Raw genomic sequence first — 138,744 nt, 5'->3', positions numbered from 1 at the left:
CCCCAGCCAAGTGCTGCACCATGAGGCCACCATTGGCATAAAGCAGAACCCTGGCAGAGTGGAGATTTGGGGAAAGACTTGTGTTCTCACAAGGCAGTGCCTGTCCTGCTGGGTGCTGCTGTGGCCTGGGACATGGGACAGCCTGGAATCTGGAGGGCTGCTGGCTCCTGCTGCACAGGGAATCACCCCACGGTCTGGTACAGTTCACCCTGACTACCCTGAGCACAGAACCACCTGTGTGTTTCTAACAACTCCCTCTTGGAGCACCAAGCTCCATGTGGATCACCTGTACATCCGTGTATGTCCCTGCACATCCCTCCCCAGCCCTGGTGTTATTTGCTTTTTGTGCTTCCTAGATCCCTCAGTCACTGCCCCATAAGGCTCCTTCCTGTGTTTCCTCCATCCCGGGGTATTTGCCCTTTAGAAGAACATTTCTTTAGAGGCATTCCCAGCAGGGATGGGAGAGAAGCAGCACTTTGCACAAGCTGTGCTCAGAGCTGCAGCGACGTCCCGACAAAGCTCTCCCATTATTCCTGTGCCTGATGTCCATGGGGAGCTCAGCCTCTTTTCTTCCTTCTCTGCTGCAGGAATCAGCTCTGGCTGCTGCCAGGGTTATCTCCATCCTCCAGCTTGCAGCACGCTCTGCTGGTTCCCCGTCCCTCCGAGGGCTGGGGCTCGACCCCGGCCGGGCAGCACGGGCTCCTGCAGCAGAGCACCAGGGCTTTATTCTCCCATCGCCAATAATGAACTCGGAGATAAAATCAGGAGAAAAACTGAGGACTTGTGGAAGTTCCCTGCCTGCCGCCTGGGCACTCGTGCGTGCCCTCTGCCCCATCCCGATGCCAAGCCGGAGCCGGGGGCTGCAGGGAGGGCTGGAGCCAGATGCCTGTTTCTAATAAAGCTCGGCTCCCGCCGTGAGCCGCGCTCAGCCTCGCCCGCTCCAGATGATAACGGCGGGGAAGCCGCCGCCGGTCGGACCGCGCGGTACACGTGAAAAGCGGCTGAAGGTGAAAGGCTCTTGCATCTGTGCACTGCCCGTGATTTGTGGCGTGAGGATGCTCTGAGGAGCGTCGTGCCCCGGCCCTGTCCCCCGTGGGGGGCTCAGGGGGCTGCGGGGGTCCGAGGCGCGGGCGGAGGCCGGGGCGCTGCGTGGAGCGCAGCAGGAAGGAAGCGCTCGGCGAGGACACAGCCAGCACTGCGTGCACGTCCTTACATGTGTGCTATTTTCAGCTTGACGGGGAGCAGGCCAAGTTCTCCAACAGACTGAGTTGGGAGCTGAAATCCTCCTCTCCTCCTCCCCGCTGCCCAGCACCCACTGCCTGCAGGCACGGCGGGTCCGAGCGCGCCGCGGGCACCGCGCTCCGCTCCGCGCAGTCCGTGCTCCCATCCGGAGCGAGGGCACCCCGCTCCCTCTGCCAGTGGTGCCGCTGCCCCACATCGTAGCAAGGTCACAGGATCTGGCCCTGCTCAGGGACCAGCGGTGCAGTTTCTCCCTTCCCCACTTTGGGCTGGTCCAGACACCTCCACCAGCATCCTCCCAAACCCAACCCCATCATGAATCTTCAGCCTCACCTGCCTTTGGCTTCATCACACACCTGCTCCATCCTTGCTTTTTTCCTAAGCAGAAAATATCCCTCCTCCCATCCATCCTCCCCTTCCTAAATTCCCCCTTCCTCACCCCCATCACTGTGACCCCTCCAGAAATGCAGCCATGTCCTCGCCCTGTTTGAAATGCAGGAAAGAAACCCATGTGCAACTTACTGTCTCGGCACCCTGTAATCATTTTGTCAGCCAAAAAGCACTTTTGTCAAACCCCCACAGGCAAAATGGGAGGGGATGGATTGGGAAGAGGCACCTGACACCACTCCCTCCTTTTTTCCCTCCTTTACCCATCCGGGGTTTTGCTTTACGTGTGGGACAAGCATTGGGTTTTCCTCTCCTCTCCCTCTCCACGTGTTTCAACAACTGTGCAAAGAGAGCGAAAGGAATAAGGGAAATGTTGCAGGAGAGCAGCGAGGCTGGAGAAAATGTATTGCCAGAGGCTGGGTCTGCTCAACAAAGTGCAATTATGCAATGGGAGGAGAAAGCTGTTTGGGCCCGGAGAGGGGTTTCCAACCAGGACTAATGGAGCCCCAGGCCTGGTCACCTGGGATGGCCCCAAAATGTTCAGGTGCTGGTGGGGCATTAAATGGCTCCTTCTGTCCAGCACATGAGCTGCTCTGAGGGGTTTTACAGTGGGAGGTCAATGACATCGGTTTGCTCCATCCTCAAAACAACAAACTCAGTGGCAGTGGCTGCCTGGCCCAATCCTGGGAGCCCAAACCTTTCTCCAGGGCCAAGCCCCTAAAGGAGACAGGGTTGTCCTTGATGTCGTCTCTCCCACTGCAGCTTCAGGAGGGGCGTCCCTTTCTCAGCCCCTTCATCTTCTCTGGTGAGAGTCTGGGGTCACAGCAGCAGCTGACAACAGCCCTTTCCTCCAGGAAAAGGGTGGAGGCAGTTGGAGTCAGCGTTTCATACGGCCTTGAGGACAGATGGGCTTCCCAGGGCCAGGCAGGCAGTGTGGGGGGGACAGGCTCTACTCCAAGTATGGGGACCTCTGATTTGGGTTCTGCAGCCTGGGAATGTGGCTCTCCTTCTCTTCCCTGCTTTTCTTTTGGCTGGCACTTGCCCGAGCACAGGGGCGAGCTGCCTTTGCCAGCCTGTGTCACATGAGCACCACGGGGAGTTTGCACAGAGCTGATCCCCTCTCCCTAACCTTTCCACTAATGAGGAGGCAAATTCCTGGGATGGCTGAAGCGCTGGAAGGTCAGAGCCATCACAGCCTGGCAGCCCCATGGCTCTGCCCATCGACCCATCCTCCTTTCCCACATCCTTAGTGGTTTGGGGTGTAAAGAGGAGCTGGGAACGGGATGCTCCAAGGAAATCTCATGTCCAGGATGGCACCATTGACTGGAAAAACGACGCACCACAAAGCAAAGTCAGGCCCTGCCTAACGAACAGGCGGTCATTAACTCTGGCTGAAGTGTTTCCAGGTCTCCAACACAGAAAAAAAAAAAATCCCCAGAACCCACTTGCAAATGCTGCTCATCTAATTAGGGTACCAGGAAAGGCTCATCCATCCTTATGTGTCCAGCATGTCCTCAAACACGCACGTGAAATCCGGGCCATCAAACACTCGGAGCCGGCGTCGCAGCGAGACGCTCCCGTCCGGAGACATGTCTTTAAATCATCCCCGAGCTCTGGGAAAACTGCAGACAGCTCCAGAGCGGAAAATGAAAAGGCAAAACGTTGCTCCTGGAGCTCTTGCCCTGAATTATTTGCTCAGCCTTAATAATAAGTTACGCACAAGCCAGACTGAAGCTGCTCAGATGGTTTTATGGGGAGAACCAGCCCGGTGGATGCTGAGGAGCAGTGCCTGGGGCCTTGGTCCTCCAGCACCTTTGGGAATTGATGTGCTCTGGGAAGACAGGCTGGGAAAAGAGGGGGAAAATTCCTGCTTTAATGGGCTTTTGTGCAGTATGCAGGTGTGGGAACTGGGATTGAAGCTTTTCATTGATTGTCCTGGAGCTGGAGGGGACAGCGGTGGTGGAGATGATGTTGCTCTATCTCCGCTGGCCCTGTTGCTCCCATGGGTGAATAACTGGCAGGTACCAGCAGGGAAAACTCTGGGCTGTTTCCCTGCCTTATTCTAGGCTAGTTTGACTAAATTTGGCTCATTTAGGATGAATCACTCTAGCACTGCTGGTTGTGACCTGCTGGCCACTGTGCTTGCTGAGCTTCTACAATTTCTCTTTTATTGGTGAAAATGAGAAGTTGCTTTTTCTGCCCTTTTCTCTGGGATCACAGATTGCAAATAATGATTGCCTTAAACACAGGCTATTTCTCAGCTTGCTGGGGATGGGATTGCTGGGTGTTCAGTGCCGGTGGCACCAGGAGCCAGACCAGCTCTGTGTTAACATGGTCCAACAAGCATCTTAATTTTACTCTCTGTAATTTAACTCTCCTTTATTTAACTCTCCCCTTTCTCAACTTCATCTTTTCTAATGGAGCAGAGTGGATGAGGTCTTGCCACGAGCCATGTGTTGCATCCTGCACACCAGGCTCTGGGTTGGTTTCCATGTGTTTCTCATGGAAAGGTGATGTCTGGGCTGGATCCTGCTCTGTTGAGTTGCAATGGATCCCATTTCCTCTTGTGCCTGATTCCACAGGATCACATGGAGCACAAGGAGCTGTTCACACTGAGTGCCTGTACCTTAACATATCTCCCTGGATTTATTGGTTTCTGTTTGCTGCTTTTTCTCCCTTTTCCTTTCCATGGGATTATTTATAGCCAGGCCAACGCTGCTCCCACCCTCCTCTCCCTCCGACGTCCCCAGGTGTTGCCTTGAGGAGGCAGGTACCTTGTTCCCAGTGAAAGATGCTGTCAAGGCTTAGCCCAAGGGCACAGGTATAAAACTTCCTGCAGGAACAATTTGCTGCAGGAATTGTGCTGAACCAGCCAAACTGGGTGGTTTCAGGGGATCAACCGGGACTGCGCTGATATGATCTCACCCGCTCATGTCCAGCCTGATCCCATTGCTTGTGTAACTCAAACATGTTTTGTAAGGAAAATCAAACCTCATGATCCTTCCCCCTATGGACTAAGCCAGGACCTGACTTTGGTGTTTCTGGCAATAGCAAAATACGAATTTTTCCCCACAGCTTCTTCTCTTTGTGACTCCCATAAGAGCCCTGAGGATTCTGCGATGCCAAGTCTTGTCCCTGAGACAGCAGCAGATCTGGGCACATGGTTAAAGGTGCAGATGAGATACTTGGGGACATGGATTAGTGGTGGCCATGGCAGTGCTGGGTTAACTGGGTGATCTTAGAGACCTTTACAACCCGAATGATTCTGTGTGGTGCAGAAAGGCAGGGAGGTCTCCAGGAACCCAAAGAGTGGCTCCACATTCGCCTTGGGTCTGTCAGGACCCAGCAACCTTTGCCCCAAATGGAAAATGTTCTTTTGGGGTAAAAAAACCCCAACAAAACACATGAAAAAAAAAATCAGTAGCTGTGATGCCATCTGTGTCTGCAGTGTGGCACAGCAGGGACAAGCTGTGCCCAGACTAGTGAGCACCTATGCCAGGGAGCTGAAAGAGGTGGCACGAGCCTTCCTCCTCATTTTCTCCCCCTGGGAGAGGAATGTCCTGTTTCTCTTGGGAACAACATATCTCCTTGGCATCTCTCTCTTTAGAAGCTTTGATTTCTTTTCCAGCTCTCTAACCTCAACAGCATGTCTTGGATATTTTTTCTCCCTCTGGTCCCCCTCCTGTTGATCCCAGGGGAAGGCTGGTTGGAAACCTCTCCAGCAGCCCAGGCAAGAGGCAATGGAGGGCTGGGGGCAGCAAGTTGCCAGTTCATTTGTTTTCCTCGATGGGGTTTCAAAAAAAAAAGTGATGGGCTGATGAGTTTGGAGTCTCAGGGGGGCAATTTCCCTGGCAGCATCCAAGTTGTGTCACCTCTCTGCTTGGCTCTGTGACGACAGTGTTGATTTGAATTCTTCCAACTTAAGACTGATTTAAATGATGGTGAAGTTGGGGGGTGGCGTGTGGGAGTAGAGCACTGAGCGCTATTCTTTTTCGGTTGTCATATGCCTCCATAAAGACTTCTTCTGCCTTGGGGATTTGCATAGATCCGTGGTCCAGATTGCACTGCAAAACCCACTGGTGGTCCTCAAAGCTATGGCAATGCTTCTGTGCTGGCTCCTGAGGCAGATGAAGCTGGGAAGTTTAGGTGTGTTTGCAAGTCTTCTGCCATCACTGTTCCTTTTTGCGTTTGGGGGATGCAGATGGGGCTTGGAGGGCAGCTGGGAGACCCCACTCCCCTCCTGACCAACAGCTTTCCCCCTCCTCTGCAGCCCCATGCCCTGGGGAACGTCTGGCTGCATCTCTATTCTATTCTATTCTATTCTATTCTATTCTATTCTATTCTATTCTATTCTATTCTATTCTATTCTATTCTATTCTATTCTATTCTATTCTATTCTATTCTATTCTATTCTATTCTATTCTATTCCTCCTCAGCATGTTCTGCTTCACTGAGCTCTCCCAGCCTTGCACTCCAAACCACTCTAATTTGATGGCAAGATGGTGAGGTCAGGAAAAAAAACCCAACATTCTCAATGTTTTTGTGAAAAATAGGTGTTTGGGTAATGACCTCATGGGGAGGGAGGCTGCAGAGTGAGCCAGTCTCCTACCAGTGAAACCGCAGGAGGCGAACGAGTGGGATTGTGCAAATGTCCCAGCCACAGGGAAAGCTTAATTCGGTGCTTGTAATAGCTGAGGACACGCACATCTGTAGGGAAGCAGGCTCCCTTCCTCGCGCTGCTCCCAGAAGGGCTTGTTTGTTTAATTTTATCTCGCCGAGAAAATTATAAAAGGAAAAAAAAAAAAAACAAAACCCATACAACCACCACTCTGTGGTTTTACTCAGCTGCAGCACAAAACCACCCCAGCGGAGCCTGGAGAGCGCCGGGAGCGAAGCCCTCGCCTGAGCCCAGGTATTTCCGTGGGGAAGAGGGGCAGCGAGGGGCCGTGCGACGGCGGCAGCCCCCGCGCTCTGCCAGGACCCCGCTGCCTGCTGGCACAGGGCCAGGCAGGATGGAGCCGGCTGTAGGAATCGTCAGAGCTGGAGAAATCCGCACATCGCACTCGCTAATCTGCCCTCCCACCTCCACCCCGTGCCGATAGACCCCACTGCCCAGGGCAGCGGTACCCTGGCAGGAGGGAGATATTTGCCCTTTGAGAGGCTGGAGGAGGATGGGGGTCTCGGGGCCCCCAGCACAACAGCCTGGCTTGCCGAGGTGTTACCAATGCACCTTCTGGCCCAGCAGAGTGGGCAAGGTCGGATTTTGGGGCAGAAAGTTGAGATCTTTGTGGTGGTTGGCGCTCTGCAAGCTGCCATGTAAACCCCGCCACAGAGATGGCTGGTGCGGCTGGATAACGTGGGAGCGCCTGTGCTCTGGTTTCTGCTCATTTTCCTCGCTGTCATTAGTTTAAATTTCCGAGGGAGCCTGGGCTTGGCATCAGACGCTGACATCCTTTAATTTAACAAATGTAAAGACGGGACCGTTTCCAAGTGGAGTGATTAGAGACGTCCCGCTCCGTCCCGCAGCCGCGGTGTCGGGCGCTGGCCGGGCCGTCGCCCCGCGCTGTCACCGCCACCCCGCTCCCCCCGCCGGCGGGGCTGCGGCTGAGACCTCCCACACTCGTCACACGGGTGTGACATCCCGTCATCGCCATCCCTGCCCGCTGCTCAGCGCTGCCATCCCCATCGTCACCATCCCTGCCCGCTGCTCTGCGCCGCCGGGAGCTGCCGATGGGCCCGGCTGGCGAGGAGCAACAGGGGGGCTGGATGCAGGAGTGCAGCTCGCCGAGGGGAGGGACGGGGCCGTGCCCCCCGTGCCACCCCCACAGCACCCCCTGAGATCCTGTCACCCCTTCGCCCTGGCAAGGGCCTTCTCCGCCTCCAGGTTTGCGTAGGAGGGCGCGTGTCCCCCTAAGCTGCTTAATGAGGGTTAAGAAGCTAACGGGCTTATTTCCAGCAATGGTTTCCACAGCTCTGCAGGTGTCCCTGGAAGCAGAGTGGCCCTGCTCCCACCCAGGAGCGTCCTGCTGGTGCTCCCACCAGCCAGCCTGTGCTGCCATGAGCTTGTCAGTGCTCAGCCAGCTGCCTGAATCAAGTCAGTGGCTGTTTTCAGGGTGTTTTAAGGCCCTGTGACAAAGACCCAGGCTGTGGTTTGGGTAGGGAAGGGGAGTAGGGGGGGGTGGAATCCCTATGGATACATCCCCCACCGCCCTGGTCCCTCTCTCTCTGCCTCCAGAGCATCTCTGCAGCATCCCTGGGCGGTCGCCTGGAGACGGCCGCTGCGGGTTGCCACAGCGACGGAGCCTTCGCTCAGCATCCCTCCAACTCCGCAGCCTTGGCCGAAGTTGGGCGAGAGGAAAATATCCCAGGGAAGGGACTCTGTCCTCCCCTGGTGTAGCAGCGCAGGGCTGGGGAAACTGAGGCACAGCTGGTGGATTTGGAGGCAGCTGTGAGGCGATGGAGAAGGGTTTGGAAGTTGTCTATGAGGTGTAATGGAGTAAAGAGTGGTGGAGGGCAGGGGGTGCCTGCAGTCTCTGGGGTGGGGGTCAGCACTTTGGGGGGCAGGTGCTGATGCAGCACCTCCACACGAGTTCCCAGCAGCAGCCATAGATTGTCACCATGGCAATGCCAACTTGCTCAGGTCGTCATCTGCCGTGACATCCAGCACATGCTGGGGTGGGCTGAAGGGGTGTGCACACCATGGGGGTCTCAGCCACTCAGAACCCAGACAAAAACCTGGGGTCCCCAGCACAGGATGGGGAGACTGGCCATAAAACCATCAGGGTCCCTCAGGGATGGGGCTCCACAGGGTGACAGAGTGGCACAGACTGGTGCCTGGCCCTGGGGACTCTCTGCAGTGAGTGAGAGGAAGGTGAGACCCTTTGGGGTGACCGTGCAGTGGTGGCCCCCACCAGCCCCACCACGGAGGGCTCCCCCCCAAACCAAACCTATAATTGAAGGCGATGTCCATGGAGGGAGAGGAGAGGTTACATAACTTCAGCATTTGGAAAATTCTTTCTGCTCCCTTATCGGCTTTATAAATATCTTGACCTGGGGCCAGGCCAGCCAGGGGGGAAGGTGGTGACAAGGGCTGCTGCCAGTCCCCACACTCAGGCCTCTCCAGCCACCGTGCCTCAGTTTCCCCACCTCTATGGACAAAAGCATCCCTGCTTCTCCCGCTGCTGTGCTGAGGGGAGAGCTCCTTGATGCCTGTGGGAGCAGAGAGTCTTTTTCCCCTTCAACAGAAAATGAGGGGGATTTTTTCCTCTCCTGAAATAGGCTTGAGGGTGGTTTTGTGTTGCAGACCTCCTTAAGTGGCAAGACCAAAGAAGGTCCTGCCTGGTTACTTACTGCCTTGCCCTAATCTGGTAACGCATCCCCCAGGTTTGAATTTGTTGCATCCTTCTTGCTGGTCTTTGATGTCCTAAAAGTCCCTGGGTGGGGGTCATGCAGTGCCTTATCCACTGTGTTTTCCCAGCAGGATGCTGGGGGTGGGTGCCCGCCCTGTTCCCCCTGCTCCACACAGCCCTCCTGACCCCCTGCCACGGCACAGCCGAGCCAGGGGACAGTGGGATGCTGGTGCATGGCTGCTGACCACTGCAGGAGCTCCAGGCTTTGAGGGGGGGCTGGAGCAGGTCCCCTGCTCACGTGCACTCTCATTTTTGCCACTTGCAGAGCTCTGTGCCCGCGGGGATGTCGGAGGGCGGCCGGGGCCGTGTCGATAGGAGCGCGCGCGGCACACACGGCCAAGGGCAGCGTTGTGTAACTCTCCGAGAGGCTCTTCACCAGGGGCATGTCACCCTTCCCAATGCCACCAGACTTGTCATCCTCCCCAGTGCTACCAGGCTTGGCCTCTGCCCCAGCCACGGGGTCCTTTTGCTCTGTGCCCTCCCATTGCCATCAGGGCCACCCAGCCATGCCAGAATGCTGTGTGATGTCTGTTTTTACTGCTCAAGGGATGCTGGTGGGCAGGACCAGGACCCCAGGGGTTCCACAGGTTGTTGTGGGTGGCAGCAGCATGACACCACTGTTACCTCCCCAAATCTTCCTGTGACAGCATTTTGGGTTTTCCTGCTGGTGCCCTTCTCCTTGTCAGCCCATGTGTGCACACAGCAGTGCCCGGGCTCGCCAACGCCGGGCTTTGCACTCGCCTTGTTCATTGTAGGGTTGCACAAGGACACACGTGGGGGTTGTTATTTTAGGGCTGGCCAAAAAAAAATAGGGATCCCTTTATTGCTGTTGTGATCTGCTGTGTGTGCCTGAGCGAGCCACACACCAGTGACCTGCTCTGTGCAAAGGAGCAGAGGGGGAACACGGGCAGATGTGTGCCAAACCTTGATGGTTTAAATATGACCTTTTAAATGCCTTCAATGCCCAGATCTCTGCCATAGGCTCTGTGTCTGCTGGACCCCTTAACAACAGAACCTGAGGCTGGGGCCCAGAAATAATGAATCATTTTAGGGATGTCTGTCTGGTTCCTTCATGGCCACCTCAATTTGAACAGGGCTCTCCAAGCAAGGTGGGTGGCCTGGGAGGAACAATGGGAGCCCTGGGTGGTGGCAATGGGTGCCCTAGGATGTGGCAGTGGAGTGTCCCACAGCACGTCACCCCCAGGCTGTGGGCTGCCAACATCAGTGGATGCTGACGTCGGGCAGAGATTTGACTTCTTGCTGTCAGGGCCAGGCTGAGAGGGCACCCATGGCTGGTCCCCGTGGGCAGCGAATGAGGGAGGATTAATTGAGTCTCTGATCTCTGACGGCGAGAGGGGACGAGAGCAGTGACCCCCCCAGCGTTACGCAACGCCTGTGCTAAATCTTCATGCAGCAGATAAAGACGGTCCCCAAAATACCCTGCCCTGCCTTTGGTGCCCTTCAGCTGCTTGGGTTTGGGGTCACGCCTGAAGTTTGGGCCTGTCCACCATCTCCAGTGACAGCAAAGAAGCGTTGAAAAGGCAGAAACATAGGGACAGAAACCTGTTACCCCCTGGGAAGACAATTTCCTCCCAACAGGCTTTGCCTGAGGAATGAGAGCTTTAAAGGGAGCCCTTACAGGATTCCGAAGACACTGAAACTCATGAAGTGCTGTGGGCAGAGCCATGAGCTGGAGGGAAAGTAAGAGCTGCAAAAACAGTGCAAGGGCCTTTTTTTTCTTGAAGATGCTGGACAGCATCACGAGTGTGCTAGGGGAGCTGGACATCCCCAGCAGAAAAGGAGGGTGATTTTTCATCCTCTCCTGAGAAGATGGGGTTTGTGTCACCGCCATCATTAAACAGCAAGAACAAAGTGGTCTCGCCTTGGAATACCGACTGCCTGACACCATTGTCTGATCCACCAGCTTGAAATGTGTCTCATCCTTCTGGTTGGTCCTTCATTTCCCAAAAATCTCTGAAATCCCCTCCAAGCTGCTTCTCTTCCAACACCCCCGGGACCGCCAAGGCATCGTGGGCTCCCCACCACTGTCACACGGTGAACCCCCTCCCTTGGAAATGCCACTGAAGGTGCATATCCCCCTCGCTGGCGGTGGCTCCCCGGGGCCGCGGCCGAGGTGCCATCTCCTGTACATGTAGGGAAGAAGCGAGGCTGTAATCTGAGCTCGGGAGCAATTAGGCAGGACATCGGCAAAGTCCCCGCCGCCCGCCCGCTCCCTCGGCCGCCGGCACCGGGCTCAGCATCGGCGGCTCTCGCTGCGACCGCGGGGTAAGTAGAGCCAGGAGGGCGGCTCTCCCCGAGCCTGGCATGTCCTTCCTCTCCGTTTCCTTCCTCCTGGGGTTAACAGTCACGTTTAGGGCTCTGCTGACACCTTAGCCCAGGCAGTGCCAAAGAGCGCTGGAAACACAGCACTTCAGAAATTACAGCTTTACCCTGGCACTGCCATGGAGCCAGGAAAACTGCCTGGGATAGCGGGACACGGGCAGTGTTTCTCAGCGAGAGTTGAGCAGTTGTTAATGTTTTGATGGAGCAGGAACGATAGTGGGTTTAAGGTCCGAAAAAGCGTGGAGGGTGCTGATGAGCAGTTGATGGCTCAGCCTTGCTTACATCCCATCTCTCCTGGCTGGAAGGGATGTGTGTGTCCTGAGCTGGTTCTCGTGGTCATCCCGCTCCTTTCTGTGCAGATTCCATGCTGGAATGTCACTGCAGGGAGATGCCATCGCTCTCCCCACTCCCTGGCTCTGGCTGGCAGCTCCATGGCTCCCAACCTGCCTGTGTTTGTGCCTTCAGGATAAACATTTCCTGGGCGCGGGCTCTGCCCACACTCGCGATTTCCCTGGAGCAGGAGACACGGCTCCTGGAGTGGGGGGGTTGTGTCAGGTGAGAACAAGTGAAACCTGCCTTGGAAGTAATGGGATTTGGGAAAGAGGCCTCCACTGGAACCGGGCAAGCAGGATGCACAGGGTTAGTCTTGCTGAACAAGAATGAATGGATCCAGATCTGTCATCTCCTGCCTCTGACCCTGAGGTGTGAGAGGGCTCTTGAAATAATCCGTGCCTGTGATATCCCAGAGATGCTTCCAACCACTGGTGTTACCTTCAGGATAGGAAGCCCTCAGCACTGCAGCCCTCAGCTCGTTTCCATCTGGTTGATGACAAAATCCACTTGGAGACATTTGCCCTTCCTGCCTCGCTTTTCCCTTTCTTCCCACGGTGTTTTTTAGCAGCTGGATGCTCCCCCCTTGGTCAGGGCCAGGACTGGGGCAGGGGTGTTGCCTCTCCCCTGAGCCTCTTGGCATGTGCTGGATGGGAACCTGCCATTCCCAACGGATATCTGTGTCCCTGCAGAGGCCCTGGCTATGGCAGGCAGGAGCATGGCCGACCCATCCCAGCCCTGCTGTCATCTGCCTCAGCCCCATTCCTGGGAGGTTTGGGGCTGGAGCTGGAGCCCAGCATGGATTTGGGAGCATGCAGGAGGGATCAGGGCCATCTGATGGAGACACCACAAGGCCACTGACCCATCCAAGAACATCCTCTGGCCCACATGATCCAGGGATGGTTTTTTTGGGGAGGGAGGTGCCCACCTGGGCAGGACTTGCTTGGGCACTTGTACAATCCTCTGGAACCTTGGGCACGGCTGGGCTGGGTGGTGTTTCTGTTCGAAGCCCTGAACATCTCCCAGCCATGAGTCCCACCCAGGGGGGCTCCTCTTCACCCTCCAAAGACCCTGCTGACCCAGCCCCAGCCATCTCCATCACCAGAGTCCCAACCCCACCAGCTCCTGAGGCTCCTGGGACACTGTCACCATGGCAGGACACAGGGACAGGGGACAGGGCACTGCTCTTGCAGAACTCTAGTTTGCAGGGCCCTGGGGCTGCTGGGAGCAGATTTCTGACGTCCTGTGGGTCAGATCCTGCTGGGTGCAGGGTCTGGAGCATCAGCAGGCTGGGAAACCTCCCCTCCCCCTCTCTAAATCCCTTCCCAGGCGCAGGACAGTAGGTTACGGGACTCGACCAGAGGTTGGATTTAAGGAGATTACAATTTCTCCCCCAGGATAATCTAGAAATTCAATTAAAACTCTCTGTCTCCTGCCCGGGCTGCAGCAGGGCCCTGGGGCACCCTGTGCCCTGCAGCCATGGCTGGGGAGCGCTGGGGTCCCCCCGGGCACACACCAGGTAAGGGCTGACCCCTCCCCAGGATCTGGCTGAGCCCCCCCTGCCTGGGGAGCAGCTGGGGCTCTGCCCCTTCCCAGGCTGATTTCCTGGGATATTTACACCCACCCTCTGAGCCAGGGTGGCTGTGGGGGGGTGTGGGGATCTGCAGGGGGCTGTGGGGAGGGGGAAGGGGGTACCCCAGAGCTTTGGGTGGGTGTCATGTGGACAGGGCAGTCTGGCAGGGTTTTGGGGCATCCTTTGGCAGTCCCTGGTGCAGGGGGTCCCTGCCAAGGCCTGGGACACCCTTGCCCTCATCCTTTCCCCCAGCCATGTCCCCCTGTCTGGTTGTGTGGATGTGAGGGGATGGAAAAACAGCCTGAGTTTTCCAGGAGAACGAGATGGGATTTCAAGACCTGGGGAGGGGGCGGCAGGGCTGGCTGGGGCTTGGGGTGACTGTGGGTGCTGTGGTATTCCCAGATCCCTCTGGCCCTGTCCTGCAGCCGGGCAGGGGGACAGCAGCAGGAGCAGTGGGAGGCAGCAGGGGTGGCTGTAGAGCCCTGGTGCCCTGTCAGTGCAGGGTGTGGGTGCTGGAGCTGGGATGGGTGCTGAGCTGGGACAGACACAGCTGGACTGGGTGCTCAACCCCCACATCACACCACGGAGTTTGGGGCCAAATGAATGCTCAGTGCAGCTTCTGAAAGGCTCTTTCCCAGGATCTCTCTGATCCAGGGCACATCTAGCAGGAGTTTTAGGGTGCTTAAGCACAAGCCCATCACCCCACAGAGGCCACCTGGCCCCAGTGGTGACCAAGGCTGCATGTGGCCCTTTTTTCTGCTGCCGTACCCGTGGCATCCACACGTGGCTCAGGGGGACAGGGACGAGCCAGCATCTCTCCAGGCACCCTGGTCCTGCCACCAAGGGCCTTCCTTGTCTCACGTGCCTCAGTTTCCCTTCTGTATGCGCCACCAAGGCTTGCAGACAAGGATTTCTCAACTGCTTGTTGGAAATAGGGTTGGTGTTCTGGGGAGGGGTGTGTACCCATGGCTGTTTTCCTCTTGTGTCCTTGCCAAAGTGGAGTAGTTTTTTCTCATTAGGGATGCACTGTGGTGGGAACCTCTTTCCTGTCCTCCCTGGCAGTGGAGGGGAAAAAGGGAGCCATTAATTCTCATTTATTCTTTATATGTCCTGACCTGGCCTGCCTTGTGCTGACCCTTAATTTTTTGGCAGTGCTCAAAGACAGGGCATTGTAGGAGGGAGTTATTCAGGCGTTGCTGCTGCCCCGGCATGGCTGGTGGAGCCTCCAGCCCCTGAGCTGCCTCCCCTCAGTTTGTGGGTGCCCACTGAGGGGTGGCTTTGTCAGGACGGGGTGAGCAGGGGACATTTGGGCTCTCTTGGCCGCACACAGAGCTCCCTCCTCGCCGCTGACGTTGCTGTCCTGCTGCTGGGCCATGAAGGGCATCGCCGCGGGAGATAGCGGCGTTATCTCCCGGAGCAGGGCAGCGTTATCTCCGGCTCGGGGCAGGCAGCAGCGCCGAGTGTGACCCGCTCACTCCATCCCCTCCCTGCCGCTCACCTCTCCTGCCCCTCGAACGGGGGACCTGCAAACTCTCCATCCCCAAACTCAGCTCCTCCGAGCCCCACCTGAGCACGGCCCGGCTGTGTGCGCACTCCCATGGGAAAATCCAGGCTGGGAGGGTGCGAGAGGAAAGGTGTGATGATAAATCGCATTGACACATTCAGCCGGCTCTAACTAATGACTTCCCCGGCACCCAGCACATTTTCCCAGCGTGCTGGCTGTCCCGAATATTGTTGTAACATTTAACATCCCCTTTTAAGAAAAAACAAAAAGTGAAATAAATAAAATTAACCGCGCAGTTGGCAGATTGCTGGAGACCCTGGGATTCTCGGCGGGGATCCGCTCGGCGCTGGGAGCCGGGTTGCTGCGGTTTCGTGGCAGGAGTTGCTGCCTCTCTTGTCAGCTCATTAGCTGGGGCAGTCCTGCCTTCCGAGCCGCGGGGAGCCGGGGCCGCTCGTTCCCGAAACTCCGATTATGAGCCAGTTTTGTTTCCCACACGTTAACGCTGTTAGCTCTGCCCGGGACGCGTGGCACCGACCCCAGGGGATGGTCCCGCTCCTGCCCCGCACCCAGCGGGAGCTGGGCTGGGAACGGGATTAACGGGCAGGGATCGTCAGGGAAGTTCTTATTTTGTTCCTGTGCGGGAAGATTGTGGTAGGCAGGTTTGTGGGACTCCCGGGAAGCAGGCAGGAAGGGGGATGTAGCTCCAGGATCACCTGGGGCAGTTCTGGCTGTGGGGAGGTGCCAGGGCGGTGCTGGAGGATGCGCTCCGGAGCCAAGGAGATGCAGAGTGACCACGGGGATGTTGTCCCCGGCTGGTCCCCTGCCAGAGCCCGTCCAGCCACGGCTTTCCGTGTGTTTGCATGAGCCCTCTCCCAGCCTGAGCCTCCCGCAGCGGCAGCGTGGGGCTCCAGCCTTCAAATTTAAACCAAACCAGAAATTCAGCTTTCAGCGAAGTCGAGAAAGTGTATTTCCAAACAAAACTGTGCTAAATAAAGGACGAGCCGCAGGCGGCCGCCTGCTCCGGCACATCCACTCTGCTGCCTTTATTTAGCTGCTTTATTTGTCTCCCCAGGCTGCCGCTGCCGGCCTGGGACGGGATGGGGGGTCTGTCCTCCCAGGAGCTCCGGGAAGGGCTCGGTCCGGGAATGCGGGGTCCCAGATGGGAAAGCGGCTGTGTCACAAGAACGTCCCTGTACCCAAACCAGAGTCAGCTCCTGGGGTCTGTCCTGGCATCACCCCATGGCAGAGGGGTCCCTGAAACTCTGTGTGACATGGAAAGGGAAAAGAAGGAAAAAGGGAAAAGAAGGGGAAGGAAGGAAGGAAGTGGCGGAAGGAAGGAAGTGGCGGAAGGAAGGAAGGAAGTGGCGGAAGGAAGGAAGTGGCGGAAGGAAGGAAGGAAGTGGCAGAAGGAAGGAAGGAAGTGGTGGAAGGAAGGAAGGAGGGAAGGAAGTGGCGGAAGGAAGGAAGTGGCGGAAGGAAGGAAGGAAGGAAGGAAGGAAGGAAGGAAGGAAGGAAGGAAGGAAGGAAGTGGCGGAAGGAAGGAAGTGGCGGAAGGAAGTGGCGGAAGGAAGTGGCGGAAGGAAGGAAGTGGCGGAAGGAAGTGGCGGAAGGAAGTGGCGGAAGGAAGGAAGGAAGGAAGGAAGGAAGGAAGGAAGGAAGGAAGGAAGGAAGGAAGGAAGGAAGGAAGGAAGGAAGGAAGGAGGGAGGGAGGGAGGGAGGGATGGGGAAAGGGGTGCAGGCAGGGGGGAGCAGGGATGGGGATGAGGAGCCTGAGGGTCCCTGGAAACTCCGCTGCGGGTGAGGGCAGCTCTGCTGCCTCTGCAGTCACCCGGGCACAGCTCCCCTTCCAGCACAGTTAATCCAGACCCCAGCTAATCCTCTCACAGGTCACTGGGGGCTCATTGCATTTTGTTCACTTCTCAAATGCATGTAGAATTAATTAAAAAACCCCAACTCTAAATTTCTCTTGTGGCAATACCTTCAGTGTATTGCCCTGGGGCGAGCCAGAGGGGTGATAGAGGAGCAGCCTTTTCTGGCCCCAAATGCTCAGATCTCATTTAAAAAAAAAAGAGGAAAAACGTTAATGGATGCAGCCAGGATAGAGAGAAGGAAGACTCAGGGTGGGAGACCAGGCTGGTGCTGGGCAGCTGGCCTGACAGATCAACTCTTCAAGGCTGCTTTGGTCCTGTTTCAATTCCAGGGATTGTAAATATTTACTATTAATATTTACTGTTTGTGCCTATTTACTATTAATATTAACTGTTTGTGCCCATTTTACTCTCCCCTGTGGCTCCAAGGAGGAAGAGGCTCTCATTCAGTGTGTGAGCAATCCCTTGGTCTGCTGAGATGCCAACAAACCACTGTGGCTCTCCAAAAATCAACTTTGGGGATAAAAATGGTTGTGTTTGTATTGCAGCAGGACAAAATGTGTTGTTTGGTATGAGATGGTGGCACACATGGGTCTGTGTCCAGCAGCTGGGAGGTTTGGGCAGGCTTTAGTGCTCCTGCTTGTGGTGCAGTGCTTCTGGAGGGTTTCTTGATTCTCAGGCTGGGTTTGGGGAACATTTCAGTAAAAGGCAGTGCAGGGTATCATTGTGAGCCGGGCTGATGCAGCCCCAGGCAGGCTGTGCCTGGCAATGCTCCCTGGCTCTGGCTGGCCCTGGACTCTGTGTAATGGAAAGGGTGTGCTTGTCCCAGCGTGTCCCCGGGCTCTGGAGCTGATTGCAGGAATCGAGCACATCGATCGGGCCGGCGGATCCGGCACAGCCTGTCCAGCTCCAGGCACAGCTGAGCTCTCACAGGGGGCTCTGCACCCCCTCCCTCATCACCCTGGTGCCCTGTGCAGGTCTCACCACCAGCAAGGCGGTTCCATCCTCAGTGGCACTAAATAATAGGGTGACCTGTGCCAGGGGCTGGTGTGCGGGGAGTTCCTGTGGTGCCATCTCTTTAAGGTGCTTTGGATGAAAAAGCCACATGGCTTCTTCACAGTCCTGTCCACTCCCTGATGCAGTCCCATGAGGGGCTGGGGGGGTCCAGCAGCCTGGCAGAGTGGGTTCCCCCACCACGTGCTCACCTCCACCAGGGAGCCCATTGGGCTTGGGCCACCTCTCCCATGTCCATGTCACCTCTCTCCCAAGCAAAACTGAGTGTAGGTCCTTGACCCTGCAGCTGAGCCTTCCAGAAGGGACCAAAACAGCTCGCCATTCCCCAGCGGCAGCTGTTCCTTCATGAGACTTGGCCAGCTAAACCCATCTGTGACCGTGGATGGCTCCATGTCCCAATGGATATGTTGGGAAAGTTGCTCCTCAGGACATCTGCCCTGAGCAAGCACCTTCCCGGGGCCTTCTCCAACCAGATGCACGTTGGCTGTGTCCTCTCCCATCGCCGGGCAGGGGGGCAGAGGTTAAATCCACATCTCCCTGTGCTTTCCCTCGAGCCCAGAAGAGCTGGTGCTCTGAGGTCGGCGCTAGGCTGGGCACAGATCCATCTGGCACGGGTAATGTGAACTGATGGAGCTGCTTCCAGGAGTACCTTTATTGGTATCTGTGTCCCATGGAGAACAGCTCGGCCTCTCTGCTTTCCTCTCTGGTGGCAGAGCTCGTGGGAAAAGTGAAGTGGAGAAACTCTCCAGGTTTTTCATCTGCTGGAGTTGTGAGTGTCCCACAAATGCAGAAAGATTTGTTCACTCACTTTGTATCATGAAAGAAGAAACTCTAACATCCTCTCCTTTGCTCAGTGTGTTTTTTGAGAGCAGCCCAGCCAAGGAAAGGAGAATAAGAGCAGTGTAGAAGGTTGTCACTCAACATGCAGCCCATCAGAACCACTGGCCAAGCAGCCCCTCGGGTCCCTGTGCCATGAGTGGTAATGGCCCTGTCTTTGTTTTCTCATTGCAGAGCCTCTCACGGGATCCACGTGGTGACGTGGCAGCCAAGACGTGGAAGTTTGGGACTTCTCTTCCACCGCAGCAGAATTTGGGGGGTGGGCAGGGGTGGGTCAGGGGGACACTGGGAGTCGCAAGACCCTTCACCTTCACTGTGGGCTTGGCTCAGGGATGACAACGGGCAGAGTCAACCCTTACAGCATCGTGTCCTCCGAGGAAGACGGGCTGAGGTTGACCACCATGCCAGGTATCAACGGCTTTGGCAATGGGAAAATCCACACCAGGAGGAAATGCAGGAACAGGTTTGTAAAGAAGAACGGTCAGTGCAACGTGGAGTTCACCAACATGGATGACAAGCCACAGAGGTACATTGCAGACATGTTCACCACGTGCGTTGACATCCGCTGGAGGTATATGCTCTTGCTCTTTTCCCTGGCATTTCTGGTGTCCTGGTTATTGTTTGGGCTGATTTTCTGGCTAATTGCACTCATTCACGGAGACCTAGAAAACCCGGGTGGAGATGATACTTTCAAGCCTTGCGTTCTGCAGGTCAATGGCTTTGTGGCTGCTTTTCTGTTCTCCATCGAGACCCAAACGACGATTGGGTACGGCTTCCGCTGCGTGACCGAGGAGTGTCCGCTTGCCGTCTTCATGGTGGTGGTTCAGTCCATCGTGGGCTGCATAATCGACTCTTTCATGATTGGTGCAATAATGGCAAAAATGGCCAGGCCCAAAAAAAGGGCCCAGACATTACTTTTCAGCCATAACGCAGTAGTGGCGATGAGAGATGGAAAACTCTGCCTGATGTGGAGAGTTGGGAACCTACGGAAAAGCCACATAGTGGAAGCCCACGTACGAGCTCAGCTCATTAAGCCCAGGATCACAGAGGAAGGGGAGTACATCCCACTCGACCAAATAGACATTGACGTGGGGTTTGATAAAGGCTTGGACCGTATTTTCTTGGTGTCTCCCATCACCATTCTCCACGAGATCAACGAAGACAGCCCCTTGTTCGGGATCAGCCGCCAGGACTTGGAGACAGATGACTTTGAGATCGTCGTCATCCTGGAGGGCATGGTAGAGGCCACAGCCATGACGACGCAAGCTCGGAGCTCTTACCTGGCCAGTGAGATACTGTGGGGCCACCGCTTCGAGCCCGTCTTGTTCGAGGAGAAAAACCAGTACAAAGTAGACTATTCCCACTTCCACAAAACCTACGAGGTCCCGTCCACGCCCCGTTGCAGCGCCAAGGACTTGGTGGAGAACAAATTCCTGCTGCCCAGCACCAACTCCTTCTGCTATGAGAATGAGCTGGCCTTCATGAGCCGCGACGAGGAAGAGGAAGACGATGACAGTCGGGGTCTGGAGGACCTCAGCCCGGACAACAGGCACGAGTTCGACAGGCTTCAAGCCACAATAGCATTGGATCAGCGGTCGTACAGGAGGGAGTCAGAAATATGACTCTTGGTCCTTCCGTTGACTTTTCCAAGGGTATTTTTTTTCCTCCTCTAATCTCTTCCCCTACAACCCGCTCAAATTATGCAGAACAATGCAAGTGCCATAGGAATGCTTGAGAAATTAGTATCGTTCATAGTTTTCAGTTTCATCGCAATAACCACTGAGCGGTCTGCAGAGGGGACGGTGGCAGGCCACGGCGCGTCCCCCGCGCCCAGCGCCCGCGGCAGGGCCCACGGCTCTGGGGGATGGATGGATGGACGGATGGACGGATGGACAGAAGGAAGGATGAGGAGAGGAGGGTCCGTGGGGCATGGGCAGGTGCTCGCCCCGCACGGCCCTGTGGGGCTTTGCTCTCCCCACGGGGAAAACGCCAGCGTTTTCCTGGAGCCGAGCACTGCGAGATCCAAAAAGAGGAAATATCAGGAAACAAATCTTGCTCTCTCTCTTTCTCTCTTTCTTTTCTTTTCATTTCCTTTTATTTTTTAACTGAGCAGCAACAACAAAACAATTGCTCCTTCGGCAGGCGGTCTGGTTCAGTTGCACAAGAACAACACTTGAAATAACATGCAACATTAATGTACTTCTTTTTAATTTGGGAAAAAACGGGGGAGGGAGGTGAGAGGGTTTTTAATATTTTCACCGCACCGTTTGGGAGACTGTTTACCAAAATAATAATAATAATAATTATTATTATTATTATAATTATAACAATAATAATAACATTAAATCTGAAAGAAGTCATTCAGTATTTTTTAAAAATGAACAAGGGAACGAAGAAGCCAAGGGGGCCCTTTGAGGGGGTGACTTGTTGGGTAAATACAAGAGCTAAAAGTTAAGATTGCATTCAGTTTTGGGGTGTTTTTTTACCACTGGCATGGCTTCATATGCAGACGTAAGTGACTGTAGGTCTGTGGCAGTGAAAGAAAGTAGTGGAATTATTGACAAGGGAGGTAATAAGGATAAGCAGGGCTGTGAGAGAAAAAAAGCATTGTAAACACAGTAATTAGCCAATCTCTGGAAATGTTGGATTTTGGGGTGGAAATGGGATCTAGCACATCAACTGCTGAAGTGTTGGGTCTCCCCCAACATCTCTGATGAGGAATTCATAAGGTTCACCGTAACAGGGACATGACAGTGAAAAGCACAAAAATGAGAGTGGAGAGCTCTCAAAATTGGGAATTTCCCCACTTTTCTGACCAGTTTGGTATTTTTCTTCCTTGAAGAATATTTTCAAGCATGGAAATCAATGGGAAAGTCATCTTGTTGGGCTGCACTTCTAGTCCTGGAGCTGTGTCCGTGCCAGGCTGGGCTTTGTGAATTCCCAACCCACCAGAGAGTTCTGCTTCAGAGGCAGATGTTGTCCCCAAAACTACAGATGCCAGTTGAGAAAATCACCCCACCTTGCGCTTCAGCCCATCCCTGTGTCCCAGCCTCAAGGTGGATTGTGCCTTAGAGATGCGAACTCATCCCGTGTCCCAGCCCTTCTCCACAGCCCCCATCCTGCATCCCCCCCTCTCGCTCTGCAGCACCCACATCCCGTCATCCACCGCCTTTCAGGCTGGCCTTGGTGACAACCTGCTTTAGCTTTGGCTCTGGCACAAGGCAGAGCACCCCATGCATGGGAAGCCTCCGCTCCTGCCCTGCTCCCCACAGAGGGAAGGAGTCAGGCAGGTGCAGCTTTGTGGGTCCCTTCATCTGGCTGTGCTGCTCCTTGGTGCTCTGGGAGCCAAAATCTGGCTCCCTGCTCCCTGTGGCCATGGGAAAGGCTTTGTACCCATGGGCATCCCTCATCTGACCCTCGGGGAGAGGGCTCAACAGCGGGGTCCTCCACAGCATTTTGGCTGTGGTGGGCTCCCGGTGCTTTTCCCCCCCCAGCCCACACCAGGGAAGCTGTGTCTTGGGGTCAGGACTTGCTGTGGCGTGTCCAAACATGGGTGGCAGAAGCAGGATTTGTCCTGTGTCCCCATCCCCATCTTTTCCTTGCCAAGGGCTCTGGGGAACAGCTGCCCTGAGTGTCCCCCTGCCCTGTGCCACCGAGCACCGTGCTGGGGACGGGGACATCATCCCTGCAGAGCTTCCTCCCACCAGTGTCTGTCACCATCACCCCACGCTGCCCAGCCAGGGGCTGCTCTGTTTTTGGCTTCCCCTAAAAACCACTGGGAGAAAACCTTCTCCAGGGGCAGCACTGGGAGGCAGCTCTTTCAGCACTGAGTGCCCCAAATGTGTTGTCCCCAAAAGTGGGGACACGTAGGGATGTGCCATTGAGCTCCAGCCATGACATTTATGTTTCTAAGGCAGTGAAGGTGGATGCCATCCCATCTCCAATCCCTTGCTCCTGGGGGGATGCTTTTACCCCCTGCTTTTTGCACCACAGCATCTGGGGGGTGGGAAGAATGGAAGGGGGGGGCAGAGAGATTTTGTGTGAGCACTACCTATTTATTTTTTTAAAACAAATGCTTTTAAGTGGTTTTAGGTTCTTTTGAATAAATAATAATTATTAAAAAAAATAAAAGGTGCACATCTTGCTGCTGTAGAGTTCTCAGAGGGTTAACTTCTTTATAAATATATATATATATCACAGTAAATATTTGTATAAAAATGAAAGAGAAATAGAGATGTCTTTAAGTAAATTATTGCTTTTAAAGAAACTTCTATGATTGTACAGTGTTACCTGGGAGAATAGAATAATATATACAGATGTATTTTTAAACTGCTGTGTAGGAGGATGTGAACTGGGACAGGGAGCGCCTGTGGCTGGCACAGTGAGGGGATTTTGGACCTTCCCTGGCCCCTGTTCACACACCCCCTGCCCCAAGCCCTGCTAGTGAGGGTCTAGCTCTGGTGAGATGTCCTGTATCTACTGTATAGTCCTTGTCCTGACCATGGACCATGCCGGTACCGAGTGTATAAATATTATTTTTGCCTACCTGTGAGAGCTCAGAGCTACTGGTCTTTTTCCCTCCCACCAGGGAGCATCGGGAAGGCTGCCCAGCCATAGCTTAAATCCCATCAATTGTCAAAGAAAGGGGTAAAAAAGGAAAAAAAACCAAAAAAAGGTGGGAAAAAAGCCCAAGTTCAGCACTTGGGTTTCCTTAGGGGGCTGGGAAGGCACAGGGATGCTTTGGGGGTGTGGGTTTTGGTGGAGTGGAACCCCTGTGGGAAGGGGCTTGGAGAGGAGCAAGGTGAAATGTGCCCCCCACAAAAAACAGCCGCCGGCCATGTCCTCCAGGCAGCCAGCTCCATCCCCGGAGTTCGCTCCTGCGTTACACCTGATCCCTGGGGGATGGCAGGAGTCCGAGGAAGGAGGGAGCCGCTAATGCCCCGGCCAGCATCCCGCGGGGATTGCCCCGGGCCGGGGCTCGGGCAGCCTCCGGCAGCAGCAGCTCCCCAAGCCGGGGCTCTGGGCTGCGCCTGCTGCTGCTCCGCTTTGGCCTCACCCTGAACAACTCCCCAACGAGGGCAGCAAGCAGCAGCATCCCCACAGCCCAAATCCACCTCTGGGAAGAGCATCCTGTGCCCTGGGGGCTCCTCACTCGGCGGGGCGGGCCGGGGGCCATCGGGACGAGCCTTAGCTTCTCATCACCGGATTTAGTGCACTTTGTCTTTTAGGGCTGGGACAATCACTTAGCGCTCAACCTTTCGCGATTCGGTGCCTGCTTGACCTTCAAACCTTTTGTAGGAGATGATTTCAGAGCCACCTTTTCTATCTTTAATAAGGCAGAACAAATACGTTTATTTTTAAACCCTCCTGCTCTTCCCTTTCCTCTCGTGCTGACAACCAAAAGAGTCCCCTCTGTGTGTGTGTGTGTGTCCCCCTCTCATTTATTGCACACAGAAAGGAGCGTGTGGCAGCTGTGGCTGTGTCCAGCACTCCGGCCACATCCTGCTCTCCCACCCCCCAATTCAGGAATGCTGCCACGGGGGGGTTGGCACAGGGCAGGATCCAGATGCATCAGGAGCAGGGACAGGACGTGGGACAGCGCCCAACCCGATGCCACCCATCCCCTCGCCCACCAGCTGTGCACATCTGTCCTGCTGCCCACTCCCAGGGCACTTTGTCCCCTCCATCTCCCCCCCAAACACACCCCAGTGCTCCCCCAGGCTTGGCCCCACGTGGGTTTGGGGACAGAGACCCGGCACCAGTTCACAGGGCAGGTTGGCAACTGGGAGCACTGGTTTCCCAGGGATGAAATGCTGAGTCTGTTCGCTGGGGCAGTGGTGGTAGAGAAGCTGAGGGATGCAATGAAGTATCTGTACCTTTTCCACCTCCGGTGTTTCTCTGTCTCATTGCACATATATTTGAGATATATGTGACAATGTATATATATATTTGTAAAATGTATTTCAGATGACAAAACTGGCCAATTTTATGTTATTTTAAATATATTATATATATTATATATAAGAGTCTCCAAAAGATATAAATAGACTAGAGAAAATAATATAAATATGTAATAAATGTATTTTGATCTATTTAAAATATCTCGCGTCATGCTGTATATTTTAAAGTTCATAGTGAAGAGTCTGCCTGTAGCCAACTTCCAACGTGTTTCCAAGTCTGTCAGTTGTCACACACACAGGATATGTGGAGCAAACTTTGAGCAAGACTGGGGCCAGCACGACAAAGAGAGATTATTTTTAAGAGCCTTTTAGCAAATATCCATCCTGCTGCCTTTAGGCAGGAGCAGAAAACACACATCTGAATTTTTCTTGGGAGGATAATTTTCCTCCCTGCTGCAGGAATGCTCAGAATCAGGAGGGGGCTCTGCAGAGGCCCCCCAAACAGCCCCTCCCTGGGTACCACTCGCTCCAGTGGCTGCCCACAGGAACAGAGTGCAGCCATGCAGGGAGCCCGGAGATGGGAAAACGTGTCAGGCAGAACGAGCCCAGTCACCCAAAACCGACCCAACAAATCTTCCCAGAGCGACCTTGATCCCCTTGGGCCCTGGAGGATCTGTTTCCTACAGGCACTGCCTCCTGTGGGGACCTCAGGGGACATCACACCATGTCCAAGTGACAGTTTGAATGTCTTTAGTGGTCACGGCTGGAGGAAAGCGGAGACTGCCTGAGATGCTATTTACAGAGAGGTTAATGGCCTGCTGGACACAGAGCCCCTGCATTTGCCATCCTGGATTTTCCTCCTGGCTTTCACACCTGGCTGCCACAGGGAACGGGGCTCGTGTGCTGAGATAACCTGGGGAAATCATCCATCATCATTCCTCAGGCTGGGCAGGAGCTGAATCCAGTTCAGGTGAGCGCTGGCTGATCATTTCCACCCACCAGTGATGGTCTGTTGGGTCCCATCAGCTCCATCCCTTTTGCCATAAGGAAGTTTTTTACTCATTAAAAAAAAAAATCCCCACCAGCCACTCGCTCTAATCATCACAGAGAGGGCTGGGGCTAAGCAAGATTTAAGAGCAAAGCCCGTTTAATTTAGCAAAGGGGGAGACTGAGAGGTGACTTGATTACAGCATTTGTCACGGGGAGGATACACTGGTACAAAGAGGTAACTTAATCTAGCAGGGAGAGGCATAATAACCAACTCTTCCTGGAAGCTGGAGCCAGACAAATCTATCTTGGAAATAAGGAGCGATCTTTTAATAATGATTAGCTATTAGAACAAGCCACCAATCTCTGTCTCTTAATGCCTTTAAATCTGGACCAGATGCTTTTCTGGAAGTTTTTCTCTTACTGAGGAGAGGAGTGGGGGTTCTCAGTAATGGCCTGCTAGAGGCAGGGAGGAAAGGAGATGGGAAAAACTCTACTCCAAACCACGGGGTGGATCTCTGCAAGGAAAATGCCAGGGAGGAGGTGGGGGATGCTCTGGCAGAGCCCTGCCAGCATCTCTCCTGGGGACACGCACGGGCCCGTGCAGCAGCTTCCCACGGCTCCCTCCCGTGCCTCCTCTGCCAGGGTTTGCTCTGCCATGAGGCAGTGACTCCTCTCACAGCAGAGACTCCTCTCACAGCAGAGACTCCTCTCACAGCAGAGACTCCTCTCACAGCAGTGACTCCTCTCACAGCCGTTTGCACTACAAACCCCAGCGCTTCATTTGTGGAAGCATTTAATGATTCAGGAGCCGGCAGCTCCCTGGGGACGGTTCCCACTGCCTCCAGAATCCCTCCCTCAGTGGCTGCTGCTTGTACAGAAATCCCCAGGGAGCTGAGCTGATGCTGGCACCACGGGAAATGTGCTGCCAGGGTGTTTGGTCCTTGCTTTATTTCCAGTCCAACCATCCTCATCTTTGAGAGCTGAGCTGAGGGGCAGGAACAGCAGGGATGGGAAGGAGTGGGTGGCTCTGAGGGGAATGACCTTGCTTACACCTCACAGGCCTGGCTGGGAAGTTTTCAGCAGGGATGGGCACCATCCCTGCTGAAAATGAGACTGGGGTTGTTTCTTAGCTGGCAACCTCCACTTCTAACATTCAAGATGTCTTTAAGGGCTAAAACCCTCTCTGGACTCAGCATTGCACCAGCCCTCACTGACTGCCCTCCTGCCTCTCTCCCTTCAGATTCAGGGGATCAGAGCATCTCTCTGTGCCCTTGCAGAGGTTTTTGGCCTCCCAAAAAGCAGGGTGTCTTTTCATCAGCTTGGATGGATTTGGCTCAAACCCACTGAAATCTGGCTCAGCCAGTCTGTCATCAAGAGACAGAGAGTGGGTAGAGGGGCTGGGAACTCTGCATTCCCACCAGCACCTCACCTCAGAGGGATGAAGGCAAGGAACTTTGCCCTGGCCCCACTGGAGATGCTGCTTCTCCATCCATCCTGCATTCATCCTCTCCCCAGGCTCTCCAAGAGGCTCAGACCCTACAGACCCCTCAGATTTGGTCCCTTGCCCCAGGAGTTGCCCCAGGGCCATTGCAGGTGTCCAGGGAGGAGCTCGGGTACCTCATGGATACCCAGGGATGCTGGGTTGTCTCTGGGGGTAACCATAGTAACGGAGCAGCATCTCTGCTCTCCTACTGGCAATTTGCTTTTTCATCCTACATTAAGGTGGACCCTCTCCAACTCCTTTCTCCCCCTCCATAAAGGCAAAACCAAGAGCTCTGCCAGAGGGGCCAGCTCTTCCACTCCATCCCACACCAGGTTTCATCCCACTAAAAGCAGGATCCAGCCAGGGAACCAGCCTCCAGCATCCTGCAGGGAGTCCAGGAAGGCAGCAGCTGGAATTTCTCCTTAACACAGATTTATAATTGTGAGTGGGACAAAATTAGGGGTTTCCTTACACTTGTTGTTAACAGGTCACTGTCAAGGGTAAAAACCTCAAATACTTTAATTTTTTTTAATTGTAAAATGCCTCTACTAGCAATAACACTCTAGCTTATTAATATGGATTGGCTTTTTTCAGTGCAGAATGTAATTATCACCCGTTAAGTACTTTGTTCACCTTTCACATTTCTCCTCACTCGGGGAAGGCAAACACATGAGTCAGCGTCCCTTTTTCTGTCACTTTCAGGCAGTTTTTTTGTGACAAGCCATTGTGAATCAGCACAACACTACAAAGTTCAGGTCACAAACGCTCCTGAGGTGCTGCTCAGAGGGAAAAACAGTGATTTTTACGAGGGAGGTGAAGGACATCTCCTGTCTTGACCCTAGGCTTTGGGGGGAAACCCCAAATGAATAAATTTGGAATCAAACTGGGCTCGGTGGTGCTGATTTAAGGGGAGAAGTGAGAAGGGTTTCCCGTGGGATATCAGGATGGAGAGGATGTGCTCAAGCTGACGGATCAGCATCCCTTCCCCAGCCAGTCGACACTCCCTCTCCTCTTCCCCTGCAGCTGGCACATTTATTTTGGAAACACCTCATTAGGATGTAATTAAGCCTTCCCCTCTTTGCCTGACGACCCCCAGCATCCCTCCGGTCCCCCAGGCTGGGGCGTTCTCGCTGTCCCCTTCCCTGCTCACACTCCGGGGTGGCACCGGCGGGGGGATGGCCCCAAAATCCCATTCTCCGTGGGTCGGCATGCCCGCCTCGGGGGCTTGCTGTCCGTTTGGGTTCGTGGCTGACTCAGCCCCAGATGGTTCTGCAGCGCTTACATAACGCGTGTTGTGGCGGGGGCCGGGACGCGGAGCGCGGCGAGGAGGTGGGCGCGGGGGCGAGGGAGGGAACAGAGCTAAAGATAAGCCTGGCAGCTCTGACAGAGCTTTGCCAGGCCCCGCGGGAGCCGGCAGGGGAAAGGCTGCTGGGATCGGGCACCGAGCTCGCAGCCAGGTCCCGTCTCCATCCCTGCCGGCGCCTCCCCGGGAGCCGCCCGGCCCCGCATCCCGCCCTTGCCAGGGTCACCTCTCTCTGCCCCTCACAGACAGACCGAAAATCACCTCTCTTGTTTCACCTCAGGTTTTCCCCCTGGTATTTCGTGATCCGAGTGCAGTTTTGGTTGCAGGACTGAACCAAGCTGGGTAAAGACTTCCCCAGAGCCTTTGTCCCCATCCCTCCTTCCCTCCCTCTCCTCTCCTTCACCTGTGACTGCTGACCAGCACTGGAGCTCACAGTGGGAGCAGAAAACTGATGATATTTCTCTTGCAGGGATGTTTTGGGTGACCTTTGACCTCTGTAGAAGTCTTCCTCTTTTTCTCAGTTTACGATTTCAATGTACACACAAAGATGAACCTTGTTTTATGGGAGTTTTATTTTAATGCTCTGGAGATTTGCTAAATAAAAACCATTCTAATACACAGGATGTTCTGGATGTGATGGCTCTTCTCAGGTGGGGCAGCTGCAGGGCTTGGGGCAGGTAATTCATCACCTGAGACATTTCTGCTCATCCCTCAGCAAAGGGTTAACCACGAGCCCCCAGACATGGATTTTATTTGTCTGGAGTTGCCCTCAGAGGAGCCTTCCCCAACCTCAACAAATCTGAACACTGATTTCATTCCCAAATCCCTTTTTTCCCAAACCCATGGCTGCAGGGCAACCCCAGGGGCTGCTTGGGGCTCCTGGAGCAAGGCAGATCCCTTAGCCCTGGAGGGATTCCTGGGTGGCTGAGGGTTCCTGCTGCAGGAGGGATGGAGAGGGCCCCTGGCCATGTCCTGGTGGGCAGGATGTCACCTCTGAGCACTCCACACTGACACTGGTTGCAGGGGTGACAGCAGGAACAGGCTCTGTCAGGAGAAGGAGCACTGATGGTGGCAGGAAGTCCACAGCTCCTGATAATTAGGAGAAAGACTAAATAAATCCCTCTGCAAAAGACAATGTGCAGGGAGAAGCTCAGGCCTGGGCTCCTGCCAGCCCTGGATTTGCAGAGCTGCCCACGCAGGACAGGAGCAGAGGGGGGATTGTCCCCCTAAGGTCAGGGGGACAAGGGTGGCAGTTGGTGGCTCCAGCCCAGGTGGGGGGGTCTGGGTGCCCCCTCACATGCAGGTGTCTGAGGGCCCCTCCCAGGGCAGGTCTCCATCCCAGAGCCCCCAGCACAGGAGGAGTGGATTTAGGGGAGCAGGAATCTGGGGATTACGCCGCCGGGGTCTGACCAGCCAAAAATTGTTAAAAATCAGAATATCCGTAGCTCAAATCCAGCTTAAAAGTCAAACCAATCATCCAAACCATCTGCCTCACCACTGAAGATAATACTACTTTTATTGTTTCCATAAGCTGCTAAGCAGCTTTTCAGCAAGAAAAACCCTCTCTGCTGGGACATTTGTGGCCGTGGGACAGCATGGTGGCCTGCCTGGTGGCAGCCACGTCCTGCTAGGATGGGGAAGCAGGGGAGGACGTGAGGACCTGGGGTATGCAGGGCAGGGATGGTGCTGGGGGTTAAATTCTCTGCTGCCATCTCCCTGGAAATCCACCCATGGCACTGCCAGCTCTCCTCCAAGACATCCCAAAATTTTCTGGAGGCTCTGGCAGCTGAGGGTGGTGAGTGGCAGCCTGTAATGGGAGCTGCCCGTGCTGCTGCCCACCTGACCTTCTCCCAGGGGTATTATTAGCCCATCAGGAGCAGCCAGGCCCAGCCACCAGCTTTCCATCTGCAAGTCCTCCCTGGCTGTGGGCCAGAGAGGGGAGCTGGGCACGATCCTCCCTGTTTCCCTGGGGAGATTTTGGTTGGAAGGGACTTTAAAGATCATCTCATTCCAACCCCTTGCCATGGGCAGGGATACCTTCCAATAGACCAGTCCCATCCAGCCTGGCCTTGGACACTGCCTGGGCAGCCACAGCTTCTCTGGGCAACCTCTGCCAGGGCCTCATGGAATTTCTTCCCAATATCCCAACTAACCCTGCCCATTGTTGGTTTGAAGCCATTTGCCCTTGACCTCTCATTCCAGGCCCAAAGCCCCTCTCAGGCTCTCCTGTAGAACACCACACTGAAGGCTTCCAGCCACTCTCCAAAGTCTGCTAACCAATTCCTAGAAGATGTCCATGCCCAGCAGAGAGATCAGAGTGTCCTGCCCCTCCTAAGCCCTCCCTGTTTCATCCCTTGAAATGGCTGCTGTGCAGTTCACCCTCTCCCAAGACCTCACTCTAGCAGTGAGAGGAGCTGATGTCTCTTTTCCCACCTACAGCTTCCCTGGGTAACAAAAGCAGCACCTGTCCTGTCCTCATCTGACATCCTGACAGACAGACGCCCCCTCCACCCATGGATTTCCTATCAGGGCATGTACAAGTAGGAAAAGGCCAGGTTGGCTGGAGCTGGGAGCAGCCTGGCCCAGTGGAACATGGCAGGGGACTGGAACACTCACTGGTGTCTGTGAGTCTGCACTGAGGCAGGGAGAGCACAAGAGCTCACTAATGAAATCACCCTGGAGCTGCTGACATTGCACATTGGTGCTGCTGGCTGGCTGCTCCTCCTGCCTTCACCCAGGGTGAGTTTGCTTGGAGACTTCATTATCCCATGGGAAGACACCTGAAACAAAACTTTTTTCCTCGTGTGGAAATAAGGAAGGAAAAAGAGCTGAGAGATCAGCAACCAACAAGCCGAGAAGAACCTGTACTTCTATAGATCATCCAGCTTTTATTTTGTCTGATTTTAAGTGCCTGGCAGGGAGTTGGCCCTTCCTGTCCCCTGGGGGAGTCAGAGCATGTCCAGCTCACCAGAGCATCCTGGATTTGCTGCCTCTGCTGCAGAGCCACCACTGCCACCTGGAAAGGGACTTTGCAGTGGCACAGAGCATTTCCCTCCTGCTCAACAACAGGGCTCAGCTCAGGGCCCAGGACAGCCTCGGCTGCCCCACCTCTCTGGCAAGCTGGGCTCTGCTGTTGTGCCTCCTCAGGAGGACTCTCCTGGATGTTTGGCTGCTCTGCAGCACCCGGCCATGGCAGGGGATGTACCAGGCTCCAGGGATGGCTCCATCCTTCTCCACCTCCCAACCTCTGCCCCGGGCTCGCCTGGGGGACCTGACTTGCAGCTGCCAAAGCCACATCACTGATTTTTAATTAGGCAGAGGTGCAATTAGTGAAACACAGCAGAGTGAGAGGAGAAGCCCTGGCCTGTCAGTCTTGGCTGTGAGGTCTCTGACACTTTCCCTAATCAGCCCAGGACGACACGTTGCCTCGACTGTGACAGTCCAGAGGGTGGGGGATGCATCAGACCTTGCTAAATCCCAGCTGGATTTAGCTCCTGTTAAATGTCTGCAGAATATCACCCAGCAGAGCAGTCTGGAAGTTTTCCTCCTCAGGAAAATGGACAGGTGACACCCACAGCTTTACTGCTCTCCTGTGTGTGTGTCCTTTGTCCACACAGCAAGGTGAGGGTTGTGCTGAGAGTGCAGAAGAGGGGGGTGCTTTGTGCCTGCATCCCTTCCACCGTGTGTTTCCAGCCCTGTGGATGAACACAGGCTCTTTGATCTCAACAGCAGAGTTGTCCAGACACTCCCAGGGATCCAGGGAGACACAGCTGGGAGGCACCAACAGGGTCAGGGAAGCTGAGTTAGGCCCAATGCATCCTTTGCCAGATTTCCACATGCTCCCACATCATCCATCCTTATCCTGCTGCAGGAGGGATTTGCTGCTCTGAACTGCAACTCCTCGACTGCCAGTGCTGTGCTGGGGCTGCAGATCCCTCCAGGGCCATTTCCGAGATGCTGGCAAACCTCCCCTCGAGAGGAAAGGAGCTCAGCCAAGCCTGAAATGACCTGCTGGGGCAGGGCTCCTTCCACTCTGGCATCATGTGCTGGGCTTTATATAAAAGGGGATTCTTTGCAGGATGGCCTGAGACATGGAGAGGGGTGTTTGCAGTGTGTGGCTCCCAGACCACGGCTGGAGCAGCCCCGGGCTCATGGAGAGCCCCAGCCTCTGTCACAGAGCACTTGGCTCCCACTGAGGTCAGGAGGGGCTTGTGTGTTGAGTCACAGCACCCTGGGCTGTGGGATGTGGCTCAGGCCTCTGAACAGTGATCACATGTGTGATGCCACACATACCTGCACCCCAGCTGGGGCACAGCACCCTGGTCCCTCATCCCTGACCTGAGAAATCAATGTCCTGTTCCTGTGTTCCCACAGAGCCACCCTGTGAACAGACCCCATCCCTGTGCACCCCAGACCCCAGGGCAGCTCTGCTCCCCCTCCAGCACAGACCCTGTGAGCTCCCTGCAGTCACAGCAGCTCCCACACACTTCCCAGACTTTGATTAACTCTGGGCTCCTCTCTTTTCTCAGCCCCCTGGGAAATAAAACTCTCCAGTGCTGCAGATTGCTTTCAGGTGATGTTCAGCAGGGGTTGAACCCTCTGGCAGTGCCACACTCACCTCTGCTGAGGCTGGGGAGGGATTCAGGGTGGATTCTTGTTGGAAAGGTGCTCCTGGTGTGGCCAAGGCTGTTGGCAGATTTGACTAGCTTGCCAAATTAGTCAACTCAAAGTTTATCACAGCCACATCTGCCAGGCTGGCTGTTCTTCTGGGACAGCACCAGGAATGACCTGAGCTCTCTGGTGCTGCTCAAACACAACCCAGTGGGGAAACCATATGGAAAAAGAGGCAAGCTCAGAGGTGGAAACGTTGCAGTGGTTCCTGGGGAGCTGGGCTTCCACCATGGTCCTTTCTGTGTCTCCTTGGTATGCCCATGACTCAATTCTATCACAAACTGGTTTCCAGCTCCTAATCCCAGTACAAAGCATTCACTGTTTTGATTCCCCTCCCCAGACTGGACTGCAAAGCTCTAAGCCAGCTCAAGTGGGAGCATCCGTGGTTACCTCAGTGTGAGAGCATCCCCACTCCCACGGGGGTCTCCAGGGAAGGCCCATCCAAGATAAAGGATCTGGTGAGGAGGAGCAGCCACCCTGCCCGCCCAGCCCTGCTCCCTCATCCCTGCCTGCTCCCTGCTCCCGGTTCCCCATCCCTGCCTGCTCCCTGCTCCCGGTTCCCCATCCCTGCCTGCTCCCTGCTCCCTGTTCCCCATCCCTGCCTGCTCCCTGTCCCCTGTTCCCCATCCCTGCCTGCTCCCTGTCCCCTGTTCCCCATCCCTGCCTGCTCCCTGCTCCTCATCCCTCCCTGTTCCCCCATCTCTCCCTGCTCCCTGCTCCTCATCCCTCCCTGTTCCCCCATCCCTCCCTGCTCCCTGTTCCCTCATCCCTCCCTGTTCCCATCCCTGCCTGTTCCCTGTTCCCCATCCCTGCCTGCTCCCGCTCCCACCGCCATGTGCTCTCACGGTGGCAGGACCGGCGATGCCAGGCACTCCTCGGGCACTGTCACCTGATCTCCGCCGCCCCCGCTCCGAGCCCGGACAGAAATAAACCCGGGAGCGCTGCGGTGGAGCCGCCCTGGCACGGCCGGCCCGGGCTGAGCCCATTGTTCCCTGCTAATGCCGGTTCCAGGGACTGATCCCAGAGAATGCAGAAATTCCCCTCGCGCCTCTCCAGCCTCCTGCTGCACAGAAACCATGGCTCAGGAGCAGGTGGAGGAGAAAATGTCATGGTTTTTTTCCTATCATGTGAATTTTCTTATTGATAGAAGGCTCCTTGCTTGTGGGGCAAGGCTAAAGTTTCCACAGGGATTATTTTTTTTCCTTGAAAGTTTGAATTTAAGAAGAAGGGTAAAAAAAACCCCCTCACATTATATCCTGAAAATATAAAGCCTGAAGCTCCATCTCCTCCAGTCCTGGCAGGGCCCAGTGCTCCTGCTGGGCAGCAGCTTTTTGCTGTGTGAAATTGGCATCTCCTCGCAGCTTCCATGGTGCTTCCAAGCATGTGCAGAAATACCTGTGGAAGGGCGTGCTGGGGCCAGCCAAGCTCATTTCAGTCATGACCTGAGCAGGTGCTGGGTTGGAAAGGTCCAAAGCTGGGGCAGTGGCTTTGGCAGGACAGCACAGGAGCTGTGTGGTGACAGAGGGGACACCACAGTCAACGATTTGGGGTCTTCTTCAGCACTCAGCCAAGACACACCTGAGACAAACCAGGCCTACAGAAGGACTCAGCATTTCTGTGGTATGTCCTGGGCTCTCACTTCCATTTGTGTGGCTGGAAAGTTGCCTTCACATCTCTAATTTGTCTTGTGGTGCTGAAATATCAGAGACTCTGCCCAGAGGATCTTTACTTGCAGCCACTCCAGCCCTGGCTGAGCTCAGGATGTGCCCCAGCTCTGCATAAGCAGCCCCAGGAAGGTTTTGCCACAGGAGACCCCACCAACAGAACCAACAATTGGGCACCAGCTGCATCTCCTCATGCTCCAGGTGTCCAAGTGGCTTCCAGGACCCCTGCCCTGAGCAGGAGCCATCAAAGTCTCTGTCAGGCAGAGGAAGGACCAGGCTCCTTCCAAGGAGCCCAGCATGCTTTCAGCCTGGCAAGGCGATCAAAGGGGAGGAACAGACAGATCTGAGCAGAAAACTGAGAGAGAAGGCAGCAGCAATATGGTCCTGCAGAAAGCAGGAGCACAACCCTTTGGCTTCCATTCCCTGCTGCTTCCCCTTGCTTCCCAGAGTGCCTCCAGCTCCGAGTGCCTCAGCTTTGCACAGAGCTGATCTCCTGGAGTTCTCTGGACCTGCAGCCCCATCCCAGCAGCTTGAACTCTGGAGCATCCACCAGAGAGGCTCCTGCCCCTCTCAGCAACGTGCCAGGGAAATCACAAGACTCTGGGCTAACCAGCAGCTCTCCAGGGACAGACCCTGCCTGCCTGCATCACGCTGGATTTTGTCCCTGTCCCCAAAGCCTGTCTCCTCTCACCCCCTCTCCCCAGGCCATACCTGGTTCTTCTGAAGGCGTCATGACTTCACTGTCTATTTTTATCCAGCCCACTGCTAAGTAAAAGCAGAGTTGACACTGGCTTTTGGGAAAAAAAGGAAAAAAAAAGAAAAAAAAAAGAAAACAAGGCATTTTTCTTATTGTGTGGGAAAAGATCCATGAGCTGGGTTTTCTTTTTCTTCCCCCTTAACTTGGAGATCTCCCAAAGCAAACAAGTGCTGTTAACTGGAAAATAGGATGATTCACCAGTCCCCTGGGCAGATGGTACCCGGGCCCTCTATTCTCCAACTCCTGGCAAGGGAAAATGCCCCTGTAAAACTTAAAATAAACAGATGATCCTGTATCCACCAGGGGAACTGCCCTGCCAAGCCGACGCATCTCCAGCGAGCTCCTGCGTGTGCCCAGAGCACTCGGGTCATCCCCTGTGGGTGTCCTGCCCCAGGGGGCACTTTGGGGCATGCAGGATCAGATCAGGGCCACTGGAGGTTCCCAGAAGCTGCAGCCTGCCCGTGGGTGCTGGAGGCTGGGTTGGAGCCCCAGATGAAGGGATGGAGCAGGAGCAGAGCTGCTGCTCTGTGACAAGGTGTCTGTCCCTCCGTGGAGCATCTGTCACACGTCGCCCTTGCTCTGGGGTGCTGAGGAGATGCTGACACAGGGAAAAGCTGGCCAGGAGATCCCTGTGGGTGAACAAACTGTGGGGCCAGAGCAATGAAGCAACATTATCTTCCCTGCAGCCTCTGACATGTGTCAGGGGAAGGATCGTTCTCCTCACGACGTGACTCAGATCCCATATGGACAGTGCAGGAATCTGCTGTCCTTCCCAGAGACAGGGAAGGCCTCTTTTTAAATACCCCCAGATCCTCCCTTCTGCAGGCAGTGGAACCTCTCATCCTTATTGCATTCCCCTTCCAGATTCCCAAATCCTGGCCACACCAGCAACAGGGCTGACCCTTCAAGGAGGCCTCATTTCAGGGATACAGCAAAGTGAGGGCTCTTGAGGTATTCTGGGGCACCATGACCCCTGAAGCACATCCCACATGGGAAGTGCCCATCACCAGTGTCCTTTCAAACAGGAGCTGTGGTGGTGGTGCTGGAAAATACTGGAGTGAAAAGAGGACCTTGAGAGAGCCTTGGGGTGACCCAGGAGTGAACTGTTCCCTGCTCCCTGTTGAGATGAGGGTTCCTGGACCTCAGGAGCAGGGCTGCGTTCAGGGTCTGCCTTTCCCTGCCTGGGACATTGTAACAGCAGAGGAGCCCCAAGCACAGGCTGAGAGGCCAAATTCCCAGCACTTTAAAATTCCCCCTTGGAAGCTTTTTGGCTGCTGGAGGCCTGGGTTATTTCTGGATGCACTCGGCAGGAGTGTTTTTCTCTTGCTTCGAAGCAGGGATGAACAAAGAGCTCAGCTCTCTGCCTGCAGAGACAGCCCACTGCCCTGGCAGCACCCACACCAGGGTGTGCCCTCTCCTCTCCCTGCTCTCCAGGCCAGGGATGAGCTCCCAGGAGTGGGGATCAACCCATGAACTGCTCCCTGGATGGGCCAGAGACATGGGACAGTCTCTTCCTTCCTCTCACCTTTAAATCAGCCCTTTTCAGCCCAAATGTGGGGGCCAGCAGCCCCCACTCCTCACAAGGGGTCTGTCCTGCTCCCTGGGCTTCCTCCTGCATCCCTGCTGGCAGGGAGACTTTTGGGCTGCACAAATGCTTCAGCTCCTAAGAGGGCTCTTGGGACAGAAAAACAAGGTTTCTTAAACAAGCCAGAGATGCTAAGCCTCAAAATAAGTGACAGCCAGTTGCGGTGTCTCTGCATTGCCCACACTGCCACAGCTGCTCTGGGCATTTTTATCAGCTTTGCCCTCCTCCTGCTGCTTTTGTGTTTTATTCCAAGGCACCCACTCAGCCCTCACGCCTTGGGGTGGGCAGCAGCCTCTGCCTGGAGCCCACTCCTCCACCTCTGCCTGAGTACGAGGCTGTGACAGCCCCCAGGTCACCTCTGGGTGTATCTGCAGAGGGATTAACAGGAGAAATCCCATGTTTTAAAATGCCAAATATAATGAAAAATTGTGCTGTTACAGATTTAGGAAGGAAATACAGCCAGCAGCCAGGAGTTCTGGTTTGGCAGCAATGTGGGCACTCTGAAGGCAGGAGGTGTTTGTGTTTGGAGGGTGAGGAATGGTTTTAGGGCTATGATTGCTCCTCTCAATTACCCCTTGCTCCCAGGGAGGGGGCTGGGAAAGGCTGGCTCTACAGAAGGCTCTGATTTTGCATAGAGAGCCAGGTTTGACCTGGAAGGGTTAAATTCACCCACTTCATGCAGCAGATTGGTCCCATTCCCCTCCCCATCACCCAGCCCTGTGGTGTCCAGCTGCAGAGCAGGAAGAAGGGGTTGTAGCCCCTGCTCTGACCACCCACCAGCTGCCCTGCCTGCTCCTCCAGCCAGCTGAACAAGCACCCAGCACTGGGGGATCGTGGGCTTAGTAGTCCTGAGGGGCAAGGGGGGGTGAGGGAGGTGGGAAAGGCACTGGGTGAGGAAGATGGGGATGAAAGATGAAGAGGTGACCTTAACCCTGGCACCTGGAGTGGGGCAGGTGGCTGGGATGAGGTGGGTGGTCTCTGCTCCTCATCAGAGAGGTCCCTTCTAAGCCTCCATGTGTGGGGAGCTGGCAGAAGTGCAAACATCCCAGAGCTGGGATTTGGGACTGCCAGAATTCACTTTGGCCACAGATTTTCCTGGCCTGGCTGCAGCTCAGAGAGAAGTGATCTGGCACCTGGGGTCCCCAGCTCACCTCACCTCACACACAGCCCCAGGGACTCCTCTCTTGGATCCAGTCCCCAGCTGAGCCACTGGGACACACCTGTAAAGACCTTTCCAGAAGGCTCAAGGCAGCTGGAGAGTCCTTTTGGTGCCATCCCAGTCAGGGCATGGTGGCAGCTCCTGGGGTCAGTGGTGTGATGTGTCTGCTGGGGTGGGCAGGATGTGCAGAGGGGCCAGCATGGCACAGGGCAGCCCCAGGCACCCTCTGCCACTGCCACCACCCCGTGGAGGTTTCTCCTTCAGCCTTTCCTCTCCCAGACCTTGCTCAGAGGGAAGGAGAATGGGGCAGTAGGAGGAACAGCCCATTTCAGACCCTAATCCCAGCACAGACACACCTGGAGGAGACCATTTCTGCCACAGGCTTCTCACACACAAGGACCCTTCTCCTGTAACAGCCCTGAAATCTGAGCTGGGAACCAGCACCAAGCCCCACGAGGAGCCAGCAGACACTGTCCTCGTGCCCCCACTCCCCCACAGCTCCTGCCCCTGCCCTCAGCTGCTGCTCTCCATGGAAATTTGCCCTTTTTCCCCCTGACAACAAGCCCTGCCCACGCTGGGTCTGAGTGTGCAGCGCTCCAGGCTCCAGCATCAATCCATCTGCCAGGCTTGGTGTCACAAGTGCATCATGGAAAATGCCATCGATCCTCCAAGGTGGGGACTTCATTTGAGGGCTCTAATGAGGCAGGGATTTAACCTTATTACACAAAGGTAAGTGGAGCTGCTGGGTGCCCTGGGCCAGAGGGCAGCTGGTGGTGTTGTTGCCCAGCTCCTCGTGTGGGAAGGTGTTTCCAAGGACATGTTGGTGCTAGGGAAGGGCTGGGCTGGTGTCCAGAACTGAGTCAACATCTCGTTGTGCTGGGGTGTCCAGGCTCCTGGTCCTGCCCAAAGTCACAGGGGAATTCAGAAACCAGATGAGCTCTGAGCTGCAGCTCTCAGCATTGCTGTCTCTAGTGCTTCCCTGCATCTCCTGGCTCCTTCCTTCCCATCTCCTGGCTCCTTCCTTCCCATCTCCTGGCTCCTTCCTCCCCTCCCATCTCTTGGAAGCCTCTTAGTGCCTCCAGTTAATGTACTGTTTCAAAACAGCTTGTTCTGGCTTCACAAAAGGGTAGAAAACTCAGGGGAGAGCACTCATTAGGAGACTTCCAGCCTGCCACCAATTCACTTTACATCTTTGATGAAGTCCTTTATTCCAATTTCCTCATTAATGCACCACATTAACATGATCACTCCTTAACTGGATGTATTTGCCCTCCCTTCCCTCAGGCCATGTAGCTTTGCTGCCTGGACATCTTTGGCTCTCCAGGGCCTTTGGGACACAACCAGGACAGAACTGGATGTCCCCAGGACTAAAGCACTGCTGTGGGATGGAGCAGAGAGCCCAAAGGCAGCCAGGAGGGTGACGGGGCAGCTGAGCACCGAGGTGCTCCTCACCAGTGAGCAGCCAGGCACGGGGAGGGCAAGAAGGGAAGGTAGAGCCCTCACTGACCCACGGGCTGGGGAATGTGTCCTCTGTGGCCTGGGGCAGCTCTCACTGCCACCAGCAGCTCAGTTTTACAAACATCAGGGTGATTACTTTAATTCTGACTCCTCTCCTGCACACAGCAATGATTTTTCCAGTATCAACCACAAGCTCACAGCATCAACCTCTGCTGTGCTGAGCCCAACAGAGCCCTGATCCCTCCTGGATTGCTGAGATACTACCACCATCCTCTGCTCCCTCCAGAAGTGTTTCCTCTCCTCAGCTGGAAGCAGGTGCAGGCTCCTGATAGCTCATCTTTGTGTCCACAAAGGAAATGGGGCGTGAGAACAGCCCTGCACAGGAGCAGGATGACAGCCCTGCTCCCACTGATCTCAGCTCGGGCTGCAGATGACTCTTCCCTGCTCTCTGCCAGGCCTGGCAAAGTGAGACACTGTGAATGGAAAACAAAGGCTTAAATGTCCCTAAGCCAGTGATCCCAGTGATGTCCCAGCACACCCTAACAAAGAGGATCTCCTCCTCCTCCTCCTCCTCACAGCTGGTGGTGGCAGGACACAAGCACATGGTGGAATGACTGTCTCTGTTTGCAGGACTGTTGTTTTCAGCACACAGAGAGGAGGGTATTAGATGGTGGAAGGTGTCCCTGCCCATGGCAGGGGGTTGGAATGAGATGAGCTTTAAGGTCCCTTCCCACCCAAACCACTCTGTGATTCTGTTCCTCTGGCCAGTCATGGCAGGCTGTGGTATCTCTGCAGAGCTGAATTGTCCTGAGTTGTTGGTGTAACCAGCCTCAGCATCAGGTGAATGTACTGCCCTGATGGTCTCAGGAGCAGCTGGCTGGAGGCAACATCCTGAGGTTCAGACACACTTCCCAGCTGTGTACCAGCATCTTCCTCATTGTCCCACTCCAGAAGATGCAGGCAGTGAATGTGGATCCCCACAGAGAAGCGTGGTCTGACCCACGCGTGAAGCAAAAACATCAAAGAACGAAAAGAAACAAGCCTAACAAAAAACCAGAAAAGCTTTTGGAAACTGGGAAAGAATCACAGAGTGATGAGAAGGAGAGGAAAAAGCTCTTTGCCTTCTAGTTCTTCAGGCAGGCCTCAAGCCTAGCAGACCCAGATCTCCTTTAAAGCCCAGGCAGCTTCATCCCTTCCCACACAGGAAAAGTGGCACAAGAAATCCCCCCAAGGGGAAGGTCAGGGAGGGATTTCCCCCTCCACTCCTCCCTCCCACCCATCACCAGCAGCTGAGGACGAGGAGCAGGGTCAGTGGGCTTCCCCTGAGAGCGGGGACACGCTGTGCTCTCACCTGGTTCCCCGCCAAGCCCACTTGTGTGTGTGTGCACACTCAGCAAGCAGTCAGAGCTCCAAGACACGTTCTCCCCAGCTGCCTCCCTGCCTCCCTCGCCGCCTCCTGCGGAGCCTCGTACGTCAGCGCCTGTGGGGGAGAGCCGGTGGGCTGGGGACCGAACTCTGCTCTGCGTGGGCAGCTCCCGCACGCTGCAGCAAGGGCCGAGTTTAACGAGGATCTTCAGCGGGATCCAGCAGCTGCAGGAACCCCAAGATCTGTGCCACGGTGACTGCGTGTGTTAATGCAGCAATCGGGCGTTAGGGATGCCAAAGGAAGGCTGGAGGGGGGTGTGGGGAGAGGCAGGGGGATGAGGAGGGGATAAATAAACTGCAGGACTGAGGACCCCGGTCCTTTCTCACCGTTTGATATACAAATCAAATTTGCCTTTCTAAGAGCAATGAAAAACCTCAACGTCTTGGCAAGGCTCGGAGAGACAAGGCTAAGGCAGATCCATGGAATAAGTGCCTCCTGCAGCCAGCCTGAAATTGTACCCTACAGTATCACACACTCCTGCCCACGCCCCAGCAGCCCCCACTTTAAACCCAGTCAGCACTGGGATTCCTCTGCAACCATGGGTTGGAAATAGGTTGCTGGGAGAGACAGATGCCAAGGGAGAAAGGTTAAACAGACATTGCACTCCAAGGGGGAAAAAGAAGGATCCAATTCAGCTTTGCAGTTTCTAAAACAGTCTCATGAGATCCTGAGTGAAGTGTGCGCAAGCAGTTTTGGCAAGGAGAAACAAAAGACCTGAGAGGAGCGAGAGGAAGGATGAATGAACAAAAGACAGGAAAGCTGCACATGTTTTCAGTCCCTGAAGTTCACTCATCTCTCTTTTCATGCCCAAGTCCTTTTCTTCTTGAGGCACCTTTGGGAAAGGTAAGAAACGGGGGGTGGAAGATTTGCTGCTGCTGGGTTTAGCACTGGATCCTATTAATTAAAAACAATGGGAGCAAGGAGAAATTCCCAAGGCGAGAAAAAAATCCATCATTAATTGACAGGTCCCTGGAGGGCTGAAGCGGAGATGTTGAGCTGAATTCAATTACAGACCTGGTCAGAATCAGGCAGGAAGATGTGGATTCTTTCACTGTGTCAATTAAAGAAGCGACTGGGAACGATAGACTTCTCTGACCCATGACTCAAAACAAGCTTCCATCCGGCACTGCCTGATGGCCCCGTGGCTCCCACTGGGAACAGATGGGCTCACGGGCAGTGCAGGGATGCCAGAAGGCCTCCTTGCAGGCTGGGCACTCGACAAAACCAAGCCTTGTGCCCGCTGCAGAAATTGCTGTTCTCTGCAGGAAGGTGGCATCGTTAACAGTAATTAATTTACAGCCACTGTGCTACCTGAGCAGAACCCAGCAAAGCATCACTGAGCCAGCAGCTCCCTCACCAGATCTGGGGTCTCTCTTCAGCATTTCCCTTAGGGAATGAGGAAATAACTGGCCATGTGAAGAGGGAAAGGGCAGAGAAGCTTTCAAAAGGTACCTGGGCACTAAAAGCTCTGCATCAAATCTGCATCACCCCTTTCCTGGCTGATGGAAGCAGCTCCCCTCAGACCACCTGGTGCTGCACAGCCTGAACCCTCCAGCTTTCAGTCCCTGGTACCACAACAAAAAAAAGCAGATGTCAGTAGAATATCTCATTCTTTTCCCTTCACTGTCCTCCACTTGGGTATCCCTAATTTTCAGTTTTCCCTCATTTTCCCTGCAGCAAGGCTCAGCTGGGCAGGGCTCTGAGAACATGGCCCAGATAAGAGATGGGGCAGATGGGGCATGGTCACATTCCCTGCAACCTGTTCTAATGGAAGGTGTTCCTGCTCATGGCAGGGTTGGAACCAGATGAGCTTTAAGGTCCTTTCCAACCCAAGCAGTTTTAGGATTCTATGCTTGATTCCTGCTGGGCTAGGGTGGGCAGGAATGTGTTCTTCCTTTGTAGGATCAGAAAACTTCAAAGGAACCTCCCTCTGCACCACTGGGAAAACCTGCACATCCTCCCAATTTCAGCTAACTGCTCTCTTCAAAGGAGTAACACTACTGTGTTCCTACTGACACCATTTTACACCTTAAAAAATCTCTCTTTCTCCAGATTCCCCTTCAAGGGTTGAAAACATCCTTTCTTCTGCTTGTTCCTGCTACTTTCCTTCTCCTTTGAGGATGTTTATTTTATTGAACAGTCTCTCCTTTGCAACACATGCAGCCTATTTCTTTCCATCCTGGATGCATCATGCCCGGCCTGATCACAGGATGCCATGGGTGGCTTCAAAGCCTTCTGGGCATCCTCACACAATCCCTCAAAAGAAAAAAAAAAAAAAAAAAAGGTGAGAAAAAGGATGCCAGAAAGGTCTGATTCCACTCTGGGAGCACAGCCCAGAATGCAGGGCTCCAAGGAATAAGCTGAATAAGGGCTGATCCTGAGCTCTCTGTGGACCAGCTGAAACCAGGAGTACCACAAAGTTATGAGGAACAAAGAGGTCCTATGCAAACATCTCTGTATATTTATAGCTCTTGAATGCTCCTTTCCTGTTGGTGCTTAAGTGGCATTGCCAGCACGTGGGGAAAGAGATCCTCAAGGGATGGGCAAATTGATGGAATTATTCCTGGTCAGATGCTAACTGGTGGAAGAGGCTGAGCAGGGGGGCTGAGCTGCTGGGAGAACTTCTCTGAGGCCTTGGGAGGGAGAAAGAAGCCAAGAACAAAGGATCTGTGCAGTGTCAGGCAGGGCCTGGAACGGGAGGAATTCCTCTTTCTCATGTTCTTGGCTTATTTACAAAGATTCCCGAAACTCCTGTAAGGAGGGAATGAGTAGGATGAGCAATGCTTCACTCCCAGCCACAGAGCACAGTCCCAGCAGCAAAGGGAGAGGTTTGTTACAGTCAACAAAACCCAGCAGTGGGTAGGGAAAGGAGCTTTCCTGCTGCAGCTCCTCAGCAGACCATCAGCTCAGGGGACCCTGAGGGTGTGGGGACCACAAATCAAGGTGTGTGAATTCCTCTGACCCCCAGCACAGGTGGTGTGGAAGGAATAGGCTGTGCCTGTAAGTCAGAGCTCTGGGAAAGAGCAGGGAGGGAAGTGCCCTGTCCTTCTGCCTGCGAGCCTTTGGGCTCATGCTTGAGTCACTTGTCCATCCAACAGAGCTTCTTCATGCTCCAAGACACTTCCAGCACCCTTCCCCTGCTTCCCCTGCCTTTCTCAGCTTCCTCGGAGTCCAGAGGGTATTGAGGAGGTGAAAGAGAAAGCAGCATCCACTCGGGATGGTGAGAAATGCCCTCCTGCCCCAGTCCTGAGGCTGATTCCTGAGGAGAAGCTCCACATGTGTTCAGGAAAGCTGTCAGCAGGAAAGAAAGGAGGGGAGAGAAGGAAAGGGCACGTGCTGTACCCGCCGTGCTGACTAAACCCTCAGGCTTTGTTTGCTTGGTCTCTCCAGCCCCATAAAAGTCAGATGAGCCTTTTAGGCAGGAGCCTGGGGAGGAACAGAGAGGCCTGGGATAAGTGCAGCAGTGTAAGCCATTCCCTCCTGTACCTCCCCATCTGGGGGGCCCAAGGGAGCCACTTCAGGTCCTTTGGTCTTACAGGAATTCCTTGGTCTGGAGCTCCTTCTTTTGCAAATTTCTCCTTTTAGGAGCAGTTCCATAAGGCCATAAAAAGTGCTGGACTTGGGAAGGGCACAGCCTGAAGCTGAGCAGGGACTGAAGACAGAGGGGTTCAGTGACTCCTTCATCTCAGCCTTCCCTTCCCTCAGAGACATAAGCCAGGACTAAAGGGTTCCCAAAGATGAGGAGAATTTTAGAGTAACAAGACAAAGAGCACAAACACTCCCAAACCCATTCCTCCAGCCTGGGAAGTACCACAGCAGCAGCTGGAGCAGCAATTATCCCTGTGAGGAGGAAGGGAAGGAGTGCTTAGCAGGGAGGTGTAAAGGGAAATCCTACTTTACAAGGGCCCAGTCAGTCCTGCTTGTACCAAGTGACAGACCTGACAGGAACTTGTGACAAAACACAAACAGTGTCTGGTGGGTACAAAACAGCAGCAGGGACTCATTGCTCTCTGCCCCAGCAGGTATTGGGAGCTGAGAGACAGTTCCCAGGTAACACGTGGGGCTTCTTATTTGAAAACTGCTCCTTTTATTATTATCTTTCCTCCCACTGCAAAAGGCAAAGAGAAAAGAGACAGGGAGAGGGAGAGTCGTTTGACAAGATGAAAACTTCTCTGAGGGGGGAAAATGAATAAGTGGGGAAAAAATGAATAAGGGGAGGAAGAATAAAAGCGCAGGTGAAGAAGGAAATACAAAGTCAAAAGGCTCAGGGCTGACTCAGTGTGGTGCAGGGTTTGTGAGGGAGACTCTGCCTTTTGGAAATCAGTAATCCAAAGGGCTCTGCATGTGTGCATAAAGTTATTGACTGACTGCATTACATCCACTTATCCCCCATTAAGCAGCAGGCTTCAGCTTGATCCCCAACAGCAAGGAATTAGAGTAACTCTACCCTGCGTTTTTAGAAGGGTTTCCATCTCCCAGGAATCCAAAGTGCTTCAGCAGCCCTCCAGGGAATGCAGGACTGACATCCAGATCCTTCTGGGGTGGAGACTGGCAGTGGGACAGGCTGCTGTGTGCAGCAGAGATGGGAGGGAACCCTGATGCTTCTGTACAAAGCTATAGGATCCCTATTATGCAAGCAGAGTAGGAAAGGGTTGGCTTCCAAGGACACAGAATATAATTAGCCTATCTCAGAACAAGTAGTGATTCCTCCCCTGCTAAGCTGCTCTCAGTTCAGCTTCAAACAAATCATCTCTGCTCCCTGGCTGTGTCTCCACACATGAGCACCAGACAGCTCTTCACGTCTGGAGGGGACGAGAGGCTGTAGGTCTCCAAACAGTTACTGAACATTTTCAAAGCTGACTTAGAAAGTTTTTGTTCTCTTTTTCTGCCCCCACTTCAGTTTTCCACCCCCTCAGCTGTACTGATGCAACTGCTTGTGGATCTATGGGGAAATGAGACCACAGAAATAATTTTTTTTAATTGTTTTTTTTTAAGACATATTCACTTGCATCACTTCAGCAGAGCAGCCCCAATCTCAGAGCAACACAAAGTTTGGTGAAGAGGTGGAAAGAAGCTCCTGGTGGGGGAGGAGGAAAGCAAAGGAGCCTCAGGTGCCTCCATCAGCTCCTGCAATCCTGAGGTGCTCTGCTCCGGAGCCACCGCAGCCACGCACAACCCTGGTGACCCTGCAGCTCTGCCAAGGCAGCTCCATGCAGATGTCCTTGCAGCTGGCACGGGGGGACACGGGGACACTCACAACTCCCTTGTTTCAAAGATGCTTCTTTGCTTTGTGCCTCTGGCTTCACTGCCATGCCCCAGCTGACTCCCTGCAAAGTGGCAAAGCCGCGTTGTCACGGATGTCACTGGAGCTGCTGCTTCTCGTGGAGCTAAAGAGGAACTGGGAAGCTCCAAAGGAGGAGGACCAGGGGAAACAGAGACAAGTGAAAGGTTTCCAGATCATCCCAGACTTCTAGGGCAGAAGTGGGGAAAGATCTTGCAGGAAGAGATGAAATCAGGGTGTTTAACCCCTGCCATGACAGCAGACATGGAGAGCCCAACACCTGTGAGGTTGGGAGCTGGGAGAGTTCACTTGTGCTACAACAGAGAGCAGTGGTCCTCAACTCCTCTGCCTCTGCACCACTTCCAAAAATCCTCCAGATGGGAGCTGGGGATGATTATGTTTGTTGCCTTTCAAACAGCAATGTCCCTGTGCAAAGTGGTCAAACAGGGAGCTGTCAAACTTCCCTTTACCCCCTCTGCACCCTCCAGACAGCGCATGAGAGGCACCTTGTTTATGGGCTTGACACTGGCTATGACTTAACCAGCTTTGACAGGGGTGATCCTATTTATAGGAGGAGCTCCTAATGCCTCTCATTCAATGTCATGTTTGGGAAAAAGTGAGAAATGAAACAGAAATGACCCCTGAGCTTCTACTTTCAGTAATGGAAATTTCAGCTGCTGACCTGGGCAGGTTGGGCAGCACTGAGCTAGTTTACTCAAGGTCACTGAGAAGTTCACATCACAGTCCAATTTCTCCTATTTGAATGTCCTTCCTGGCTTGGCTTGGCACTACTGATGCATTTTCAAGTCTGGATCCCTCTCATTTTGGAGTCTTTCAGAAATTCAACTGCAACCCAGCCCATTCCATAAGGATGGGAATGTGAGGAGCTGAAGGAGAGGTGTTACTTCCTAGAATGCCACTCAGGAGTTGCATAAATGCTTTGCTAACCACCCCTGAGCACAGGTCAAGCACAGGAACAGCCAACCAACCTCTTTTATTGCTCCTTACACACCAAAGTCTTCAGCAGAGGTCAGATCTCATCAGGGCCTACAGCTCCTTCCAAGGTTTAGGCTGGAGATCAGGAAAATCATTTTCCCCAGAGGGTGGTCAGGCACTGCCCAGGCTCCCCAGAGAATGGGCCCAGCCCCAAGGCTGCCAGAGCTCCAGGAGTGTTTGGACAATGCCCTCAGGGACAGGATGGGATTGTTGGAGTGTCTCTGCAGGGCCAGGAGCTGGACTGATGATCCTTGTGAGTCCCTTCCAACTCAGGATCTTCTATGATTCTACAAAAACTCTTTTTTTTTAACCCCTGTAAATTTTCCTAGCATCTCAAAGAATGGCTGGCCATGCATTTGGCCACCAGCCCTGGCATTTCTGAAGTCCTCTGGTCAGCCCCTCCTCAGAGGGGAGCATCCAGAGGTGCAGTGCTGTGTGATGAGCTGTGCCAGGAGACAGCACGTGTGCGGGGCATCCTGAGCTCCAGGCGGCTACGATGACTCAGAGCCAGTCGCCTTTTTCCCTGCAGTGCAATTGTACCAGGCCCTGACAGCATCAGCTGGCTTCTATCACTGCTCCACATCAGAGCTGTCAGTCCTGAAGACAATGGAAGGTGTGTGGAGGGGGAGGAATTGAGCATCTCTGCGCTCTGTTGGCTTCCCAGAGTGATGCCAAAGTGGCGAGCAAAGAGGTTTTGATGAGCAGCAGCAGCAGAGCTTCTGATTAGCAGCCTGCTGCTGCAAGAGGCTCAGCGAGGACGTCAGTGAGTGTGGCAGCACTGAAATAAAGAAGTGACACTTCTGGAGCTTCCTCCGCTGCTGTTTTGTGGGGAAGAGCTCGACTGGTGGTGATGAGAGCTCTGGAGGGCACGGAGCCACTGGATGGTTCATCCATGCTCACAGCTCTGTGGATGGAGGGCATCTGTCTTCAGATCTACTGGCTCCAGTGGGGACTGCAAAGGATTTGAGTCATTTCCTCAGTGCAACTCATCTTCCCCACGTGTAACTTCTCAAAGTCACCTGTTGCTGTGGCAGTGACGACGACAGAGAAGGAAGAGACTTGAAAAGCAAAGTCCGGGGGCATTCATTCAGTGAACAAACAAAAGCCTCAAGCAAACAAAAAGTCAGATCTGGCCAGCTGAGTCCTCTGCCAAGGAGAAGGGGGGTGTTTGTGGCTCCTTCAGGGTGTCTCCTGTGGCCCAGGTTTGCAGGGAAGATCACCCACGAGGATTCTCAAGCCGCCCTGGTCCCGTGCCTCTCTCTCCCTCGCGCTCGGGGGCCGCTTCCTGCGAACGCCCACGGAGCGATTCGCGCTCTCCCTGCACGTCCCCGATGAGATGAGATGGAAAAGCTGACAGCAGCAATGCCCAGGGTCTGTTTGCCTGTCAGCTCTGCCTTGTTTCATTCCTTCTCAGCAGACTTGCACCTGCCTGCTGTCCTCGTCTTGCACTTATGCACCAAAGTCCCTCAGCAGAGAAATCAGCTTTTTATTCTGCTTCTAAAGCACAGAACACAAGGACTTTGATGCCATCTAGATATTATGTTTATCCTAAAACCAGTGCTAAGGAAAGTGTTATATTGATTATTTTCCAGACTCAAAGGTTAGTTCAAAGCAGGGCAAGTGATTTGGGAAAGGTCTAGAGAAATCGGTGAACCCTGTCAGAACAGGGTCTGTTTCTCTCAAAACTCAATCCAAAATCTGAAGCAGAAGTCCACCCTTCCCTTCAGGATGGACTTAAGACTGATTCCTAAAGTGCTGAGGCATTATGTAAAATAAATTAGCTTGGTCTGTACAGGCCCAAGTACAATGAGTTTCTAAATTAAGCCCTTGTAAATGGAAATGGTAAGACAGGTGTGAGAGAAGATACCTACAGGCTGGAGAGCTTAATCAGAAATGAAAGTTGCTGAATGGACCAGCCAGTGATTTCAGCAAGTATTACGTGGTGTCACTGCAAAACAGCAACAAAATGGCCATTGTTTTATTGATCCCACACAACCTGCTCTGCCCATGGTACTGATGCACTCAGGCACTGTGTCACCGTGCTCCTGAGAGCTGCTGCAGTGACAGAAGTCACCACTTGTCCCTGGGCCTTGTACAGCCCCCAGCCTGTGAGTTTCCATCCAGCCTCCACAGGTGAAATGCCTCGTGATGACCAAGTGGCATTTCATCTCCACAGTATTCCTCTGGAAGTGACACATGGGGAAAAGAACACATTCAGCACCAGGACAAAAGCTACAAAATAAGCAGAAAGGGAGGAAGTTTAAAAATTAATCAGAGCTCAAAATGCTGTCAAATTTTTCCTCCCCTTGCCCTTTCTGGACACACAGCCATCACCAAAGATTAAAACTGATTGACTGACCAGGTCAGGGCAGAGCAGATGTGATAATAGGAAAAAAGTGAATGACTTCAAACTGCCAGAGGGCAGGGTTAGATGGGATATTGTGAAGAAATTGTTCCCTGTGAGGGTGGTGAGGCCTTGGCACAGTTTTGCCAGAGAAGCTGTGGCTGCCCCATCCCTGGAAGTGCCCAAGGCCAGTTTGGACAGGGCTTGGAGCCACCTGGTCTAGTGGGAGGTGTACCTGCCTGTGGAAAGGAGGCTGGAACAGGATGATCTTTAAGGTTCCTTCAACAAAAGCCATTTTTGGATTCAGAACATTGTGTTAGACTCTCCTGGAAAACAATTTACAGATCTCTTCCTCCACCCCCTTTCCTCTGTAGCTCATTCCTGTTCCCTTGCTATGAAAAGTTTGGTTGTCTTCTCCTTTTTCTGTCTGAGTCTTTCCATGGCAGTTAGCTGCCATGGTGATAGAAGTTAGAGAAATTAGTAAGAAGAAGAGTCATAATTAACAATTGACTGACAGTCCCATCTGACCTGAGACAGTAGCTGAAAGCTGCCTCCCACTTCAATCTGCTTGCCACGAAACAGCCAGGAACAGGCAGATCCACTAGCCAAGGTGGTCTGGCTGTTGGCTCCATTCCTGCAGTGGCTGCCCTCAGTGGGTTTGGTGCTCAGAGCCTCGGTGAGGATGTGTCACCATTGCCCTCTTCTGGATCCACAGCCAAGCCTGCTCCAAAGACGGGAGATGTCACCGTCCAGTGATGGCAACACATGCTGACTCCAAGGGAGCTGCTTCACAGGTGACCACTGGGACCTCGTGCAGCTCTTTTGCACTATTTCACCCCAAGAGCTTCAAGTTCTTTATGTTTCTCCTTCCAGAATGGTAGGAGAAGCCTCCCTCCTTCTCTACACTGCGGGGCAGGTTTACAGCAGATGGTGGCTTCAAAGGGAAGGAGATATTAGAAAACAAATTAACACTAAATACATGACTAATTCAGGATCTTTGTGAATGTGTACCACTGTGAAAGGTGGGTGGTTCAAAACCTCCCAGGAAGAGGGGGGATCTCAGGTTCAAAAGGAAGGAGATGTAGTTAAGCTGAGGAACTTCTTGCCACAGGATGCTGAAAAGGCTAAAAATATATATGAACTTAAGAACCTGAAAAAGTTTGTGGAAGAGAAATCCAGTGAGGGTTACTAATTACACAGAACTTCTAGCCATTTATATAAGTTATATTTCTACATTAAATACATATTTATGGTAGAAAAGGCTTCCTAGTCTATTTGAGGTACCTTCTTTTGGGATCATAGGACATGATCCTGAATCAGCCCTTTGCTGACCCAGTATAGCTCACTCCTGTTTGTATGAATATGGAAAAGCAGGGGTCAGGTCCTCAGCTGCTCCCTCAAGGTTTCATTCAGCTTGAGGCAGGTGAAGACTCAGTAATTGCTCAGTAACACACTTGGGGCCTGGCCCACCATGGAGCCCTTGAGATCTGGTGTTTTTGTAATGCACAAAATTATGCAGAAACCTCACTGTTTTGTACAGGGAGGAAAATTAGCTCAACTCAACAAGGCACATTACTGATGGACTGAGCGAGGCAATTTTTCACACTCAGCTGGAAAGAATTTCTGCACTTGTCTCTCTGCTGGAGATGGTGCAATATGGTAACACAGAGAACCAAACCTGACACTGGAAATTATGGGGCTGTTGTCAGCATCCAAGGACTGAAAATAGGCAGGGAATAGGAATCTGGTGAGGAGTTTCAACAGCTTGACCCTGCTCTGTAATGGACTTTAGAGTCAAGAGCAGGTTGATGACAGTTGTTAATCCCTTCTAGCACAACCCTCCCTCATAGCTCTGCCTGTGCTCCCTGCTGTTAAATAATGTATCTTCCAAATAGGGAAAAAAGAGGAGCGGGCATCTCCTGTTTCACCCAGCATGGGGAAAAGGAAAGATGGGGGAATGATGTGCCCCTGACAGCAGGGAGAGTGATGGATGAGGGAGACAGGAGAGGTGCCTGGCACATGGAAGGAGAAAGGTGGGTCCAGGGTGAAGGACAGAACACAGGGGACATCTACCCCTGAGACAAGGATTTAGGGGAGAAATTGGCACACACACCTCTTGAGTCAAGGGTGGATCAGTGAGGTAGAATGGGATGCAGGCTGGGATTATCCAGGAAAGTAAGAATGGAAAGCAAAGTGCTCCTAGTCCAATGCAGTCATTCCCAGCACAAGCTCTAAGTGTGAACAGTGTGACAGAAGGGACAAACCCACAGCTGAGGTGTCTCAACATTGTCTCCAGTGGGTTTCTGCCAGATGAAGATCCCAGCATTAACTGCAGAAGTCTGGAGAGGAACCTGTGAGACAGAGGTGTCCAAGGATGATAAGTGGGACACAGAAACAGCAGCACACAACATGCATTAAAGAAGCTCCTCAGGGCCTGGGTGACAGAGTGCCTGGAAAAGAGATCAGGGACTAAAAGTCAGGATTCCTGACCCATGATTAAACTTTGGCACATGTTAACTTACACTGGACAAGAGACACACTCTGCCCCAGTTCCCTGCTTTCCAGCAAGTGTGAGAGTCATTGTCTGCCCTAGAAAGAGAGCATTCTCCATTCATGTTTGGGAGGCTCCTGGAGAGCAGAAGCTGTGCAAGTGCAGAGCATTATCTCCTCAGCATCCTGCAAGAACATGCCAGCAACATTCAACCTCCCCTGAAATCCAGTGGCAGGTCACAGCGATTGGCGGGTCTCGCATGTGTGTGACTGTGAGTCACCCAGGATTACTGATCTTCATATTAATCTATTGTTGTAAATGACTTGGAGCTGCCTACAGACAATCCTTCAAAGTATGGAACAATGGAGAACCTGCACATCTGAATAAAGCCTCCTCTGCATGGCAACTTATTGCCATCGTAACCAGCATAAACAAGAGCAATTAAGACAATTTCAGAGCATCACCTCCTCCCTCTGGGGTCTTAATGAGAGCACGCTCAGAAGGGGGCTGGAGCAGAAGCAGCAAGGGCTGGGAGTTAACTTGTGCAGGAAAAGAAGGGTAAGGGAGAGTGCTGGATCCAGAGGATTGCTCCTCTCCACTCCATAGTGCAACACAAAGGGCAAGCAGGGGGAGAGATTCAGTCAGCTCTGGGGTAGATAGAAAAGGCTCTGAGAATCAGAGCTTTTCTGCTGTCTAACCCTCACGCCAGCTGTCTCTGCAGCTTTGCTGATTCTGCTGACATATCCAGCTGACCAGAAGTAGCCAGAAGGGGTGAGAAAGACACAGGCACCACACAGAAGGATAACAGGCTTCTGAGCCATAGTTCTTGGTAGACTCAGGATTGGACTGATGGCCTTTTAGGAGCAGGGTGTTCAGGAAGAAGTTCTTCAAAAGATGATGATTATCCATCCCAGAAAATAAATACAAGCCCCCACACAGTGCTGTTGGATTAGTGTATAGGTTGCACATGCTCCATAAATCTTTGCTATATGCTGCTGATCTACAAGCACTCAGACTGAGACACAAACTGAGAAGCTGTTTGTGGGTGGCTTTGCAGTGAGAAGAGGTGGAAAATTGGGAAGTTCTCCTTTGAGGAATGTGTCAGGAGATGAGAGGGACTGACCTGTACAAATACTCCAGGGAAGGAAGGGAGACAGCTCCTATCAGCTCGGTGATGGCACCCCTTTCTTTGGAAATCTGGCCCCTTGCAATGGAGAAGAAATGGATGGGGCTCTGGAGCAGAGCTTTTGTGAAGGTTTTCATAGGATTGAAGGAACTACATGATTTTCTACTGACTCTTTTCAAATTTGAGGCAGAAGTCAAAAACGTGGTTCCTGCACTGTCACAGTGTATAAATAGCCTGATGGAAGCATAACAGCAGCTCAGTTTGGTATGTATCATGCACTCAAACAATTTTATAAAAAATCCCACAGAATTCTATCCAGCTACTCCTGCAAGAAGCTCACCAGCTTCTGTTTAATGTGTGTGCAATGACAGCTACCCATACTTCAGGTGAATCAAAAACTCGCCCTAGAACCAAAATGGTTCTTTCCATTCTCTGCAGAGACAATTTTTTCCTTTTAACTTGAAATTTGCTATCATAGATTTGATTGTCTGTTTAAAAAGAAGAAAAGTGGCACATTAACTTGCAAAGAGAAGAAAGGAGCTAAATCTGAGACCTCTTATCTCAATCTTCCCAATGCCTAAGTGCTAGATAATTGGAATTGCTGTCTGAGCCATAAAATGTAGTTTCACTCAGATGTTCCTAACCCCAGATAGTCTTCTCCTTTCTGCTTCTCCTTCAGAAGCACCCTGGTTTTAAGATCTCAGGAGATATGTGCAATCTGACCTTCAGTGGAGAAGGATCCTACTTAAACTTCCTAGAAGCCAGCCAGCACTTGATAAGTGCTTTGCAAAATGAGCAATCCACTTTTTTGGAGTCAGGAGTTTTTTGGAAACACAGGGTCACTCAGTCAAACACATGGACCAGTATTTCCTTAGCTAAGAATTTTCACAACCCTCCCATCTTACCATCAGGTAGGTTTTTAGGAGGGAAATAGCTGGGAAGTAGTCACCTTTAGGAAATTTGGTCTATCTGCTGTGCTCATTGCCTTGTACTTATTCTGTGTGCATCACCTTGGATGAGTGTGCAGAGCTGGAGTCCACCTGAAAAACATAGATGAGTCTATAAAGAGAAATAACTATTAGTAGTTGCTGATATTCAAGACAGGACAGCTTTCCCCATGGATATCTTGTTTGGGTACTGCCTGGAGGGCAGCTAGTGAGGACTCAGCAATTCTGAACACCAGCTTACATATTTAGGAACCTCATGTCAAATGCATCCTAAAATACAGGGAGAAAAAAGGCCATTTGACAGAGAAAATGGGGAGAGGTAAACAGCTGGATCTGTTCTGTGTCACTGACTCACCAAGGGACATGAAGCAAATCACTTTATTTTTCCATGATTCAAATACCCCCTTGCCAAATGAGGCCAACAGCAAAGCAGGTCCAGCACTTCCCATAGTGCTCAGGTTTGTACCTGGTGGGGTATGTGTGTCAGCTGGGGAGCACCAGAGTTTTCAGTTCTCAAGGAAGGTCTGTAGAGAGACATCAGTGTTTGTTAATCCATGCTTTATAATGTTCTGACATCTGGAAGGGCAGAGCAGAATCGTTATTGTTCTGATGATGACCACTGTGTCCCTTTTTAAGAGGAAATTTAAAATAGGAAGCGGTTATAATTACCATTTTGGACACCATTTCAGAGGCATCATTCTCAACACAGTGCTGGGATTATAAAGTAATAGCTGAGGGAATGTCAATTTACAATTCCTTTTTTCAGTGCAGCAGAGTGTGAGCCAGTCCGATCCCTGCTATCTCCTTCCCCGACGTCCAGCCGTGCATTTCCCAGTACTGCTCGTTCGGCTTTCTGAGGTCCATTGTAACATTAACAAAGGCAGCCCAGTGATATTGTTACATCCAAATGATGGACAGAGACAGAGAAAAAACTCCCAGTACCTCTAGAAATGAAAACAATAATCTTGTACCATTTCAAATGGGAAGAGAATTTCCCAGATAAAGATTTACCTGTCTCCTGTTCTAAGGAAAAAGTGCTGTTGCCCGTTCCAAGCTCACTGGCTTTGCTCTCCACTCCACACAAGGAAGTGAGAACCTGCCTTTGGAAACTGCTAACCTTTTCCTGCATGGGAAACCAAGGGAAAGGCTTGCACTGGGATTCATAATAAGCCATCACTGACGTGACAGACCTTGTTGTTGACTTGGAGCCAAATCTTGAGGTCCTTGCCTGAAGGATCAGAAGGATTTGACCCCAGGACTGTTATTAGCCTTGACATCACCAGCTCCTGACATGGGATAGTTTTCCAGTGAACTTGCTTGAGAATGTTTAGAAATGTCAAGTGGCCGAGCCACGAGGACACAAGAACGAGAAGGTATCAAATTCGCCCAATTGAACGGGAGAATTTCAGTCCTCCCCCTGCTCTCGCTGGCGATGGCAGCGCTGCTGACAACGTATGTCAGGGTCACACTGCCTTATCAGGCCCCTCTCAGCCCAGCACCCTTCGTCAGCACAGTCCACGTGCGCCATCCCAGCCGAGCAAGAGCAACGGGATCCCGACGTAGGCTCAGAAACCCACGAGAGAACTTTTCCAGCACTAATTGTGTTGTGGTGGACAGAGCTGGTACCAAGCGGTTTACATAGAGGATGGACACTGTGTGAGCTGGGCAGGAGCATAAAAGTTCTGGTTGTGGTGTGGTAGCATTTTGCCAAAGGATTCCTGGTGTCACGTCACGCTGAGAGTGTTGAGGGTGGGGAAGGAGAGGGGCAGAGGAGACTGAAGATGCCACAGAGCTGTAGGCACTGATGAGCTTGTGAGGTGCAGTGACTCATACATTTACTTTTACTCCATATTGGCCAGAACTCCATGGTGAACTCCAGCAGAGGAAAGGCTGTGTGTTATCTAAAACCTCTATCCAAACCTTTCTCCATGCAGGGAATGGCTATGGCACTCACTTCAATACTTGCAGAGCAGCTCAGCTCACCACGGTTTAAACCAAACTTCTCAACAGCCCTTGCCATTCCTCACTGTCTTCCCTGTGTTCAGTGCTGCCAGCTTTCCTTGGACACATCCACAGCACAGTAAATCTTCCTCCTCTGCTCCTCGACTCAAGCCACCGTTCTGGTTGCTGAAATTAGTCAAGGTCTAACAGGATCTACTATTCCATTCACGCCTCCAGAAGATTTGTGCCATCCAGATGCCCTTACTGAGTAAAACTCCCATTGTTTCATACAGCTAAAATCAGTTCCACTAACAAAAATGATAAGGTGTCAGAATCCATATCAATCATATATCCCCCCATCTCTCTTGCCATCTCTCTGCAATTTCCGCAATCCTTGAGAGCACCACTTGTTAGTGCACTGCAGGAACTCATCCAAAATGCTTTAAGATCCCTAAATTAATCATGGAGGATTCACCTTCCCTTCCATCAGGGAAAACAAAAGCTTGAAATTCAAGGGGAGGGCTGGAATCTCCCCGGCTGATTGGCTGGAGGATGCCTTCTCGCCCACACGTCCCGCTCAGTAACATTTCCAAATATTTTTGAGCAAGCTGAAAACAATTGTGTTGGAGGGGCAGGGGGGCTGCTAATACCCTATCGGTTTCACATTCCTAGGAGAGTTCCCAGCCCACCAATTTGCCATCCTATATCAGGCAATGAGCCCTCAGCTGGAAACTCTACCCTGGCTCTACCTATTGTCCAATGTTTTCCTTCCTGCCAGATGATTGGAATTGCACCAGTTGTTAATTTTACACCTGCTGTTTGTGAATATCCCAGAGTGACCTTTCTGACAACAGCCACCCCGGGGGATTTCTTGGTGGAGAGATGCACACACATGCATGCAGGAGCAGATAGAAAGGGAACAGGAAGGGGCCTCCTGATGAATGACAGGGGATTAAAATAGCTCTTGCTGGGGCCATAGTGGGATATTGGACAGCAGGAATGATGAAGCGGATGTTTAAAACATAGTGAAGTGTCGATCTAAGCACAGAGGGCAAAATAGTGTTAGCAGATCCCTTCCTCTTTCCAGCTCTCTCCTTGTGCCCAGCTGGCTGAGCAATGCAACTCCCAGAGCCTCTTACAAAAGAATGGCACCCTGAGACACTGAAGCCAAGGTCTGGAGAGTCTGAAAACCCTTTTATTTGGGAATCTGAAAGGAGTATCTGCCCTGTGGCCCTATTCATCACTTCTTACCTTGGTGTAACTGACCCTAATGCCATCTCTGGAAGGTATCAATCACCCCAGAAGGGATATGTCAGTACAGCATGGACAGGAAAAGCCATTGGCTTCTCAGTCCTGAATTCTAGCTGGTCTGAGGAAGTCACAGGTGCTCAGATATCACTGTGACCAGTTTTAATACTCAGATTAGGTTTAACAGATCTAGCGCACTTTAGAGTAGATTAAGAGCACTCTGGTTATTAAAAATGATTTGTGGTGCCAGAGATGGATCAGAGGAGAAACTGTCCATGGGCTGTAGCCACATAACCTCGACATTTCCTACAGCAAGCTGGTACTTGGCTGTAGAAAGTGGAGTAGTACACAAATAGGAGCAGGAGATGGCAAATTTTCCTCTGAAAAAAGACTGAATATTGGATAAATAACACAGTGGTGGATGTCTGCTGAGTGGTAGCAGATGTTCAGGGACAGGCAAGCCTGACCCTTGTGGAGGAGAAATCACTGATGTGGATATCAACAGAATTCTGTGTGTACAGTGCTCAGTCAGTCCCAGGCATCCATCCCCCTGGTACAGCAGGGATCTGTGTGCCAAGCAATCCCTCTCCCAGAGATCTCAGCTCAGGATAAAACACCCTTTCCCTGGAGAATGGCTCTGGCTCAGGAACAATTCCGTTTGGAGATAAGGGGCAAATCTTGTGTCCATGCTCTAACCTTTCCAAGCACAACTCAAATGGAAAAAGCCTTCTCAGATCTGAACCCCAGGTCCAAATCAAGTTACCCCCAACTCCTGTAACTTCTCACTACAGGATGAGGGGACCCCATGCTGTTCTAGAGGCCCCCTTGCAAGTGAGGCTCTCCCCACAACTCAGCTAATGAGCATCCCACTGTATCTTGAGCAAAATGAGAGCTCCAAATGTTGACCAGTTCCCAGTTTTGAAGAACAACATTCTAACAATCTAAACTCCTGCTTTAACCCCAAAAGACATTCCTCATGTCTTCTCCTGATCAAATGAAGAAGACAGAACCATTTCTGCAGAGAACCTGTCTAAAATGCCAGGGGAATAATCCCAACACACCTCTAAAAGAAAGGATGTCCCTAATGCATCATTTTGCTGCGGTGTTCTTGTGAGTCCTTCTTCTGAGACTTTCAGGCCACCAAGCCACCACTTTCTAAATATTCTTGGTCAAAAATTCACTCAAATAAATGGACAGCTGCAGACAGTATGACATGCTTAGGGCAGCATTGGAAAGGGTCTGTGTGTCAGGTATCTCCAAACTCCTGGCAATCAGGGGAACAATACTCGTAATCTCCAAAAAAAGAACTCCTTAGCTGAGTGAAACCCATGGTGGAGGAACAAGGATGGCAGATGAGCTTCTCTCTGCAGCCTCATCAACATACTAATGGCCATCTGCATCTCTGGATTCAGCTCTGTCCTTGGCCAACTCAGTTTAGAAAAGGTTTTGTTTTTCTTGGGCTGGTTTTGTTTACAGCTGCTTGACCGAGGCAGAGAGGTCACCAGCAGCTGAGTGCAACCCAGGCTCTCCCAAGTGTATGTTCTCCAGTGAAACATCTGGTTACAAGGCAAGGTCAAACAGGCCTGAAATGGGAGAGGGCCACAGATTCTGCCCGCTGAGATGGGGCCAGCTGGGAAAAGAACAGGCTTTTCTGGGTATGTTGGAGGATTTGGCTGGGAAAAGAAAGGAGAAAAAGAAACATACTGCAGAAAAGCTGAGGATCAAGAGGCTGGTTCTTTCATCAGTTAAAAATCAAGACCACCCTAGTTGTCACATGAATTGCTGAGTCTTATTCAGCAGGAATTCTAGTTGCTCCCAAACAGAGAGAAGGTCTCTTCAAATCCTTCATTTATACCTAGTACCAGTGTATGTATATGAATGCCTCTATTCCCCATTGTCTTGGGATTACCTCAAATACACATCTCAGACCTTCTCACTCTGTTCTTTCTAATTTTCACCTCTCACAAGGCACTGGAGCCGGAAGGATGAAGACAGATCCAACTTGCAGCACACTGCAAACCTTGATTTCCTGAGTTTCTTGGGACAAGGACCACCCAGCTGCTCAATGTTTGTCCAGCACCTGCACCACTGGTGCCCAAGCCAGTGTCTGGATGCAATAATGACACAAATAACAACATTGTTCAGGACCGGTGTGATAGCTCCAGCAAACCAAAGAAACCATTCAGGAAGCCCAAAGAACAAATCCTTCCATGCAGCCCCAGGGAATGCTAGCAGCAAATATTTAGGGTTTCTTTGTTTTTAAAACAAGGCTTGTTCCTCTGAACAAGAATCAGAGAAAAAACCCCATGTGGATTGGATGAACCAAGCACACAGAACACCAAGAGAGGAAGCTCATCATGCACACACAGTGGGAGGTGTTTGGTGAACCAGGATTGATTCATGGACAACCAAAAAACAGTGGAAAACACTAAATTCACATTATGGTATTTATGCAGCATAAGCTGACCAGCCTTAATAACACTAATGCTTAGTGCATGATTTCAGAGAGAAACAAGTGAAGGATAATTGTCTGAACATGGGACCAAGCACTGTTTCTAAGCTGTGACCCTTCTTACGGACTTCCACTAAATATCCTGACCTGTTTGTGCTTGAGCATCCTTCTCTAAAAGGATAAGGACAACAGTGGTCACTCACCTACTTTGGTGGGTAATAAATGACTCAGATAGCTCTCACCGACCTCTTCAAGTCCTGCACACAATACCCGATGTGTCATGCAGCACCTCACAGCAGCCAGAAAGCTGTCACCTCTTAATGGGCCTGCCTCGCCAGTGTGATGGGCAGGGCAAAGCCCACACAAGGTCCTTTGGCACCTCTATCCAAGCTGGGAATGGTTTGCAGAAGGATCCACTGTCCCATGGAAGGAGTACAGAGTTGGGGAACAGCTTGAGCAGGGTGTGTGCTGCCATTCTATCGGGTCCTGCTGGAATCCGGACATTGCGGGCAGAGGCATCTTTTGAGGCTCAGCACATCAGCTGCTGCCTTCATGCACCAGAAATAAAGGACTCCAAATCCGAACCTGGAAGCCAACCAAAATACCAGAAGATCGTTGTGCTTCTCATGTGCATAATCTGATGCCTAATTTGCATGCAACGCTTGTGTATCTTAATCCCAGCTTTCCAGAGGATGCTGTCCCATCCCTGATCCCATCAACAGATGGACTCCATCTGCCCAAATGAAAGCTACAGTTTCACCCTGCTCAGATTTTCCCACCAAACTGCTGGATGCAGCTGTTACCCAGGCCCCAGCCTTATGCAGCCCTTGGTCTACATGCAAAGGTTTTCCTTCAGAAGATTGTTACCATTTCAGTCACCCTTCAGGCTGGCTGGACATGAGCGAGCCCTGTGCTCCAATTAACTCTATCAGCACTTCCCAGCACACAGCACTGGCTGGAATCTGCCTGGCTTGGAGCACAGATCCAGTGTAAAACTCCACACAGAGCAGCCAGTTACTCATAGCACTCTGCACAAGGCACATCTGGAGTGGGACTCAACTCACACATATCTGGGAGTGCAAAAGCAGCCACTGCTTGCTTGAACACAAACATCACCTTTAAAAACTTCCTTAAAATCCTTTTAAAAGCCAACCATGTGATTTTGGCAACTTCATGCATCCCCCATGCTGTAGATAATAGTGATAAGACATGTTTGCTCTGACCCCCTGGTATCAGCAGATATTGAAGGGATAAAATGGAACCTGGTCACAACTTTTTCCCAGAAAAGGGAAAATCTAAGACACAAGCGAGGCCCTGGCACAGGCTGCCCAGAGAAGCTGTGGCTGCTCCATCCCTGGAAGTGTTCAAGATGAGGTTAGACAGGGCTTGGAGAAACCTGGGATAGTGGAAGGTGTCCAAGGCAGGGATTGGAACAAGATGAGCTTTAAGGTACCTTCCAGTCCACACCATTCCATGATTCTATCATTCTGTATTTCATTCCCCAGACAATAACAAGCAATAACAAGAACACAAAGTCACATCCTTATTACTGTCTCCCAAAACTGAGGCAGAGGCATTAGGAAAAGTTCATTTGCAAACCCCCAGAATTAGATTTGCTAGGATTCATTGAAGAGGTAAAAGGGTAAAAATGCCAGCTGGGAGCACTAAGTATGCACATGTGGGAAGAAGCTGTACAAACTGGGCTTGAGAAGCCACATAGTTAAATGTTGATTCATCCTCATCCCTTTCCTTCTCTTCTGTCTTTTCTCTCATGATGGGAACAGTCTCTCTAGAAAAACCTCACTGGATCTTTCAGTCGTGATGAAAGAACCCTACTGTTGCCCACCCCAGACCCATGTCTGAGTGCTTTAAGAGCAAAGTTTTGCCATAAGGTAAAGGGTCAAATACTTCCTCTCTTCCTTTACTCATTCACCCCATGCTAGGTAAATTTGGGTCCTTCCCAATCTCTAATGGGCACAAGGGTTTCTTTGGCTATTGAGGTTGAATCAAAGTAGCAGTAAAGTTTTTTGAGGCCTCCCCTCTCTCTGCTGCCAGGAGGGAAGGAACCACACTGACTGAGAAACTGTCTGGGACTTGGGCACTTCCCTTCCTTTTTCTTTCAGAAATGTTTTGATTAAACTAGTAAAACCATTCATTCTCTCTATCACTGCTTAACTTTATTTTTGTTACTTCTAGACAGCTTGGAACACCCTTTCCTAGGTAACGTTCACTAAATCTGTCTCAGAAGCCTCTCTGCACCCAATGACAGAGACACTCCCTTGCAGTCAGATCTGGCATCGCCTGGGGAGCACCAAAGAACCCACCCACCTCCATTTCTCTGCCCCCTGGTTCTGAGAGGTGCTATCCTCCAGCTGGGAATGATCCCTGCCTCACTCCCCATGGCTCTCAGTCAGGAAGTGCCATCCTTGAGCCCCTGAGCTGGGGACAGGGAATGCTGTGGGGACAGCTCTGTGGCCTCCCCATAGCAGTGGTTTAAGGGTGCTGACTGAAAGCATCCGCTGTGGCCGGGCAGCCATCCAAGCACGTTGGATCCAAGCTCAGTTGTGCTTCCACAGGGATCACACTCCTGGATCGCCAACCCTTGATTGCAGTGGGCAAAATCCTAAAGCAGGGAAACTGCCCTTAAAGCTTGTTCCCTGTCTAGTTGTTCACAGCAGGGATAAGTAAGGCCTCATCTATAATCACCTAAAACCATCACATGATTCCTGCTCTGGCAGTACAACAGCTGAGCACGCTGCAGGATACACAGCAACACACATTGGTGATGCACCATTACACACTTCCCCAGTGCAAGCCCTGTTGAAATGCTGCCATCAAATTATTTCAACTGATCAAATCAGGAAAAAAATAGAATATTAAAGCCCCAGATAACAAATTAATAAGAATAAAAGCATGTAGGTGAGAATTAAGAAGGCATTAACATTCTGATGGCATCTGCTGCCTAAATTAAACTACAGGGAAAAAAAAAAAAAGAGTTCAGCTGACGCTCAGGATCAGGACAAATAGTTCTCAAATGGAAATTACAGTTTTGAAAATTATGTACCAAAAAAGGATCCAAATTAGGACATTTCTGATTTGTGAAGTTCTTTCTCCAGGTGGGGATCTCAGGCTTGACTGGAGGGCTGGCAACATGATTGGCAAGATGCTGGAACTGCTCAGTTCCTGCATCCCACACCAGGACCAAACTGGCCCAGAGCCCAGCTGGGACAGTGTCTTGTCACTTCTCTGATCCCTCTGGGGTTCTGTCCCTTTTTGGACTTGGATCATACAGATATGGTGTGTAAAGTGTGTTTCATTCATGCAGACACCATCTTGGAAACAGAGGAGGAATTAGGCCTGGATTTCCAAAGGAGTTCAGTGCTAAATTATGTGAATAACTGCATCAGTAATTTACATGAGCAGTTACTGTGACAACTAATAGTGAACAACTTAAGTAGCCAGTTGAGCATGTAATGACCTGCGTTATATGCACCATCATGTCTCTTTGGCACACCAAATTAGGTGTGCATACACATTTTGCATGCCCTGAAGGACTTCTACCTCAGCAACAGCCTTAATTTCACAGCACAAGCCTGATCTCAGCAGCCTAGCACAGCACAGCCAGTTTATGCAACACAAAGAGCTGGCACAAACTCCACAGCCCAGGTCAGAACGGATCCTCAGACAGCTAATTAATTTTTACTGCTCCTTTGTGAACTGTAAATTACCCTTCATTTCCTAGATTTCTGTCCCATTTTTTGCCTGCCTTTCTCTAGTGAAGCAGTAAAAAGGGAAAAGTGCCAGTAATGGGCTCTCGTTGTGATAAAAGCAGCCACGATTCACTCACGCCTTGAACAATGCTCTGCTTATGACCAGAATATAAAGGCAATTGGGTTTCAAGAAACTGTCCAGAGATAATGACTTTTCCTGTAGATGGGAGGATAGGATGAATATTTTATAAAAAGAAGGGCGGGAGAAGTGTCTGGTTTTACAGGACAAACACAACTGAGTTCCTCTCCTGCAGAGGGTTAAAAACAAGATAAATGATCTTCACTTAGAGACCAAGTTCATCAGTATTGCCTGCACAAAAGAGAAGGGAAACTGCTTACAAGGCTGAACTGCCAACAGCCTCCCCTTCTCATTCAGACAGGAAAGAAGAGCCTCTTCCCGAGAAAGAGTGACCTTCAGACCACACACACACCCCAGTGTCTTCCGAGAGGAGCCCCTGAGCAAACAGTGCTGGAGCAAAGACAGGCGGGGCTTTTTCAGTACTGCTGTGACCCTGTGCAAAGACTAAAGCTGCTGATTCTGCTGAATCCAGAAAACAACACCCTGCCAAGAAAAGATCTACCAGTGTACACACTCCTGCAAGCCGTGGTTCCAGTCTGTGTTCTCTGCTGATGTCACTGTTCACAGAATTGTGGAATGGGTTGGGATGGGAGGGACTTTCTGCTCACCTCGTTCCACCCCCTGCCATGGGCAGGGACACCTTCTGCTATCCCAGGTTGCTCCAAGCCCCATCCAACCTGGCCTTGAGCACTTCCAAGCATGGGGCAGCCACAGCTTCTCTGGGCTACAAAATTAATCTAAACCTTTGACCTGCAGCCACACACTGATCAGAAGCAGATGCAGCTGTAGGGAAGAGATCACAACACACCTGAGATGAACTTTGCTCAGGCACTGCTGAAATTCAGGACAGATTTAGCATTGTGAGACTCACTTCACCCTTGTGTCAGGACACCAGCATTTGCATTAAACCCGCAAATAACAAAAAGGTATTACAGGAATTTTCATGTGGTTTTATCTACCAAATGCCCCTCTAAAGGCCACAGCCACAAGAACATACAGAAGATCTCCAGGTCCCAGCTGTTGGGATGCTGCAGGAATGAGAACACGGCACTGCTGGGGTGCATTTATGGGGCCTTCAGCATGTGAGATACTTACATTGCAAAACACCACATTCCTCAGCTCTGACAGAGCCTCTTTTATCTCCGTGGCAGATTCCTGAGCTGCAGTTGCTGCCAGAGGAGGGTGCACAGTGAGTTACTGGCCAGGGACCCTGAGCTCCTCGTGCCTCAAGTCATTTACCCAGAGCACCACTGACGTTATCGTGTTCAGCCCATATTTACTACAGCTACAAACTGATTCAGAGAAACCTGGAGTACAGGATTAATCATTACTCTTGGGATGTTGAAAATGGATACCAGAACGGACTTCCAAATTAGGTATCTAAAAGTCCTGCATTTCCCAGGAGAGCCCCATTACATCTCCCTACTCCTTCTAATGGAATCTATAGTATGTGAGCACGGCTTTGCCTCCCACAAGCCTTCCCTGCATAATTATCCCCAGCTCAGATTGCTGCTTTCTGTAATGGCTGGAGAACCACTTTCTTCAGGCTACTGAGATGTATAGAGGAAATGTTTATTGCAAAATGCAAGTCAACCACAGCCAGTGGGTCTGGGCCATGGTGGAGGGATACAGAAATGGCTTCTTCTTCTTTTTTTGGCCTCAGAAATAGAACTCACTAAAAATAGCAGTTCCACAGGAACAAGACTGCCTGAAAATAGCTGTTTCTCAGGAGCAGGGCTGGCTGCTTCTGAAAGAAGTAGCTATTAATGTATAATTGTCCCTGAGGCTGGTTTCTGAGAAAATGCTGTACATACAGAGGGCTGTAAAGAGATATGTTCACAGCAGGGAACACAGGCACCCCTCTTTTGTCAGAGGTCCAGTGAACTCCAGTAGCTCATATCAGTGTATTTGATTCACTAGTCATAGGCACAGTTAGGTCCATCACAGCACTGGGAAGTATTTCCATCTGTTCTGGTTAAGGCAGCACTCTAGGATGCTCTTACTAGCTAGACCAGTAAATAAGAAAACCTCCATCAGCTTTAACCAAATGTGCACTGCTTCCTCTCCCAGGACTGAGCAAGCCTTACAAGCTAGAGCCAGCTCTGAAATCCCAGCACTTTCTTGCCACAGAAGATCCAAGAACTTTGTTGAATTGCAGGTTGTGCAATCTACTTCCAATTTCCTGCTCTACTCAGCACTTAAGAGTTTTCTTGCACAGATGCTACAAGGCAATAAATCTTCTGAAGAATGGCTCTACATTTCTCCCACTATGGTGTTGCCTTTTAATGAGCAAAGACAAATTGCTTGTGAGATTGGCTGATTGGTTGGTTATTCCCTAAAATGTCTCACTCATCCCTCTCATAACACCATGGGTTCAACAGCTCATTTCTTCTGTCTTCGTTTTCCTTCCCAGCGCAGCCAGACAATATCTATATCGAGGCCATTCTCCTCCTGTTCTTCTCCCCTTAAGGAAAAATCCATCTGGCCAAAAGCAGCAGAGATTATGAAAGGTCCAGAAAAGGCAAATTTTGGAAAGCAGCAGCTTTAAGGAAACTGCAGTGGGGATGAAATACAGAGGGCCTGGCTGCTGCCATCACTTCAGTCCCTCAACACCAGTGCCAGAAGCCACAGTAACCTCTGCTGGGAGCACCCCTGGATCCCAAAGGCTGTGGGACTGGACTGGGTCATCACAGGGTGGAAATCTTAGATTGCTCCTTCCAGACTCTGCTTTAAGTGCTGCTTCAAGTCATATCTCCTCTGTTCACTGGTGATCTGACACTTCTGCATTCCAGTAACAGGAGAAGGCACTTTCCACAAGAAGCTGAAGTTCTACCCTCCGAGTGGCCCAAGGCTGGTCTTGTACCTTGAGAAATTATTCTTTCTTTTCCTAACAGAATTCCAGAGAAAAAAAAAAATAAAAAAAAAAGGCACCCTGCTTGTCCTTACCCAAGGCTGCAGTTTCCAGCATGGAAACCACTGGTGCCCTGGGAAGGTTTACATTGCATGTGCATTGATGACCAACATTCCCAGGCTTCATTTGATCCTTGTTTGCTTAGGAGAGGGAACCAGAGATGCTGCAGCCTGGATGACTTCACATGACTACAACTGGAAAACATCTAAAACACAAAATATACAGGGCCAGAAGTGTGGTGCCTGATGGGGCCCAGTAATACTGGAGCAGGTACACACACCCTGTCACACAGCCATGACATCCAGCCACACCATTCTGATCCTTCCCTTCCCTGTTGCCAAGTGGTTTGTTATATAACTGCACACATAAAGGGAAAGATCTGTAAAATATAGAGACATAAATATGCTTCTTGCCTTTTTATTTTGCTAAAGTTTTGAAAAATGTCTTGGGATCCTCAAAACCAATAGCCCATGAAAGACAGAGTGCTTGATTCCTGTTTGATAGCAGCAGGATGAGGACTTTTTTTTTGCAGCTCAGATCAGTTTGATTAAAGAAACGTTTTGTTGCAGCCGTCATACAGTGCTCATTAAAAAATACTCTCCATTTGTGTAGCATTTATCATCCAAGAATCTCATCATGTTTTACAAAATGTAATTAATTAAACTATACAACTCCCCCCGGAGAGGGATAAGGAAAATGGAGAGCTGCTTTAATCCATCACTGAACTGCAGCAGGTGCTGGGTTAGAGGAAAGCAGCTTTTCAACAGCACACAGCAGCACTGGATCAAGAAGAGAACATCTCCAGGCAAAGTCATCCAGGGAATATATCATACACCTTGTGTTTGCCTGAACTGTGCACTTCCACGAAAGGTTAAATGCCAATTCTTGCAGAGAAGAGGGGGATTTTTCACCCCCACCCTGCTCCCCAGGTTTGTATCTGAGGCACCTGGCAGCACAATGCCTTCCACTGAATCCCAAGCAGTTCTAAAGCCCAGGGGCACCCACGACCCTGCCTGGAACCCAGGAGGCAGAAGATATAAAGCCACACAGCTACAAATTGCATCTCACAGTCCTGGAATGTTGTGCAAGCTGGTGCTTAAAGTGGAGGGAGGGTAAAGTCCCTTTAATCCCTCGCTTACTTCCCTCTCCCCTCCCCATCCGTAAATCCACACCTGTTAAAGGTCACCCTGAAATGAAATACATTTAAATGCTTCCTGCTGCTGCTTGGCTCCCCTGTCCTGGTCCCCTGTGATCCGTCCCAGTCCACACTGCGGAGCAGAGGGAAGGGGGGGTGCCCACGTGCCCTGCTTGAATGCCAGTGTCTCATGGCTGAAATCCCACCCGACTCTTAGCTGATCTTTAGAGAGGAATCTCCCTCTCACCCTGCCTTTAGGAGCATATAGGATAACATGGCCATGGGGCAAGCCTGATTAGACAGATCTGTTATGCCACATTCCTTACCTAGGAAAAAGGTAGAATTTGATCCGGTGCAGGCTGGGGAGGGAATGCAAAGGATTGCTTTTGTGAGAAAGTATGACAACAAAACCACAGGGATATGTGCCAGGAGAGAATGATGCAAACAAACACATGGGGGGGGTGGGGGGGGGGGGGGGGGAGATGGACAGCACCAACTCATTCACCAGTGATCAAAACTGCCATGAATCCAATGGCAACTGCAGGTATGGATTAGAGAAAGAGCCTTTGCCTAACCCTGGGATACAAACCCTTCCAGTTCTCAGTGGGAAGATGTGCTGGGTTGAGACTGGCTGTGGTCTGGGATCTGCAGGAAACAACATCAACAGGTGCCACAGGGCTTTGGAGGCAATAATGTCCCAAAGCCATCAGTGTCTTTGGTCTGAGTAAGGCTCAATGTGAGCAACTGAGCTTCTAAGAAACAAGGTAGGAGAGAGAGAACAGCCATTGGCTGCTTCAGCTGGGAAGGTCAGAGACAAATTCCACATTTATTTTCATCAGACATAAATGTAGGAAGAGAGAAGTACAAGGATTGTGCTGAAGGAACTGACAATGGATTCAAAGATGGTAACAAGGTGATTTATTTTAAACCTCTGTCACATCGTTTAATTAGTCTCCAAATCCTCCCTTGATAATATGAGGCCCATTTGTACTTCCCCCCTGCTGGCCCACTCACACTTAGCCAAACAGATACATGGATAAGATGGAATTCATCACACCAATCTTCTCCCACTAATGAAGGCAGATCACCCTGCCCTTCTGGACTGATATCACAGTGCCATTCCCAGTAGGTACATATCTTTCCTCTTTTTAGCATAAGAAACTGGGTTTTACCTGTCCCTGGTCCTATTTTCATGTTTGTCTCTGGGAAGCAGCCTCAGATACAGCTGTTGCTGCAGCAAATTTATCTCTGTGAAAATTCCTGCTTTGGTTTTGCAAGTGTTTTAATTAACGTACATTATTTTAGTACACTTTACTACTGATAGCATGTAATTATCTCCCCACAGGTATATATTTAGCTAACCACTAGGCTGATCAAAGACTTATGAAATAAGGTACTTTTGCAACTGACACCAGATACAAGCAAAGGCCAGCAAGATGGGACCAAAGGAGGAGGGAGGAATTCCCCCTCCCCACTCCTAAACTCAGGGCTCAAATTTCACCACTTAAAAAGATAACCATAACATTAATGTACACATTTTATCACCAGAGCAGGAAGATGCATCAACACTCAAGTGCTGTGAAGGAGAAAAGAACTATGTACATGCTAAACTATTAATCATTGGTAAGTGATCTCCTCTGCAAAGTGTTTTGAGGTTGATGAAGGAAAATGGCTCTATAATAACACAGAGCAAGCAATCTGCTTGCAATCACAGGTTCATTCTCTCAACTGCTTTTGCCATGTCAATCCCTAGGTATTATTATCTCTGCAAGGCAATTCACCATTTTCCCGAGGAGGTCTGGCCATGGAAGAGATTTCAAACTCCACACCCTTTTCTTATCCTATTCAATACTGGAGTCTGGTTTCCACTGCAAGCACAATTTTAGATGAATGATGCTGAAACCCCAGCAGCTGCTCTGCTCTCACCGCACCAGACTGTTCATGCAATTAAAAAATAACTGACTGGATGAAGCAACCTGGGGCCATAACTTTTCTCCAAATTACTGGCTGATAGAACGTGCTTCTCTCTGTTGAGCTTCTGCAAGAGCTGGTAGCCTGTGATTTCTCTTTCTCCTTGATGGCTGCAGCTCCTTAACCTGTGCTGGTGGGAATTCATCAGATTGAAATGAGTGCTTTGGAGCCAAGAGGCATCCTGTGCCAAGCCACATGTTTCAGAACCATATCTGGTCCACAAACCACTGAAGGTTTGATCCTTTATTAAAAGCACTGGGTGCTTTGTCATCAGTTTCAGTGGGCACGGGATCATTTAGGTAAATCTTTGTTTCCTGACCTTCTTGAAGGCCACTCTGTGCTGCCTCACACACCTGCAGACACTGTGCCTGTATATTCCTGCAGGACCACTGACCACCCAGGTGAGACCCTGAGTCTTCAAAGGGTGGCACACAGAACAGTAAATGTGACCCCAACCTCCAAGGGAGGCTGTTTTGCTTTTTACTTCTCCTTTTCAGACACTCAGATGAAGTGTGACAACTTTTTGGGCCACATCTGAATCTTTGGACTAAAAGCTGCAATATTATGTGTTACCCTTGTTAGTGCAGAAAGGAAATCTCTTTTGTATCCATTGACGTCTTTTGCAAAATGCTCTGTGTTTTTTGAATTTATTTCTATTTTTATTTCTACTTCTATTATTTCTATGCCATTATGTACAAACTTCACAGCATTTTTTAGAGAGGTCTTCACTAAGATGAAAACCTCAGGGCAACACTCCATTAGGCTTTTATTTTTAGAGGTTGGGCTAAACCTTCTTGAAATTGGTACGTTTAACTGCATTCCTTTATTTAAGGTAGCTGAAGGAGACATTAAGTCTATTGCCACCCACAATACAAGATTGCTCAAGAACCTGAAGGCTCTGGGAGGACAGTTTGGAGTAGGATATTAAAAGGAAAGAAGGTTACGTCTGGATGCTACGCTTCAGGTGGAGGAAGAGACAGAGAGACAGAGTATGGAAACAAGCAGAGAACGGAAACTTCAAAGAGCCTGAACAATCACTGATATAAGGCCTGGACTGAATACAAGGATTTGGGGTCACATTGCTGCCTGGAGCAGGTGTGGAGCTCTAAGCAAGGCAACTGGTTCTCAGTGCGTGAATTCTTCTGTGGTCAGGAAAAAAACACTGTGAGAATTCTTGTAAGCAAACAGAAACACATCAGAAACATCTTTCTTTGTCACAGATCCTCCCATCTGGATCCACCAACGAGACCCTGAGTTTTGGCCAGCAGCACAGGTCAAAAGCAGGAAATGTGCAGCAAAACCTCCTGCACATCTGTACCATTCCACTCTTCCTGCTGGATCAGGTTAAGGTGGCATAAAGAGAACAGCCCTGTTCCTCTCACCCTGCCAGCATGGGCAGCTCAGGCCAAGGCTTGAATCACTGCTGCCTCTAATTGAATTGGAGATGGATCCTCATTAAGGACGTCCATTCTTACCCTAACAATCCAAATTTCCCCAGATCTTGCTATAAGCAGTTTGAGCAGCTTTATGTGCTCTTCTACTCTGCAGGGAACTCCTTAAAACGAGGCCCCCGCCACTGGCTTTCTTCCTGTAGGTGAATTAATCTGCCTTGCATGAGTAATCCTATTTAAAACAATAGGTTGCCTTGCAAGAATGAGGGAAGCAAGTTTGGAGCATGATTTTCTGCAAGTACTGTAAAAAGGGCACATAGTAGTTCATCAGGGGACACTTCAGCCATAAAACGACAGTTACCGGTAAAGTTCAATAATAAAATAAAGGATAATTTAATAAGAGGATTTTAAACTCATTTAGCAGGGTCTAAATTTGGAACCCTTTCTTCAGGTGATCAGACACACTATACATTCCTAATCTTACTTTCTGTTAATAAGGAAAAAAATATTAAAAATTAAGCAGCAAACAATGTATTCCTTCTGCCTTTTTTAAAAAATGATGTGATGTTATGTTATATTATGCTATGCTATAGAAGTACTCAATGTAAATAAATTAATTTTGGTAAAATAGAAGGTGAAGCTAGACACAGATACTAGCACTAGCCTTTGATGTGTGACACAGTTCCATATATCTTCAGACAGCACAAGTTCCTCACCTCATTTAATACCAGGTAACACAACCCTGCAGACTCCAAGAATCCTGCAGTGGCAGGAGGGAGGAGTATGGAATAAGACTCTGTGAGCTGAGAAGTAAAAGCTGCAGAGATTAGTGTTTATGTGGGAGCTCTGTGGGCTCCTTTCAGCATCCTTAATTTAGTTTTCATCTCTGATCCGCTCTACCAGTCCTCTGTGGGATGGAGATTTCATATCCCGGAATCCCGGGGTGCTGTTTGACCTGTCAGGGGCAGCGGGGGAACGGCTGCTCCCTGTTTACCGCTGCAGCACTTTGCTTTTCAGCTCCAGCACAAGAAACAACAACAAACCCTGACACTGCCATGAACCTGCACGAGAGGATTTCAAGCCTCTAGAGGTCACTACACGGGGACCATCAGCCGCAGCCGCTGCCTGCGAGTGACACCTGCTGGAGTCACACCTGGTGCCACCACCCAGGGCTGCAGGTGTGCCCAGGGTGGGCCCGAACCCCCCAGAAAGGCTCTGGGGAAAAACAAAATAAATCTGGGTGGCTCTTTCCCTGAGCTGGTGCAGTCTCACCTTAAGTTCTGCATGAGTTTTAGGCACCACAAAACAAAATATAAAGCAATTAAAAGGAGGGCTACGGCCGTGGGGAAAGGTCTAGGGGAGAAGCAAAGCAAGGAGTGGTTGAGGTGACTTGGGTTGTTCAGCTGGAGGAGACTGAGGGGAGATTGATCAGGGCTGCAGCTCCTCCCGAGGGGCAGCACAGGGCCAGCTCCAATCTCTGCTCTCTGGGAGCAGGGACAGGATTCAAGGGAATGGCTGGAATGTCAGGGCGAGTATCAGTAAAAGGTTCTTCTCCCCGAGGGGAGTGGGGCACTGACCAGGATCCTCAAGAAATGGTCACAGCCACTGTCAGGGCTGCACAGGCTGTTTCATGCAGGGCCAGCAGTTTGACTCCAATCCTTGTGGGTCCCTTCCAACTCAGGATATTCTGCAATTCCTGTTTCAGGAAAATAAAATTTATCTTTATTGGCACATTAACTGCTCCACCACTCTGGTTGTGTGGGTTTATTTATACTGTATACCCCAACCCAGCCTCTCCTTTTGCCTTTGACACCCTTCCAGAGGAGCTGGAGCAGAACACAGCACATTCCCACAGGGAAAACTCTTCAGTGGGCACCGAAAAAGAACTTCTTCCAGTACAATAAGTGACAATTTCAATGTATGTTGCAGTATATGCTATCTGTGAGCACATATTTACAATGTTAAAGCTGTAACTTAAGAACACACTGGAAAAGGTTCATTTGTGGGACATCGACAAGATTGCTGATGGAGACGTGTGAAGATGCTGATGACAACTTGTGAATTTTTCTATATTTCCTCACAATCTGAAGCACTGCAAGGAGGACACCTGACACCCCATAACGTGGGACGGTGCGAGGCGCTGCCCTGGGGGACTGAGGGACATGATCAGGAGTTGTTTACCATCTCCTGAGGAAGAGCACAGCTGATGAAGGGACCTGCTGGACTGGAAATGTAAGGAAAATCCCTCAGGTGCCCCAGCCCTCTGCCAGGCTGGCAGTGCCTGCGGCAGCTAGGGCAGAAGGTGCAGCCCCCACTGGGGAATTGGCTCCCAGAGAGGAGATCACAGAATCATGGAATGTTAAGGAATTGGAAGGACCCTAAAGATCATCCAGTTCCAAGCCCCTGCCATGGGCAGGGACTACCTTTCACTGGATCACATTGCTCCAATCCCCGTCCAACCTGGCCTTGGACACTTCAAGGGATGGGGCAGCCACAGCTTCTCTGGGCACCCGGTGCCAGGGCCTCACCACCCTCACAGGGAGGAAATTTTTCTGTATGTCTAATCAAAATTTCCCCCACTTCCAATTAGTACCCATTACTCCTTGTCCTGTCCCTAGGACAGGCTGGACGGGCTTAAGGCGGCACCGGGACTGCCACGGTCCCTCCTGAGGGGGCCGTGACACACCCAACATGGCGCCGTGACACACCCAACATGGCGGCGGCCCCGTCCCGCCCGCCGGCCGCGTTCCCGCCCTTCCCTCCTCCCATGAGCCCCCGCGCCCGTCCCTTCCGGGCACACCAAGATGGCGAAGCCGGGTGAGTGCGGGGGGATCAAGGTGACCGCGGTGTTTCCCTCCTTCCCTCCCTCAGCCCCGCGCTGACCAGGCTCTGTCCCTCTCCCTGCCGCAGTTCTCCTCAAGGACACGAAGCTGATGGACGTGAAGCTGGGCCAGCTGGGCAGCTGGCTGGCCATGAGGGACTTCACCCCCGGCGGCATCTTGGGGGCCATTCGGAGAGGTGAGGGGGCTGCGGGGGAGGGTGCGGGACCCTCATTCTTTCTCCTGACGGAACCAGGGGAAATAGCACACAAGAATCCTTGCCTGCCGGAGAGGATGTTGCCTGGGGTAGGGTGTCTGGCAGCGCAGGGGCTGCTCCATGGCCAGTTTTGCCTTCCCAGAGCAGTTTCTCCTGTAACATCTCGTTTTTCTATCTGTAAATTTATTTCTTGTGTGGGCTTTATGCACTGGATGTTTGTTCTCGGTGTTCCTTCTTGTATAAAGGGGAAATGGGGTGCCCTTAGTCCTGAACCCGTTGGCTGAAAATCTTGGGGTTTCACAGCATCACAAGTAAACAAAAAAGGATTGAAAGGCAGTTGATCCCTAGAGATGGTAAAAGAGGAGACAGAGCCATTATGGATCACTTGGGACCAATGTCATTTGCTTTAGATACAAATGTCATTTGGGTAGATTTAAACATAAAATGTCAAATGCAAGTGTCTGCCTTTGATAATTCATGTGTGCATGTGTATAATGTATGGAAGAGTTAGATAATTCCAAAGCAGCCTAATAACATTTAGGAAAAATAATGGGGAAATGGGTTTTTTTCCCTTTTTTTTTTTTTAAGGCTTAGGTCTAATAACTTGGGATCACCTTGCTCAACCAACACACAGGTTGCCTCCTCTCAGACTTGCTTCTGAGACCATCAAATGTTTAATTACAACCAATTTCTTGAAGTTTTGTGAATCTAGGCTACTGCTTTCTCTCCCAGGGTAACTAACAACTCATCTGGCTGCTCTGAAAGATTTTCCTCCTCCACAGGTCACGAGAGATACTACAACAAATACATCAACGTGAGGAAGGGGGGCCTCGGGGGTCTCTCCATGGTGCTGGCTGGGTATGTCATCCTCAGCTACATGTGGAGCTACAGCCACATCAGTAAGTAAAAACCATGGCTGAGTGTGTGCAGGACAGCTTGGAAGGTTGCCTGGGGATAAAAACAATTACCTGCTGCTGCTTTTAGAAATAGAATAAAAGATTATTGGCAAAAAAACTTCTTTTAGCCAAAGAAAACTTGAATGCTTACTGAGTATTTTCTTGGCAATGAAGAAAGTTTAGACCTCGGTGCCTGTCTGACCTGACAGCACCTGGAAAATAAATGCTCAGGGCTTTTCAGAATGCTTTCTTGCCTGTAATTTCAGGTGTGGTGGGGTTTTCTCTTGTGAGTTCAGCAGAATTAACTTGCTGTGCTTTGCTGCAGAGCACGACCGCAGGAGGAAATACCACTGAAACACCCTCAGAAGGTGAAGGTGCAGCTCCTGGCACAGCTACCCTGAGAGAAGACATCAGAACTATGGATATTAAACCTGTACTCTTGTGACCAATAATAAAGTGCATACACTTTACATTTCCTGAGCTGACACTCTCCTAATTGAATTATTAATTGTACTGTGCAAATAAATTTGTCTTCTGAGAGTTTCACTGCTCAGGGTAAGTTCAGAGGGAAAGCAGCTGCTCCTTTGGCTCTGTTATGAACTGGGGGAACTGTTGGCAACTGATTCCTGTTTGATAAAAATGATAGCATGGGATTGCTTCTTTCTGGCCACTGGGGACAGGCTGGACAAGGGGCTGAGAGGATGTGTTGTGATTTGAAAGAATATCTGAGCTTTGTGTGCCCTGAGGGTGTTTCTGGTTCTCAGTCAGGCTCTCACCAGGGGCTGGAAGTGTTCTGGGCAGTTTTCCATCATTGCAGAGCACCTGTCTGAGAGGAGACAGGGCTGCTGCTCTCCTCCTGTCACTGCCTCAGGTAACCCAAAATTTCCTTCAGAACTCCTTTCACTGCCAAAACTTGGAGGTCATTCTGAGTGAGAATAAGCTTCAGACTTTTAATCTATCAAAACAAAGAAAAGGAAACCTTTCCTCCTTGACTTAAATGCAGCTCAAAGGAGCATCTGTGGGTTTGGCCCCAGCTCTGAGCTTCCTCATGCCCCAAAAATCACACCAACACCTGGAGCTGGGCACTGCTGCCCACCTGAACTATCCTTGTCTGAACAGCAGGGAGGGTGAAAACCACTTCTTGAGGGATATGAACAATCTCCCAAGGGCTTCAGTGGTTACAGGAAGGTTTTCAGTGTTGGAAAACTGGTACTGAAGCCCAAAAGCTCCTGAACTTGATGGGGAAGGTGATCAAACACTGGAGTGTTTTAGCTCCCTTTCCACAGGCCCAGCTACAAACAGATCACAGCTCAGTCTGAGGGGGGCACAGAGTGTTATCAAAGTGTCTGATGGTCTGCGAGTTCAGACTTGAAACTTCCACAGTGAAATAAGTGCAGTCATTGACACCAACACAGGCTCTGGTCACTTCTCTTAATCCAGCCACAATTACCTTGTTCTTCAAGAAAAATAAATTCACAGCCAGCTTTTGCCATCAGTACATTTCAATAAAAACAAAGTATAAAGGCAGGCAGCAAATGAAGAGATGGGGTAGAATCAATAAGGCCCACATTGTGGATTTTTTTTTTCTTTTAATTCACATTTTGTCATTGGCCCTTCTGAAATAGTCATCTCGAAATAAATGGGGTTTGTGTTGAAAAAAAATACACTTTCAGAAGGAATCTACCAACACTTTAAAAGCAGTGTTCCATAAGAATATACAGCTCCACTTCCTGCTCTCTAGCATGGGAATACCTGCTCAGTGTGAGCTGGATGATGGGGGCTGAGACAAGGCTCTTCTATTCCTACTCCAAGCCGTGCTCTTGTCCCTCCTTTCTGCAAGTGGGAACTGAGCACAGATGCAGCTTTCCTATAATCATTGTTCCTTATTGTCTGGCTAACCAGAGAGATGCCAATTTATTCTCCCCCTGATCAGTTCTCTCCCAGAGAACTGATTTCTAACCTTCAGTACAGCAAGAAGCACAGAAACAAAGTGAGTGGACACAGGTTTTACTGCCTGATGTACGTGAGGGGTTTCGTCAGCCACCAGGACAAGCTCACCAGGCTGACCTGGAAACAGGACTTGGCTTTTGAAGAGCTACAGGACAGCAGAATCCCTGCTTCCTCACTGAGGAGAAGGCATTGCAAGTGTTAAGTTTTCCCAGTCAGTCTTCCTGCTTCCACAAGGAGGGCTGAAATGCTGCAGATTCTCCAAAGAGAAGCGGCAGAAGGAAAATACTTTAAAGAAACACTGGCCTAAGATGTGTTTATGTGGAGTGCTGCACCAGTAAGGGCTTGGTTTATCTACTGGCTTTTAGATCTACCTTTCATAAGGGCTCAATGAACACAAGCGGAGGCCAAAATTGATTTTAAAAAGGTTAAAACTTAAAAAAAGTTGGGAACAATTACAAAAATGTTGCTTAGCAGCAGCCAGCCTCTGACCAGTTCTTTCAGTAATGGCATTAAAAAAACAACCTGATTAATAGCTCCAGACATTGTGCTAGGCAGAAACCTTTCCTCAGTGGTAACAGCTCCCTTGCACCTTCCTGCTGCTCCTTCACTGTCCACTGAGAAAGGCCAGGTGTCCTTTGGTGCATCTGTTGGCATAATGACCTTTTTCACCACACTGAAAGAGAAAGAGACAGGAATTATTGCAGAGATACAGCTCTTTCCTCCTAGCTGCTTTATTAAGCCATCTAGCAACTGCTCCCATTTGGAAGCTTTTCCACACGTGGAAGATGCAGCATTTAGCAGGTGCAGTGAAACAGGGTGTCAGGAGGGACAGGATTTATGGGCTGCTACCACGCCTTGGAGCAAAAACTGCTTCTATGCTGGGAGTAACCTGATGCCATGTTACTCTAATGCATTTCCAAGGAGAGAACCCTCAGCACACAAGGAGGATTTCAATATTTGAGGCTTCTCAGACTACTCCACGTGATATGCACCATATCCATGGGGGCTCTTTTGATCTTCATGAATAAACAGAGAAAAGCACCTCTGAACTTGAGAAAGTCACAGATTCGTGACTTTGCATCTTGAAGCTACTCAAACACAGAGAAATGCCAGTATCTGGTGCAACAGCCTTCTCCAGATCTTTTTTACTTGCAGATTAAAGAGGCAGCTATTAAAGGTTTTCAGTGAAATGGATTCAGCTATCCCTGTCCAATCACAGTGACTTTCACCCAAACAAGAACCTAAGGCTCAGAGCTGACATGTAAAATGTTGTAAATGTCAGGGCTAAAAGGACAGGAAGATTCCTTGTCCTTTTCTAGTGATTGTGGCTTTTGCGGAAAAATAAGGAGATGGAAACTTGATTGTGTCCAGATTTTCCTGGTGCTCCTCAATGAGCAACCAGGGTGAACAACTCATTCCTTGGTTTGACACCACAGGGTGCATTTACAGCTCAGACACTGAGCAGCTTTGCAAACCTAATTTCTGTTAATTTCAATGACCTTCCAGGAGAAGAGAATCTACACCCACCAGTGTAAGCAAATCAGCTTATGAGACAAAAAAAATTACTATTAACTCTTATTTTGAAACGTGCAGCTTAACAGTCTCCTTTCAGTCTCTGGGGCAGGGTTTTCCTGTTTATTAGCAGACAGCAAAGTCCTACAGAACTTGTCATTGTCACAGCAAGGCAGCAACCTCAGAACTCAAGGCCAATTCCCACAGCTGTATCCAGGCACCACATAGTGTCTACTGAGCAAACCTCAGAATTTATGGACCTTTTTACACTGTGAAAAAGCCTTCTGCCTTCCCTCCTGAGCCCTCCCCTCTGCATTACCTTGTAGCAGGTGACCTGCTCCAATGGCCGGGGTCCTCTGTTCCCACTGTTGTTATTTTGAGATTGCATGACTCCAATGACTTGGGGTGTCCTCTGTTGGGTAGGAGAAGAGTTCTGACTCGTTAAGTGCATCAAGGATAAAGATCTTTGTGGTTTTTGTTTTGTTAAGAAGGGAAAAGAGCACCCCATATGTCAAATGATCAATTTTCCTCCAAATCTGTGTGTGGGTGCTCTGCCAGCTGGAGCACCAGAAAGAAGAAATCAAGCACTGAGCCTTACAAAGCCCAGTGATCCTGTTTTTCTCTGGAAAGCAGATTTGGAGAGTAGGTTTAGGCTGCTAAAATATCATTGCCATCACGGAGGGATGTCACCCTGATTACAAAACCTGGCAGACTGCTGCACAACCACATATGATGTGTTTCTGTGTAGCGTGGGAGTGTTCTGTGACATGATCTCCATGTGAAGTTGGAACAATTGTGGGGTTTCATCACTACAATGGCACTCAGGGTTGCTCACTGTTTAATTCTCCCTTCCAAACCCAAGAGCCTGGGTGCCCAATTTTGACCACTTGACAACCTGTTCTATTTTAAAGCACAGTGGGAGAGCTTTGAGGGCGGCTGTGTGGGGAGGCAGAGAATCTGGGTACCTTTTGCTGTGTTTGTGTTGGCTGAGGCAGTGGTGGTTGCTCTGTGGTTCCCATTGGCAGTTCAAACCGAGGGCTGGTTTAGATGGAAACAAGAAAATTGATTCTCAAATCATATGCCAACATTTTATCATCAGTTCAGTCAAGTAACTCCAAACAACAAAACATTCAGCCAGTTAAATCTGGCTCACAGGAAACAGGCCTCCCCCTCCCCACTTCTCTTTACATATGTGTTGCATATCCCTCTGCCTCCTGGAATATAAATCCATGTGATTCCACTGCACTGATGCCACCTAATCACCATGCCAGTCTTACTTGGAACTCCCTGGAGAGGCCCTGCCCCATTTCATAGACTGGTTTGGGTTGGAAGGGATTCAAAGCTCATACAGTTCCAACAGTTCCAACCCTCCTGCCACAGGCAGGACTACTTTGAACTATCCCAGGTTGCTCCAGCTCCATCTAACCTGACTTTGGACACTTTCAGGGATGGGGCAGCCACAGCTTCTCTGAGCAACCTGTGCCAGGGCCTCCCCACACTCACAGGGAAGAATTTTTTTCTAATTCCTAATCTAAACCTACTCACTTTCAGTTTGAAACCATTCCTCCTTGTCCTGTCACTACATGCTCTTGTAAATACTTTTTCAATCCTCAAATCAGTAAAAATTTGGCCCAACTAAACACTGGCAAATCCCCAAACCATTGGGAAGCACGGGAGCACCCTCATTTGACATGTACCAGACTACAAAGGAAACACAAGGCTGCAGGGCAGGCCTGGAGCATACTCACTGCATGAATTTACAGGCAGGGCCCTCTGGACAGAATCCTACCAGGTAATTCACACAAATGACTCTCCGAGTGTGCCGATGTCTGCACAGGGGACCTGCAACAACACAAAGCTCAGCAGCTCACATTCCATACATCCACATCCCAGCAGATCCCAGCACATCCACCAGCAGAGCATGCAAAGATGGAACAGCAACACTCCCCTTGATCTGCAGGCACAGGAACAGAAACTGTGGGAGGCACATACCGTGTTTGCAGAAGCCTCTGTCATACCAGGGACAGTCTTTGATCTTCGACTCCGGGTCAATGTGCAAGAATGGACATTCTTTGTTACTGCATTCCCCTGTACCAAAGGCAAACACACTTCTCAGTCAATTGTGCAGGTCTGAGATCAAAATGACTCTCAAAACATTACCTGGATCATGTAGCTCCCACAGAGCTGTTACCAACATTTTTAAGTTCAGGCACAACAGTCTCACTGCCTGCCTTAACCTCCATGAAGAGCTCTAAGGACTCACCCCTGGTGAGCCAAGTTCTACCAGACTGGATGATTTATGTTTTTAAAAACAATGGGGGAACTAAATTTGAAAGAGCAGTCACGGTAACAAAACCCAAACATTTAGTGCACCAGAAGTGTGGAGAAACTACAAATTGCACACTAACCTCAATCCAAGGAAACCTACAAGACTGTAGGTTTCTGGCACCAAGTTGCCTCATTATGTCCAGATCTCCAGAGCTGGAAAGCAAGTGCACAAAAGTTTTGCACACCCATGCCCCCTGCTGCTCATCAGCTCCCCAAAATCAGAGTCATGCAAAGACCAGCTGCTCAGCCTACTCATCTCATACCCCAAAAAAACAGAACTTAAGGCAAAAAAATCAGTAAAACCAGCAGTTTCCCTCCTCTTCCTGTATGGGACAAGCAGTCAAGTGAAGACATCTACAATACATCACAAATTTATGTGGAGAATAAGATGGAGCAGATCTGGAAAAATGTCAGTCTAAGATCAGACACAAGAAGAATGTAATGCCATGAGGAGGGATCTTCAGACTCCCACACCTGCAGGAGCTGCTTACCAAATTTGGAGTAGAAGTAACACTCAGGCATCTTGGTCATGTCATACTCGTGCAGGAACTCGCACTGGTCTCCCTTTTTGCACAGTCCTCGTAGCCAGTGTTTACAAACAACTGTCTTTTCCCCACTGATGTGTCTGAATGGGCACATGCCTCCTGTGGAAGGGTGGGAGAAGGGAAAAAAGAACAATTAAAGTGGGTCACACAGGGCAACAGCAACCTCTCTGCAAGAGGGGTTTCAGAAGACATCACCTATGATTTCAGGCTTAAGTAATAACAGCAAAACAGGGAGTTCCAAAACAGCCTTGTGATACCCTCTACTGAGTTTCACAACAAAGTCTCCAGCTCTTAATCCTGGCAACTACAAACCACAGCAACTAAAAGGCAGATGCACAGTAAAGTCAGCTTATGGTGAGTTCAAACCTTCCTTTAACAGTTGCTTTGCTTATTAACTTCCCAGCTCCCTCAAAAAATACCATTATTTCCCAATTGCTGCAGATACTTCAACATCCTTCAGTTTTCTCCTCTATCTAGGTTATCCCCTCAGCTTTACAAAACCAAAGCACTATAATCAGTGCTGGAAAATCTGTTTTCACCTTCCCATCCTATGAGAATAATTGCCTTTTCCAATATTCCACACAACTTGCCTTTTCCACATGCCGCCTTTAAAAAAAACTCACAGACAGCCGCGCCCGATTCTGTGGGGAGAACAAGGAAACATTATTTATTTTATCAAAGCTTCATGGCAACCTTTAAAATATTTCCTGCCCCAGAAAGAAAATCTGATCTCCAAGAGAAAAGCAACATTTTGGTTTGGGGAATTGACTTTCCTGCGAGAGTTCCTTGTGAAAGCCTGGTACTCAAAAATATCTGTTTTCTTCTTGAGGGACAGCAAGGGGAGTTTGCAGAGATTTGAAAGTGCTTATTTTGCTTTTCAGCTATTTAAGTTCTCAACTGGGTTTCCTCTACTGTTAAGTCAGTCATATCACAGAATATCCTAAGTTAGATGGGACCCCACAGGGATCATCACAGTCCAACTCCTGAACCCTGTATTTGTAGTCATGGCATTAAAAGTTTTATATTTCTTTACCAGAACTGCCTGAAACAACCATTAGCATGTTATTCCCTGCAGATTCTGACAAAGAGGAACATTCAAGGGAGTTAAACACAAGTTCAGTAGCCCTGCCAGAAAAAATCAGCAAACTGTGAGTCTCCTGAGTCCGTGTCAGACTGAAGGAAAGATTTAGAGAGTCAGCCATGGATATACCTACAGCTGATGACTCTTCCCATTGAAATACCTCATCTACCAAAAGGAAATGAAAAAGGAAATATAAAGTACTGTGCAGGAGAGTGATGTTTATTCACGGTAACATCTCAACTTTAATTTTCCAGCCTGGCTGGCAGTAACTACGAATTTCACTAAGTAAAAAAGAAAAACATCTGGTTATGACAGAAACCTCACGGGGAAAGCGGAAGTTGGGAGGATCTACGGGAAAGACCTGAGGAAGAGGCTCAGATCCCTGCAAACCTCCCAGGCACCCCAGCCCTGCCCAGCCCACCCTCCTCGGCCCCAGGGCCCCGGCCCGAGCCCCCCGCGGAGGAGAGAGCCCACACGCACTGTCCATGCCAGGGAAGGGGAGCGGCTGTGCCCCCAGCTGCTGCTCCACGGCCAGCTCCAGGTCGAACGTGATGTGATCCACGCTGGCGATGAGCTCTTGCATGGTGGCAGCTGGGGGCCGCCGGCAACGGGAAGGTAGGGGCGGAATGGTGGCGGTGTTGGAGGCCGCGGGCGGGCGGGCCCGGGCGGGCCCAGCCCGGCCCGCTCCGCTCCGCGCCGGCAGCTCCTGCAGTAAGGGGAGGCGGCGGCGGCAGCCCCGTGGCCGCCCCGCGCCGCCCGCCCGCGGAATGACGGGACCCACGGCGGGCACGGCCGCCCGGCGGGCAGCGCGCGCGCTCCGGCCAATCAGCGCTCGGGGCGCCCCAGCCCGGCGGGCAGCGCGCGCGCTCCGGCCAATCAGAGACTACCGGGGACACGCCCCTTCCGTGCGCGCAGGCGCCGTGGGTCAGGAGCGGGGTGAGGGGGGTCGGTGTGAGGGCAGGGCCGGGTCCGGGTTTTGATCCCGCTCCCGGTCCCGCTCCGCAACCGCTCCCGCTCTGCACCCGCTCGCTTCCGGGGACAACGGGCATATAATGGGCTCCCTGCGGCTCCTCGTCCCCCGCTGGTGCCGCTACGCTTCCCCCGCTGTGCTGCGGGCGCGGTGCGCAGCCCCCGGGGTTGGACCCGGGCAGGCGCCGCTCCTGTCCCGGCCCCCAGGCCAGGGCCCGCTGCCGGGCTGGAGAACTTGCAGCTCCTCCCAGGCTTCCTCCAAACTGCCCGGCAGCGACCCGAGAGAGATCAGTGCTGGCAGCTCCGCTGGAGCTGCCGAGGAGCAGAAGGATGACGATGATGATGATGAAGGTGTGGAGTTCGGGACGCTGTCTGATAAATTTTCCTCTAGGAAATACTACCACAAAACCACAGCACGCTTTCGGGATTTAAAGCTTCAAGAAGAAGGAGAAGAAGAACCAGAAAGGAGACCTCGACGTGGCCCTAAGAACACTCCATACTGGTACTTCCTACGGTGCAAGGCCCTCATCAAAGAGGACAAGGTTTGAGCCCAGCTCTTCTCTTGTTTTTAATAGCACTGATGAAAGATGCAGCTCTGACCAGCTCTCTATCACTTGGTATCTTTACAGAAAGAATTAAAATAAGAATTTCCGGTAGAATCATAATAAAACAGTTTGGGTTGGAAGAGACCTTAAAGATCATCCAGTTCCATCCCCTGCCATGGGCAGGGACACCTTCCACTATCCCAGGTTGCTCCAAGCCCTATCCAACTTGGCCTTGGACACTTCCAGGGATCCAGGGGCAGCCACAGCTTCTCTGGGCAATCTGTGCTAATGGCTTTCTTCCCTCACAGTAAAGGATTTCTTCCCAATGTCTAACCTAAATCTCTCCTCTGTCAGCATAAAACCATCCTTCCTGTCCTGTTACCACATACCCTGTCCAAAGACCCTCTCCAGCCTTATTGTGAGGACCCCCACATTTTGTAGGACTTGCACTACAATCTGCCCACAGCTGCATATGTTAATACCCCTTGTAGTTGATTCTCTTGCTGCCTCATGATGGATTTTTCTCATCCTTGTAGCTGGCAGAGGCTCTGGAGCTGTTTGAGGTGCAGATGCTGAAGGAGGAGCGTGTCCAGCCAGAAGAAGGCAATTACACTGTTCTCATTGGTGGCTGTGGCAGGGTTGGCTACGTGAAGAAGGCATTCAGGCTCTACAATGATGTAGGTTTAACTTCTCCTTCAAAGTATTTTCTAAGCTAGAAGCATTTCAAGCATTCAGTCACTTTGTCTGCAAAATGCCTCTGCATTAGTGTTGGCACTTTCTTAGCCTGAAACTCTTAAAAACGAGTTGAAAAATTCAAGCTGTCCTTTTGCAAAAAAGCCAGTTCAAATCCTTCTTCTCTTCCTTTAGATGAAAAAACGAGGGTTAATCCCCACAGAGGCCACTTACACAGCCCTGTTCAATGCCTGTGCCGAGTCCCCATGGAAGGACTCAGGGCTGCAGAGTGCCCTGAAACTGCGGCAGCAGCTGCAGAGCAAAAACCAGGAGCTGAACCTCATCACCTACCACGCCCTGCTGAAGGTCTGTGCCCTCTGCTCAGACCTCAGGATGTGCTTGGATGTACTCAAGGTAAATTGGTTGCTTTTTTCCTATTAAACCTATTCTGTGCTGTGGTTAAAGCTCCTGGGAGTTGACATGTTGCATTGTTTCATTTCCAGCAGAGATAATTATAGATCATGTGTTTCTGTTTAATTGATCCTTATTGTCATAGAGTGAAATTGTCTGTACCAAAGTCTAAGCTTAATTACCTAAAAGGAGGCGGCTTTGGCTTTAAAACTGGCTGGGTGTGTCTAAAACGTGTTACATCTATCCCCAGGAGATGAAGGGGTGGTATTTGACTTCATGACATAGAGTAAGCAGGAAGTTTAATGCTCTCTCTGCTCTTTTCAGGAAATTGTGCAGAAGGGCCATGTCCTCACAGCTGAGACTTTCAGCTTCCTTCTCATGAGCTGCATAAAAGACAGCGAAAACGGCTTCCGATTTGCCTTGCAGGTTTGTCCTCATGTTCTGAGAGGGGGGAAAGTGCTGCTGTGTTTAACTCATCACCTGAACACCTGGAAATAGCAGTGGGGTGGTGAAATGGGAGGAGTTCAGCTCCTCCTAACACTAGTTCTGAAAACCAGACTTTGCTCAGGACATCTCGTACACTGGTAAATAACCCTGGATCATCTCACAGGGCTCTCCAGCTCAAGGCCACTGTCCTTGTCATGCTGTAAATTCACTCCTTCTCACAGATCCCATTAACAGATGTACTTACAGGCTGCTGGAGATGCTCCTGTTATTTAATATCCATCTTCCCCTCTTCAGGTTTGGCAGCAAATGAGTAAGCTGGGAATAAAGGCTGACAGCCACACCTACAACCTGATGCTGCGCGCGGCCAGAGACTGTGGGATCGGCAATCCCGCAGTGGCCTCTAAGCTCCTGCTCAGCCCCCCTGAGAACTCACCTCAGCTAAAGCTGCCACCTGGCAGGCGGAAGGAAAAGGTGAAAAATCAGAGGAAGAAGGGATCAGAGAGTGCTGCTGTCCAGCTGGATGTGGAAGCTATGGAAAAGCAGTTATTTCAGGAGAGTTCGATGCAGCCTGAGGAACGGATCCAGCAACAAAATAAAGATGTGGCTTGGGCTGAAGCAAGACCAGCTGCTCCTGACAGCTCCAGTGTCACTCACAGCAGGGCTGGAGCCTTGATGAGGAGAGCCCAGAGTGAGATGGAACAGGAACAGCCACACCCAATCCAGAAGCTGCCTTTGTGCAACCTGCCCAACTTGTTGGATTCCAGGGTGGCTGACACAGCCGTGGTTTCCCTGGGGACAGTGGCCACACCATCCCACAGACTGGCTCTCATGGGGGATGTGGAGGGATTCTTGAACAAAATGAAAGAGGACAATGCAGAGCCCAACATTAAAACATTCACATTACTGGCTGAGCTAGTGGAACCCCAAAGCCCCTCAGAATCCTCTTTGCTGGCATTGCTGGATGCTCATAAAGTAAAAGTAGATGTGACCTTCTTTAACACTTTAATGAGGAAGAGAAGTAAACTGGGAGATCTGGAGGGAGCAAAGGTGAGAGAAAAACCTCAGAACCAACCTCATCACCACCTGATGTCTCAGGCCTCTCTTTTGCTGAGACCCATCTCTCTGTCCACAATAGAAACTGGGATCTCACACCATTTCCCACAAGGTGGTGCTTGGGTTAATTTCTAAGTATTTATGGATTCTGTTCTCACATGTCCAGCTCCCTGTCTGGAAAGCTACAGTAAGAATTTTTGGGAAGTGATGCCAACACTTGTATCTTGCAGAGCATGCTGCCAGCTCTGGTGAAGAGGGGACTGTCACCTAACCTGCAGACATTTTGTAACTTGGCAATTGCTTGCCACAACCAGCAGGATGGACTGCAGCTGCTCTCAGATTTGAAGGTAATCAAAGAAAAATCCTCTGCTGCTTGGGGTCTGAGCTGCGGGAAGAGGGAAAGTGAAGTGTTAATGCTTTGAAAAGACCTGCTGAGGTTTTTATGAGTGGTTTTGTTCTCTGCCCAAAAGAGCAGCTCCAGAGTAGCTGGAGCTCAGGTGGTCTGTCTTAGCTGGTGCTGGCACTGCACAAGCTGCTTCACGGGTCCTGTGATGAGAGCTGTGCTCCTTGTGTATAAAGTGCCTCTCTGCCTTTTCCTTCTGCAAGTCCTGCACTAGTCAGCAGATAAACTTGTTTAACCATAGCATTTGCTCTTTCCAGAGGTCTGGAATAACTCCCAACAAGTACATCTACAGCAGCCTCATTGGTGCTGCTGTGAGGCAGCTGGATTACAGTTACCTCACGGAGATCCTGCGGGACATGAGGAACCAGCAGGTGCCTCCCAATGAAGTGATCATCCGGCAGCTGGAGTTCGCAGCGCGGTACCCTCCCAAATTTGACAGGGTAAGGAGCCACGACTGGCAGGCCATGAAGGCTTCACAAAGGACACCAGCAAGGGAGGGGAATCATAAATATGATTGTTTAATGTCTGCCTGAGTGTCCTTTGGGTTTGTTTCTCTGGTCTGACGAATACTTGATTGCTGTTTCTTCAGTAGCATCTTACAGCTCCTGCAGGCTGAAGTGAGCTCTCATCTAACAGAAACTTGTTCTGGTGGCTTTCTCTTTGCAGTATAAGCACAAAAACCCGTACCTGGAGAAGATTGATGGTTTCCGTGGCTACTACTACCGGTGGTTAAAGGTTATGGCTGGAGAGGAGACCCCCCACCCCTGGGCCAAGTACAGGACAGCAAAGCCTGGAGGGCAGGACAGAGAGGCAGAGGCTGTGCAGGAAAAGGGAGCAGGATGCTGAAGTTTCAAGTTCTTCCAGCACAAGGAAGATGCATGACTTGTTTCTTTAAACTGGCTTGTAGTAAAGCTGCTTTGTGTATCTCCAACCCCAGTTCTTGCAATAGTTAAATAATAAAATATTTCCTTTTGTTTAAGGAGGAGCAAATACATTTTCAGTGAATTTCCTTCAACTGCTGAGGATTAGAGGGGCTGTAGTTTAGCAAACCCTGTGCAAAACAAGGATGAAGCAAAAAAATCAGATTTAGCAGGGGTTTAGCTCAATGCTGGTTTTGTCTGTCCTGTCATTTCACATGTGACCTCTAAGTCTCTAGACTGCTGGCATTCCTGAAGGGATCTGTGCATTAATTCCAGGTTACAGACCTCAGCAGAGAATTCCAGTGAAATGCAGCTTCCATCTGCACGTGGTCAGGGAAGAAATCAAGAATGTACATTTGGGAACTATTTCCTTTCTACACAGCCTTTTAAACTGACTTATTTGAGAAAAAACCCAGAGCAGCTCACAATGTGCAGAGCAACCTTCAAGCACCCAGAACACATCCAACAGGAGAAAAGGGGCACAGGAATGTTTCACCAGATGATCACAGCACTCTCAGGAAGGCAAGCTTTATTTTAAAATAAATGACTACACAAAACCCTACTCCAAAGCCCCCCATTTATGCATGATCCAGGTGATCAAGCTGATGCTTTAATTTAATACAGAAATAGCCCATCACAGAAAATGGCTGTAATTGCACTCATAGTCCATTGAGGAGGAGGAGGAGGATGTCCCTCAGAGTTCAAAAAACAAGTTTGGTGGCAAAAGGCTTCACCCAGAGCAGCCTCTGCATCCACAGTGAGTGCACTCAATGATTCTGCCCTGAAAAACAAACAGCAGGAGGGTGTTACAGCCAAGCCACGGCAGAGCAGCAGGCTCAAACCTCCAGGCAGGGAATGGCTCTGGGTGGGAAGGGTTTCCACAGTCTGGTGTTATTTCCCATACTTTTACCAACCCTAAATGAATGCCAAAGCTGACAGTAACTTCAGCACCAGCTGGACACCAATTCTACCAGCAAAGGCAGAGGAAATGACCAGGAAGAGCAGCACTACTCCCTCTGCTGTCCCCGAGCTGGAAGAAGTCAGAACAACTACTGCAGGGCAGGGGAACAAGCTGGAGACTCACCACTTCCAGCTTGCTTTTGGGGACCCTGCAGATGCAGTTGGTGCCAAAGTTGGTGTCCCGAGTCTGGATGCAGCGCAGGCAGCAGAGGTTCTCATAGCCCTGCTTCTTCCACTTGGCAATCAGGTTTTTGTCAGCATAGCCCTCCTTGATGCAGTACTCATAGAGCTCTGGGGGGAGCAGAGAGTCACAAGTTATCAGGAGATACCAGCTGTAGTAACCAGCAGGTAAAGCCAGGCAGCTGCCAAGCCTTCCCTCCATCCTCCTTCCCCAGAAACCTGATCCCAGCAGCTCCCAGTTCAGTTCACAGGTGAACACCTCCCTCACTCCAGTTTGCCCCTGCCCTCCTCACCTCTGCTGATTGCTTTCCTCTTGTAGAAGAGATCAAAGATGTAACGTGTTTTCTGGTGGTGGATCCTGAAGATGGGCCAGAGGGACTCCACTTTCCTCTTCCCTTCATGTGGCTCTGTCTCAGCTGGGAGGGAACACAAACACCAGGTGACCAAGTGCTTCCCTCACTCACTGTGCAGTGAACTGTGCCAAGAACATTCATAACTTTAATACATGGCAGGGATAAAACTGAAATTAATGGGAGAAGACTCAAATGACAGAGACCTGACCTTTAGGATATAAAACCAGTGGTAATGGGATGACATGACCCACACTGGGATCAGGGGTGACTTCACCCCCACAGGAACTACCACACACCCATGAGCTTCATCTCTCAACCAGCTATAACCAAACCCATGTGCTCCATAACCCTAAAACTAGGAACCAGCATGGCCCAGGATCATCCTACAGCACCACTGGAGGCACAGACACAAAAAAGGCCCGCCTGTACTCATGAAGCAGCTCTTGTGAGCTTGCTTTGGGGTCCCATCCCTGAGAATACCCACTCACCTTCTCTCATCTTCTGGTCCAGCTCGTCCAGCGTAGGCTCGATCAGCTCCCAGCCATCCGGGGGAGGCTTCCTGCTCCTCTTCACTTTGGGCATTGCCTCGGGAACGAGAGGGCCAAAGGGCAAGGGGAACTGCCAACACTCCCTCAGAATCACTGGGAAGAACGGAAGGAAAACAGCTGTCAGATATATTTCTCCTCAGGTTTCTCTGCCCCCTTCCCGTTTTTCAGTACAAGGATAAAAATGAGCTTTACGGAGCTTGTGAAAAGCTCTGTAACTGCCGCACGATAAGTCAGTTTTTCTCCTCAGCAAAGCGCAGCAGCCACTCCTTCTCCGAGCTGACAACTCCGGCCAGATCCCGGTGATGCAGAGGCCGCCGGCCCGGCCCCGACAGCCCCACAGCGGAACCCGGGGCTGGCGGGCTGAGGGGAGGCCGCAGGTCCTGGTTCCGATTCCTGTGCTGACCCCGCTCCCTGTCTCTGATCCCGGTTCCTGTCCCTGATCCCTATCCCTGTTCCTGTCCCTGTCTCTCTCCCGGTCTCACCGCCGCTCCCGTCGCGCCGCCGCCGCCGTCACCCGGGGTCCTCTCGCAGCCGCACCGCCCGTGGCCGCGCCCCCTGGGCTGCCCTGCGCGCTGCCTAAGCAAAGCGCTGCCCGCCGCCCGCGCCGCCGCCCCGAGAGAGGCGAGAGCCGCCGGGGGGGAACCGGCCCCGCTCCGCCGCCCGGGCGGGAGCACCGGCAGGGCGGCGCGGGCGGCGGAGCGGCGGCGCTGCGGGCAGCCCAGCGGCGGGGGCCTGCGCTGGGGGCGGTTCCGGTTCCGGTTCCGGGCGCCGCTCGGGCCGGGGGGGCCGCGCCGCCATCGCCGCGATGCCGAAAGGTGGTGGGGTCCGGGCCGGGCCGGGCGTGCTGTGCCCCCGAGGGGAGCGGTGGCGGGGGGGACACGGGGGACAGAGAGGAGGGGGCTGATGGGGTGTGTGCGCCGCCCCGGTCCCGGCGCGGGCAGGGCTCGTGTTCGCCCCCGGCCGTGGAGATGCCGCGGCGGCTCCGTTCTCCCGCTCTCCCGGCCTTGGGGGAGCCTGCGGGGGTCCCTTTCCCCCTCACCGGCGGCGGACGCGGTCCCTGCGCTGCCCCCGCGGCTGTCTTTGGCCTCTGGGGAGGGTCTCGGGTTCCCTTTCCCCATTCTCGGGGGCTCCGGGGGTGCCTCGCCCGCTCCCGGCCCCGAGAGGCGCCGCGTTCCCCCCGCCCTTCCCGGCGCCGGGCCCGTTCCCAGCCCCCCAAAGCGCCGCGGCGGCGGCAGCAGCAGCAGCCCCTGGGGGTGCCCGCGGCACCGGGCTGGGCTCCATGTGCTCCCGCTGGAACGGGAGCCGCGGCCGGTTCCCCCGGCACGGGGCGTGGGGCTCACGGTGCCCCGGGGAGGGGGAACAGCCCTGCCGAGGGTACCGGGGGCTGGCGGCCATCCCGGGAGGGGGGTTCGGGGGCTCCAAAGGCGGCTCTTTGATGTGGCCCGGGCACGCCGCGGTTTGGGTGTTGCGGAGCGGGCAGGGACTTGCTGCTGCTGTGATTCAGGAGCGGGGATGGGGCACGGCCGGGCTGGATCCACCCAGAACCTTCTCCTCATGCACCATCCGCGTAATTGGCGCTTGCGAACCCCGGTCACACACGAAAAAAGCCAGCCGGCATCATTCCTCTTCCCTGCAGTTTGCTCTGCTTTATTTCATCAGCAGTTCCCAGCCTTAAGCACCCAGCTGATTCCTCGCTTAGATTTTATTGAACCGTTTCGTTTTGGGTCCATTTGCACAGTGATGGGAGGTGGGGCTGCAGCTTTCACGTGGTTTTTGGGAAGGCAAAGAACTGTGGTGGGTTATAACCCCATTTTTCTTATTTAAATGCCTGCAACTCAGCATTTCCTGCTCTTCAGTTCATTGTACAGATTTCAGTGTTTGATTCAAACCTTTTGCTTTTTGGAAGAAGAGGGTCTTTTTCCCCCACGTCAGTGGGAGTTGTTGGATTGGTGGCAGAAGAGTGGATTTTGGCACTCACTGTTTAATATAAAAGGGAGGGGTATAAACAAGCTACTAATAAATTTTTACAGGATTTAAAATTAATTTCCTATTTTTTCCCCTAATACTTTGATTTTAAAAAGAAGAGATTCCATCAGTATCATTCCATTCTCTTCCATCTAAATTCCTTAATTAGGCTGTTTAAATCTGAAGACAAATGTGTTGGAATGTGGGCCTGCCTGGGCACCACTGGGCTTTGCTGCAGGTGATTCTACTTGAAAGGTGCTTCACAGAGGTGGAAAAGAAGCATTATCCCTGTTTACAGATGGGGAAACTGAGGCACAGAGCTGGTCAGTGGCAGGTGTTAGACCAGCTCCCCATGTGTGATGTGAGGTTTGATCTCCCTGTGGGAGCAGATCCCCATCCCTGCACTCTGCTGAGCTCCTGTGGGCTTCATTCTTCCATTTGCTTCTTTTTAGGCTTTTAATGTAAAATAATTTCTCTTTAGTTACTTCCCCCCCTTATCAGCAGTGTTTATTTGCAGTAACGAGCAGTTTGTGTTCCTTGGTCCTGAGCCCAGTGTGGAATTCTGGCACAGCTGGGTGAGGAGCCCTGGCCAGGCTAGGAGCACAGTTTGGATATTTGGGGGTTGGTGTGTCACAGATGTCACTGCTGTTCCATTTGGGTGATGTCATGTGCTGGGCAGTGAGGTCCTGTCTCTCCAGGAGCATTCCCATGGCAGATCTCCTTCCAGAGGGTGTCATTGTTCCCACGTGGGATGGCTGGGAGCAGACAAACAGAAAACACCTGTCTGTCTGCCTGCACCAAAGCTTTTGGTTGTGCTTAGGGTTGGAGAGCCCATGAGCTTCCCCAGCTCAAGCCAGGGACAAGAATTTGGTCTCTGAACTTCCCTGTCTTTTGGAAAAATATCTCAGGAGTTTCTGTAAAATTTCACGGTGGGGTTTTGGGACAGAACTAAATCACTGTGAGAGTTTGTCTGTGCTGAGCCAGGAGAATTGGTCAGAAAATATTGGAGAAAAATCTCTAAGGCTCCCAGTGCCTCCCAGTCCAACAGCAGACAGAGAGCAGATCTCCCATGGATCCCACAGAGTGCCAGGGAGGGAGGGATGATCCCTCACCCCTTCCCATCCCTGTAAGGTTCCCATGTCCTTGGCAGGTGAAATGGGGAGGATGAGAGATCCAGTGTTCCCTGCTCCTTCCATGGCACTTCAGGCCTGCTGCAGTGGCAGGGAGCTGCCTTGCCAGAGTTGTTTGCTTTGTGCCAGTCTCCCTCACCCAGGGCTGTGGATTGCCTCTATCCAGCTTGCTTCCCAATTCTTTGGGCTGGAAGAACACAACCAGAGCAGTGGCTTGAGGGGAGCATTAATGGCTTCAGCAGTTCATTAATCAACAGAATTTGGAACTTGGGGCAGTGCCAGCCACGCTGACTCCCCTTCTTGGTTCCTAGAGCTTGTTTTTATTTTTCCTAATAAAGCAGTAAAACTGGAGGCTCCTTTTAGGACTTCTTCAGCTCCCATTGTAATTCCCAAAGCTTTTGTCCAATTAGCTTCCTATTTTTTCCTGGCACAGTGGGAGTGGTTAAGGAGCCAAGCTTGTTGGAATGTTGGTTGTAACCACAGGAACACACTGATTCCTCCTGTGCAGGAAACTGGGATCTGCTGTGGGACTGAGCATCCCTTGCCAGCCTGGGAAGGGAATTGGAGAGGCACAGGCAGGGGAGGGTGATATCAATAATCCCAATTCTCTGTGCATCTCACCTGAAAATCTTGGAGCATTTCACCAAGTTCACTGGGGAGTTTTGTTTAGGGTCTATCAGGGGAGCTATTTTGGTTTGTCCTGTCCACACCTAAAATCCAGAGAGTGCTGCAGGAGGAGCAGACCTTTCTGGAAGTTACCACTAAACCATTTGTTATTATTTTATTGTTTTGTGCAGGTAGAAAAGGAGGCCACAAAGGCCGAGCAAGGCAGTACACAAGTCCTGAGGAGATTGATGCCCAGCTCCAAGCAGAAAAGCAAAAGGCAAGGGTATGTGTTTGCTCCTTTGTGTGTTTTCTCTCCTAATTCCTGCCTTATTCAGCCTGGTTTTCACTGCTCAGGAGCAATGGCAGCTTAGCCAAGTGCTGCAGATCATTCCAGCAGTGATCACAGCATGGATCCCAAATGACTCCAGGGTGACACCCAGTCTGGTTCCTGAGGCCTGGGAGACCACCCAGGGCAGCATTGGAAGGTTAAAGGACAGGGAGCTGATTACACAGCAGCTCTGGAGATCTTTTCTCTCCATATTTTATAATTTCAGTCTCCAGTGTCAGCTCATTTTTTATCCATGTTCTGCAGTTTGGCTTTGGAGAACAAGGGCCACATCTTGACATGTTACTGTGTATTGAAATTATTGTATTTGCCCTCTTTCTATCATAGATTTATGGACCAAACTCCTTTGACTTCTTCCTGGACACAAGATTTTCTTGTTAGCCTCTTCTTTGTAGGAAGACATGAGTTTTCTGGTCTGGGGCCTCTTTTGGTTGTGTTTCTGTGCCCCAGCATTGGACTGTAACAGCTCCCCCCACTTCCATCACAACCTGACTGCTGTCTTGAAAGCCTTGGCTGCATCTTGGGGCTCTTGCTCTCTTTATTCCCAACTTATCACAGCTCTGGTGACACTCTGATATTTTTCTGTGACTTTCTGACAGTGCTGCCTCAGCCCAAATACACAGTTCCAGCTGAGGCCTCACAGCACTGACCACAGGAGGATAATTACACCCCATGTAGGAAATCCTGGTGAATACCTCTGAGATGACTCTCAAGCAGTTCTGAGCCACAGTGTTGAGTCCTTTTTAATGTTTTGCCCAGCTGGAACTCGAGATGATTGTTTGGTTTGCTGCTTAGCCACATATTCCAGCTTCGTGTTGGATTTCTTCTTCCAAACTGTAACTCCTCTTGGTTAGTTTCTGATTCCACCTTCTTGGTTTCATGCCATATTTCCAAATTCTGAAACCACTGATGAGTCTCATCCTGTTTTCCAAAATAATTCCCACTCCTACCAGTGTGATGTCATTCACAAACTGTGTAAGTGTTCTCTGCTTCCATGTTGTTAATAAAAATACTGACTGGGAGTGGAACAGAAAAGCAGGACCCACTTGAAATGTGTGTCTTGTTTCACAGCAAACCAGAGAACTGCTCTTTGAGAAGGATTTATCTTTTGTGATAATCCATATCACATAGTGGTGGTTACATCTAGCACTGATACATTAAGGAAAGCTTTAAAACCTCCTACAATTAACAAAATTACTCCTCCACTTTGCTGGTTGCTTGATGAGAGATGTTGGTAGTGTAACACAAGCTGTTCACACCCATGCTAGTTCTTATGATTCAGAAATTAATTCCCAGGTTCTGACTGGTGGAAGCTGTGCTAAAAAGGCTTTAATTCCTTGGATAATAATGTTCAGGTTGATGGTTGTCAGTTTTCTCCTCTAGGTGTTTTTATTTATCTACAGGAAAAGCTCTAAGCTGCATCCATGGAGTTTCCAGTCTCTGAGGTAGTGTGCACTGGAAACCCAGGTCAGAATTCTTCTGGAGAGCTTTGATTTGGGGAAAGTAAAGTGCCAGTGGTGTCTTTCACAGTCATTTTCCTGTTAGAGAGGGCAGCAGAGTTGTTTGGAGGTGATGCTGTTGCTGAGGAGGAGCCCTGATTCTGTGACAGCCAGACCTCCTTGGTGGCACAAGGCCATGTCAGGAGCTCCAGTGCTCAGAGCTGGCTCATCCCTCTAAAATCTCATTTAAGAGCTGGGTTTGGGGTTTTTGGTGACATACATTTCCTCTGATATTGTAGGAAGAGGAGGAACAAGAAGAAGGAGGTGAAGGAGCAACAGGGGACCCTAAAAAGGAGAAGAAATCTTTAGATTCAGATGAGAGTGATGAAGATGATGAGGATTATCAGGTACTGCATCTCAGGGCACTTAATGCACCTAATACTTGGGCTGGGGGGGAGATGCACACTCTGGATTCTGAGCAGAGCCACCTGGAGTGCATTTTTTATAGAACTACTTTTAGAAATCAAAAAATGCTCACTTGACAGCATTTTGCCCTCAGGATGAGAACTTGTGAACATTTACCAATGAAATACAAAGGCAACAAGATTTTTAAAGAGGCTGAAGGTGCTTTGATTCATAAATGGTTTTACTGGCTTGTAGTAAAATCTTGCCTTGTGCTTTTGGGATGCTTTGCAGTGTGTTTGGGGAGCTCTGGTAGAACCAGAGCTGGGTGGGAGAGCTCCTCAAACTCCCTCTTGTTCTCGGCCCGCAGCAAAAGCGCAAGGGAGTGGAGGGGTTGATAGACATAGAGAACCCCAACCGTGTCATTCAGACAACCAAAAAAGTCACTCAGCTGGACCTGGATGGACCCAAGGAGCTCTCACGACGAGAGAGGTGAGTGTTCCCTGCTCACCCTGGAATTTCACCCTGGAATTTGATGCAGGGAGGTGTTTCCCCTGCTCTGTGTCAGTGTTTCAGGGGTGCCCTTAAAAGGGTGTTGCTGCCTAAAGCAGGCACTGAGCAGCAGCACTCTGGGCTCACTGTGCTTCAAAAGGTGGTTCCTTAGAAACTTCACAGGAGTTGTCTGTCCTCTGGGAGCAGCTGTGGCTATCCTGGAGCCAGGCAGCCTGCCCTGGTGCTCTGAGAGAAAGGCATTTAGGCCATTCCTTTCCTAGGGTTTTATGCCAAAAAGCAGAACAGAAATCCATTAATTAGAGGTCACTTTGGATCCACTTAAACCCTGCTGCAGAAGGTGCTCTAGTGACAGGTAGCAGTTTCCTAGATTCCAGATATTGTGAAATTTTCATCTGGCCAGATTAATTACCTGAAAACCAAAGTTTAATCTTCTAGTTTCATTTAGCAATGGTGAGGTTTGCAAGGGAAGGTTTAATCTTTTTTATTTGGGATAGATTGCTTCAGCAGAAGGACACCTTTGAGGGTAAGGCTGGGAAAAACCTGTCACAGTTCTTGTGATGTGGGGCTAATTCATTTGACCTCCTTGTGTGTCCGTGCCCTTACTTAGCTGAAGGAAGGTAGAAATAATCTCTCACCTCACTCCTGTTCAAACCCTGCAAATAAACAGAACCTGTGCTTAAAAACTGGGGAAGGACCTCCAGTTTTGGGGTCTTTCCTGGTTGGAAAGCCCCACTCTGCCTGTTCCTGTGGGCTTGTCTGGATACTCTGGTGACTGGTGTGTTTTCCTTTGGGCAGAGAGGAAATAGAGAAGCAAAAGGCAAAAGAAAGATACATGAAAATGCACCTAGCTGGGAAAACAGAGCAAGCCAAGGCAGACCTTGCCCGATTAGCCATCATTCGGAAGCAAAGGGAAGAAGCTGCCAGAAAGAAAGAAGAAGAAAGAAAAGGTTAGAAAATAATTAATAATTTTCTCCTTCCTCTCCATGCCATGGCTGCAGTGGCACACATCCCTCATCTGAGCCTGTGTGGTGTTGCTGAGTGTCATCAACTCCCCTCAGCAAAGCCAGGCTCAGCTGTTTCATAAAGTTCTTGCTTTATAAACAAGAACTTGGACACTGGAGCAGGGAAAGAGAGAAGGGGATTGCCCTTGATCTCCATCTTGTCCCCTGCCTCCCAGGCAATGCTGGCTCCAGTTTGGGGGTTTAGCAGGCTCCTTGTGCTGGGTGATTTGTCTGCTCTGCATGTGGGGATCCAAACTGCCCAGGGAGTTCCAGCACTCCTTCCCTTCCTGGCCTTTCCCTGGGAGGTGTGAACCAGCAGTCTGAACACGGCTCCTTGGTGGCTTCCACAGAGAAATTTGGGCATCAGGGTGATTGTGGACACCTGGAGAGAGGCCAGGGATGGAAGGGAACAACAAAAGGAGCTGTGCCTCTTACCTATGAGAAACTGGTGGGAAGGGTGGGATTTTTCCATTACCCAGCTGGCAGGATTCTGATCCTTGGGGCTGCCAGAACTCCCCCAGTCCCTGATGTGCTCCATGAAATGATGAAACTCTGTTGTTCTCCTCCCCAGCAAAAGACGAAGCGGCCATGGCAGGTAAAAGACTGCAGTCACTATCCCTTAACAAGTAAGCACAGGCCATGCAAGAGGAGGAAACACCAGGGAACTGTGCCTGGTCCTGCCAGGAGCTCTGCCTTCCATCGCTGCCACGCAGGGCATCCTGCAGCATTGACCTCACCTCCACCTCCAAGAGACACTGACGATGTGTTTGTCCTCATCCTGGCACAGATTTCCATTTGGGGTTAGGGGCAGCTGCTCTCTGCAGTGCAGAGCTGTGCTGGACAGCAATTCCCTGTAACAGTTTGGAAACACGAATGTTTTTGCTGTTTTTAGGATCAAGAACTCGTAGTCGGTGGGAGGGGGGCAGGGTGGGAGGGAGCTCTGTGGGAGGGGAGGTGCTTCAAGTACTAGATTGCAAGAAAATAGATTGTGGGGTCATTTTGGGGTGGGGCATGGGGTGGGGAACTGACTTGGTATGAAATCCCAAAGGATAATGTATCTGAGGAATCCAGTTGGCAAAGGGCCCATCCAATTTTGCTGCAGGGCGTTGCAGTATAAGCTGGGAGCCTGACTTCATGGACATCTGGAGTGCCGTTCCTTCCTGGATTCATCCCTCCTTTCTTGCAGCCAGTCTCCCCTTTTCCCTCCTCTTCATTTTCTTTTTCTCCTCCTTATTAGGGATAGTGCCAGTTTTTAACCACATCATCCTTTGTTTAAAGGAGAAAAACAAACAACATTTATTGTGTCAGATCCAGATGGAAAAAAAAGAAACAAAAAGAAAAAAAAAAGAAAACAAAAAAAAAAAACTTGATCAAGTTTAAAAACCACCAAGAGAACTTGTATATTTGGCTGATTAAACTGTAAGTTATCAAAACTGCTGTGGCCTTGTGTGTGTGTGTGAAGGGCACAGCTGGGGGGTCCTGGGGAGGCTCAGCTGCACTTGGGGGCTGCTGGTTGTGGTGTGGGGTTTGGCAGCACACACAGCCTGAGGGAAAAAGCTTTTCCTGCTCACTCTGACGGATGTCTTGCACAATCTGTTTACCACGGTGGAGGAAGCAATTACCCTCAGGCCATGTCTGGCCTGGTCCCCTGTCAGAAGGGCAGTCACTGCACTGTCACCTCTCAGCTGTCTCTGGAGGGGAGAAGCTCCAGCCTGCTGTGCCCCCGGGGGTCTGGGAGCCCTGCTGCCAGCCTGGTCAGGGACACCAGTGCTTCCCAGACTTCCCACAGGCTGCACATCCAGCCCCAGGGCTTGGGGCACTGGAAGTCACTGGGAGAGGGGTTGCAGCTGTGGAGATGGCAGGTGACAAATGGAATTTGTTCCATGTCACCCTGGCCATGCCTGGCTGTGGGGACTTGGGCACAAGGGTGTGACACAGGACTGCCCCCAGGACTGTCACCATGAGCTGCTGGCTCAAACCACAGCTCAGACCAAGCCAAGGAAATTCTCTCAGGGAGCTGTGGAAGATGAGCAAGTGCTGGCAGGAGAGGTGCCTGTGCTGTCAGCTCCAGGAGGGAGGAGCTGATGTGGTGGGGACAGCCTGACCTGGGACATTTGGGTGATCCTTGGAGCACAGGGAGGTGGATGGGGCAGGACAGGGGGAGTTTTTGGGCTGATGCTGGGATGGAGCAGAGCAGGAGCCACAGGGGGAGAGGGTTGAGGATTGTGAACACATGGAAAGGGGTGGAAAAATCTTCTCCAAGTAACAGCTTGCACTAACTGAGGGCTGGAGCAGAGCTCAAATGTCATTGTCCCTCTGGCAGGCAGTGCTCCTTTTCCAGGCCATGGGAAGGTGCAGGATTAGCTGGGCAGCCCAAGGTCTCTGAGCTGGCTCCAGGTTTGGGAATTGCCCACCTGACAGGACTTTACCAGGGAACTCAGAGAATGGAAAACCTGTGCTCCCTGGCCACTTCCATCCTCTGCTCTCCATTTTCCCTAACACCAATCTTGATTTGAAATGCTGCTAAAGCAGGAAACAGAAAAGTGACATTCCCCTGATCCCCACAATCCCAATTCCCCCTCAGCACTGGTGGCAGAAAGGATTTGATCACCCATGGTGAGATGTGGCACAGCTCTGCCCTAATCACACCTGTGTTTGCACTGAACTTGTTCTAAAAAAGTACCAAAAAAACCCATTTTGATTAATTCAGGAAAATCCTTTATTTGCTATTTCTCCAAGCAATGTATGACCAGCATTGGGAAGGATGGTAACAAAAATAGTAAGAAAAATTGAGTTGTTTTTTTTTCTGGAAGCAGCCACCAGGGCTGGCTGGCAGCAGGGACAGGCACTGGTGGCATTGTGGCACGGGTGGGGGTGGCAGAGGGCAGCAGGCAGGGGGCAGAGCAGGGGCAGCTGGAAGCTGGGATGCCCTTCCCGGGTGGCTCCTTCATTTGATCTTGAGATCCTTCAGCGCTGACTCCAGGCTCTGAAATGAAACAGGAGGGTGTGCAGCAGCTCGTGGCCTCCCAAAGAAAGTGGAGGTGCCTGGGGAGCTGAAGGGGGGAACTGGGATGGTTCAGTGCTGGTACTCCCAGCCTGAGGGGTCCATGGGGGCTCCTTACCTTGACATCCCAGATGCTCATTCCCCCATCCATCCCCGTGGTACAGAACTGGGAGCACTTGTCCTTCCCACCAGTCAGCACTGAGATCTGGCTGTGGGTGCAAAGAGGGAGCAGGAATCAGTCCCAGGGCTGAGCCCTTAGGGGTGGGAATGGGGCTGGATCCCTTCACCTCCCCCACAGTGCAGGAAAGCATTGGGGGACACTTGGGGATACCCAGGGATGCTCCAAGGATGCTCCAGGACTGTCCCAGCTTTTGGGACCTCTCTATCTCCCCTTCCCAAATGCAAGGATTCTTTGGGGATACCCTGGGAAACTCAGGGATACCCGGGGCTGTCACAGCTCCTGGTGCTGGAGCCTCAGTCTCTCCCTCCCACTTGCAGGGATGCCCAAGGACATTCTGGGGATATCCAAGGATGCTCCAGGGCTGTCCCAGCTCCTGGGCTGGACAGCAGCACACCCAGGAGATGCTCAGGGATCATCAACCCCGAGGTGACCCCAAGCCTGCCCAGTCCCCACCTGATGCTGTTCTTGTGCAGGGTGTCCAGGGTGGCGTTGGCCGTGTCCGAGCTCGCTTTCTTGTCCAGGTTCTGGAAGCGCTCGCGGGCGGTGAGGCCGCGCTGGGAGCTCTGCTTGGGGACGTCCAGCTTCCCCCCGAAGGTCAGGGCACCCTGGCTCTCCTCGTAGGTGAACAGCATCGGGCAGCAGTCGTGGCCCTGGGGAACAAACCTGCCCTGCTCAGCACCCCCCGGTCGGCTCCAGCCATGGCCCCCAGCCCGTGTCCCTGCCCGGACTCACCGCGGCCACCAGGCTGTTCTCGGTGATGAAGGTGACAGCCAGCAGGGGCAGCGTCTCGGTGCACAGGGAGGCAACGCTGCGAGGAGTGAAACACGAGCTGAGCTTCAGCCTCAGTGCTGAGACTGGCACAGCTCATCACATGGGTGGAACCCACAAGAGGAGACACCACCTCCTCCACCCGTGGTGATCTGGGGACGTTCCAGGGGTGTCCCAGGCCCTGGGGCTGAGCCTTCTGTGTCCTACACCCGTGTACAGGGATGCTCAGGGGATAGCCAGGGATGGTCAGAGATACTGCAGGGATGCTCAGAGATGGTCAGAGATGCTCAGAGATACCCAGGGCTGCTCCAGGGCTAACCCAGCTCCTGAGGCTGAACCCCTCTACCTCCCCCAGCCAAGTACAGAGATGTTCAGAGGATACTCATAGATGCCCAGGGATGTTCCAGGGACATTCTAGGGCTACCCCAGCTCCTGAGGCTGAACCCTTCCATCTCCCCCACCCACATGCAGGGGCACTCTGGGATTGCTCTTGCCCCAACCCAACCCAGATACCTCCATCCCCATGTTGGTTTGGGGGTCAAGCCCGGCTGCCACCCCCAGCACAGCCTCCCCCCCAGTCCCCCCGAGCCCCCTCCTGTCCCCAGCTCTGCTTACGCCATCTTCTTGCCCGCGTCGGCGAGGCACAGGGTGCTGTCATGGCTGACCCAGGCCACGCGGGAGCCGCTGGCTGAGAAGCAGATGCTGTGCACCCACCCACAGCTGCTGCTCGACTCGAACATCAGCTCCCCAAAGGGCATCTTGGAGCCCCAGGGCGTGGGGCTGGGCCGCTCCTCCACCTCCTTGATGTAGGCTGAGAAGATCCTGGGAGGAGGAGAGCCTTGCATGTGTCCCTGGATGCAGGACCTGTGCCACCTTCATCCCTGCCCCTGGCCTCAGTTGTGTGACTCAGTTTCCCTGCCAGAGCCTGTGGGGAGTCCTCCTACCTCCCATGGGTGCTGTACCCCTGGGATGGTCCCCAGACCTCCCTGCATCTCCCCTGTGCTCCATTCCCTGCTCCAAACAGCACCTGGGGTGAAGCCTGCCCCCCAACCCACCCTTGGGGATCCCTCTTCATCGGGCCCCCCAGTCACCCAGCCCCTGCCCCTCACCTGCACTTGAAGTCACAGGAGCCAGCAGCCAGGAGGACGTTGTTGGGGTGCCAGTCCAGGCTGAGCACCGTCGAGCGGATGGGCTTCTTGATGTGCTTGCAAACCCACCTGTGTGGAGAGGAGGTGGCAGCAGAGGGGCAGCATCACCATCCCCAGAGCCCCCCTGGGATTTTGGGGAGCTGGCTGATGTTGGTCAGGGCTCCAAGTGCACCAGGAACTGCCCTGGGCCACCGTCCTGCAGGAGCAGCTTGGGCATGGGGAGTCCATCCCTCCATTTCCCCATCTGTCTCTGCCTCCAGCTCCTCCAGTCTCTTATTTCCCAATCCATCCATCCATCCATCCATCCATCCATCCATCCATCCATCCATCCATCCATCCATCCACCCACCCACCCCCTCTTCTCCCCTCAGGACAGGCCCACTCAGAGCCTCACCAGTCGTTCTCCTGCTCGAAGTAGCAGATGGAGATGAGGCGGGAGCCGCTGCCCACGGCGAATTTGTTCTCCCTGGGGGACCACTTGACGCAGCGGGCGGCGCGGTTGATGCGCAGGATCACCAGGGTGGGCTTCCAGACGTTGCCCTTGAGGGTCCACACGTAGGCGTTGCGGTCGGTCCCACACGTCACCAGCCGGTTGCTCTCGGGGGCCCAGTCGATGCCTGGAAGGCAGAGGGGGATGATGGTGTGATGGTGGCCCATGGTGGCCCAAGGAGCCCCAGGAATGGCAATGGTGGCACTCAGGGCTGGGGGGTGTCTGAAGGCGGGATTGTTCTGGGTGGTCTCTGCTGCACAGCTCCTCTTTGTCCCACGCCATCCTTCCCACCTCAAAGCATTCCATGTCAACCCATCCCACCCCATCTCTCTCATCCATCCAACTCATTCCATCCCATCCCTTCCCATGCCTCCCACACCATTCCATTCCATCCCAACCCATCTCTCCTGTATATCCATCACCCATCCATCCCTCATTCCACCCTACCCCATCCCTTCCCTTCCCATCCATCCCACATCACCCCAATCCATCTCACCCCAATTCTCCCATCCATCCCTGTCCCTTCCCGTCCCTCCTTCCCTCCACCTCATCCCTCTCCATCCCATCCCTGGCTGCCTTCAGCTGGACACAACCTGCTCCATTCTCCTCCATCCCTGCACAACCCCCATCCACTGGGTGCCAGTGCCATGAGCAGGGCTGGGAGCAGCTCTGGGACACCATCCGTGTCCCTGTCCCCTCTGCCAGCCAGGACTCACCTGTCACCTGCCCGTTGTGCTCCTTCAGCTCGTGGATTTTGCTCCACTTGGCCCCATCCTTGCGGTAGATGTGAACCTCGTGGTTGTTGGGACACAGGGCGATCTCTGGGGGTGACAGTGGCCAGGACAAAGCCCTCCCCTGGGTCACAGGCTCCACAGGGCCAACCAGCACCCACGCCCCCCCTTCCTGGGCCCCAGGTCCCCACTGAGCCCCAGCTACCTTGGGGGGGGGGGGGGGTGTCCCCCCAGCCCTGCTCCTGCACTGCCCTGATGCTGCAAATTGTCCCTATGGGAAGGGAGAACCCCACAGCCCCCAGCCCAGGGTCATCCCTTCCCTACAGCGTGGTCCCTTGGGGCTGGTGGGCTGAGACAGGACAGGGTGGGAGAGGATGGGATGGAACAGGACGGCTGGGGGTGCACAGCTCCCAAATCCAGCCCCATCCCGCCCCGCCTGCCCGGCGCTCCGGCCGCAGCACAGAAAGCTCTTTTTGTTCTCCCACATCCCCCGGGCCGCGCTCGGGAAATGCCATCGCCCGTGAATCACCCGGCTCCGCTCCGCTCCCTCCCTCCCTGCCGCTGCCTCGGGGCCGGACGCTGCGCTGGCACCCCCGTGCCAGGCTCTGTCCCGCACTGGCACCGGGGGACACCGGGATGTGCTGTCACAGCCCCCAAACCTGCCCGTGGCAGCATCTGCTCCCCCAAACCCAGCCCTGCCCCGGAGCATCGCCCGCCACGGGGACGTTGAGCCAGGACAGCGCCTGGGGATCCCTCGGGAATTTCGGGTGCCCCAGGCGTACTCACGGGTGCGGTCCTTGTTCCAGGCATGGCAGCTGATGGGCTCCAGCAGGAAGCTGTGGTAGGCCATGGCTCACGGGCTGGGGACAGGGAGAGACCCCCAGGCTGTCAGGACATGCTGCTGCAGCCACAGGGATGAGACCCCAGCCCCACAGAATGATCCTTCCCACTGGGATCAGTCCTGTGTTGCAGACCACCATGTCTCTCCTCAGCAGGGGAGAGGGTTTTCCTGAGGATTTCCAGGCTCAGAAACTGTCCATTTCCAGGAACTTCCAAACCCTGCTGTCATCCTGCTCCAGCTGGCTGGAACGTGCAGGGCAGGAGCTGCCTGGGCACACAGGGACCGTGGTGGCAGCAGCCCCATGTGCAGCCCTGGGGTCCCACCACGGGCAGCACCTCCTCTCTCCACCCCAACAGGGTCAGATCCACTCCCTCCTTCCACACCTCTCACTTAGGAAGGGCCAAAGCCCCGCGGAGGCACTTCCATCCCATCAGGGCTCAGCCCTCAGGACTGATCCCTGCTCCTGGCTGGACTCCCACCATTCCTGCTGGTCCCCAGCTGCCATGGGATGGAGCAGTTTACCCCAAAAGCCCCTCCAGGTGTCACGGGAGCAGGAAGGGCTCCGAGGAGCGTCCCAGCCCCTTGGCCATCCGACCCGGGGAGGCAGGGATGGAGGGAAACACCTCGCCAGGGCGTGGCTGGCGACGGGAATTACTCACAGCCTGCTCTCGGCTATTTTGGGAACTCCTTGAACACGTCCCGTTTTCTTTGGCAGCTAAAAACGTTACAGGGGAAGGAAAAAAGTCCCTCCTAGCAAAGCTCCATCCCTGGGCTGGGGAAAAGAAAATCTGAGGAGCTCCATCAGCTACCTTCTTCATGTGGAGAAATTCCAGGGCTGATGCAGGACAGCCCTGCTGTCACACTGCCCCTGGCCCAGGACATGGGATTGGATGAGGAGGCAGCTGCCCTATCCAGCCCCACAGATGCCCTGGGATGCAGCACAGGGTGTCCCAAGAGGGAACAAAGCTGCTGCTGCCACCACGGGCCTCTCCCTGGAGCCTGAGGATGGAGCAGCACCACGAGGGATGGACAAAAGCATCAGCGACAGCACATTGCAAGAGATCAGGAGAGGAAAAATGTGCAAAAAAGGGATTTGGCTGAAATGGGCACGCAGCTCTAAGGGCTCCCTGAAGAGGGATGGGAGGCAGGACACACCGAGGTGGAGGTGCGTTCTGGCTTCGACACTAAGAAAACAGCAATACTACTTCTTTTTCCACGTGGTTTGGAAGCTCAGAGGCATTAACCCTCCTCGCTGGGGTCCCTGCTGCTCCCTTGCTGAGTGCCACCCCGGAGGGACGAGCGCAGCCTTGGCCAGACACGGGAAGGAGCGAGGGCTGCGAGGCCCGGGCCGCTCCCTGCAGCGGGCGGAGTTTTTATTTCCCTCGGCCCCTTCAGAGCCAGGTCCCCGCTGGTGCCTCGCTGGCTGAGTCCTGCCCCGCCCTGGGGTGACCCCCGGGGGCTCGGCAGCCCCTTCCCCAGCTGGGAAGAGCATCAGAGGAGCTGTGGTTACATCCCCCACCGCACCTCCCCCCAACCCAGGGGCTCTTGAGGGAGAAAAATGGGAATTTTCCGAAGGCCAGACAGGGCGGGATTGGGAGCTGGAACAGTTCCGTTATCTCCCCGGCCAGTCCAAGCAGCTCGGAAACATCCTCGGAGGAGATAACCAAACCTTGGCAGAGCCGAGGGCCGGGGGCTCCTCCCAGTCCCGGGAGGAAGCCACACACCAGAGGAGCTGGAGTTTGGGTTTTTCCGAGCCTGGCGGGGTGGCGGGAGGAGGGTTTGCACCCAGTGAGGATCCTGCTGGGAGCTGGGACCCCCTGAAACTCTTCCCGCACACTGTGGTGGACTCCTGCACCACCAAGACCCCAACACCGACCCCCGGAGCCCCTCTGCTTCCTGCGGCAGCTGAAGGTGTCACCCCCCCGCTCCTGCCAGCCAGGCTGGGGACACCCGTCCTCAGTGCTGGGGGGTACCCCACGAGTCAGGTGGCCCTGAGGGGACACCCCCGTCCCCGGCCAAGGAGGGCGGCTCTGACCCTCCTCTTCCTCGCACCGGGCGAAGCGGGAAGCAGCTGATTCCCGAGGAGGAGGGGAGGACACATTGCGGCAGCTCTGTCTCTGCCGGCACCAACCCCGAGGGGACCCCCACAGGAGGACTCTTTCCATCCCCCCCCAGAACTGTCAGACCGCCGGCAAGACAAAAAACCCTCCAACTTGCTGACAAAGCTGGGAAAAAACCCCAAAACATCCGAAACGCAGCGACAGCGATCCTCGCAGGGGGCAAGGGGCTGCCTGCACCCCCCTGACCCCAGCCCGGGGGGAGCCCCCGAGCCGGGTGTGAGCGCCAGGAGCGGTGACAGCCACAGCCCCACGGGACAGCCCCGGCTCCTGGCGGGCGGCAGAGCCCTCCTTACCTTGCCGGGCAGCGCAGGCTGGGCTCGGTTCCTGGACGGCGGGGCTCGTTCATGGACTCTGGGCAGTCGACACGAACGGAGCCCGGAGCGAGCGGCGGGAGCTGTGCCTGCCCCGCCGAGGCAGCCCGACTTCCCTTTTCCTCTCCGAGAAATGCAACCACTTCCTTACGTGGGCGTTGGGGGAGCGGAGCAGCTCTGCGGCCGCCCTGCCCCTGTGCCTGCGGCCAGGCCGCTCCGGCACCGCCGCACGTGGACGGGCCCCGGCCCCGGGATGCTCCCGGCCGCTCGCTGGGACGTGGGCAGCTCGCCCTGGGTGCTCCAGGGAAGGATAGAGCCAGGAGAACAGAAGGGAAGGATCCCCGCCGGCTCCCTCTGGCAGCGGGTGTTGTTCACCCCCGGCCTCTGATGAGTTTTCAGAGGGATGGGGACTCCCCGATGCCGGTGCTGGCCCCCGCCAGGGAACAGCCGTGCCCGGAGCCCACCCGGAGCGAGACACCCGTCAGCATCGCCTCCCACGGCCGGGGAGAGCCGCAGGAGCCCGCGGAGCCGGGATCCGGCCGCCCTCGGCAGCAGCTGCTGCTGGTTCCTGCATCCCACGGAGCCCGGTGGGACTCAGTGCCAGGCTGGCTGCGGTCACCATGCCTGCATCCCCACGCAGCAGACATCCAGCCCTCTGGTTTTATCACCTCCTGCTTCAGAGTAACTAATTTTTATCCCTTTCCTGCCTGGATGCACTCATGCCTTCCCTCCTGGGCATAGGGATGCACTCCCTCACCCCTTCCCTCTCTGCTACCCCCCAGAGCCCCTGACTGCAAGAAATGAAACACTCATTATTTCATGTTTAGAAGGGAGAGGAAATTGTAAAGCCGAGCCTGACTGCCAGGGGAGAAGGTGGGAGACACAAGGAAACGAGAGAAGGATCCAGCTCTGTGATGGAGAACAGTGGCTGCCACTCAGGGCTGATCTTTCACAGTAACAGAGCTGAGAAACGAGCAGGGTGTGAAGCAATTCTGGTTCCAGAGGAAGTGGTAAATTTAGTCATTGGGGTTTTTTTAAGACACTTCTGCATTTTCGGCAGAAATGACAACTTTCAGCTTTGTAAAGCAATGCCATGAGCCAGCTAATCCCCTCAGCGTACAGCAAGGCAGCAACAGAGGGAGGAGGAGTGCACCCTGTGAAGAAAGTTGTGTGCAAATGCCTCCATGAGCTCCTGAGGCTCAGAGTTGAACTGAAACAGGTACCTGGGGACAAAGATCAGCACAGAAGCCAGACCACACTGACACCTCTGGTTGCAGCTTCCTTTGCCCACCAGTTGTTATAAATACAGGATTTCAGGGGTTGAGAGCTCAGCTCTAACAGGACACAGAATCCCAGAACCACTGAGGGTGGGAAAAAACCTCCAACTTCATCAAGTCCAACCTGTGACAAATCCCCACCTTAACAACCAGCTCAGAGCACTGAGTGTCATGTCCAGTTGTTCCTTGAACACCTTCAGGGATGGTGATTCCATGGAATCACCACAAAGTTCCACAGACTTACCACAAGATTTGCTTTTAATTTGTCTTCCCCAGACAAGGCCCAGCAGATTTTTGTCTCACCTTTCACACAGAGCTTTCCATCCTGTGCCCCAGGCACTGACCTGGGAGCAGGCTTGGGACCAATCCCAAAGGCAACAACAAATAATCTTGGTCACTCACCTTTGGAAAAATGTCACCCACTGAGCAGACAACAAAAAAAGACATTCAGGTTAATTTGCTGTTGTTATGGATTAAATGCAAGGCACACAGAATGAAGAGAAGTAGGATAAAATCATTCATCCTCCAAAATTGTCACCTCAAGGGAAGAATTCCTCTGGAAGAAGCTCATCTGAATCTTCACATCCAGATATCAGAACTCCAGGTCTGTCAACTTCAGAACCTTCCTGCTTTAAGGCCATAAAATATCAGTGTGCAGGGTTTTCCCCACTCTTGTCTTTCTCCTAATTTCCTTAACATCCCTTTTTTCATCAATAAGCATCAAAACAAAGAATCAGTTTTTCTCTTTTTTATTATTATTATTATTATTTCTAGCAGACAATTTACATAAAATTCCCCTTTTAAGTTAGTGATTCATAACTTCCTGCAATAAACTACTTAAGGAGCAGCTTTGGTAAAGAATGGAATGAAACAACCAACCAAAAAAAAAAAAAACAAAAAAACAATCACAGCTGATTTTGAAACCAACACAATTCACCAAATTTAGATTCAAAAGAAAATCTGCCAAGCTGTATTTTCTCAGTGTTTCCAAATATTTCACCTTCCTCCTCCCTTTTCAGGTTTGTGCAGATGTGGGAGCTGCATTCTGTCAAGCAGTTTGTCCTGCTAGATCATGGAAATCCATCTTTACATGATTCGTAGCCCTTGGATGGAGGACTCTAAAGTCTTGAAGGAGAGAAAAAAAATCTTAATTACAATCTGCTGCCATAGCTTGAGCTAAATAATTCAGTGTAAATGCTAACAAAACCATGTAAAAATATGAATATTTGAAATTAGACTCAGTCATAGAATTCCAGAATGGTTTGGGTGGAAGGGACCTTAAAGATCATCTCATTCCAGCCCCTGCCATGGGCAGGGACACCTTCCACTGTCCCAGGCAGCTCTAAGCCCCCTCCAACTTGGCCTTGGGCACTTCTAGGGATCCAGGGGCAGCCACAGCTTCTCTGGGAATCTGGGCCTCCCCACCCTCCCAGGGAAGAATTTCTTCTTTAAGTAAAGAATTTCCTTCTAATGCAGGAGCCAGAGACCACAACAGTCATTCCTTTCAAAATCAGCCATTTACAGGCCAATGATACAGACCTAAAACTACACTAAAGCAACTTAGATATCCCCTCAACTTCTTGTTTGACTCCTGTCCCCACCAGAGCCCTCTGGCACCACAGAACACAATCTATTCTTTCCCTAAATCAGATCCCATATCCCAGTTTTGGGAAGACCAACAGGGACCTCTGTTGGCCAGGCCTGAGCAAAGCAAGCATAGACATTAATACATTCTTTATTTTCAATATTGTATTTTCTAGCTGTTAGAGACAACGTCTTACTCCTCGGGTAAGTTAATTCTGAGAGGACAGGGCCATGTTGTGCAGCAGGGCAATGAGCAGAGCCCCATGGGATGGGAGAAGGAAGAGGCAGGGGGTTGTGTTATACTAATTGTTCCAGCCCAACTCTGGCTGAGGTTGGAGAATGAAAGAATTAAGGGGATCCCTACAGAGACATTAAGTAATTCTATTAAAAAGCAAGTCTGTATTATCACCATCTGCTTAACAAACTGCATCTGCATTTATGCAGATTCTTGGATCAGTTTTTCTTATGGACTTCACTAATGGTTTTGAATATTCCTGTCTGGATTTCCTGCTGCTACTAAAACCTGGCTTGGGGCTGAGCCCCAGGAGTTGATACTAGAGATTTAAAAAAAGTAAAAAAAAATCCACCACCCCAGCTAGTTCACATAAACATGGTAGTAAAAGCACATTTTTACCTTAAAATCCCAGATGGTCATTGCTCCATCGATGCCGGTGGTGCAGAATTTCCGACAATCCCGTTTGTCTATCTCATAAATAGACACTTGGCTGCAAACAGAGAGTGAGAGCTCCAACACCCATTCCAGAGAGCCAGAAAACTGGGAAATTTGGGTTGAATTCTACTCCTACTCTTTGGATGGAGACATGACTATACCAGAGCCTACACTAGATTCTTGGTAGAATGCCTCAGAAAAATAAGCCAAGAAAAAGATGCTGAAAGCTCTTTAATGGCTTGGTGAGAAATGTTTTCCTTGAATAAAGAGAAATTGCTCAACATCCCTGAGGATCACTTTTTTTTTTTTTTAATGCAAAGATATTTTACCCAATTAACCTGAATGAATCCTTTTGATTAACAGAATTGTGGAATGGTTTGGGGTGGAAGGGACATTAAAACTCATCCAGTCTCACTCCCTACTATGGGCAGGGATACTTTCCACTATCCCAGGTTGGAGCAACCTGGCCTAGAAAGCGTCCATGGATGAGGCAGCCACAGCTTCTCTGGGCAACCTGTGCCAGGGCCTCCCCACCCTCACAGGGAAGGATTTTTCTGTATGTTTAACCTAAATTTCCCCTCTTTCAGTTTGAAAACAGTGATACACAATAAATAAATACGCATGGCAGTAACATCTGAAGCCGGGATGTGAATTTCAGGTGGATTTTGCTGATTGGTTTTGCACAGTGCCACCAGCCTCTTGGGAACTACCCACATATTTGATAAGATAAGCTGCGTCCAAGGTACACAACACATTAACCACGAGCAAACAGCTGTAGCCACGTCAATGATTAACCAGCACCCACAGAAATCCCAGAAACAGAGAGCTGCTGGGGAAAGACCACAGGGGATACCAGCTACACCCTTCTGGTACAGCAAACCTAAGGGTTGGCAGAACACCCTGCCTGGAGAACATTGCCTGCCCTGCTGCTGGCAGCAGGACACTCACGTTATACTGTTTTGGTGCAGGGTCTCCAGGGTGGTGTTGCGGTCCTCCGTGGTGGCTCTTTTATCCATGTTGCGGAAGCGCTCCATGGCGGAGATGTTGCGCTGGATGCTCTGTTTGGGAATGTCGAGTTTGGAAACGAAGCTCAGCAAGCCACGCTCGTCACAGTTGAAGAGCATCGGGCAGCAGTCGTGGCCCTGCAAGCAAACACCCGTCAGGAAACAGCACCTCAGCATTCCCAGCCTGCCCTTCCAACAGGCAAACACTGACACAGGGCACGGCTTGTTTAGTGTTATTATTAACTGTGCAAAATATGGGGTTTTCTCCCCCTCCAAAACATGACAAAGCTCAACAAGGAGGAAATAGCAGACACTTACAGCTGCCACCACGCTGTTCTCCGAGACAAAGGACACGCTCAGGAGTGGGAGGAACTCTGTTTTCAGCTGCGAGACCCTGAGCACAAGGACATTTGTTAAAGGGATTCACTGAAACCTCTCATTTTCAGCTCTAACAAAAAATAGGCACCGTTCCCACGCAAGGATTGTTGGAAAAGTCAAGGTAGCTTGGCTGTCCTGTGGTGACAACAGAAGGTTGTAATTTGCAATAAAAAGTTTCAGCCTAATGAAAGTGTGCTGGAAGATGTATAACAAAGCCAAGTATTTCAGGTGAAAGGCTAATATTACCAAAATTGTCTGTAAACAGGGGCAAGAGTTCAAAAGGAATACCCCCAAAAATGTCTGGTTTTGATGAAGATATTAATTTCATTTGAATATAAAAACACTTGAAATTTTGATGCTTGACATCTTTGCAGAGGGAAAAAGCCTTGATGTTCATTTAAGTCAACTTTTGCAATTTAATGACAAATGAAGAGAACTCTTAAACACTTTATAATTAATTATATTCCCTGCCAGGTACTCATACAACTGTATTGATGAGAATCACAATTCAAAATTAATCCCAGCAATGTCTGGATGATCCCAGAGACTTCTGCTACCAAAACATATGGAGAATCTCATCCTTCCTGGCTGGAAAGCCAAGGACACTGCAAAGTTATGCAGATCAAGAGGAGCAGCAGAAGGAGCAATTGTTAGTAAAATATTTTGTTGAGTTGGAAGGTGTAAGTTGAAACCTTACATCAGCAGCATCTTAAGGACAGATGCTGAAATTAATATTTTATGAACATATTTTCCAGATTCTGGTTAGGGATGTGGTCTTAGTGCTGCAGTGAGCATGTTTCTAGATTCTCTTTGAATTGGAATATTGTCTGGAATATTGCTTGGAATATTTTGTATTGCAAATATTGTTTTGAAAAAGGAAATACTGTTTCCCTGGTTACTCAGTGGAACATACCTTTTTTCCTAAATGTCTCTCTTTCCCCCAAAATAAATTGGCTGTACCCTCACCAAAGGATTCGTACAAAGACTATAAATTATATACGCTAAAATCCACAGAAACAAACCTTATTCATAGAATATTTATATTTATATAAGCCTCAAAGAAACTCCTGGAGCCTACAGTAAAACAGGCAACAGAGGCGCGAGCTTGCAAGCCCAACATTCCGCACAGAACCACGGAATCATTAAGGTTGGAAAAGACCTTTAGGATCCTCAGGCTCACAACAGCAGCAAGGGGATACTCACATCATGTTTTTGGAGGCATCAGCCACTGACACGGTGCTGTCATGACTGACCCAGGCCAGGCGGTTGCCGCTGGCGGAGAAGCTCACGCTGTGCACCCACCCTCCGCTGCCCGCGCCCCCAAATTCCGACATCAGCTGCCCAAAAGGCATCTTGGAGCCCCAGGGTGTGCTGGCTGGCTTTTCATCCACTTCCTTAATGTAAGCAGAGAACACCCTGCAAATAAAAAGATTTTGGTGTGAACAAAGAGAGAACAAAGCTCCTGGGAGCATGAGGTGCATGTTGGAAGGAGAGAGATGTGTCCTGATTCTCCCAAAATAAAATATTTTGGTGTCTTTGAACAAGCCTGGAAGCAGCAGCGTGCAGAGAGAAAGCAGCAGTACAAAGGATGTAAAGCATACAGGTTTCTCATGAATGCTGTTCTTGTAGCCCTCTCCCTTTTTTCCAGAAGATGGCACAAAAATACACGTTGTCAGTGCATTTTTCCCCGTGCCAAGATTTCCCTTTCATCCTTTTGCAGTGCTAACAGCTCTCCAGAGTCAAGCCTTCAGTTAGAGAAAACCCAGGAATGGCACTGTATAATTAGAAGCTAATACAAACACCTACAAAATTACCCACTCTTTAAGAACATTCCCATTTTAGCAGGATTTCAAAGAAAGAAATGTGATGTTCTAATGCCAGCAAAGGAGCTCTAAACCACCCTCTTCCGGCTCATTATTGCAAAAATGCCTTGAAAACCTGAAATACTGCAATGTTTTTATAGATTTTTTTTTCCCCAGCACTACAGTTTTTAAGGTATGTTTAAATAGAAAGCCTCCCCCTTTCATCAAATTCCTTCTGCATGATTCAGACATGCCACAATATGGTGTTCTTGACTGTTACCATGGAATTTAATGGGACGTCACAACCATAGGATTTGAGTCCATTGAACAGGAGGAGCAAGGCAGCTACACCATGCTACTACCAGAGGGAAAAAAAAAATCAGTGTAAATGAGAAACTATAATCAAATATTCATGGTTGCAGTCACACACAAACAGGAATTATTTTATAGCGAGTTGAAGAAAATGTAGCTTCCCCTTCCCTGTTTTTAATATCTTTCGTATGTGTGGGTAAGCACTTCCAAAGGTACCTATATTCAGCTTATTTCAATAAAGCTGCTCATATGGAATGAGAAGGGTTTAACTGCAGCTATATTAGGCACAGATTTTCAGGGAATTAAGTATGGATATATATTTGGCTCTATTAGTTTAAATATAATCTAATGATAATCCTTTAAAAATCTGAATTATATAGAGCTACCTAAAAGGATGGTCTCTTAATGTATGGAAGTAGGACAAGATGTTTAAAGCAACAGCCTTTGACACAAGGCAGGAAAATCATACCTAAGTAGGGAAGACCTTGAATTTAACTGTTAGTTAAAAATATAAGAAGTCTTCCCCCTTATTAAAGTCTCCCTATCTTTTAAAACCAAAATCACCTCAGCTTGAAGGCCCCAGCCTTCAAAGAATGTTGGGAAATTACTTTCATTCCCTCAGCAAGAACATAAAATCATACTTATGTGGTGCTCATAGCTACATATGTACATAGATACAAATGTATTTCAGATAAATATAAGGGGAGCTCATTTATCTTGGCCAAGCACCAAAAATCTCTGCTGAATACCCAGCAATTTGCAGCCTCCTGCCCTCCATTCCTTCCCCAAAATGTTTCCCATTTAGCTGCTTATTACGTGGCAGTGGCTCTGGCAGATCCATTTCCTAATTTCCATCAGAACAGGTGCACACTTCAGGTATCTTTATTTTTTTTTAATATGGAACTGAAGGGAGAACTGGAATTCTAGAGATCTGTACTCGTAATTTACAAAAGAGAGTAATTTCTCATGGTTTTGGGGAAGAAACAATCCTAGAATCCAGAATGGTTTGGGCTGGACACACACACACATTTCAGGTCACCTAAGTCAAAATCCTGAGGTCTTTATGAAACCAAATTTAAAATCTTCCACATGTGAAAAGTAGCAGCTTCTGTTTCACATCATGTATTTTGTGACAGGAAGTGAATATATACAGTTTATCTAATTTAAACTGTAAATAAGGCAGGAAAGAAGAGACAACTCTCCCCTCTCTTTCCCAGCTTCCATTTCACATCTCTCCTTACATGAAAAGGTATCAAAGGATGGGGTTTAGATGTGAGGGTTTCATTCTGAAATAAGGAATGCAATAGTCAGTCCCACCTCCCCCTCCCACTCCTCCTTAGTCATTTTTAGTACACACTTTGAAGATTAAAAACTGCCCTATTACATAAAGAATTTAAGAAAAGAAGCTTTCATTATCATTCAAGGTACAAGTGATTAAGTCAATGTGGAATCAAGCCAGGCCCTGCAGACTCCCCATGCAGACTTCCCTGCAGTGACCCCAATCACTCAGCACAGAGCAGTTTGCAGGGCCCATCCCTCACACTGTAATTTCACAATCAGTTGCAAAGTCTCCCCCATCCATCTCTCACACCAATCTGCCTTTAACAGCCCTTTTTTTTTTTTTAATGGTCTTAAAAAATCTCTTCTATTGTGTTGAGTTGCAGGTAGATCAATTGCTTGACTCTGCTCCCCACAGGCAAAGGGGAGGAAGCAAGGAACTCAGAGAAAAAAAGATGGGATAACACCTTTGCAAATGACCAGTTACTCTGAATTTTGGAAAACTGCAGCATTAGGATATTGCTTTTTAACCTCTACCTAGCAGTGTTGGTGTTCTACAAGATAACACCTGCTAATCCAACTTCAGCCTAATGACCAGCTCTCAGCCTAAATGCTGTCTAATGCTGGGAAGGAACCCAGGAATTCCCCCAAATTCAGGTGTGTCCCCCAGCAGATCCATGCTGGCTGTGCAAAGTTAGGACACAGCAGCACCAAAGCCAAGGTTTCTCAAGCTGGATATTTTTTTTTGGTACCAACAGCAGTACACAATGAGCCACCTTTTATTCTGATAGCAAGTGCAATTACCTGATAAACATACTCAAGCTACTGATTTGATCCAGAAACCCAAACTGTAGATAAATGTTTTTGTTTCTCTCACCTGCACTTGAAGTCACAGGATCCTGCAGCCAGCAGGACATTGTTGGGGTGCCAGTCCAGGCTGAGGACAGTGGAACGAATGGGCTTTTTAATGTGTTTGCTCACCCACCTAAAACAAAACCAAACCAAAATAAGACATAAAATTTATATGAACATGTTTTACCTGATTCCCACAAATCCATGAAGCACTCCTCAAAAAAATCACTCCCTGTCAAATCCAGGAAGCACTCCTTCCTAAACACATCAGTTTTGGAAAAAACTACATGTCCAAATCTTTCACATTCTCTTGTGCAATCTGTGAACTTTATGGTTAGCTTAATTAAACTTTCAAATATTATGAACAAACTCATTAAATATGTATCTCCTCAGCTAAGTCCTATTCCCCTTCAAACGAATTTTTATGATGCATCAGATGGAACTCCTTGATGTGAATTTTGCCCAGGAATTGCCAGGTCTCTTCCCCCAGTGAACACAAGCTCAGCTGGGACTGTGACACTGAGCTAAGCAGCACTATTTTCATGGATCACCAAGCACAAGTCCTTCTCCAGTCCTTCCAATGAATTTTATAGTCACATCTCTTTCCTATTGACTTTTCTACTGTTTAAAAATACAATAACTATAAAACACAACAAGAAAATGGGGGAACTGCCAACGACCCAACCAGTGCATTCATCTCAATTATCTGCAGTGCAAAGTGGTGCTGCTGCTGAATTTATCAATAGTGGCCTAAATATGTCTCAGCAGATTTGGTTTATCTGAACTATTTACAAACCAGTAATGAAATCTATTATTCACTTGATGGCCTTTGAGATGATGGTGCTTTTTCTTTGATTTTAATTCCATCAGGCACAAGTTTTGAGGCTCACAATTTACAAATTATATTTTTTTGGCATATGGAGTCTTGATGCTTTTGGAGACAAGTGAGGCAGAGAAAAAAATATTGATAAGTGAATATGCTGGAAAGCATAAAAGTCCAAAACAATCTTTAAAATATATTTTGCAGATGGTGTCATTGTTTTTCATCTCCACATGGCAGACTGCACATAGAACACCTGTGTTTTTGTGCCTGTTTAGGCAACCCAAAGTAAGAGAGACTCCACACACTGATTTCAGCTACAGATGATACAGCAAATGTAGCTCCAACACGAGAAGACCAGAAGCATTAAGTTTAGATGCTAAAATGATAAAAATGTTAATGGTAGAAATATCTTTGTGATATTGCTATGTGAAATCTATAAACTGTGGTAAAAGTACATGACAAGATGCAGAACAGGTCAATGACAAGCTGAAACATCTTCTAACACATCACCCTGGAGATGTGACAGACTCAAACCTCTAATGACAAGAAATGGCCCAAAATAATAGATACAGAAGACACCAGTGAAGATTTCTTCATTCATTCTGGCACAAAGAGGGGGAAGGAAATATTTATCTTTTTTCAACCATAGAGTTGTAGTAATGAAATCTTTACTCTGCAGAAATTCTTGCACTTTCAGAAAAGCAGCATATGTTTATGGCAGTCAGGCAGAACACATCCACGCCAACTTGTACTGGCTGAAAATAGGCAAAGGCCTTTAGGTGCTACAGCAGAGTGAAGAGAGAGAACCTTATTCCCCAAACGTTCAAGTCCACAAAAGAATTGATGAAGCCATCTCTCTACACTTCCTGAATATTTTAGAAATTACTAAAATAATAACCCAGTCACCATCATTAAACACCTTCAGCTTCCCCATGCCGACCTTCAAGACACAAAACCAGCTCACCAGTCATTTTCAGACTCAAAGTAGCACACAGATATGAGTCGAGCTCCACTGCCCACAGCAAACTTGTTCTCCAGGGGGGACCACTTGACGAAGGTGGCGGCGCGGTTGATCCTGAGGATGACGAGGGTGGGTTTCCACACGCCGTCCTTCTGGCTCCACACGTAGGCGTTGCGGTCGGCGCCGCACGTCACGATGCGGTCGCTTTTGGGAGCCCAGTCAATACCTGCCAGTGAAGAGGTCACAGGAAGTAATTTTCCCCTTTGTAATACAGCAAAACAGAGATCACGTCACAGTTCTCTGTCACAGAATCCCAGAATGGTTTGTGGTGGAAAGGAACTTAAAGATCGTCCAGTTCTAACTCTGTGCCAACTTCCATTCACCATCCCAGGTTGCTCCAAGCCCCATCCACTTGGACACTTCCTCGGACACTCCCAGGGATTCAGGGACAACCTCAGCTTCTCCAGGCAATTTGAGCCAGGGCCTCACCACCCTCACAAGGGAGAATTTTGCCATATCTAACCTAAATTTCCCCTCTTTCAGTCTGAAGCCATTCTGCAGTTCCTGACGAACTGATCACTGACACAGTTATTACTGTCATGTCAGTCATTCCCTTTCATCTCTTATTCTCCAGGAGCTATTTCAAGCTGTTAGGGATACTTGTTTCTCCCTCTAGCTTTCATCAAAACTGCAGATCCCAAATTACCAGACCCCAAGGATTTGCTGGCTGAGGAAGCTCCGAGGGCTGGCCAACAGGTGGAGCTCTGCAGACCGTCCAAGGCCTGTCCACTAGCACCCTCCAAAATTTTGACTTGTGCAAGATCCCTCTCAACAGCTGAAACTCAGCAATTCTAAAACTGCACAACCACTAACAACATTTTGTGCTTGCTGCCAGACTGCAGCCATGATCTAAAGTTTAGATAACAGGGCTTTTTGGTTAGCTGCTATCAATCTTTATGCACTGACACAATGCCTACCTTTTTTTCTGTGCCTATTTAAGCTGTGCCACAACAAAAGTTTAACAAGAAAAAAAAAATAACAAATTCAAACAATAAAATAAAACCTTTGATAAAGCTGCTATTGCTTCTTTCCCCTCCTAGGCAATGAAGGATGTTCCCAACTGGGAAGTCTTATGGGAACATTATTTTTCATCTTTTCTCTAGCATCCTTTGGGATGCAGTCCTCAACTCTCCTGCCACAAATTATGTATCAGTGGTTTTCCATTACTACATTCAGTATTAAAAATATCTCTTAAGCTCACAAACTGAAAGTGGGATAAAAGCTGTGGAAAGAATTTGCACTAATGTTATCATATTATTCATACATTGTTTACTTCAAAATAGTTTTATGCTTAAAAAGTGAAGAGCTTGGTAGTCTGAAACTACAGTTACAGGAGTTCTAGCACTGCCTTTGAAAGAGACCATCCTGTCTCTCCTTCTCCTGCCCACCACCTCCCCTCACCAGCCCTGGTGCTGTTCTGACTTAGGCCAAGTTCAGATTTTTAGCTTAGCAGAAAACAAGCTCTTCCTGTGAGTGAGGAGAGGCAGCTCACCACAAACCTGAGCCACAAGAAGAACCTTGTCCCCTGTGATCAGGAGCTGCACTGGCAGCAGCTGACTCACTCCTGTCAGGGGTTACAAGCAGTTTGATCAGTGGATCTCCTGTGTGTAACCACAGCTTAACTCCACTCTTTACAACCACCACAGTGTTTTCTACTCCAGAGGTTCACACTGTGCAAGAAAGCAGGGAGAGCTCTTCTCCCAAGTCATGAAGATTTGGCATCTAACACTAACAGGTACAAGTAGAATGTCTTAATGGGGACACATTTAATTTGTAAATGCAGCCCAACTGACTCTTCACAAAGAAGCAGGGATAGTTGCACTCTTGGACAGCAAGAATTGGAAAAACTGAATAAAGTTCCTGCAAAATGCTGTTGGACTGATACTTCTGCCCATTTGTGAGCTGAGAAGAGAATCTGCTGCTTTAGGCAAGTGCTTGTATTAATTATTTTCATTTCCTTGAGAGAATAAAGCCCTTTAAAAATACCACCATGGAAAAAGAACCCAACCCAATAATATAAAAGACTGCCACAGAATAATCACATTTTTTAAAATAACACCTTGTGACTCAGTGTGGTAGCTCTTCTTAATTTCCATTGTGGATGTATAGGGCCTGCAACAAATGTGCTCACTAATGGTCTAAGTCCAGGACTGACCACTTCATATGTTTATACAGTCCTTAAAAAAGGGTATTTATTGTTGTTGGAAACCACAAAGCAATTCTACAGTCGTATACCTGATGAAGTTTTAGTACTAGCACTTGAAAGGGAACAGCATGCATCACTGTGACACAAGCAGATTACTTCAGGAGACTGAAAATGTGTTCTCATTATGTCATTAGGGATGAAAAATAAGCCATAGATAAGAAAAAATGGCTCAGTAACTCCACTGAAATGTCTGGAAATGAGATAGGGCTTTTCTTCCTAACATTCACTGCATGCAGTTCAGAAAACTGCTGCAAGGCTCTAAGTGGGAATGCCAACCTATAAAAAGATCTATTTACTCAACACTTGCAGATTTTCTGTTCAGAATCTCAGCTGAGGAAAACAGGAGGGGTTGGAAAAACTCATTTGTGGCTCAGAACATTCTCACCTGTAATGTGTCCATTGTGTTCCTTCAGCTCGTGAGCCTTCACCCACTGGTTCCCACTCTTCTTGTAGATGTGCACTTCATGGTTATTAGGGCTAATGGCAATCTCTTGAAAGAAGAAATAAAATAATCCACTTGTACAGAAGGCTTTTAATAGTAAATGCTATACTTGGAAAGATTTTTCCCACCTAAAACCTCTATTCACAAATTTGAGAGCATTACATGGGCTTAGTAAATGGAGGACCAAAATCCCTGGAAAATCTCCAATAATTATGGACAAAGAATCATGGAATGGTTTGGGTTGGAAGGCACCTTTAAGATCATCCAGTTCCACCCCCCTGCCATGGACAGGTACACCTTCCACTATCCCAAGCTGCTCTAAACACCATCCAGCCTGGCCTTGGGCACTGCCAGGCACAGCTTCTCTGGGAATCTGTGCCAGAGCCTCTCTAACCTCACAGGGAATAATTTCTTCCCAAAATCCCATCTAACCCTGCCCTCTGGCAGTCTGATACTGGTACACATATCATGGTCATGAGTACTCTGTACAGGAAGACAACACATCTGGAACACAACAATCCACTTTATTTAGAAAACTTGGCCAAGAGGCAAAGCTCTGTGGAACACTAGGAAGATTCAATTACCTCCTATGCCAGAGTTTCAACAACAGGCTTAGAACAGCTCAGATTTGGAAGACTTGTGCTTTTTGGATCAGAAGTAGAACATTTAACATGTAGAACTATGTATCTGATCACACCTTCCATAAATGTGACCCAGAACATCAGATCAAAAACTGACAGCAGAAAGAAAAGAGCAGTTGAAAAAAGATCAATTAAAAATGAAAATGAACTCGTTACTTACGAGTCCGGTCTCTGTTCCAGGCATGGCAGGTGATTGGCTCCAGCAGGAACTGATGCAGAGACATTCCGAGTTAAAGAGATTCCTATGTTGTAAAAAGTGAAAAGGCTGAAAGGTGTAAAATTGAAAACAAAACGCTTCAAAATGAGAGAATTAATGAAACCAAGTTAACCTTCAACATTTACCAAGCATCTTTCAGTGCAGTGCTACAATTTATTTACAGATCACAAGTTAATAAATATGATAAGGCTGCTCAAGAGCTGCCTGTGGCACACCCCCAGATCTTTTCAGCAGGATGATGGATTTGCATTGTCCTGCTTACATCAGCTAATTGCAATTGCCCTAAAAGCCAGATACACGTGGTTCTTTGTGTATCCTCACAGACAAGAGAGCAGGTCCTCAAGAAATCTAATAAACCCGTTAATTTTCCTGTGGAAATAGAACAATTAGAAGAATTAATATCTAGGACAAAGGTCAGTGAACTGATTCTAAAGCCTGACTTGTATCCAGGCTCACAGGCAGCACTACAACAAATTTCTTTTTCAAGAAGTCAAACTGATGTGTAACTGTGATCTGCTGATATATTATTTGATAAAGCCATTTATATCTATCCTAGGGAAAATTTACTAGGATTAGTAATTAACTAATTAGTAATTTCTTCAAATTAATTCTAGCACTGAACTATTTGCTAATCAGGCTTTTGCCCCATGAAACTCAAACACTAAAACAAGCTGAATCTTTATAGTTTGTGAGTATTTTGTTTAAAAAAGGCTAAGTACCTACTTTTTTCTTGTAACTTATGGCTGTTACAAGAGACAGTGCTGAAAATCTGCAATTGGAGACACATCCATCCACAGATACAAAGTTGTTTAAAATGTTTTAATTATATTATCTTCCTTCCATTTATGCTGTCTTTGGTTAATACAGGACATGGAATAGTATATTTTTGAAATGAAAATATTTTAGACATTAAAGTATTTCAGATACCAAAATATTTTAGGTATTAAGATATAGTATTCTATGTGCTGTTTTAACCAAAGCAGAATAAATGGATGGAATATAACATCATAACAACTCAAGGTCACCTGTAATAATAAAAATGTGCACAGCTCAATACATCCAACTTGGACTTGTCAATTCCTTTTTATATTCCACTAACTTTCACAGCAATCTATCACTGCCTGATGGATCAAAGCATTTTTACCCCCACATATCCCTCTTAAAAGAACTATCTCCGTGATGTCATTCCAAGACATCCACACCCATTACAGCCTGGAATTACAACATACCCAAGTATGGCCATGTTAGCACAGGGTGGAGACTTCAGGACAAGGTAGGAATTTGGAAGCAAACAGGAAATGAATGGCAATCCAACAGAAACTTAGGAGTGAAAGAAGGATGAGTATGCTCTTAGGGAGCCTCAGGAGTTACTATCACACCATCAGTTTAACAAAAACCTCGAGAGTGCTGGATCTTGGAGCAGAGGTGAGACAGTTTTTCACCAATGCAAATAACTGGAGAGACTTTTTATTTTATTTAGTTTTTTGTTTAAGGAAATCGAGCACTGTTATTCTAAAAATATGCAGATGATGGGTGCATTTCAAATGTACTTGAAATACAACTTTTAACAATATGAGCTTTTAGCCCAGCTCATAATTTTAACCAGCATGATTTTCATGGTTCTTATAATAATCACACTCCACCAATCAAATGAAGTATTAAATACACACACTCCTAGGCAAAATAATTAATTATCTTTTGTTAATGTGAAAATGTTGCTATAATCTGGGTTACCTCTGCCCTTGGACATCCATCATTTGAGATTCCACGTGTGGAAGCAAAACACAACTGCAAAGTGCATTTTCCAGGATCTTGCTTTAGCTCCTGCCAACATTCAGTAGCAGCACATTTCCATATACAGGAAAAGTTCAAGAGCTGTTCCACCAACAAGGAATGCTCAGCCTTTGCTACTCTTTCCGAAATAAAATGTAAAAATATCCAGTCTCCTCTCCCCAAGGAATGCAGCTATTTTGAAACACTTTCTAATACAACTGTAGTATTTTATTCACAGATTGGCATTACTTATAAAATATGGTCCCACCCTAACTCTTAGTCCAGGTATTTTTACTCACCTGCTCCCAAAACCAACCCAAAGATATATGATCCATTCCTTCCCATTGATTGAATTACTTAAGCTCCACAAGTGGTTACAAGAGACTTTGTTCCATTTTGGTTTGGTTACAAACCCATAAAACACAACAGTGATGATAACCTCAAAAAGCAGTGCTGTCTCCTGATAGATACAGTGCTATGTTTTTTGGGAAGATAAATCTTAAAAAAGTTTTCCAGTTATATTTATTCCTTACTAATAGACAAATTCCAGCTCATATTTCACTAGGGAAAATGCTGCTGGCTTTATGATACTTAACAAATTAATAACCTCAATGCCTTCCTGTCATCCAAACTCAGCATCCCACATGGGGAAGATACGGGTATGGCTTTATTACCAAGTCCTTAATGCAGCTCTCCCTGAGTTTTATTTCAAATGGAATGCAACTGACTTTGAGTTTCAATAAAATATTTTAAAATTCTAAAATATTAAATTTTAAAAAAGGGAAAATCTTGCATCTTTGTAGAGCAGTTCTTTCAGTACAAGGCCTGAAAGGATCGAGGTTGGGATGTACAGCACTCAGCTGCTGTCACCTCTTCTGGGGTGAGAAATATGTGATGAATGGTACTTGCCCATTCCTGGACAAGCAGCCAGCCAGGATACGGACTGAGAAGTGACGATGGAATGCGTGCGTGTGACAGCGAGAAAGGGATCTTTTTAATCCTTTCCCAATCTCGGAGTACCTACACCACTTCCAAACACCTGGAAGCCAAGCACCTGCGATGAAGGACAGCCTCCCAGCACTGTCACTGCCTCCCAAGTCACTCAGCGCGGATTTCCCAGGGGTGGGTGGCTCATCTCGGGCACCCCCCGACAGAAGACACCGTTAGCAGGTAAAGCCGCCGGGATGGGCACGGATTGTGAGCTGGGCCCTGCCAGCACAGGGCACGGCGGGGGCCGTGAGGGGTACAGCGGGGAATATGGGGGGCACAGCGGGGGAAACGGGGGGCACCTCCTCGGCCTCGCCTCTCCCCGGCCCCTCAGGGCGAAGGGGTGAGCGGCGCGCACCGCTTCACCCTCAGCACGGCGTCCGCAGCCCCTCGGGGCAGCGATGCTGCGGTGCCTCCCCCCCGCGCTCCCCTCACGCCGGCGGGCCCGCAGGCTCCCCCCGCCCGGCGCCCATCGCTGCCGCGGCCGGGACTCACCTGAGGCGGCGGGGGCGGAGCGGGACTCGCGGACTCTGGGCAGTCAACGCGACTCCGCTCCGGCGGTGGGAGAGGCCGAGCGGGCCCGGCTCTGACACGGGCGGCAGGAAACGCGCTCGGCGCCTGCGCCGCCAGCCCTCCCCACACAAAGGGCGGAGCGGCGCCTGCGCGGCCCCTCAGGGCGGGGCGGCTCCGGCTGGAATTGAGGAATTGACAAGGTAAGGAGAGAAATTTAAGGTCATAAAGTCCGGCCGTCGATGCGTCCCCGGCATTGTGTGCCCTAAACCACATTGGCCAAGCGCCTCTTAAACGCCTCCAGGGGTGGCGAGTCCACCGCTTGGCTGGGTAAGCTGTTTTAATGTCTGACCACCTAAACAGTGAAAAAATAAAAATTATAGCATCTAACTTGACTCTCCAGTGACTCAAGGCCATTTCCTTCAGTCCTCTCACTGCAGGCACGGTAGAAGAGGCTGGATCCCGTCTCAATACACCCTCCTGTAGTCAGCCTGGAGCACAAGTAAAGAAAACAGGGGGGAAAAAAGGTATTTCCCTCTGCCTGGTTGTTTCTCTGAGGAGAAGAAAAACAAAGGTGTGATTATTAATTGTTCCCAGTAGATGACTCCCAAAATACAGAGGTGCTGGACACATACATGAGATTGGGTCCCAAACAGCAACACTCATAACCCATCCTACAGGATACATCGCAGGGAATCTATTCCGATATAATCACTGGTATAATGGAGACAAAGGGCCACAAATATGAGAGCCAATAAACCAACATTGGGTCTCTGTGAGACTAACCAAGCACAGTTCCCTCAGCCATGGCTTATAAGGTTTTCTTTCATGAACCTTTTGCCCTTCTCTGGACGTGCTCCAGCATCTCAATGTCCTTTTTGAAATGAGAAACCAAAACTGAACTCAGCATTCAGGTGTGGTGTCACCAATGCTGAGTACAGGGGGACAATCACTGCCCTAGTCCTGCTGGCCACACTGTCCCTGATACAGGGAAAGATGTCACTGCAGGGGACAGGGCTGCTCTGGAGCCAGGCTGGGAGCGCTGGGGATGTTCACCCTGGAGAACAGAAAGTCCAGGGAGATCTTAGAGCCCCTTCCAGGACCAAAAAGAGCTCCAAGAGAGCTGGAGAGGGACTATGGACACGGGATGGAGGGACACGACACAGGGAATGGCTTCAAACTGCCAGAGGGCAAGGTTAGATGGGATATTGGGAGAAATTCTTCCCCGTGAGGGTGGGGAGGCCCTGGCACAGGTTGCCCAGAGAAGCTGTGGCTGCCCCTGGATCCCTGGAAGTGCCCAAGGCCAGGCTGGATGGGGCTTGGAGCAGCCTGGGATAGTGGAAGGAGATGGAACTGGATGATCTTTAAGGTCTCTTCCAAACCAAATGATTTCATGATTCTGTGATTGAGGGTTGGAATATCAAAATAAGTTCATGAGCAATAATTTGCCCTACTCTTAATCCCCTAGAGGAATTACCTCCTCTTTGGGGTCTCATGGTTTGTCTCCTTCAAACTTGTGAGATTTTGTGAGCTCAAGTACAACAACAATGAACAAAAAAGTCTGGGAGAATGGGGAGAGATAAATGAGTCCCAGATATACTGAGGAGCAATAGAGTAGTGAGTTTAATTTCAAGTCTGAGAGAAAATAAACAGTTTATAAGCATCTCAAAGGAAAAAAAGAAGGTGAATGGTGGCCAGTATGGCTTTGTCAGGAATGAATTGAGCCAATCTAATTTCCTCTTCTGGCAGCATAACAAGGATTGCAGATAAGGGCAAAGCAATGTATGTCATACATCTTGATTTTTAGTAGAGTTTCTGACACTGGCTTGCAGGATATTCTAATAATAAACTGGGAAACCAGTCGAGATGATACTGCTCTAAAGGAGTTGCAAAACTGGTTGAGGGAAGAAGGACTTAATATCAGTGCTTGTACAGGGAATTACCTGTGCATTACTCATCTGTGATGCAATAATGCAATTACTGCATCTGAAGCTGAGATCAAGTTCAGAATAAACCCAGTGGCAGAACCAGGGTTCAAAATGGGAGCTCTGTGGTAAAAATGGGATGTGGTTGAGCAGCAGGTGCATTGCTGTTCACTCCAACACCATCAGCTTCAGATTTACACCACGGGGAATAGGGCAGCTGTGCTGCAGGGGAGGGTGGAGGGGCTGCTGAGGGTCAAAAGCTGAACAGGAACCAAAAATATCTTTTTGCAGATGAGGTAAACACCACACAGCCCTACGTGGGTAAGAAAATCTGAGTAACACACACAAAGGAATCCTGCTCTGCTGAGCTGCATTAGAAGAGCATTAGAGTCCTGTGCACAAGAGAAATGTGGATGATTTGGGGAAAAAGGTGGCAGTAATGATCAGGGCCTTTGAACACATGGCTTCAGCTGAGCCTGTTGAGAGGACAGAAAACTGAGGGAAGATGTGCATAGTCTTGGAAGAGATGAAAGGCTGCTGCTCTGAGGAAAGGAACAATTTGTTCTCTTATGGCCACAGGGTAGGGCGAGAAGTCATAAACTGAGATAACAGCAAGGCAGATCTGGGTAAAAAATTGTCAGCGACTGCTTTGAAGTAGTGAAGCCCTGTGTTAGGCACTGATCCGACAGGATGGAGGGCTGCTCTGAGAGCTTTTTAAGAATTAATCTGAAATATCAGTCAGGATGGCAAAAGTGCAGTACAAGGTCTTGTATTCAGGAAGGAGGTGAGAGTGGATGGCCTCTGACAGTGGTCCTGTGGCTCTGTGACTGCAAGATGTGTAATCGGTGCAGCCCTTATTGGTTTTACAATAAACCTGCCTCAGCTGCAGGGATTAAAGACACACAACTAGGCCGAGCAGAGTTACATAACTGCAACAAAATTACATTTTAAGTACGGTTTTATGTTTACAAAATAACTTTCACCAGATGGAGGGAGAGCATCTAAATGAGGAGCTCTGCAGAGGTTTTAAGCATTAAAAGCTAAGACCCTGTCTCCAATGCAGCTTCCCAAAGAATTTTCCACCACTGCTCCTGCTGTAGTGCTGATACAATTGCTCTGTGCTAATCCAGGAAGGATGCTGATGTTTTTGAGATTACAGCCTCACAAGCAAGGCTGAACTGATTTTAGTGAAAGTGGTTTAGATGCAATCTGACCTTAAGGTATATATGAAAAAAAGATTTAAGCTGGGACATCCTCATTCAGCTACAGGGTAGCAGCTAGTCAAAAAGAGATCTTCTGGCTGTTAGATGCACAAACAGGTAATAGGTGAATCAAAAGCCATGCTTTGAGTGCATTCTAGGTGTGCATTGCCACAGGAGCTGTTTTTGCCACTCAGCTTGTTTGAATTTGCTCCTTCTGTGCTCTCTACCCTCCTGTTGTGATGCCTTACATCTTGAGTTTGAGCAGAAGACGATGTTCTACCTTCTTACTGTGAAAAATACAAGTTTTTCCTCATACAATAAACCTTAATAAGACTATGAATAAAGGCTATTGATGAGAGGAATTATTTGCAAGAGATGACCTGGATCACATCTCCCATCCTTGACTTGAAGAATCTTTAATCTCTGTTAGTACAGATTTGTCACAAAATGTTGGATGTGTTCCATCATTCCAGATATACTAGGGATGTATTATTTGCAAGATTTTGAGTCTGAAACACATATAGTTATTTTGTCTGCAGATTATTTCACACTCTTTTTGTCTTCTGTTCTTTTAAGGAAATATTTAGCCCTTACTGTGCATCCATTTGGGGAGAAGAAGGATGCTGCTCCTTTTCCCTTTCTGTTTTACCATTAGTGAAAACATCTGTACTGTCCATTAGCTGTTCCAGGAGTACCTCTGTGCCTAAAGAGACTTGTGGAATATCTGTGTTCCCTTTCTCAGTGAACTGCATGAGTCAGCTGGTGTTGAGAACACACCTATGTTTTCCTCATCTCCATCCCACACCCTTTTCTGCTCTAATAAATTCATGGCAGGTGGATTCAGACATGGGAGCTCCAGCTTCCCTGAGCCACTGGCACAGAGGAAGAGGACAGAGGCCTTGGATAACCTCCCCAGGAAGCAAAGCCTGAGACACAGTGCCAGATGTGCACTTTGTTTAGAGCCAATGGAGCCATCCCATCTCCCTCTCCTCTGCATCTTCCCCTTCCTGTATGGATTTCCTTTCTTTGGCCAGTTCTGTTCCTGTACCAGAAATGGTTTGATTTAGCAAGAGGAATCTTTGCAGTGGAAAAATGGACCTGGAACCTGTCTGATATTTGTGCATGGTGACATCAAGGTGAGGAGAATGGACATGACCCTGAAGAGTGGTAGTTAATAAGTATTTTATAAATTGTGTGTTCATGTCTGTGCACACATCAGAGACTGTGCTTGACAGCAGGATGTGGCTGCACAGAAGGCAGAGGAGAAGAATCCTTTGCAGAGAGTGATGCACACGTTCCAGGGAGTGTCTCAAAAGGTGCATCCAAGTCTACAAAGGTCCACATGTCTAGGGGTGCTTTCAGCATGAACTGAACATGTGCTTCCTGCAGCCGGTGTCTTGGAGAGGGGAAATGCCCCTGGTGTGCACCAAGTGCCATTGTGTGATCACAGAACACATCAACCTGAAAGGGACCTGTAAAAATCATCCCATCAAATCCCAAGTGATGAAACAGAGAGCTGGGGCAGGGCAGACCTACAGCCTTCTCATTTACAGTTTATTCTGCATCTGTCCCATCTTGTTGGTTTTACAGCCATTTTTTGGGGAAGACCAGCTCCTTTACAGACCTTTTGTTCTTGTGTAGAATTTTCAGTCTCCACACAGTGTTTCTGCTTGCTGTCTGGCTGTTTCCAGTTCCTACATGTGAAGAGGAGCAGAAGGACAATTGATGTGCCATTTTGAGGATCAGAAACAGGACAATGGTATCTACCCCAGGAATTTAAAGTTACTTGTACTCTGGAGTTTTGTTGCAATTGAAAATAAAAGTCATGCTGCTGATGACAGCACACCTTCCAAATTCTCCTTTGTGGGTGTAGATCAGATGCTGAGACCAGTGGCTTGTTCCTGCTGCATTCAGGCACCATAAAGATTCTGATGGATGAGTTCTGCACGGGGTGCAAAGTGCTGAAATTCCCTTGTGCTCCAGTGGGCTCAGAGTTCCCACATGCAGCTTTTCTGCCTATCCTGGATTTCCTTGGATTAGTGCATTCCCTTTGGGACATATTGGTTGTTAAATGAAAATGTTCCTTTTCAGATATTTGTGCTGAATGTGGAAGCTAGCTACAGGAAAGAGTTTCATAGCTGCTCTGTTGGAATAATCTATCTAATATATTTGTACATGTTTTTTTTTTACCCTGGTGTTTCATAATGGTGGAATTTTTCTCCCCTCCTCTCAGGGCTAACTGTTCTGCTATTCCTTCTTGACTTACAGGTCTTTTATTGCAATTTAATAGTTGCTCTTAATCTTTTCCAGGTGCACATAATGATCCTGCTCTTGACACAGATCTTTTGCCACACAGGAAGACTGTGAGGAAGGTATGAAACAGATTGAGAGCACAGCTATTTATACAGATCATGGAAAGCTAGGATATGTAGATTTGAAATCTGTGTGTTACCTTCTGAGAAATTTTGCCATATCTGTAATTTTATTGTGTATCACAGGCTGCCTTCTGAAGGCTGGATCCAGCGTTAACTGAAATCATTGGAAGGAATCCCTGACATTTTGGACCACTCTAGATCAGACCATAAACCAGGTGGTGGGTGTGCTTGTTTTGAACCACAGGACTAGTCAAAGTTATTATCCCCACCTGTTATTAAGTCAATAGTTTTGATTCTAATGACACCTCAGGCTTTTATTTCCACTCTCCAGTGGAAAGAAGGTGGCTGAGCGTGTGCTGTAGGTGGAGGGCGAAGACATTGTCTGAGCACACAGAAAGCACAAAGGTGGCAGAAGGCTCAGTGTCAGTCTGGGAGGAAATGCTGTGCATTAAATCCCCAGCTAGCTGTGATATTTGGGAAGTGCCAGTTGTCAGCACAGTGCCAAAGGAGCAATCTGCTCAGTGCTGGCAGCTCTGCTCTCCTCTGCCAATTCCAAATGCCACTGACTCGCTGGAGAGGGAACCCAGCCTACTCTTTGTTGGAGGGCTGATAGGTGTGAGGAGTGGAGTTGTGTAATAAGTGAAAGAAAGGACAAATCAAGAGGAAATGGAGGAATTCCTCAGGGTGCCATCTGTGATGCAGATTACCAGGGAGGCAGAGTGAAAGTGAATTTCTTCTTTTGTGGATTAATTCTGCCAGGCTGCAATCAGTGAGCTAACATGCATCCTGCCTCTCAAGATCATAAAAAGCATTGCAAGTGCTGACATCTATTATTAACACTACTTTCAAATCAGCACTGGAGAGAAATAATGGAATATATTCCTGAAAGTTTCCAGCTACCACCAGAAAGGGCAAAAGGTGGGGAGGTGACTTACATCAGCCACAGCTTTCTTTGCTCCCTCATCACCTCCTCAGTGGTTGCTGATGATTTCCTTGTGCTCATTAATAAAGTGTTGAAGGTCAGGCCCCAGCATTCATTTAATAGTAAACAAACTGATTTTAGAGGGCAGAAAGAAGTCTTAGAGACTGAAAACATCTTTCCTATCTGCTCCTCTCTTCCATTCAGCTGCCAGAGATGATTTATGAATGACACAATGATACACCTCTGAGGCAGAAACAGACCCTGTTGTTTACCAACTCCTGAAGTCCACATCCATTTTTCTGAATTTCTGCTGAATTTTAGTTTATATACCAACATTATTTATTTTAAAGCTCTGCTGCAGTAGCAGCAGCTGGCTTTAGACCTGACTGAAGCTGTATTTGATTGCATTCTCAACAAACATGTTCTCTGCTCCACAGTTTATGATATGGATGTGGCTTTTTATCTCATGGAAAATATGAGCCCCACAGCTCATTTAGTGCTTACTGTTTACTGATATGAATCATTGGAGGACTGTTATTGTTGCTGCTGTAAAAATAATAATAATAATAATAAAAACACACTATGGAAGGAGAGTTCCAAAGGCTTTAATAGAAAAATTGCATTCTGGTAACAAAGGCTGCTCTTCAGCAAAACAACATCATGTTAATGTGCCACAGTGTTCCAGAATGCTGCACAAGTTCAGTGCTATGTGGGTTTATATAACAAATAAGTTTTAAACCCCCAATTTAGTATGGAGATAGGAGGTCACCTGCTTAAAATGCATCCTTTTATTATCAGTCAATTGGAGGGAAATGTATTGGTTGTATTTTTTATCCTATTGGAATAAAAGCCACATTTACGACTCAGTTTTTATAACCAGTGTCCCATAATTGCAGCTGAGAAGTGCTTCTTGGATTATCAGTCCTTTCCAGAAGTTACATCCTTCTCCTTGGAAATGTTATCATGGGTGGTCTTGATGGAAAAGCACTGCAGACTCTAATGGGGAATGTTAAAGTGGCTTCATAAATCTGTGCACAAACTGAAGTGGCAGGTATGTTATTTCATTCTGCAGTCTGTAATGCAAGGAGGCTTCAAATTTCACTACAATGGATTTCACTGGGGGCTACAGTCCGTGGAAGAAATCTGAGCACCATGGAAACAACTGTAAAACTCTGGTTTCAATGGAGGCAGAACCTTATGCTGTCCCTTTTAGGGTGGTTTTCCCCTCAGCAGTGTCTTAATTGTTCCACCAAATTTGTTTAAAGTCTCTTCATAAACCTTGCTAGGAGTAAAGCTGGGCCAAGGTGGTGATTTTGTGAAAATCTTGTTATGAGTGTATTATTTTTAAAATCTGAGCTCTTCATATTCCATAGAATTATCAGATTTGCCTAATAGACCCCTGATAATTATCCATTATTTGCCTAATACTGGATTTCTTACCCAGAGTTAAGATTTAATGTTAAACCACGCACACATGAGCTCTCTGATGAGGTAGCTGTTGCATAAGTATTTACATTTTCTCTGTGCATGGTCACTGAGTTCCTCATGCTTTCTCCATGACCTCTGCTTGCTCCTAGAGTTTTCCAGAGTGCTCACTGCCCTCCAGGTCAGCCTGCACTTCTTCCACTTCTCTCTGAGTTGGGCAGAGGCAGCACTTAGAGCTACTGCAGCTCCTCATGCTGGTGAGCATCCTCATCCCTTTGGATCCAAAGGTCCTGAAAGCAGATGAAAGATTAATGTAAATAATGAAGGGAGAGGATGCTGAAAGTCGTAGGAGGTCTCTCTGCAAATCTGTTCTTTAAGGTGATGCTAGATTAAAAAAAAAAAAACAAAATCCAAAACTTAAAACCAAAGCCCATGAAAACCCCAGCTCTCTCAGCATCATGTTTGCCTCTCATTGTAGCCACTCTGACTTTAAGAGAATTGTTTCTGATCGAGGCTGATGTAACTGGGCACAAGTTGGGTTTGAGTGTGTGTGTTTGTGTGTGTGTGTGTAAAGATATGTATGGGGAGATAGAATCTTTGTTGTTAGTGTTTAAGTTACTAGAATTGGATTTTTGGCAGCAGTTGTATAACTTTATTCCAACAGAGAGAGAGCTTTTTACTAATTTGCTTGCTTTGTTTTATTTTAGCAATGAAGAGCTGAAGGAAGCTCTCTAGTTTTACATCTCTGTTAGTTTCCAGTCCATTTCTTGGCTATCCTATTCAAACAGCAATCTCAACTTCTCTTAAACACAGAACATTTTTTGTTTAATTACATATAAATAGTTCTTGGGTTTTCAGTTTGACAAAAGCTGTTAGTAATGCTTGTCTTGCATAAGATTTGTTGAAACTACTGCAGATTAAAATTGGTGTGAGTGGGAGAACCAGGGATTTTGATCATAAATTCCCAGTGTGCCCAAGATTTCTGTCTAAACAAGAGCTCATAATCTACTGCTTTGTTACTTAAGTATCAAATAGAACTGGAGTTATTTTCCATCCAGGAGCTGCATCCAGCCTCTCCAGTTTACCTGGGCATGCTGTTGCAGTTTGTTCAGGTCTGGACAAGCTCACTGTTGTTCCTGCTGGCACAATCCAGCTGCATTTCCATTCTGGTCAGGTCAGTGGCCATCATTTCCAGGCAGAGATCTTCAGCACGCTCCTTCACTTCAGTCTCCAGACTCGCCTGCAGAGACTCAATTGCATGCTGGTGAGTGTTTCTGTGGACTCCAGTGAAGCATATGGTACAGCAGTCTGTTATCTTGAGTCTGAGCCAGCCCTTGTATCAAATTATTGCCCACCAAGAAATAAAAATATAGTAACTTTTCAAATCTGTTAAAACTGAGATACCAGGACTTTGTACCAAGCCATTCACAAATACCTCCTTTTAAAACAGGGCTGGAGAGATTTCAAGAGGTCATCCTAAGAATGTACAGCCTAAAATATGGATCAGCTCCTGCCAAACCAGTCCCACTTGATGTGAGACCAGACTGCATTTAACTTCCAATAACAGAGACCATAACCTCCAGACAATCTGGTCCAAGCAGTGATTCCCCTTAATGATTATCAAACTTTCCTAATGTCTAACTTAAAACCTCCATGCTGCAACCTTATTATGTACATAATGTAATTATGGTCTACGTGATTATACATACAAAATCCATCCAGTTATAAATGCAAAATCCATCTGGTGGTATGTGGGCAGCGGGCAGCAGGCTGGCAGGAATCTCTCACATCTGCAGCATTGATACCTCCAAGGAAATCTCTGCTTCCTCCAGTGCCACCTGCAGTTTGTCCTTCTCAATCTCCAGACTCACGGTTTGCAGATCCTGAGTGCTCTTCCCTCTCTTCTTCAGCTGATTGATTAGATCCTTAATTTCCTCTAGGGAAGAAAACAGATATTTCATGTGACAGGTTTATTTCAGGACTATGAACTTTACTGAGTGCACCAGACAGATCCTTTGACTGGAAATAGCATGAAATGGTTTCAGTCACTTTATGTCAGCTGCCCTTTTCTTTCATTGCTAGATATTATCCTGGATTTCTGAATGAGCCCTGCTCGCTGCATGTGTTCACAGAGGTGGAAGAATGAAGTGCACTAATAAAGAGAATTTTCCCCAGTTTTTATCCAGCCTTCCCCTTTCCCCCTTTCAGATGGTTGCTTTCACAAAATGGGAACAGGATACCACATCATCTCCCTGCAGCAGAGAGGGGCTCTGTGCCAGCTGATGGAGCTGGAGCTAAGGGTTGGGGGAGAGCCCAGGAAACTCTGGGTGTGTGCCAGGGTGTCCATCACTGTTTTCTCTTGGCCACAAGGACAAGAGACTGTAGCATCTTCTAAATGTTTACAGTGTCATCTTCCAGAGTCCTGTGAGAGATCAATTTTTGTAATTTACAGAACTGTAAAAAAAAAAAAAAAAAGGCAGGGGGAAAGGGGAAAGTGTCACTGAAGAGCCAGTAGGGAGAAGGGATGCAAAGATGGAGATTGAGAGGAGTCTGACCGACTTGCTCTGAGCTGATTGCTGGAGGTGCTGAATCCTCTCCACGGAGGTTAAAGGGAATATCATCTTCCCAGGGTAAAGCTGGCTGTTGCTAACAGCCCCCACCAAGTGCATTGCTTAGAATTAGAGGATGCTAGTAGCCAGAACTGGCACTGCAGCCTCTCTTTTATGGCACCAAATTAATGTCCTCAGAGACTGAAAGCACTGCTAGGGATAAGGAAAGTGGAATTAGTGGTGGAAGACACCCCAACAGACCATTCAGTAGAAATCAAGGGGCTTATGATGTGCACAATTTTTGTGCATCAAACCAGTACTTAACCTTAAGGGCCTTGTTTTCTTTCTTCATAGATTCCAGGTGCTCCAAGGATTCTTCATAGGCAGCCTTAAGCTCTACATTTTCAGTTGTGTACATTCTTTCTGTGAATTTACTTCAACCTGCAGCTCTTTGCCCTTTTTTTGCCATTCCTTTAGCATCTTTCCAAAGGCTCTGTGCCTCTTGTCCAGAGCAGCACAAGCAGCATTGGCCTGGAAAAATAAAGCCAAGCATTCACTGGACACAAGTTTTCTTCACACTTCACTTCTCTGTATGTCCTGCCAGCCAGTCACAGTTAAATTGGCAGCCATTCTAAAGGCTGGCAGCATTTCCCTTGGTCACTCTGAATGGATGATTAAAACGTTTATGAGGCTGTCTTTCCTCACCATTAGGAATTTAACAAGATCACCCAGTTCCCATCAGTGTGATAGTCATCCTTGCTCCTGTGGTTATAATGATGCTGCTGTGGAGCAAATGTTTTCCACTTCAGATGTTTCTTGTGCAGATGTGCTATTGGTAATTGCCTGGGTTGATCAGTGTGACTTTTTCTATTTTAAAGCAGATTCAGTTACAAACAAGATGTTATTCAAGACTATTTTAGACTGTTTAACTGCTTGTCATGAAGGGAAAGAATAAAGGTACATTTTTCTTTCCTAGGAGCTTTTAATCACAAATATTCTACATATCCTTATGATCCACACATGTGTTCAGATACCATGGTGACAAGCACACCACAGGAACCATAGAATAAAGGACTGCTTCATTAAAGAAAGGGATGGGGAAACAGATTTTTTCAGCCCAGTTATGCATTGCTGTATGTGGGATTTTCAGCTCTTGGGATCTGTTCTAAAGCCAACTGCAGGCATTGGCAGGTACCCAAGGACTTCAGTGGATTTGGAGCAGCCTTTGTGACTATTTTAAGTAACATTTTTATTCAAATATCCTGCAGTTGCACTACTCTTCATGCTCTTACACTAACATGAGCAAGAGTAGAAATACTAATTTAATGAAGGAGCTGGTGTTTAAACTGTGTTGTTTAGGTCTGCTTTGAGTTTGGTAGTTAATAACCAGTGGCCAACCCACCAGTACTGCAACACTGAAAAGTTCAAAGCAGGATATCATTATCCTTTAAAGGAAGATGAATAATTTGCCTTGCAGTAAAGGAGGGCTTTTGCTTTACTTGTACTCTTGTTTCTGGAAGTCAGCTAATGAGCTTATGAGAAGCACGCTGTGTGCTCCCAGGAATCAGCTGTGGCTCTCATCTGGGTTTTCTCTTGATGTGAGAAGTCTTAGCCTTGTTTCTCATGGCCATACAGATTGCTTGACATTTAATGGAGAGACCTTAAGAAATAAGGGACTGGATCAAAGCCGACCTGAGTTAACAAAAGTGTCCCAGAGCCTCTGGTACCAGGTCTTAGATCCTGGTGGTCAGGCTGAGTACACTCCTGGCTAGCTGGATTTCTGGCTGTCTCAAGTCAACAGCGAGTTCCTCCACTTCATTCTGAAGCCTCTGCTTAGTTTTCTCCATGTTGGCAGCCCAGACTTGGACTGATCCCACTGTCTCCTCTGCTTTTGGAGCCTCACAGCCAACTTTTTCCTGAAGGAAAGATGGCAGAAATATCCTGTGAGTAGATCATGGATTTTAAGAGTGGTGGAATCAGCAGCCCTCACCTACTGAACACCATCACTGTTTTCACCCTGGAAAAGATGGTAACTTGGCAGCAGTCTCAGAAAACCAATTGTAAAAACTTTGGTGTTTGCTTTATCCTTAGGAAAGTATAGTAGTTTTGTAAGGCTAATGGAAGAGTAAAGTCCTGTTGAAATTAAAAAAGGCTACCCAAATTCAAGCCTTAATCATAAAGGTTTGTTTTCTGTTTTCAGTGTATCATGTTAGGTCTCAATATTCTCAGTTATTGCAAGTATTATTTTCCTTCTCTTGGCTGGAGCCCTTTGCTTTCTCTCTCTCTTACCAAATTACATCCCAAGATATCACATCCATAAGCTGTGACTCAGCAGCCAAGCTAAATAATGAGACTGCCCTAAGCCCCAGACTCCCTGAAAGCTGAGTGCTCACTTAGTTTCCTCCACCATTTGCTTCTGTCAATGACATCAATCCTCTATTTGGCCCTCCAGACTGTGACTTCAGTGTTGAGTTTAGAGAGCTGAACTGCAGTTCAGCTTTGTTTTTCTCCTTTTCTTCCAGCTACTCTTTCATCAGGTCCAAATCCTGCTTGGTGTTGTCTGGGCTCCTGCTGCAGCTGTGCAGGTCTCAAGGTAGCACAAGTTCCACTTGAACCTCTCAGTCCTTGACCATCTAGAAACATCTCAGCCTTCAAAACATCTTCCTGTTCAGGAGCCAAATTTTTGTTTTGTTTTGTTTTTCCTTACCTGTTTTTTGCTGTATTGGAGTGAATTGAATTGAGCTCATAAAACTGAAAACAAAACTTGGCATGTCACCATCACTGTTTGCTCTTAGTGTTTCAAAGAATTATGACAGTAAACCCATTTGGTGATTGTTCTGAGCACAGAATCCTTGCCAGACTGGTGATATACAGGTGCAGCACTAGAATTTCTCTTTGGAGATAAGCAGACATTTCCAACACACAGGTGTCAGACAGGAAGATGAAATGTTGATATATTTTGAGCCAGACTTTTGTGATGTCTGCAAATAAACTGCTGCACAATTCACTGGATGGACAGTGGACTGATAATCAGGAGGCTCTCTGTGTTCTGCTCTGCTGCCAGCTCATGGGAGCCTTATTTCCATATCCATACAAGGCTCACGTCCCCCACATCCCCTCCAAGACCAGCTGCTGACAAGCCCAGACATTAACTTGGGTAAGAAAGTTCTCCTTTATGAGGGCTAACGCAACAGATTTGTTACTCTGAAGTGGACAGTGTTCAGAGGAGCAGGCAGTGCATAACCCATGACAGCAGCAGCCTCTGCAGGCAGCTGGTGTTCCCCAGCACCTTGGACTCCTCATCCAGCTGTCTCCTCAAGTCCTCTGCATGCAAGGTGAGAGAAAGCTTTATACACAGTCTGGGGAAGCCTGCTCTGGGCTTCCTGGAGCTCCCAACTCAGCTGGCTGGTTTTGGCTGTGCAACAACTGTATAAAGAAGCAGGAGAGGAACTAATTTGATGTGACTGGAGTGAGAGAGAAGGATTGGGCAGATCTGTGAGAGGAGACAGGGCAGGGCTGCCAGAGCTGGATGGAATACAGGGGAAGAGAAGGATCTGAGGGAGGTAACATTGCACAAAGCTGTCAAGAATTTACCTTGGAGCCTGATGACTTTATTTTCAGCTTGGCTCTCCCCCACCGCAGCCAGCTGGGCATTGGCCTCAGCCAGGTTATCTTCCAGCCAGTGCACATGAGCATGGGAGTTCAGCTGGAAGAGAGAGGTCAGTCATATGATGCTGAGTAAGGCTTCAAGGGCCAAGATATCCTCCCTCCCTGGCAAACT

The 138,744-nt window shown here is 49.9% G+C and overlaps 8 protein-coding genes across 11 annotated transcripts in view; 4 read left to right on the top strand and 4 right to left on the bottom strand.

The window, feature by feature from the left end:
• LOC132335356 (ATP-sensitive inward rectifier potassium channel 12) overlaps positions 1–24,603 on the top strand; it is a 34,422-nt gene extending 9,819 nt beyond the window's left edge. Inside the window, exons 1-2 of one of the 2 annotated variants that reach the window (XM_059861834.1) lie at positions 11,268–11,321; positions 18,679–24,603. In XM_059861834.1, coding sequence (XP_059717817.1) covers positions 18,837–20,126 — 1,290 coding nt within the window. In that variant the 5' untranslated portion in view covers positions 11,268–11,321; positions 18,679–18,836 and the 3' untranslated portion in view covers positions 20,127–24,603. Of the gene's footprint in view, positions 1–11,267; positions 11,322–18,678 lie in introns of those variants that run through there. The other variant, XM_059861833.1, reaches the window with a different exon arrangement.
• A 49,100-nt stretch (positions 24,604–73,703) lies between these two features.
• ATP5MF (ATP synthase membrane subunit f) lies at positions 73,704–75,385 on the top strand. The gene is made up of 4 exons (XM_059862011.1): positions 73,704–73,800; positions 73,894–74,001; positions 74,802–74,918; positions 75,241–75,385. Exons 1-4 carry the CDS (start codon positions 73,788–73,790, stop codon positions 75,267–75,269), a joined length of 267 nt encoding a protein of 88 aa, XP_059717994.1. The 5' UTR covers positions 73,704–73,787; the 3' UTR covers positions 75,270–75,385.
• A 947-nt stretch (positions 75,386–76,332) lies between these two features.
• On the bottom strand, positions 76,333–83,070 carry CPSF4 (cleavage and polyadenylation specific factor 4). 2 transcript variants are annotated; one of them, XM_059862007.1, is made up of 8 exons: positions 82,812–83,058; positions 81,841–81,891; positions 81,197–81,349; positions 80,370–80,465; positions 80,126–80,219; positions 79,343–79,415; positions 78,697–78,789; positions 77,276–77,538 (listed from the first exon to the last, which is right to left on the bottom strand). In XM_059862007.1, exons 1-8 carry the CDS (start codon positions 82,912–82,914, stop codon positions 77,470–77,472), a joined length of 732 nt encoding a protein of 243 aa, XP_059717990.1. In that variant the 5' UTR covers positions 82,915–83,058; the 3' UTR covers positions 77,276–77,469. The 2 variants fall into 2 exon arrangements, with proteins under 2 accessions (XP_059717991.1, XP_059717990.1); XM_059862008.1 differs by lacking the exon at positions 80,126–80,219 and having other exon boundaries at positions 76,333–77,538; positions 82,812–83,070.
• A 176-nt stretch (positions 83,071–83,246) lies between these two features.
• On the top strand, positions 83,247–87,821 carry PTCD1 (pentatricopeptide repeat domain 1). The gene is made up of 8 exons (XM_059862006.1): positions 83,247–83,842; positions 84,382–84,522; positions 84,713–84,931; positions 85,253–85,354; positions 85,670–86,422; positions 86,659–86,775; positions 87,089–87,271; positions 87,498–87,821. The coding sequence occupies exons 1-8, from the start codon at positions 83,384–83,386 to the stop codon at positions 87,675–87,677; spliced, it is 2,154 nt and encodes a 717-aa protein (XP_059717989.1). The 5' UTR covers positions 83,247–83,383; the 3' UTR covers positions 87,678–87,821.
• A 442-nt stretch (positions 87,822–88,263) lies between these two features.
• BUD31 (BUD31 homolog) lies at positions 88,264–90,431 on the bottom strand. Its single transcript, XM_059862010.1, has 5 exons — positions 90,275–90,431; positions 89,733–89,885; positions 89,185–89,307; positions 88,836–89,002; positions 88,264–88,532 (listed from the first exon to the last, which is right to left on the bottom strand). Exons 2-5 carry the CDS (start codon positions 89,824–89,826, stop codon positions 88,482–88,484), a joined length of 435 nt encoding a protein of 144 aa, XP_059717993.1. The 5' UTR covers positions 89,827–89,885; positions 90,275–90,431; the 3' UTR covers positions 88,264–88,481.
• Positions 90,432–90,462: 31 nt separating this feature from the next.
• On the top strand, positions 90,463–98,627 carry PDAP1 (PDGFA associated protein 1). The gene is made up of 6 exons (XM_059862009.1): positions 90,463–90,607; positions 93,685–93,776; positions 95,578–95,685; positions 96,051–96,172; positions 96,989–97,140; positions 97,766–98,627. The coding sequence occupies exons 1-6, from the start codon at positions 90,598–90,600 to the stop codon at positions 97,822–97,824; spliced, it is 543 nt and encodes a 180-aa protein (XP_059717992.1). The 5' UTR covers positions 90,463–90,597; the 3' UTR covers positions 97,825–98,627.
• Positions 98,628–99,889: 1,262 nt separating this feature from the next.
• ARPC1B (actin related protein 2/3 complex subunit 1B) lies at positions 99,890–106,931 on the bottom strand. The gene is made up of 10 exons (XM_059861679.1): positions 106,771–106,931; positions 104,303–104,376; positions 103,502–103,606; positions 102,690–102,912; positions 102,257–102,364; positions 101,763–101,969; positions 101,112–101,187; positions 100,833–101,029; positions 100,317–100,407; positions 99,890–100,180 (listed from the first exon to the last, which is right to left on the bottom strand). The coding sequence occupies exons 2-10, from the start codon at positions 104,364–104,366 to the stop codon at positions 100,142–100,144; spliced, it is 1,110 nt and encodes a 369-aa protein (XP_059717662.1). The 5' UTR covers positions 104,367–104,376; positions 106,771–106,931; the 3' UTR covers positions 99,890–100,141.
• Positions 106,932–108,798: 1,867 nt separating this feature from the next.
• On the bottom strand, positions 108,799–124,698 carry ARPC1A (actin related protein 2/3 complex subunit 1A). Of its 2 annotated transcripts, none has more exons than XM_059861483.1 (10): positions 124,551–124,698; positions 121,239–121,343; positions 120,381–120,485; positions 117,733–117,955; positions 115,971–116,078; positions 112,905–113,117; positions 111,642–111,717; positions 111,268–111,461; positions 110,284–110,374; positions 108,799–109,190 (listed from the first exon to the last, which is right to left on the bottom strand). In XM_059861483.1, the coding sequence occupies exons 2-10, from the start codon at positions 121,300–121,302 to the stop codon at positions 109,152–109,154; spliced, it is 1,113 nt and encodes a 370-aa protein (XP_059717466.1). In that variant the 5' UTR covers positions 121,303–121,343; positions 124,551–124,698; the 3' UTR covers positions 108,799–109,151. The 2 variants fall into 2 exon arrangements, with proteins under 2 accessions (XP_059717466.1, XP_059717465.1); XM_059861482.1 differs by having other exon boundaries at positions 121,239–121,320.
• Between the last annotated feature and the right edge of the window lie 14,046 nt (positions 124,699–138,744).

Source organism: Haemorhous mexicanus, chromosome 17 (genome assembly GCF_027477595.1).
Source record: "Haemorhous mexicanus isolate bHaeMex1 chromosome 17, bHaeMex1.pri, whole genome shotgun sequence".
NCBI classification, from domain to species: Eukaryota; Metazoa; Chordata; class Aves; order Passeriformes; family Fringillidae; genus Haemorhous; species Haemorhous mexicanus.
The sequence above is the reverse complement of the archived record's forward strand: the minus strand, read 5'-3'. Positions and strand labels throughout refer to the sequence as shown.

Coding starts and splice junctions, on each gene's coding strand:
- ATP5MF (XM_059862011.1), top strand. Junction 74,002..74,801: donor CTTGGGGGCCATTCGGAGAG/GTGAGGGGGCTG, acceptor CCTCCTCCACAG/GTCACGAGAGATACTACAAC. Junction 74,919..75,240: donor GTGGAGCTACAGCCACATCA/GTAAGTAAAAAC, acceptor GCTTTGCTGCAG/AGCACGACCGCAGGAGGAAA.
- CPSF4 (XM_059862008.1), bottom strand. CDS start 82,914: ATGCAAGAGCTCATCGCCAGCGTGGATCACATCACGTTCGACCTGGAG. Junction 80,466..81,196: donor TTACTTCTACTCCAAATTTG/GTAAGCAGCTCC, acceptor CCTTTGGTACAG/GGGAATGCAGTAACAAAGAA. Junction 78,790..79,342: donor CAACACAAACACAGCAAAAG/GTACCCAGATTC, acceptor CCTACCCAACAG/AGGACACCCCAAGTCATTGG.
- PTCD1 (XM_059862006.1), top strand. CDS start 83,384: ATGGGCTCCCTGCGGCTCCTCGTCCCCCGCTGGTGCCGCTACGCTTCC. Junction 83,843..84,381: donor CCCTCATCAAAGAGGACAAG/GTTTGAGCCCAG, acceptor TCATCCTTGTAG/CTGGCAGAGGCTCTGGAGCT. Junction 84,523..84,712: donor CATTCAGGCTCTACAATGAT/GTAGGTTTAACT, acceptor CTCTTCCTTTAG/ATGAAAAAACGAGGGTTAAT.
- BUD31 (XM_059862010.1), bottom strand. CDS start 89,826: ATGCCCAAAGTGAAGAGGAGCAGGAAGCCTCCCCCGGATGGCTGGGAG. Junction 89,308..89,732: donor GGACCAGAAGATGAGAGAAG/GTGAGTGGGTAT, acceptor GTTCCCTCCCAG/CTGAGACAGAGCCACATGAA. Junction 88,533..88,835: donor CCAAAAGCAAGCTGGAAGTG/GTGAGTCTCCAG, acceptor TTTGTTTTTCAG/GGCAGAATCATTGAGTGCAC.
- PDAP1 (XM_059862009.1), top strand. Junction 93,777..95,577: donor CAGAAAAGCAAAAGGCAAGG/GTATGTGTTTGC, acceptor CTGATATTGTAG/GAAGAGGAGGAACAAGAAGA. Junction 97,141..97,765: donor GAAAGAAGAAGAAAGAAAAG/GTTAGAAAATAA, acceptor TCTCCTCCCCAG/CAAAAGACGAAGCGGCCATG.
- ARPC1B (XM_059861679.1), bottom strand. CDS start 104,366: ATGGCCTACCACAGCTTCCTGCTGGAGCCCATCAGCTGCCATGCCTGG. Junction 103,607..104,302: donor CTGGAACAAGGACCGCACCC/GTGAGTACGCCT, acceptor TGTCACCCCCAG/AGATCGCCCTGTGTCCCAAC. Junction 100,181..100,316: donor TGAGCATCTGGGATGTCAAG/GTAAGGAGCCCC, acceptor GTTTCATTTCAG/AGCCTGGAGTCAGCGCTGAA.
- ARPC1A (XM_059861483.1), bottom strand. CDS start 121,302: ATGTCTCTGCATCAGTTCCTGCTGGAGCCAATCACCTGCCATGCCTGG. Junction 116,079..117,732: donor TTTGAGTCTGAAAATGACTG/GTGAGCTGGTTT, acceptor GTTTTGTTTTAG/GTGGGTGAGCAAACACATTA. Junction 109,191..110,283: donor TGACCATCTGGGATTTTAAG/GTAAAAATGTGC, acceptor CTCTCCTTCAAG/ACTTTAGAGTCCTCCATCCA.